At 37.7% G+C, this 144,179-nt stretch overlaps 3 protein-coding genes and 2 long non-coding RNA genes across 9 annotated transcripts; 1 reads left to right on the top strand and 4 right to left on the bottom strand.

Moving 5' to 3' along the window:
- Positions 1–13,363: 13,363 nt before the first annotated feature.
- LOC127938981 (uncharacterized) lies at positions 13,364–15,128 on the top strand. The gene is made up of 3 exons (XR_008148858.1): positions 13,364–13,496; positions 13,662–13,821; positions 14,488–15,128. It is a non-coding gene; the product is annotated as an uncharacterized LOC127938981 (long non-coding RNA).
- A 1,851-nt stretch (positions 15,129–16,979) lies between these two features.
- LOC127938915 (uncharacterized) lies at positions 16,980–20,511 on the bottom strand. The gene is made up of 6 exons (XR_008148841.1): positions 20,271–20,511; positions 19,460–19,559; positions 18,339–18,454; positions 18,111–18,195; positions 17,478–17,605; positions 16,980–17,357 (listed from the first exon to the last, which is right to left on the bottom strand). It is a non-coding gene; the product is annotated as an uncharacterized LOC127938915 (long non-coding RNA).
- A 3,325-nt stretch (positions 20,512–23,836) lies between these two features.
- On the bottom strand, positions 23,837–36,375 carry LOC127938936 (probable G-protein coupled receptor 63). Its single transcript, XM_052535860.1, has 2 exons — positions 35,424–36,375; positions 23,837–25,700 (listed from the first exon to the last, which is right to left on the bottom strand). Exon 2 carries the CDS (start codon positions 25,613–25,615, stop codon positions 24,380–24,382), a length of 1,236 nt encoding a protein of 411 aa, XP_052391820.1. The 5' UTR covers positions 25,616–25,700; positions 35,424–36,375; the 3' UTR covers positions 23,837–24,379.
- A 145-nt stretch (positions 36,376–36,520) lies between these two features.
- On the bottom strand, positions 36,521–44,197 carry LOC127938937 (NADH dehydrogenase [ubiquinone] 1 alpha subcomplex assembly factor 4-like). Its single transcript, XM_052535861.1, has 3 exons — positions 41,878–44,197; positions 40,274–40,368; positions 36,521–37,179 (listed from the first exon to the last, which is right to left on the bottom strand). Exons 1-3 carry the CDS (start codon positions 42,038–42,040, stop codon positions 36,856–36,858), a joined length of 582 nt encoding a protein of 193 aa, XP_052391821.1. The 5' UTR covers positions 42,041–44,197; the 3' UTR covers positions 36,521–36,855.
- A 5,647-nt stretch (positions 44,198–49,844) lies between these two features.
- Positions 49,845–124,279, bottom strand: LOC127938329 (tyrosine-protein kinase fynb). 5 transcript variants are annotated; one of them, XM_052534866.1, is made up of 14 exons: positions 124,094–124,278; positions 97,444–97,497; positions 75,101–75,406; positions 74,070–74,166; positions 66,271–66,369; positions 64,722–64,825; positions 64,289–64,438; positions 60,543–60,707; positions 59,899–60,054; positions 56,668–56,847; positions 56,119–56,195; positions 55,500–55,653; positions 53,457–53,588; positions 49,845–50,624 (listed from the first exon to the last, which is right to left on the bottom strand). In XM_052534866.1, the coding sequence occupies exons 3-14, from the start codon at positions 75,372–75,374 to the stop codon at positions 50,416–50,418; spliced, it is 1,797 nt and encodes a 598-aa protein (XP_052390826.1). In that variant the 5' UTR covers positions 75,375–75,406; positions 97,444–97,497; positions 124,094–124,278; the 3' UTR covers positions 49,845–50,415. The 5 variants fall into 5 exon arrangements, with proteins under 5 accessions (XP_052390826.1, XP_052390827.1, XP_052390828.1 ...); XM_052534867.1 differs by lacking the exon at positions 97,444–97,497 and having other exon boundaries at positions 124,094–124,279; XM_052534868.1 differs by lacking the exon at positions 59,899–60,054.
- Positions 124,280–144,179: the final 19,900 nt, after the last annotated feature.

The raw sequence follows: 144,179 nt of genomic DNA, 5'->3' as shown, positions 1-144,179 counted from the left end.
TGTATCACACGCTCAAATTTGTTGTCATTAAAATGTGATTGAAGTTGCAGTCAAAATCAGCAAATGTTAAAGTAGCAATGTAACGGAATTAGCATCTTTTATTGCATAAGTTTGTAACAGATTATCAAAAAATACATACAGTGTGGGTTCTACGCATTGACAAAGTGGAGCAAGATGACTGAAGAAGTCCTGCATTTTCACCAGAAAGTCCTGTAACCAAGGTCAAAACATTAAATAAAGAAAGAAACGTATGAATTGATTCACAGATGAATTGTTCACAATAAAACATATGACTTGCATTTAGAAAATAGATCAGGTGAATATTCATTGCATGGCGACATAATATAATGCATTTGATGATGATTGTGTTTATATAATTCATTTGGTTACTTTTTTTTGTGATAACTATAGCTATTTAGAAGCAAATGCAGTCATCGTCTAACAATGTGTACATTGTTTTGTGTGTGTGTGTGTGTGTGTGTGTGGGCAGGAGCTGTTGAGGGATACAAAACACCCTGCTCTTGTGCTTCATCTGACCAGCGTCTTGCTCTTCACACACTGCATGTTGCATTCACCTGGACACTGTGTGCCACATATCATCGGCTTCCTGCAAAGCAAGATTCCTAAGGTAAACGTGTGTCCCCTAAACCCACAGTAAAATACAGCTGTGCAAAAAAACACAAACCTTAAATAATACAGACAAGTATTAGACAGAGTCATTGTCCACGGTCCGTTAAATGGTAGTTCTCAACTGGCCTTTTTGTGATGGACAACAGGGTAAAACAATGCTAAATATACATACTAAGATGCAGTGAACCATATGCTTGTGCATAGTTAGTTAGCAGTCCTGTTTTCTTTTTCTTTTTTTTGAAAATGCTATTTCTAATTAAACAAAACCCTACAGTATACCACATCCTAACAGAATGAATCTACAGAGGCTTTATATTTGTCTGTGTGTGTTTTAGGAGCAGCACCAGCTGTTGTCTCAGTAGCAGAGTCTGGTGGTCAAGGAGCTAGTAGAACAGAGTCACGGCCAGGAGAAGAAGAGCAGTCTGGGGGAAGGAGCTGAAGACGGCCCTGTTGTTTCTGACGACATGGAAGACCTTCAGAAAGAGCTCCACAATCTCACCAGAGACATTAAAGACATCCTCCTTTTTCAGAGAAAAACATCTGTCGCTGAGTAACGCAAACAACCCCAGCTGTTAATGTATTTTATTACATTATGTATTAGAGCTCTAATTTTAAATGTGTGAACTGAATTCAACCCTGCATATTCCTGTTATGAGAAGCAGCGAAAGTGGAATTTTTGGATTGTTTTGACAATTACAGTGCTTTACTGACAGACGTGTTTTTCCCCCCAAAGCCCATCACCCCAGGATGAGAATGATAAACATTTTGGAAATATTTCTAAATTTTGCATACATTTGAATTGCAGCTTGTCTATGATCCATAAATAAAGTAAATTAACATCTGTTATCAATGTGCCTCTACAGCTCAGGTGGAGTTAGCAACACTTCTGATTGTAAGGATTTACAGGACAAAAAAAGATGACCAAAATAAATAAATGTACAACATTTAAACTATAATGTTTCAGTTCTTGTTTATGTGACATTCACAGGTAAGTTCTACATATCCAAACATACTTTTTTAGCAGCTAAATGTCAAAATTTGAGATCAGTAGCGCTATGAACAGTTACATAGGACACATTAAAGCTTAAAAATGGTACAATCATCTCCATATTGCTTACCATTGCTAATTATTTATTTGCTAAAAAAAAATTCTGTCAATACTAGCATGACTCTCATTGCCAATTCATAATCTAATACAATGTTTTGCAAAAAATTTTGATGGTAGTAAAATGAGAAGATCGTCGTCATTTTAGCCAGAGAACATTAAGCACCGCTGTCATTATTAATATTTCACTAGAGGTCCAATGACCAACCACAAGGGGAATCACAGTTACAGATTGTTTTTTAAGCAAATTTAACACCTTGGTAGAGGGAACAAATGGTGATCTATAACATCAAAAAAAGAAAGAAATATAAGTCTGTTTCAGTACACTAAGACAAAGACATTGCATCACGTTATTAAACTGTCATTGAGAATAAATGGGGGAAATTACGAATCAGAATTCAGCCCATAAATAAAATTAACAAAATGTGCTTTAAAAGCGCTTTAATCTATTACAAAGCAATGCATTTTGAACCAATTTTTTTTTTTTTTTTTTGCACATTGACTTAATGGGATGCCTAATATGCCTAAATAACTCTGTTAAACTTTCTCGTCTCTCACATTCAATTAGAATATGACTAATATTATATGACTTACACACTGAACAGGCACAACATTCAAAAAAACATCCTAGTATCATGTAGGTCCCCTCATGACGCCAAAACAGCTCTAATGTGTGAAGCATGTACTCCACAAGATCTCTGAACATGGTATCCGGCACCAGGGCATAAGCAGCAGATCCTATAGATCCTACAAAGTGTGAGGTTTGGCCTCCATAGATCAGATTTGTTGATCCAGCTCATCCCACAGATGCTCAGTTGGATTGAGATCTGGGGAATTTGGAGGCCAAAGCAACACCTTGAACTCTTTATTATGTTCTTCAAACAATTCCTTTGAACAATTTCTGCAGTGTGTCAAGGTGCCTACAGCTGAAAGAGGGCACTGCCATCAGAGGACCCCATTGCCATGAAGGGGTGTATGGGGTGTATGGGATACTTCTCAGCCTGTCTTCTTCTTGTGGTGCATCTTGCTGCCATCTCTTCCACAGGTAAATAGCACACTTGCACCCAGCCATCCACCTGATCTAAAAAAACAATTCATCAGAGCATGCAACCTTCTTCCATTGCTCCATGGTCCAGTTTTGACACTCAGATTAATGTTCAGCATTGTACTGTGATCAAGGGCACACTCATGGTCTAAGACCATGCAGCCACAAATGCAAACTGTGATGCATTCGGAAACCTTTCCTTCATGGCAACGATTAAGTTTTTCAGTAATTATAACAATGCTAGCACTAACAGGTAATTGGACTGCATAGACCAGACTTCACACCACACATGCATCAACCAGCTTTGGGTCACCAGTTGTCCTTCCTTGCACCCCTTTTTTTAGGTACCCTAGAAGGGTTCCTGTTTGGAAATGCTCTGACCCAGTCGTCTAACCTTTGGTCATAGTCACTCAGATCCTTTTTTTTTCTCGGTTCCATCACATGAAACTGACTGTTCACTTGCTGGTTAATATTATCCCACACCTTGACAAGTGCTACTGTAACTTTTATTAATAATAATAATAATAATAATAATAATAAAAAACAATACCACCAAACACTGAGAACATTGCCTCATTTTTCAGACCATCACACGCCTGGTTTTTGCATCACCTTACCATCACAGAGAGTTGGGCATTCTGTCTAACAAACATGCACCTGGTGGTGTTCAGCGATCCTGTGTAGAATGTGCTCATCTCAAAAGAGCCTTTTATCACTATGTCAAGTGAAAATCAGGTACAAACAAATTGGTCATTAAAAATGTAAGATTTAAAGCCACTTCTAGTTCTGCTTTATGTAAAATAATGAATGCTGGGACAGATTCCAGCACTCCCTGTGACAGAACAGTACAGAAAATGAACTGATAGATAGACAAATGAAATATCCACAGGAGGACTCATGAATTCAGAAAACAAACAAGAAGCCACATAATTATGGTTTCACACCCGCCCACATTCCTGCAACCTGATTAAAATGTGCTGTCGGCTAAATGGATATTTTCTCACAAAAGGAATTAACTCCACACATGTAATGGGCATAAATTATAAATATCCACTGATTATTCTAAAAGCATGTCAAGGAGGTTAAAATGAAATATATTTGACTAGGTTTTGAAATGTAATTGTTTACCCGATAAGTGTATTGTAATCCTGTAATTAATGTTGCTGCATGAATTATAGAGCAACCTCTGGATGGAATAAAAAAGTTATCCTGACCATATCCATTGTCATTAAGTAGTAGTCGGCTATGCTGTCCCCCCAACGAAAAGTTTAAAAAAATTCTTGAATCGTGAGTTGATTCTTTCAGATGCGCAATGATGTTTGAAAGCTCTAAAATTAGGTGTGCAGACACCCTGAACATTGATAGAACACCAGTTCTTATGGTTCCTGTACTCCTCAGCATCAGGAGTTGATGGACACTTGATGTGAACATGACGTCCATATATGATATTCATAGAATTGTATTTTATAGTTGGCTTGGCCAGCAGCATCAGGAAACTTTATATAAGGAGGGTTTAGTTCTCAAATGGCCCTGCAGATGTTGTGGACTATTCTACACTCATCGCTTCACTGGTACTACAAATCAGCAGTTTCACAATGAAAGATGCCAGATGACAACCCCCCAAAGTAAGCAGAACTTGGAGAGTACTGGGTAAAGGCCTTCCTCTCAGAGACCGACAGGAAAGAATATAGCTCAAGCTAAGATTTTATTGCCAATTCATTTTCTTTGTACATACAAAAGTGGTTTGAAAGGCTGCGTCATCAAAGTAATTTAAAGGATTACTCCTATCCACAAGTCCTCTGGCTGGCCTCTGTTTTGAATGTTTGTCTTCATTTAGATATTCCAAATAGTCCATGCTCCCTCACAAACACTAATTCAGTTTAGTCCTAGCTTTGTTTAATCCAGAACTAAATTTGTGATTATTTTAAGATATGTCTGTGCATGTGGCTTTGAGTTAAGACAGCTCAAGTGGGCAGTTTAGTTTGAGCCCTTTCTGTGATACCGGGCCATAAGATTTGAAATAATTCTGTAATATTTTGAAAAGCCTGTTTGAATATGTGATGAATCAAGGTCAATGTTTTGTATGAAGTGGTAGTTTCGGTTTTATTTAAAAAGCCATTGAAAGCCCATTTGAAAAGTCTGTGCAATAGGGAGCATGTCAGGATCTTGGCAAGGGAGGAACTCAGGTGCAGACAGGATTTACAACACAAACAGGTTTATTCACAAAAAGGGGAAAATAAAAACCCACGAGGGGGAAAACAAGGACTAGGGTAAACACTAAATGATTCTACAAAACACAATAAACAAGGTAAACAAAGACTGAACACTAACTACTAACAAACACTCACTGCAGGACAAAAGACTTCGAGGAGTTTCAAGGACAAGGTACAATCACGAATGATGAACACATATGAGGTACACAAATCACAAGTACAGGTACAATGAACCGACGCAAGACAGAGCACACTAGGAGATCTAAATAGGGGTACTAATCAAGACGCGACAGGTGTTACAGATAGGACGATCAAGACACGACTAGGTTAACAAGGGGGGCGGGGCAAGGGAACGAGACAACACAAGCACATGGCCCAAAGACAAGGCCATGCGCTTGTACACAAAACATGGGTCTGTCATGATCCTGCCTCAAGACTAGGAAAAATCAAGGACACGAGGGCAGAATCATGACAGAACCCCTCCCTTAAGGAGCGGCTTCCAGACGCTCCTTAAGGGAACATCAAACACGGGACACGACTGACATGACAGACTGGGACACAGACACAAACCAACAGGACATGACAAATAATAACAAAGGCAGACATGAATACACGACAGCAGGGTTGGGGTGACAAATCAAAAAAAACAAACAGGGAAGGGGAGGGGGCGGGACCACAAAGCTCATGGGGGACAGACCAGGGCGGGTGGGAGGGGTAGGAATCTTAGGAGGACAGGACAAAGGCTGACGACGGGGGGTACGGGCAGGTCTGGGTGGTGAGGGGTGGGGAGGGGTCTCGGGACAACTGACAGGGGACATGATAGGAGCAGACAAGGGACGTGGGGCAACACTTACGGGACGCGGGGAGATGACAGCTGGACACGGGGGGACAACATCTACTGGACACGGGACGACAACATCTACTGGACACGGGACATCTACGGGACACGGGGCAACATCTACTGGACACGGGGGGACAACAGGACACGGGACATCTACGGGAGACGGGGCCACATCAACAGGATACATGACTACATCAACAGGACACGGGGCAACACTCACGGGACACGGGGAGACGACATCTACGGGACACGGGGCCACATCAACAGGACACGGGGCCACATCAACAGGACACGGGGCCACATCAACAGGACACGGGGCCACATCAACAGGACACGGGGCCACATCAACAGGACACGGGGCCACATCAACAGGACACGGGGCCACATCAACAGGACACGGGGCCACATCAACAGGACACGGGGAGACAACGGCTGGACACTTAGGACTTCTGGGGACAGGGTCAGGGGACAAAACAGGACTGACGGGGACTTCTAGGATTTGGACAAGACGGGACAAATAATCAGAAAAGGCTTTAGCAGCCAGGACAATTGGCATCTCCTTACGAGATGAGACAGACTGTACAAGAGTCTTTGCTGCAGAGTCGGCCGCGGCACTCTCCTGCGCTCTCACGACTGCCGACTTGCATACTGCCCTCTTCTTTGCCGGCTCGGGCACGCCAGCGCTCACCGCTGCTGGCTCGGACACGCTCACCGCTGCTGGCTCGGGCACGCCAGCGCTCACCGCTGCTGGCACGGGCACGCCAGCTCTCACCGCTGCTGGCACGGGCACGCCAGCTCTCTCCGCTGCTGGCTCGGGCACGCTCACCGCTGCTGGGTCGGGCACGCCAGCGCTCTCCGCTGCTGGCACGGGAACGCCCACCGCTGCTGGCACGGGCACGCCAGCGCTCTCCGCTGCTGGCACGGGCACGCCAGCGCTCTCCGCTGCTGGCACGGGCACGCCAGCGCTCTCCGCTGCTGGCACGGGAGGAGACAGGGTCACAGGACCGGCAGGCCCCCTCTTCCTCCTCTTCCTCCTTGGGCGCGGTGCAGAGGCCACAGCTGGGTCAGAGGCGGGTTGGGGGAGTTTGGTCTCGGGCAGGGCAGTCTCGGACGCCGAAGACTCAGAAGTTGACTCCCATGAAAACCGTCTCCCTCGTTTCATGGGGAGACTGCTGGCTGAGGAGGGCACCTCAGGACTCTGGGAGGGGCTTGCCTGACCCCCCAGGGTTGCCACGGCCAGGACACGACCCTCCGGGATCGCCGGCAGCTGGGTAGGTGGGGACCTCTGGGGCTCCTCCTCTCGCCCGCTCGCTCCGGAACGACCTCCCCTGGTCCCCCGGAACACCACAAGGCGAGAGCCCTCAAAACAATCTCGCTGGCTGGCTGATGCCATCCAGCATTGCCTCCTGTCTGCTGAGTTCCTTGGTGGTCGGTTCATTCTGTCAGGATCTTGGCAAGGGAGGAACTCAGGTGCAGACAGGATTTACAACACAAACAGGTTTATTCACAAAAAGGGGAAAATAAAAACCCACGAGGGGGAAAACAAGGACTAGGGTAAACACTAAATGATTCTACAAAACACAATAAACAAGGTAAACAAAGACTGAACACTAACTACTAACAAACACTCACTGCAGGACAAAAGACTTCGAGGAGTTTCAAGGACAAGGTACAATCACGAATGATGAACACATATGAGGTACACAAATCACAAGTACAGGTACAATGAACCGACGCAAGACAGAGCACACTAGGAGATCTAAATAGGGGTACTAATCAAGACGCGACAGGTGTTACAGATAGGACGATCAAGACACGACTAGGTTAACAAGGGGGGCGGGGCAAGGGAACGAGACAACACAAGCACATGGCCCAAAGACAAGGCCATGCGCTTGTACACAAAACATGGGTCTGTCATGATCCTGCCTCAAGACTAGGAAAAATCAAGGACACGAGGGCAGAATCATGACAGAACCCCTCCCTTAAGGAGCGGCTTCCAGACGCTCCTTAAGGGAACATCAAACACGGGACACGACTGACATGACAGACTGGGACACAGACACAAACCAACAGGACATGACAAATAATAACAAAGGCAGACATGAATACACGACAGCAGGGTTGGGGTGACAAATCAAAAAAAACAAACAGGGAAGGGGAGGGGGCGGGACCACAAAGCTCATGGGGGACAGACCAGGGCGGGTGGGAGGGGTAGGAATCTTAGGAGGACAGGACAAAGGCTGACGACGGGGGGTACGGGCAGGTCTGGGTGGTGAGGGGTGGGGAGGGGTCTCGGGACAACTGACAGGGGACATGATAGGAGCAGACAAGGGACGTGGGGCAACACTTACGGGACGCGGGGAGATGACAGCTGGACACGGGGGGACAACATCTACTGGACACGGGACGACAACATCTACTGGACACGGGACATCTACGGGACACGGGGCAACATCTACTGGACACGGGGGGACAACAGGACACGGGACATCTACGGGAGACGGGGCCACATCAACAGGATACATGACTACATCAACAGGACACGGGGCAACACTCACGGGACACGGGGAGACGACATCTACGGGACACGGGGCCACATCAACAGGACACGGGGCCACATCAACAGGACACGGGGCCACATCAACAGGACACGGGGCCACATCAACAGGACACGGGGCCACATCAACAGGACACGGGGCCACATCAACAGGACACGGGGCCACATCAACAGGACACGGGGCCACATCAACAGGACACGGGGAGACAACGGCTGGACACTTAGGACTTCTGGGGACAGGGTCAGGGGACAAAACAGGACTGACGGGGACTTCTAGGATTTGGACAAGACGGGACAAATAATCAGAAAAGGCTTTAGCAGCCAGGACAATTGGCATCTCCTTACGAGATGAGACAGACTGTACAAGAGTCTTTGCTGCAGAGTCGGCCGCGGCACTCTCCTGCGCTCTCACGACTGCCGACTTGCATACTGCCCTCTTCTTTGCCGGCTCGGGCACGCCAGCGCTCACCGCTGCTGGCTCGGACACGCTCACCGCTGCTGGCTCGGGCACGCCAGCGCTCACCGCTGCTGGCACGGGCACGCCAGCTCTCACCGCTGCTGGCACGGGCACGCCAGCTCTCTCCGCTGCTGGCTCGGGCACGCTCACCGCTGCTGGGTCGGGCACGCCAGCGCTCTCCGCTGCTGGCACGGGAACGCCCACCGCTGCTGGCACGGGCACGCCAGCGCTCTCCGCTGCTGGCACGGGCACGCCAGCGCTCTCCGCTGCTGGCACGGGCACGCCAGCGCTCTCCGCTGCTGGCACGGGAGGAGACAGGGTCACAGGACCGGCAGGCCCCCTCTTCCTCCTCTTCCTCCTTGGGCGCGGTGCAGAGGCCACAGCTGGGTCAGAGGCGGGTTGGGGGAGTTTGGTCTCGGGCAGGGCAGTCTCGGACGCCGAAGACTCAGAAGTTGACTCCCATGAAAACCGTCTCCCTCGTTTCATGGGGAGACTGCTGGCTGAGGAGGGCACCTCAGGACTCTGGGAGGGGCTTGCCTGACCCCCCAGGGTTGCCACGGCCAGGACACGACCCTCCGGGATCGCCGGCAGCTGGGTAGGTGGGGACCTCTGGGGCTCCTCCTCTCGCCCGCTCGCTCCGGAACGACCTCCCCTGGTCCCCCGGAACACCACAAGGCGAGAGCCCTCAAAACAATCTCGCTGGCTGGCTGATGCCATCCAGCATTGCCTCCTGTCTGCTGAGTTCCTTGGTGGTCGGTTCATTCTGTCAGGATCTTGGCAAGGGAGGAACTCAGGTGCAGACAGGATTTACAACACAAACAGGTTTATTCACAAAAAGGGGAAAATAAAAACCCACGAGGGGGAAAACAAGGACTAGGGTAAACACTAAATGATTCTACAAAACACAATAAACAAGGTAAACAAAGACTGAACACTAACTACTAACAAACACTCACTGCAGGACAAAAGACTTCGAGGAGTTTCAAGGACAAGGTACAATCACGAATGATGAACACATATGAGGTACACAAATCACAAGTACAGGTACAATGAACCGACGCAAGACAGAGCACACTAGGAGATCTAAATAGGGGTACTAATCAAGACGCGACAGGTGTTACAGATAGGACGATCAAGACACGACTAGGTTAACAAGGGGGGCGGGGCAAGGGAACGAGACAACACAAGCACATGGCCCAAAGACAAGGCCATGCGCTTGTACACAAAACATGGGTCTGTCATGATCCTGCCTCAAGACTAGGAAAAATCAAGGACACGAGGGCAGAATCATGACAGAGCATTAGCACCTGTTTGAGGTTTGATAATTATAGATATGTGGAGAGGATTTTGTAAATGCCAAGTTAGCTCCAGGGTCTGAAAATGTATGCAGCACCTTTGTAGGTTGCAGGGTCTGTTTTACATGGTTGTAACAGATGCCTATTGTACAAGCACAAAATTGCTCTCCTTTATATTTTTCATTTTTTCTTGTGTTCAGGGACAGGTTTCATGACTTGGACACTTTTTCTTCTTGTTGCCATGGGAACAGCAGGGAGATGATGAGTAAATAATTTTTAGGTCAAACAACAAAAGTTGAGAGTGTGAAAACAGTAATATACCTCATAAGAAAAAATTTAAATTATCATCTCCCAATAAACATAAATAAGCTTCTACAAATGTAAGAAAACACTTTAAAGTCGTCAAGTCACCTTTATTTGTATAGCACTTTAAACAATACTGATTGTGTCAAAGCAGCTTTACAGTGTCAAACAGGAAAATAGTGCATCAAGAATGTAAGAAGACAATAAAAAAAAGAGTAATTTGTGAGCTAAAGTCAGATCATTGATGATTCAGTGATGTCCAGAGGTGGGACTTTCAAGTCTCAAGCAAATCTTCAAGGTTTGCTTTAGGTAGTCTCTTGACCGTTATACTAATTCAAAGGAATTTGATACAAAACAACTGCACAATTGTTTTCGCTACATTGCTACGCTACATTTCAATACATTGCTGAATCAAACCTCACAATAACAGATGATTTTATGCTTTTTTTATACTCATGATTACTGAAATTCAAAAATAATCTTTATCTTTGGTGTTTAACGGTGTCAAAAGCAGCAGACAGGTCCAGTAAGATGAGTACAGAGGATTTTGAAGCTGCTCTTGCTAGTCGCAGGGCTTCAGTAACCGAGAGCAGAGCAGTCTCAGCTGAGTGGCAACTTTTGAAGCCAGATTGGTTGCTGTCCAGGAGGTTGTTCTCTACAAGGAACATAGAAAGCTGGTTGAACACAGCTCGCTCAAGTGTCTTTGCAATTAATGGAAGAAGGGGTCTGTAATTTTTTAAAGAAGTGCTGGATTTTGCTGAACTGAAGGGTTGATTATGCAGAACTCAAATAAAACAACTTACAATTTTACTGTAATCACACCAGATCACAATTACTAGCTTATCGCATACAGACAGTTAATATATTCTGTCTGCTTTACAGCACCACATGCAATGCCACAGAAAAAGATCTAACACAACAGTCAAGGGTCAAAGAGCACAACTAAATCAAACTCTGATCTCCACGATGGTTGCATCATTTTAACCAATAAAACATCAATATCTGAGCCTCTGTAGTTCTTGAGTTAAATTATAGAAATGTGATGTATGTGTATGCCAGGTTAACCCTCTGGAGTCTAAGGGTATTTTGGGGGCCAGGAAAAGTTTTGTCATGCCCTGACACTTGTGCTTTTTTCAGTTTCTTATAAATATCTAAATGGGTAATCTCTAAAGTCTAATATCACTGTAATGAGCACAAACTGGGCTATAATAATATGTGAAATGCATGTATGTACATGATTGTATTTATTGAGAAAAAAAAAAAAGTTATGCGTGGTTAGTGAAGGTTAGTGAAAAACTAAAATAAATTAAATCACTTGAATAAGGCAAAAAACACATAAAGAACATTGGTTCCCGGGACTTTTGAGAACTGGAGCTTGTAGCCTAGAATTTGTCTTTCTAAATTATGTGAAAATCATCTTGTTTACTCACAGAAAACAATATATTAATTTACATTTTCTAAGACACTTTTTGTTGGTAAAAGTCATAAGCGAGTAGGCATCAACTATCATGAATATCATTGTGATTTACACCTGAGAAGACAAAGGGCCACATAATGAGCTGCATAATGAGCCTTTAAGTCAGCTGTGACACTGAGAGGGAGGTGTTACAAGAGAGAATGTGAGAACAAAATAAATGTATATAATTTTATGTTTGTAGTTTATTTAGAATATATTTAATTATCCCACAACATAATTTAATATCCACTTGATAATAAATTGATAAATTGAAAGAACAGCATTGTTTGTTACATTTGTTACAGTTACATTTATTTGTTACATTTATATTATTTACATCAAGTTTTTGAATGGTATAGTATTGTATATTGTTAATCGACTCCAGAGGGTTAAAGAGATGGGTTTAATCAAGATTTTAACTGACAAAGTGTGTTTGCCTTCTGAACAGTGTTAGGTTAGGTAGATTGTTCCAGAGTTTGGGCGCTAAATAATAAAAGGATCTGCCGCCTGTAGTTGATTTCAACCCATTCTCACTCCAAAGGCGTCAAAAATCGAAGCATGGTCAAGCGCCCCTAGCGTCACTTTTATGACGCCAAATGTGCCTCTCGGCGTCGAATATCGAAGCACTACGACCTTCATTGCTTTCAATGGGAAACTTTTGGCGTCAGAATTCGACACGAGGACATGAGATGTTTATCGCTATGAAATCACGTTCAAGAAGTCTCAGCACACATCGCGATACTTGCTATCAGTTCCACAGTTTGGGTGAGTAGTCGTAAATACGCTCTTTTAATGCCTTTTATAAAATGTATTCTGTCTTATTTATTAATCAAATTAGTGCCATATGTTTAATCGCTGTATTATATCGGTCATCCGCGGCTGTCTTTGAGTTTCATTGCGTTTAAATAAATGAACACAGCTGCTAATTAGTCTGATTAAACTCTATCTGTCACCTGACGTGCCATAGACCTTCGAACAGTTTTATATTATTATTAATTTCAGGATCAATGATGTAAGTTGTATTTGTAGTAAAATCATGGTAATCACGACACTTACAATAGTAATAAATGAAATGTGAAGTTAAAACACAGTAAACAGGACATTAGTAACTGTAACTGTAGTTTTACTATGGTATATTAATAATCAATACAACAATACAATAATCACCAAACCAGCTATGTTTGTATCACTGTAATGTTAGTGTTTTTATGTGCTTTTATATGACAGATATCACAGTAATCATATGTTCTGTAGCATGCTTTTAATACCTTTTAATGTAAATCCAAAAAAAAAAAAATAATAAAATTAAAAATAAATAATAAAACATGTATTTTTCCATTTTGCAGTTCATTCATATCAGTTTATATTTATATATATATATTTATATATATTTATTATATCTAAATATTTTGCTCACAGATCATTATTAACATTCTTTATATAATTCAATTTTATTTACTCTCCCCATTTTATTATTTTTATTTTTATTTTTAGCTGAAAAGACATAAAGGCAGTCAGCCCAGTGGTGTTTCTGGAGAGGGATTCCTTCAGAAATGGAGAAGACAGAAAGCTGCGGAGGCAGATATATGCAGCAGTATGTCTGTGATAGTTTGTCCCTTTTATCAAACATTCCCGCTGTTATAATTTGTACAGCATTTGTTGTTTCTTAAACTGTTGCACTGTCCAAATACCCACACTTGCCATCTTTGCACTTGACCACTTGATTACTTATTTGAAGTCTTTCCTGTATTTGGCCTAGTGTTCGAGTGAGCATGATAACCACAAGTGTGTGTCGAACTTTTCATGACCTGATGACTGTGTTTCCCAATCCTGATCCTGGAGAACCCCAGCACTGCACGGTTTTGGTGTCTCTCTTTCTGCCTTGGAGTCTTCACTGATGAGCTGATGAGTTGAATCAGGTGTGTTTGATCAGGGAGACATCTCAAATGTGCAGTGTTGGGCTTCTCCAAGACCAGGATTGGGAGCCACTGCCTTATGGGACACTTATGTGTTTACAGAGATTTTTAATAACTAATTATCAATATTTCACATACTGTACATTGGACAGCTTCCCATGACCTCTTGTGAGATCTCGGCAAAAAGTCTGACGATTTATTCCAAAACATGATGCATGATGGGATACACTAAGCTTTGTATAGTGCTCCGGAGCATTATTGGAGAGGTTTAGTGTGTGTTAAGGACGCTGTGCTTTGGCATTATTAAGACCGGGGACAGTCTCGTTCACACACTGTCACGTACACACACACTCAAGTGGCCAAGACTGCAAGTGTGGGTATCTGGACAGGGTCAAAGTCTTAAAAATGATCCCTAAACACATCACAGTCTTAATAATCCAGTTTAACACTTGTATGATATTGTACAAGCCCCAGGACGGTCTCATCTGACACTATCAAAAGAATTCATATGACTATAGCTTGCTATTAATTACTTGCTTTCAATAATGGATGCATTTAACATTTAATTATACAGCATCTTTACAGAGGCTGCTTTTATGGTCTAAACAAAACACAGTGTAATGTATAAGTTGAATGTAATTTAATATTTCCTTCCTTTCTGTCTTACAGGATTGTTTGAGGATAACGCTGTAGCTCCATCATGCACAAGGACTCACCTCGTTAACTCTTTATCCCCCGCACACACAGAAATGGTCCCTGGATCAGTGATTAGACTTTGCAGTGGTTTGATTTTTGCAGAAGATGTAACTTTATTTTAATTATAAGCTCATAATGAATACATTACAGAACCAGTGATGAAAACAATAGTTAAAAATAGCGCTCCATATTAAAAATATATTGCACACTTGACATGCATGTCTTCATGGTGTTTTTTTGTGAGTTTGAAACATTTACATTGTGTTGTATAACATTTTGGTCACAACACTTTTTCCAGTGTTCTCTGAAAGACATACTGTATTTACTGTTTTGTTTTTTAATAAAAGCATTTTCATTTGCATACTGAAAATAGTTAATGTTTACAACATAACTGCCTTTTTATTCTTTATGGTGGCAAAAACTTGGTGACAGAGGATGCAGTGTAGTAATTTGGGCATGTTGTCTTTAAATGAGTTTGACATATAAATAAATAATGGAAGATCCTTACAAAAATATGCATGTTTATTATGCTTTATGTATTTATTTGTTCATTCATTCATTCATTTATAATTTCAGTTTTTATTCCTAGAGTTCAAATGGTAGAGAATGGTAAATCACAGAAACACAAATGTGAACAATTTTAACTTTAAAACACAATGTAATATACAGTGTAAATTTTAGAAGCACGTCATTTGATTAGTAAATATATTTGTCTTTGGTCAAAAAAAAAAAATACAAATCTTAAAAATGTGTCTTATATTTATTATAGAGGAATCTGTCTGTTGGATACAACTGCGACTGCTGGGCATGTGCACATCAATATTGCCCAATGTTTGTCAAGCTGAACAACGGAGGAAGGTGAAGACGTTAATAAAACAGAATCTAATAAGTAGCAAGCTTAATCTATTGTTAACCGAATCTATCCCTTCAGCCAAAAAACGAAAGACGTCGGTCATACATGGATAAGGAAGTGTGACGCTGCTGCTCAGCTTTGATGTCATTGGCTATGAATTTTCAGGACAGTCTGTGGTTGGACTATCTTTTAACCCATATTAAACAGCGCATCATGTTAAAAAGTATGTTTTGCTGCTATCATCACATTAGTAATATATTAAGTCAACAATGAAGTGTTGCTATCTTGACAAAAATGACATCTTTAGCGAGATCCTAATCCTAACCCTAAGCATAACTTCAATGAACTACAAAAAACAGCCCCCTAGTGTTGCCTTTGCATAGATAGAACGACGGAGGCTTGTGGGTAATGTAGTTTAAAACTTTTTATTAACGAAACGAAATAAATTATTTATTTTAAGGAAAACTGGATATCTAAATATGTTTATTGTGCAAACCTCTATGATATATTTGAGAGGCAGGCTGAAATGTGGTATTTTACAGTGAGCAATATTTAAAATGCCTTTATGTCAGCTTTCCATTTATTTCTGAAAACTGAGCTCAACATTATTTTATCAGCATAGCATAAGTAATAATCCTGCCCATTTTCTCTTTGATATGTTAATTGGACTCTGATTTACAGCCATTTGAAATGTACAGTTTTGGGCTCTTCCGGGGGGTGCTACTGGGCCCCTGGGGGTAGAAGGGCAGTAAAACCTACATATATGTATTCTCCTCATCATGGACAACAAACTGAGCTGAGTCACATTTATATCTGACAGTTTTCACAGTCCTCTGTTTTCTAATTCTTACATCATTGCTATTATACCTTTTGACAGGACATTGTGAGGCCATCTGATGAAACATGGAAAAATTAGAAAGAAATGATTTGATAATGAAAATAATAGATTATTTATTTGATTTTTGAAGTATATGGCAAGAAATATAATGGATGAACCTGCAACAACTTGCCTTTATCTATTCCCCACCTGTAAAGCAGTAATCAAGGACAATGTATACACATTGTGATACTTCACTATTACACAAGGACAAATTCATGCAGTGCTAAGAATATTAATTTATATATATATATATATATATATATATATATATATATATATATATATATATATATAACTATTTAGCAAAAATCAGTGTAAAAATGTCCTCCTCACCCCCGTATCTTGCTCCTCAGGTGCTGGACATCAGTAATGTGCCTGCTCTTGGTTTTAATGCAGTACAAGATCCACGTTGATCATTCCCGCTACATTCTCAGTTATCCCTCAAGTGTTTGTAACAATAAAGCCCATGGCACCATTTTGTAATGCAGAATAGTTAATCTCGTAACTCCCTTTATTTCACTAAAAAATTTGCATATTTGTTACTAAAATATAAAAAAATTACTTTCTGGTGTACTGATGTCCCAGATGTTATTAATCCGATCAAAAATGTTCATGTCTTAAATAAAAAAATAATCCCAATAATTAATATGTTGTTTTTCCAAGTCTAAAATAAACACATATGAGCCTACCTAGTTAAATTATGTATTTACCAAGAATCTTCAGAACACAATATTCACCATTTTCATTTTATTGAAGCATAGACTATAAAGTTGATAAAGTAGCATCAAGACGAATACGATTCAATGAAAATAATTATCATCAAAAATACATTAACCTCATATATAAATCAGTTCACACAGATGAGTGATGAAATGTCCTTAAAAGTCACAGTCCCATCCAGTCAACTGTGATACAGATCATGTGATACATATAAGACATGAGATACTGTTCCAGAAAATAATGATTCCCATCATCACATCTAAACTGGTTTCATCTCCCCATCGTGTTCTTCTTCTCTCGTGTCTGGAAACAGTTTGTGGTTGATATCCAGCACTGATGTGGTGTAGCTTGTCCTCAGCCAGAGGATCTCTCAGTCCTAACATCCCAGACCTGGTCAAAGTGAAACAAGCAATCCAGATGAAGTTGTTTAATGGACAGAGAGCTCAGCTTATGTTCTGTGTGATTTTAGCAGTGTGAGCAACTATGACCCTTGTAGTACTGTACACTTACCATTCTTCAAGCTGTTTTGAGACCTTTTGAGAAGCTTTTTCTCTGAAGAGAATTTAGCACATCCTCTTCTTTCACTCCTTTCAAGAGCATCACTTGGTCAAAACCCCTCATTTGGCTGATGAGATCATCTGTACAAATTAAAATACTGCAATAAAAATTAAAGAATTAAGAAAAAGTTACAGAGGCAAAGGTCTTGCTCATGAGACTGCATTAGCATGTGTAGTTCTCAGAGACTCTAGAATTGATCTATTGTTGCAGTAAATGTGTTTTTTTCCTCTAGAATCTTTCTCCAAAGTTCCTGACTTCTCTCACAAATGTGTTTTAGTCTGTGCAGTGTAAGGCCTGGCTTCAAACCAATCCACTATCAATTCACAATTTATAAAATAACATTTAGAAAACAATGAAATAATGTACATTGGTGTTTATATCAACTAAACCAATTTCATGATACTTGTCTACTCTTAAAACAGGTGGTGTGTTTTTAAAAACATAATATTAAAAATGTCCAGTCACACTTTGCTAACATGCTGTAATTGTAATAGTAAAAAAAGAAATCAAGGCTGACATGACCAGTTCTTTGAGAGATCATTATAAAATGTTGTATAACACAGCATTGCTTCAACACACACATACCAGAGGACTTCTGTTTGTTTGAGCACAAGATGGCCATCTTCATTCCTCATCCTAAGCAAATCATTTCCTTGGTCTTCCTTCTCTTCTGTGAAACAAGATGATCTCTACTTACTCCTTGTGCAATTAACATTGCTCATTAAACATAATTAAGTTAATTTAAAGTAAGATTCAGACCAGAGCATTTGAGGAGTAAATGTTGATTAAAAAAAATATTCTAAACAAATGTACCTGGGAAGAGCTGATCATGGCAAGATTCGCTGAGACTCAGTAATAGCTCTTTTAGTTTTTAGGAAGGTTTGTGAGGGTTGGCTCTTGAGTGAGTTGTTGAGCTTGATATTTTAGACCTGAAAAAGAAGAACAGCATTAGGATTATCTGCAAAAAATCCTGTAAGACAGAAAGAAGGAAATATTATTAATTACGTGCAACTTGTACATTACACCTCTGTAAAGATGCTGTATAATTAAATGTTAAATGCATCCATTATTGAAAGCAAGTAATTAATAGCAAGCTATAGTCATATGAATTCTTTTGATAGTGTCAGATGAGACCGTCCTGGGGCTTGTACAATATCATACAAGTGTTAAACTGGATTATTAAGACTGTGATGTGTTTAGGGATCATTTTTAAGACTTTGACCCTGTCCAGATACCCACACTTGCAGTCTTGGCCACTTGAGTGTGTGTGTACGTGACAGTGTGTGAACGAGACTGTCCCCGGTCTTAATAATGCCAAAGCACAGCGTCCTTAACACACACTAAACCTCTCCAATAATGCTCCGGAGCGCTATACAAAGCTTAGTGTATCCCATCATGCATCATGTTTTGGAATAAATCGTCAGACTTTTTGCCGAGATCTCACAAGAGGTCATGGGAAGCTGTCCAATGTACAGTATGTGAAATATTGATAATTAGTTATTAAAAATCTCTGTAAACACATAAGTGTCCCATAAGGCAGTGGCTCCCAATCCTGGTCTTGGAGAAGCCCAACACTGCACATTTGAGATGTCTCCCTGATCAAACACACCTGATTCAACTCATCAGCTCATCAGTGAAGACTCCAAGGCAGAAAGAGAGACACCAAAACCGTGCAGTGCTGGGGTTCTCAAGGATCAGGATTGGGAAACACAGTCATCAGGTCATGAAAAGTTCGACACACACTTGTGGTTATCATGCTCACTCGAACACTAGGCCAAATACAGGAAAGACTTCAAATAAGTAATCAAGTGGTCAAGTGCAAAGATGGCAAGTGTGGGTATTTGGACAGTGCAACAGTTTAAGAAACAACAAATGCTGTACAAATTATAACAGCAGGAATGTTTGATAAAAGGGACAAACTATCACAGACTTACTGCTGCATATATCTGCCTCCGCAGCTTTCTGTCTTCTCCATTTCTGAAGGAATCCCTCTCCAGAAACACCACTGGGCTGACTGCCTTTATGTCTTTTCAGCTAAAAATAAAAATAAAAATAATAAAAAGGGGAGAGTAAATAAAATTGAATTATATACAGAATGTTAATAATGATCTGTGAGCAAAATATTTAGATATAATATATATATATATATGACTGATATGAAAGAACTGCAAGATGGAAAAATGCATGTTTTATTATTTATTTTTAATTTGATTTTTTTTTTTTTTTGGATTTACATTAAAAGGTATTAAAAGCATGCTACAGAACATATGATTACTGTGATATCTGTCATATAAAAGCACATAAAAACACTAACATTACAGTGATACAAACATAGCTGGTTTGGTGATTATTGTATTGTTGTATTGATTATTAATATACCATAGTAAAACTACAGTTACAGTTACTAATGTCCTGTTTACTGTGTTTTAACTTCACATTTCATTTATTACTATTGTAAGTGTCGTGATTACCATGATTTTACTACAAATACAACTTACATCATTAATCCTGAAATTAATAATAATATAAAACTGTTCGAAGGTCTATGGCACGTCAGGTGACAGATAGAGTTTAATCAGACTAATTAGCAGCTGTGTTCATTTATTTAAACGCAATGAAACTCAAAGACAGCCGCGGATGACCGATATAATACAGCGATTAAACATATGGCACTAATTTGATTAATAAATAAGACAGAATACATTTTATAAAAGGCATTAAAAGAGCGTATTTACGACTACTCACCCAAACTGTGGAACTGATAGCAAGTATCGCGATGTGTGCTGAATGAGACTTCTTGAACGTGATTTCATAGCGATAAACATCTCATGTCCTCGTGTCGAATTCTGACGCCAAAAGTTTCCCATTGAAAGCAATGAAGGTCGTAGTGCTTCGATATTCGACGCCGAGAGGCACATTTGGCGTCATAAAAGTGACGCTAGGGGCGCTTGACCATGCTTCGATTTTTGACGCCTTTGGAGTGAGAATGGGTTGTTGATTTTGATATTCTAGGTATTATCAAATGGCCAGTTTTGAGATTGCAGTGGATGTGAAGGACTATAATGTGATATGCGCTCGCTCAACTATTGAGGAGAAAAAACATTCAGGGCTTTATAAGCAAAATTTTTAAATGTATTAGTTGTTCAATAGGGAACCAGTGCAGAGTTGACATAATCTGGCTGTGCTTCCTGGTTCTATTAGGAACTCTAGCTGCTGCATTTTGGACTAGCTGGAGTTTGTTTATTAAGCGCACAGAGCGACCACCCAATAAAGGATAACAATAATCTAAACTTCAGGTCATAAACGCATGAGTGAATGTTTCTGCATTTGACATTGAGAGCATAGGTCGTAATTGAAATATATTCTTAAGATTGATTTTTTTATTTATTTATTTTTTATTTACAAATGCTAGAAACATTGTTTTCAAAAGAAAGATTGCTATCAAATAGTACACCAAAGTTCCTAACTGATGAAGAAGAATTAATAGAGCAGCCATCAATTGTTAGTCAGTGTTTTAGGGTATTACATGAAGAGGTTTTGGGGTCAATAATTATTAATAATTAATATATATATATATATTTTTTTTTAAGAATTCGGCAGTAGGAAATTACTAGCCATCCAGATTTTATATCAACTATGCATTCTGTTATTTTTGCAAATTTGTATGTTTCATTGGGCTGCGATGGAATACAGAGCTGAGTATCATCATAACACCATGTTTGTTGATATCTCCCCAAGGGTGACTTGTAAAGTGTGAAAAGCAATGGTCCTAGTAAAGGACTTGTGGTACTCCATACTGTACTTTTGATCGATAAATCTTGTCATTCATTCCTACAAAATGATGATGGTCAGATATGTAAGATTTGAACCATGAAAACGCAATTCCACTAATGCAAACATCATTTTGTAGTCTACTCAAAAGAATCTTGTGGTCAAAAGAATATGATACGGTCTAAATCCTGACGGGAAATCCTCACAGATACCATTTCTTTCTAAGAAGGAACATAGCTTAGAGGATACTGCCTTTTGTAGTATTTTTTTTACAGAAAAGGGAGATTTGAGATCAGTCTGTAATTAATCAATTATCTAGGATCACGTTGTGTTTGTTTATTATTATTATTATTATTATTATTTATGAAAGGCTTAATAACAGCTAATTTGTAGGTTTTGGGTACATATCCTCATGATATTGATTAAAGGGGGGGGGGGGGTGAAATGCTCGTTTTCACTCAATATCCTGTTAATCTTGAGTACCTATAGAGTAGTACTGCATCCTTCATAACTCCAAAAAGTCTTTAGTTTTATTATATTTATAAGAGAAAGATAGTCTGTACAGATTTTTCCCAGAAAAACACGTGTGGGTGGAGCTAAAGAATCACGAGCGCGAGTAGGCTTTTGTTGAGAGCATTTGGAAGCTGTGACACCGTGAGGACAAAACCAACAAAAACAAACCATGGCTAACAGTCAGATTCAGCGTATATTTATGATCCAGAATCAGATCCCGAGGCTGAAACTGAACGAGAGCAGCAGCAGCAACGACTCGCTCCGAGCGGGGCTCGAACCCGGGTCTCGGCATGGGAGGGGACGCACTAAGAAGGAGGCAGAGATATTTGAAGCAGTTTTACTCACCGCCTGTAGTTCCAACACACGATCGTGGCCCTTTTTCGTTGGGATTGCATCATCCTTAAGAAATAAACGATACGCAAATCCGTCGTCAAACTGTGCCTTGTTTGTAAAACAAGCATCTTCGAAATGCAAGGAACAAACACAAACACTTGCACAACTCTGTTGATGCTCTGTAAAAATAAACTCCATCCACTGGTCCGTTAATGCTGTTTTTTTTTTTTGGTAATCTGTGCAGGGTTGTCTTGCCCTGGCAACTAAAAATACACTTCTTTTGTGACATTTCGAGATGCTCTCGCTCTGATCAGTGAATCGCTCTGATCAGTGAAATGTCTGTGCTGCTCAGCCTCGCTATACGGGAGCGCGCGCTCTTCCGGCAGACGTGCCCTAGGACCCATATAAGGAAATTCCGCTCCATCTAACATCACACAGAGCCATACTCGAAAAAAAACTTTCTGAAACTTGTGACAAACCGGAAGGAGTATTTTTGGAACAGAAATACTCCTTCAAACGTACAACTTAATTTTTGAAACTTTGTCCATGTTTAGCATGGGAATCCAACTCTTTAACAGTGTAAAAAACTCAGTATGCATGAAATAGCATTTCACCCCCTTTAAGCTATTTGCACAAACAACAGGTGCATAGAATCTGATGAAGCATATTCATATTCATTCATTTTTAAAATGCATATAATTTTTAAGCTTGAATTACCCATGTACTCACACACAACTTTGTGCATTTAAACATTAAATAAAAACAACTCTCTCATTATAATTTTATTTTATGGAACATGTTGGTGGAGCATTTATATTCCAAGAACACTGTATTTTGGCTTAAACTCTTTAAAATGTTTAAAATCATGAAAACCCTAAAAACCTCTTTAAAAAGAAAACCTCATATCTGTTCATGACCATTTGGTTAAACCAAAAATAACCATTCTAGATTGGGTGCGATTTTAAACATCTAATTATTTTTAATGACATTACAAATTTACAAAAGCCATCTGAGAAAGCATGTTTTATGTCAATGCTATAGCGACATCTCCAAAAAACAAACACTCCCAGCAGAGAGTCTACCAAATCTGAATAATACAAGCTGGTTGCCAATACATACTGCTGCTAAGTAATAGAGTTCCACACTTTGGTTCTGATGAGCTTCTAAAGCCCACAGCATCCTCATTAGCAGTAACTGGAGAAATAATGAACCCCACAAGAGACACCGGAAAAGGAAAATTACCTTTCGGATTCAAAAAGCTTTAGGGTTTACCTCCAGCCTGGGCAGCCTCATGAACAAATCATCATCAAAATTAAGGTGGCACAATACAAAGGTTCAGACAGATCTTGAACACCTCACTGTGGCCTTGACTGATTTTCCAGGCTAAAATTTTATTCCGAAATGCTTGCGATTTGATAAAAATTAAAATATAAAAAAATTACAATAATAATTATATCCTTCAGCTAATTGGTTGGTCATTGTTACTTTCGTTTACTTTTAATGGAATGTCAGCAACAAGCAGTTGGTCAGTTGCTGTTCATATGGTATAACAACCTTGTACTCTACACAAATATTGACAGGTTTCCCCCACCTTTTGACCAGCTAACTTCTGATACATTAAACATTTAAAAAAAATTAAAAAATATTATTAATAATAATAAAATTTAGTATAAAACAGGAATTCCATGAATTGATTTGATCCATTTCCATGATTTTATTCAGTTCCAGGCATGGAGACCACAATTTTAAAATTCACATTAAAAATCAAGTATTTCCACAAAGTCAACTACTTATCAGTTTGGAACATGCTTATACCTGTTAAATGCCTTTCCCTTATTTCCACACAGAAATGAATTAAAACCAGAATAGCTGAACAATCAACAATAAAATTAAATAAAAAAATGTTGAAATGTGAAACAGTTCACAAAGCCAGGAAAAAAACAAACACAGCACACAAAATCATATTACATTCATGGCATAAAACAAAAGATTACACATTTTCACCAAATATAGCAGCACCTGACTGATATGTACTGAACAAACTATTATTAAGATCTAAAAAAAATTAAATAAAAAACATTGTGCAATTTAATGTACAGGCTCTGTAAACTCATCTGTTTCATCTTTTACAGCTAAAACATCCTGCCGTTTGAAGAAAGACCAAACACATCACAGCTTGATAAGATTGTTCCATAAGAAATACAAAGAAATACAAGAGGCTTCAGAAATGTCCTCCACTACACCACAGAGCGATGCTCCCCGCACACATAAACAGCACTGGGGCGGACACGTCTCTTAGTGTGGCCAGGCAGCTGCGGCAGGAACTTGAAGTACTTGGGCATCAGGTCAAGGCAGGCATCACGGAACTTCTTGATTCTCCAGTAATAGATGAGAGGATTCAGGGCTGATTTGAGGTAGCAGATCCACAGCAGCCACGTGCTGATCTCAAAAAAGTTCTGCCGGTAGTAGAATGCACGACTGAAGGTGGACAGAAGGCTGTAGGTGGCAAACGGAGCCCAGCATGTGGTGAAGACTGAGAACAGAATGAGGATCGTGGTGAAGGCACGTGTTTTGAAGCTCATGTCAATGTTCATCTGAAAGGGCCTCTGCAGACTCATCAGACCCAGCTTGCTGGCTTGGCTGAGGCACACCGAGTCGGGGTGGGAGTGGATGCGCAGCGCGTTGTGGCGGAGAGTACTCAAGATGCCCATGAAAGTGTAGAGCATCACTAGGAATGGTACAAAGAAGAACATTAGCATAATGAGCATCACGTAAGCATGATAACCACGCTCCACCGTGTAGCTGAAAACACACTGTGGTGCTCTGGGGGGAATGTACAGAGCAGGATGGCCAATGGAAAGTGGGAAAGAAAAGCAGAAAGATAGAGACCATGAAACCCCAATTAACACTTTGGCCCTGCGTGGACTAAGTTTGTCCTGCTTTTGCACAATGATTAGGAAGCGGTCCACACTGATGATCATCAAAATAGCCACTCCCTCCATCAGGAACATCCAGAAGAACATGGCCGACACGCGGCAAAACACCTCTCCGAAGATCCAGCGTGTGGTCAATATGGTGACTAGTGCAAAGGGCATGTTGAGGACTGCTAGCATCATATCAGCAAAGGCGAGACTGGCCAGCAAGATGTTAATAGCAGAACGCATAGCGGCTCTCTGGTAAACCATGAGGCAGACCACCATGTTTCCGAGGAAGGCGAGCAGCAGCACGCAGATGATGACCAAGCAAAAGAACACCTGGAGGGGCAGGTTCAGGCCCTGATCAGGGTCCTGCCATACAGCTGAAGGCGTTATGTATTCCGATAGAGTCCGGAACTCTAGCGAGCTGTTGACTTTAGCGGAGGAATTCTCCATGGCTCTTGTACCCGCTGGCTGGGTTAGCACCTTGGGCGTGGGGTGCAGGGTGGTGCTAGGTTCCCCTGAAGCCACAGGTGGACTAATGGAGGAATAAAGCATTTTTTTTTTGTGCAGTTACATGGTAAAGAGCAAGCTCAGCCTATGGGACAGGTCACTAGCACACATCTCAGCATGGAGGCAGACCCTGTGGAAAGCAGGAAAAAGGAATTAGGAAATCAGTCATATGAGAACTCACAATGTCAGCCAATCTAATAAGATTCAGAGTAATAGTAAAGAGATGCGTCAGCTGGCTGCAGATTTAAAAGCTTAAAGCGTAGAGACACATTTCAGAAAGCCATTCCCAGATAGCTTTAAAAACAGATTTGTTTTTGCTGGAAATTGCCAGCTTGTAAATGATGTCCAGCTTTGTTTCAGCGAATTGCTGGCAGTGTGAACCCCACTTGACAGTGAATATTGACAAAGTTGAATGAGACTGAGTTTCTTAGGGTTCTCTGGGCAACAGTCTTTTAGTCTGTACTTGGCTTTTAGCGTTTTTTTTTTTTTACACTTAACATTTTTTATAGGCAGGCAAGTTTGCATGTAATCATGACATTACTAAACAGAGTTGGCTGGTGTTGATGCTGATAAGCCCGCACTTTTAGCTATTTTTAGTAACTTTTATCAAGAGCTATAGCAGGCAAACGTGATGATTCATGAGTGACATATTTTAGAGCAAAAAGGGATCAGATTTTGCTCTAATTATGTTGCTTATTCTAATCACTTATGCTGGGAAAATCTCCATCACCACAAAGTTTATAAGTCAAAAGCTGTGTCCTGAATCACCCCTACACATTAATAATAGTGCAGTAATTGAAGGCAAAATGAGTGAACGCTTTTGCTAAATTAATGTAGGAATTAGAAAGTTAGGAATTGGGTACAGGGAACAGCCAAACATATAAGTATGAGCATAAGGAGTTACACATTGAAGCACTTGCATTGATTGGTTGACCAACTACGCTAAGGCTGTCTAAAGGAAATTCAGTTGTATAAGACAACAACCAAAGTCTCCTCACATCCTGAAAGCAATCATGAAGTTAAGTGGTTTACATGTATTTACATTAAAGTATACTTTGGTTTGTATCAGGAATACATACTGCGCACATGGTGTACATTTCATTTGTCTAACCACACATACTCTGTACGTTCAGTTTGCATATTTACCTAACATCTGTAGAAGATATAGGACCATAAAATGTTCCTCCAATCATATCCCTCAGTCCAAGGGCTATGACTGGCTGTCCTACCTGTCTGTCAACATGTGTACTTGCACACCTCCGAGCACCATTTCAGCTCATCTTTGTGTTTCATTACAATATTGCAGTCCGGGCGAGAATGGAAGGAGTTGTAATATTATGCACTTTTGTACTGCAATGTTTCCTCATTGGTGAATGAGACATAAGGTAACTTGACATCATGGCAATCAACTCTCCACCATCGCTGTCTCGGTGTAGCTTTGGAAAGTGTTTTGCAGGGAGGGTGGGATGTTTTATAGGCTAGCTTGCTTTTCCAAGGGTCTGACCTCTACCCTACCTTTAATTTTATAACTGAAGTGTACAGCAGTAAACATACCAGAATGTTTACAGCTTACCCACGAAAACAATTGTATAATTGAAATAATTGAAATTATTTAGGGCTGCAACTAACGATTATTTTGATAATCGATTAATCTGTCGATTATTTTTACGATTAATCGATTAATCGGTTTATGTACTTATATTTTAGTTTTTTCCATTTTTTCCCCAAGTAAATTATTAATAAAGGGTCTTTATCATTCAGCATAGATTTTTAAGAGATTTTAACCATTTTGCATTGTCATATCCTCATCAAAAATATACCTGGAGTTGTTTTATTATGTTAGTAATCCTTTGTCGAATTCTTCTGCAATCAAAACACTGACCCATACTCTAGCAAAATTCACAAGGAGATTTCAAATGTTGTTTTCACCATGGCAGTCCTTAGAGCTCCTAAAGTAGTTTAACATCCCAAACAAAGCTTAAGGAATCTTTGAGAACATATTTTCACGAAGTATAAGGATAAAACAGAATAAAATGGCAGTGCATTGTATTTTATTATTTACTGGGAAAAAGCTTTATAGCTTATGCTGTGAAATTGTAAACAATCCTTCGAAAAAAAGTGCCAATGGCATGAAACCTGAATGGAACTCACAATTTAAAGTAAAATCCATCAGAAGGTTGTCCAGAAAAAAAAAATTGGGACACACAAAAACCTGCTGTGTGAAAAAGAGCAGTGAATACTTAGAAAAGAAGTGCATTTTAAATATACTCAAACATTTACCTCTCTCATTCAGTCATAATTAGGCTGCAAGTCTGAATTATGAACTGGTAAACGACAAACTGAACACATAACATGTTTGTAAAGCTTTAAATGTTAACTGTTAAAAAGCAATGTTATCAGCTTTTACGACTAAACATTTGCAAACAACCTTGTACTGGAGAATCTGCACAAATAAAATTCTTAGGGGCCGTTCACATATCGCACCTAAAAACGCGTGGAAAACGCTAGTCGCGCCGCTTTCTCCTTCTTTCCAAAGCGCTCGGGCAGAAGCGCCCCTGAGGCGTCTGCCTTTGCTAAGTAACCATGACGTGCTCTCTCCATGACGTGCCCTCTCCATGAAGACCCGGAAATTTCAGCAAAGGATAAATGGATGCGGTGTGGACGCGCCTGGAAAAACGGGCGCATCGCACCGCGTGCGTGTCGCGACTGCGTCGCTTCCATTATGAGAGTGCATACTGCGCGCCTACATAGGAAATAACGAACTTGAGCACGCAAAAGACACGATATGTGAACGGCCCCTTAAACAGTTCAGTAGTGCAGAGTTTACAGGTTACTCTTCATTTTGAAGGCTCAAAGTAAAGTACTCCCACTTCCCGCTGAATGCTGCAGAGACGCTGTTCGGGAAGCACGTGACATAAAACGAGGCCAGCTATTGGCTATTCGCTACTTCACCTGCTGTACTGGCTGAGTAAAACCTCCGGTGGCTCATTACTGCCACACTTTGGTCACCGCAGAATTGAAATATGCACGAAATGAGCCGCTTATGGCAAATAAAATTTATTTAGCGATGAATCGATTACTAAATTAGTTGACAACTATTTTAATAATCGATTTTAATCGATTAAATCGATTCGTTGTTTCAGCTCTAAAATTATTCTTCCATTAATAATTATGAAATTGAGCTTTTAATCAAATTAGGAATGGGAGGGTAGAGGTCACAAAAGATCCGGCTGAGATTAATGCTACATTTGTATCATTTTATAAATCTCTATACCAAACTGAATTTCCTATAAGCACCTCCACTCAAAATAAATTTTTGGATGGGTTGGGTATTCCCTCTATATCTGAAGAGGACAAGCTTGAACTAGATAGGATGCTGGAGCTAGAAGAGTAAATTAAGTCAAGTAAATGAAAAAAATAAAATCAAGTAAATTAGATTAAAATGTCCATACCTTCACATAAAGTCTGCAAATAAGGTTCTTCACATTAGGTTATACTAGTCTCTTATAACAAAGAAAGAGAGTGAGTCTCTTAGTTACATTATTTGCTACTGTGGTGATTTACTCTCTGGTATTGAACTTCTTGATTATTCATGTAATATTTAGCTGTATACATGTTTCTCTCTTTTTTTCTTATGACAATTAGGAAAGATAGGACCCAGTTGTTGATTGAGATTAATAGGCCTGGATTAAAATGTACGTCTTCAACTACAGGACAAAGACATCATATTATCTTGCAACTAATAGTCGACTAAACAGCAGTTGACTAGAAGAGGCTTAGTCTGCTAAAATGTTTTTTTGTCAGTTAGTCATAGTCGCAACGGACAGATTGTTAACGGCTGCTTGCTCGCTCTAATGTTAACTTAGAAAAACTTGGGCTATCATGCACATATTCAAGTGCTTGTGTGGAGTGTGGAAGCTGTTAGCGCTCTACTGCATGACATTGAGGTGCCGGCACGATCACTGCAAGTTTTCCTAAATAACAGCGGAAACAAAATACAACATCGTTTGTGTCCCTGGGCCGCAAAACCAGTTTTATTTTTCGAAATAGAGATTCAAACATCATCTGAAATCTGAATAAATAAGTTTCCATTGATGTAAGGTTTGTTAGGATCGGACAATATTTGGCCGAGAGACAACTATTTGAAAATGTGAAATCTGAGGGTGCAAAAAAACCTTAATATCGAGAAGAGGGCCTTTAAAGTTGTCCAAGTGAAGTCTTTAGCAATGCATATTACAATTCAAAAATTTATTTGTGATATATTTACGGTAGGAAATTGACTAAATATCTTCATTGAATATGATCTTTACATAATATCCTAATGATTTTTTTGGCATAAAAGAAAAATCTATAATTTTGACCCTATTGCTACAAATATCCCCATACAACTTAAGACTAGTTTTGTGGTCCAGGGTCACATTTTTGCCCATTTAGATAAGAGTAATACATCATCTGAGCCTGTAAAGGGGTATACTTTTATGTGTATTACACTTGCAATCAATAATATTTTTGTAAAATAAAGAACAGGGCACACTTTCTGCCATCTCGGCCTCCGTGAACTGGAGCACGTCACAAAAATCAATTGTGGCAAAACTCATAGGCACTTGCCATTGCCTACGTACATGAGAAATATATGTACTGAAAGTTCAACTTGTCTACTTTGCAATGAACCGGTCTAAAACAAGATTACTCTGATTATGTAATCCGTGTTGCATTTCTCTCTGAAGGCACGTCACTGTACTGCAGAGATGGCGAGTCAAAATCCTTAACTTACCTTTGCAGCTGACACACTGACTGAGAAAACACTAGTTTATTAATAAATAATTAAAATATCTCCTTGCTATTCATCCCAAAACATAGTCATTACATTTGCCTGTGCTTTATAGCAAGCTTTATACATTGGCTATATGTTAAAGGATCATTATTGTTCAGCTCCCCACCCTCAAGTATATATTTAATTAATGAAATTAATATAAGTTACTTTACTAATCATATGTTTAGTCAACTACTTAGGGCTGTGCGATATAACGATCTATATCAGATGGACAAAAAAAAATGTCTGTTTAATATCACGCTCTTAATATCCGATCATTTATTTCGTGGTATTGTTTACAGTCGCGACAGAACCAGGTGGAGAATGGCCAGCCAGGACAAAACGAAGAGCTACATCTATAGCATTGACAGTGCTCAGTGGTTCATGTATGTTGTCTACAAACCGGAAGGTTGGTGGTTCGATCCCCGGCTCCACCTGACCAAGTGTCGAAGTGTCCTTGAGCAAGACACCTAACCCCAGCTGCTCCCCACGAGCTGGATGGCGCCTTGCATGGCAGACACCGCCGTCGGTGTGTGAATGTGTGAGTGAATGGGTGAATGTGAGGCAAATTGTAAAGCGCTTTGGATGGCCATGTGGTCTGTTGAAAGCGCTATATAAATGAAGTCCATTTACCATAGCATTGACAAGTTTATTTTTTCAGCACTGCAGTTTTAAAACACGATCTATTTTTTTTTTGCCACTTTATTGGCCTTGAACGATTACATAAAAGTACTTATACTGTATGCGTCAGAATCCCCGTCTTTGTAAGTAGTATCATCATAAACATAGTGATTAAGGTCTGAAGAGAAAGTAAACTGTAAAAAAAAAAAAAGAAACACATATGTAGTATATTGCATCGGGACTTTGGTCTTAAAGGGGAAGCTGCCTAAAGTTCATCCTGTCTCCCATTCATATTAATCAAATAACAGTGGGAGAAAATTTCTTACTGCTCTTGACTAAATAACTTTTGTAATTTTAATAAGAAAAAAAAAAGAAAATAATAATGATATATTTTTATATTTTATAATACACGTTAACAACAGTATATCTATCTTAGTGTGGTGGAGTGGGTCATAAGTGGTTATGAACGAATGAATGAAACACATTTGTCTCGGATCGCACTTGCGGAAAGCCCAAGTTTTTTTTGCTAGCTTCAGCCCGAAACAGTTTTGACATTGTGCACCATGTTGTTTAAATAGCAAATGCATCTGCCCCCATTTGAGCGCCCATGGGCCTGCTGCATTGCTGCCATGTTGCTATTTTGAGGCAACTGCAAAAGCTGCGCCATTGACCAACAAAAACCTGGTCTAAAGTCAATGAAGCAGTAGTTCTTTTGTTATTTAAAGAGCGCGTTAGTATAGGCAGGTCCACAGCACGCATACACAGTGCTTATGACACACACAGGGATGCACAGCAGCACACAAACATGCCAAATATTACAAATTAAAGGACTGCAATGTGAAAGATTATTATTGTGTAAGCTACAAAAATATAAAAATGTCTGCATATCATAATGGATAGTCATTGCATGAATCAGAATTAGGCTACCTATTTGTTTGTGCACGAGCAGCTCTGTTTAATCTCTGGAGACGCTTTCTGTCTTTGCACTTGCAAATTCCGTTGTGTAAAAAGTCTCAAAAGCACCACTGGCATATTACTGCTTCTTGTTAAGTTAGGTGCTCTAACCAAAGACATTGTTTAAACTGTTTTTGTGTTAATAATATTTAATGCTAAGCAGAAGTTGTTGAAAACATTAGAAAATAGTTACAAAAAGGCACATAGAGGGATAGCTAAAATTACAATTCTGCCATTTAGTCCTACTTAAATTCCCTATTTTCGTTTTCAAAACTTTTTTTGGTTGGTCCGATCGATTGTGCAATCGATTTTCGAACAAAAAGTGACAGCCTCTAGAAGATATTTCAGAGAAAGCTTGTTACCAGTCAAATCTTAGGTCCCATTCACTTCCATACTGTAGTAGTAAGATTAAGAAACAATGGAAGTAAATGGGATCTAAGAATCGTTTTTTAATATTAACATTAATCCAAATATCCTTCTTTGTTTTCAGTAGAACAAACAAATTTATACTGGTTTAGAAAACTTCGAGGTTAAGTGAATGATAAAAAATTTACTTTTTGGGTGAATAAAGACAATAAAAATAAAAATAACACTGTACTGCGACTGGAACACCATTGTGCCATGAACAAAATACTTTTGCTATGTTTTTGTAATACTTTTTGTAAATAGGGGGTGGACAATTGATCAGTTTCTTCTGATCGTCTGATTGACTTCAGTGTTGTATTTTGCAGATGATGATCAAGGTGAAAATGAGACCGCACAAACGGAGTCGTTACAGCTGTCCCTTCAGTACAGTGATGCCTGAAGTCCAGGCATTGACACACAACACTTATGCCTCAGGAGATAATATAATGTTAACAAAGGCAACACAGTTCCACAGAGAAGATACCATTCTCTGGGATGACACTAGCTCTTTATTGAACACTGACTTCACTCTTAGTGTTTTTAAAGAACATGTTAAATATCTCCAGCAATTGTACACTTCCAGTTTTAATATACACATAATGCATCAAATTCTGATGACCATGAAGCTGAAGTTGAATTTACTTCAAGCAGATATTGCTGAATGCTTTGTGTCACTGAGTGGATTGATACAGTGGAGAAGCGGATGATAGTCTACGTTCCATGGCATTTTATATGAAATATAGAATGGTTTAGTAACTAGATACATTGTGTAGTTGTTTGGAATTATTCAGTGTGACTATTAAATATACAGTTTTTACACAAACACACAATGAAAATGTTAAGGTGCAGTTAATTTAGACCCCCCCCCCCCCCCACTGAAAATGATACAGTTTAACAATGCAAGGTAAATAAATATCAATTTGTCACTTTTATCTAAACTAAGTCATAAGTTATGGTAGACCACATTGTTATACACTGCGGGGGTGATAAATATTTACCATCACGTGTTTAATATATTGTTCTGTGTGTGTTCTCACCACATCGCTCCTTACCTACCGAAAGCGAAACTGAAGTTTAACACATTATAAAGAAGTACATCAACTTATTTACTTCTGCGTTGAAAAATAAGGTGGATAGGGAAGATCGGCTCTGGATAGATAGATAGATATAACAAAGAGAAGACAAATTAATTTACAAAATATATGTATGTAGCGCTTCTTATTTTTTTTGTCCTATTGCTTGCAATTAGTTTCCTATCCTTATTTCATCACTGACTTTTTTTTATCTTCAGGTAGCTTGAGTTTTTTTTTTTTTTAGGGTTGTATTAGTTCGATATTGACATTGGTAATAAGGATTATGAAAAGTCTATGGTATCAAAGATTTTAATATCATTAACTTGATAAAAGAAAAAAATAACTATATTGTGATATATATTGTCATCGAGATATACAATTATTCATACCGTGATATAAGATTACTAGAAAAATCTTTAGTCGGACGCAGCCCTACTTTACCTGTCTAAAGGTTCCTCTACAAATGCGAGGCCTAAATGTTTTCCAAGGTGCCACTTAACCAAATGCGTCTAGGCAAAACAATGAGAGAATAAGGCAAATTTGTTTAGACAATTTCATGCTTTCAGAGATACTCACCCACACACATGCAAGCACTCATGCATACTCTCACACATAATTATCTTCACACACAAACACACACGTTGGCTTTTTATATTTTATGGCGCCTTTCCATAGGCAAAATTATTTTTATTTTGTACAAACGGTATATTCTATCCCATAACCCTGTCCTTACCCCTAAACTTAAAGCTCATAGAAAACATTTTTCTAACATTTAAAAAATAAATTATGATTTATACCCAGCTAGCACACGTACAGCTGCAAGATGTCCGTTAAAAATATTGCTTCATCTGGAAAGCATCTGCTGTGTACACAATACACATATCTGAGAGACATCTTTAAGATGTTAGTTTTACATATATTCTAAATCAGAAACATCTTAAAGATGTACGTCCTATAGACGTACTGCAGGGAGCAAACACTTAAAAAAATATGTCTTGGAGAGGTAAATGCAGACATTAAATTAATGTCTCTGTGATGTACGCGTGCTATCAAGGTAAGCCGTTTATTATTCTTTTTTTTTTTTTTTTATGGGGACCAAAAAATTTCTTCCCCAAAGTAAAGAAATAACTGAGAAAAAAAAAAAAAAACACGTTTTACCAAATGTCCCCACAACATTGGGTTTATCCAGACCACACATACAAAGTGAAATTGGATATTCACCACAAATTCTATATTAGGCTAATTCAAGGCTTTCCACATTGATCTACATTCTACATTCAAAAGTAACAAGAAAGAACATGTTTTCGTGAATAATACTAAAGAACCCAAGAAATAGAATATGAGATCACATGACTCAAGTGTGATAAAATTTTTGCACTGAAATCAAAAGGCTTGTGTAAAAGCACTAAGTCTAAGTCAAGAGGAAAGCACCTTACAGACTCAAGCAGAAACCACAATGACAGCAGAGATGTCCTCGTGAGTGAATGACAGTGATGTATAATGAATATTTGTGGATCCTAGCAACAGGAATAAAATGATTAAGTGTCTCTTCATGCTTGGAGAATGCATCCATTAATTCTTAACCACAATCACTTCAAGAGGCCTCAACATTAGTCCAATACGTTCTGATGCTTCAAACTAAAACATTCCTTCATTTCTATAAAAAGATCGAAAAGGACCAGAATAGAAGAAGATAACAAATGATAAAGTTCATTGAATCGCAGATACTTCTGGATCAAGACTGGATCAACTCAATTGACAATAGATCAGGGGGAATGATAAATTATTCTTGCAAGATCTTAGATTTGTTGCACTTATATTAGAATGAAAATCGGTCCTTGCAATTTCTTTAAATTTATGATTATCCCTTAAAACAGAACGAATCTAGAAGATTCACCAGCTGATTTAAAATGGATGAAAGAATAGTAAACATCACAATAATTATCTGCTTCCAATGCACAATCATTTGGATAAATTGATGTTTTACCTTGATTATCCTCTCCGGTTTATTTGAATAAAATGATGCGGCATCGGTCACATCATTATTCGCTCAGATTCAGACACTTCCTTCTCTCGCCAGATGTTGAAGCTCCGACAGTCCACATTTTCATCTCAATATGCGTCCATCCGCTAACGTTATACCTATTTTTTTCAAGTGAAGGAGTAAACCCAGACAAACACGTTTTCGCTTGAAAAACACACAAACAATATTTAAAAAACATCAGAGTCTGCCCGTTTTGGGGATGTAATTCAGTCTGAAAACTGGACTGTGGAGGTGTTCAATCTCATAATAATCGAGAAAGAAGAAAGAAAAAAAAACACTGAGAAAACGGACTTAACCGTCGCTGTGGAGCAAACGCTCATATTAAACGGAGAGGAACGCTTAATGCATTTAGTACCCGCTTCTCAATCTCTTTATGCATCGCGTCGCATTCACCGAGTACAGCGACACTGAAAAGATAACAACTACATCTCAGCGCCGGATTTGATTTACAAAGCGTTAACCAATGAAAATGCAGGAGTCGCCAGCTGACGTTTTCAGCGGCCAATCAGCGATGTCGGTGCAGCTGGGTTTGGTTGCGGGATTAGTCTAACCAGAGCCAGTCTATTAGACATCTGGGTCTAACCCAAATGATTCGTTCGAACGATGTACACTGAGGACATCTGCTGGTTCAAGCGTGTTGTAATATCAGACTACAATCACTGCTGTACAATATCGTTCACACGGGCTTGGTAACGTTACATTGAGACGCGTTAAGCTATCCGGAACAGAGCTGACGTTCAATAATAATAATTAATGAATTGGCCCATGTCTTCCCTATTAAACTATATCCATGATACATCTGCAAGTAGACATAATAATAAAAAGAGTTTTACGTAATGTTCATAATATAATACATAATAATAATAATAAATATAATACATAATAAACCGCAATTATTCAAATAAATCACAATTATTTATTAACATTAATGATAACAACTGTAATTGAAAAAAAAGTACTAATATAAAATACTCAAGTGTAAAATGTCACAGAGCAACTTAATTCAACTTGTAAAACAATGTCATATTCGGTACACTGGATCAAAATGCATGGGCAACTGATTTATTGTCAGTGAATACAGATGCATTGCCAGAAGCAGCAGTTCAAACAAATATAATGCAGCATTTCTGAGTCCTGAGAATTATAATATGTACTGATGTTTTACACTAGAAATGGATCTGATTTGACATAAGATTTCCTCTCTAGTCCATTAATGTTTATATTACCTTATCTTGGTTAACGTCTCAATAAAATAACAAATTAATAAATAAGTTATGACAGGCCCTTCAAAAACAAATAATACAAACACACTACAATCAACATGTCAAAACATTGCATTCCGATGCTGTGCGTGTTTCAGAGACGGCTCGGGTGTTCATATGTGCGAAGAATCCTGAATCTGCTTAGTCTTCTCTGTTTGGGGTGGAATGATTTTGACATCAAAAGGAAAAAAGAAATCGGTCAGCGCTTTGGCATCTTTTAGGTCCAAAGAGTACTCCTGTGCCAGCTTCTCTGGAGTCCATATTTTAGGCATGCGTTTGTGATTGTTCAGGGCAGTTAAAGCTTCCACAAGCGACAGTTTGCCTTTGGGAACATCAGTGACGTCGAGGAAACCATAGGAGTCTCCCGGCAGACTGTACTTTAGCTCCCTGCGTGGCATCTCCTGCTTGATCTTCTTAACCACCGGAACTGCTTCAGCCTGCAGCACACAGACACAGAGTCAGCAGAGGGCACAGCAAAACACCTTCTCTAAACTCTGCGGTTTAAAGATGTCAGCAAACCCAAACATGCAAAATGATTCATAGACAGTGTTGGGGAAAGTAATGCATTATGAGATTGCATTAATTGTCAAGTGTTATTTACTTTTTATGTAGTCTCAGTCTCAGACGTCATGCTGTTGGCTAAATGTCTGGTGCATATGGGGCACAAAAGTGGAAACACTTCAGGAGTGTCGAAGTCGTCATCGGATTGGTTGAATTCAACAAGATTTCGGTGAGATGTGTGTGTCGCGTTCTTTAAACGCCGGGACACAAAGATATCGTCGCGTTCAACCCCCTCACAAAAGTAGAAAGACATCAAATTTTGAATTATGACGACTGCTTATCAGGATCAACTAAATGCTGGATTTTTTTAAATATGTGAAATATGTAAAGTTTGCAGCATAGAATCTTTAAAATACGTCTGAAAGTTGTACACACTGGTCTGTTATTGTGGTGACATTTCCACACCTCGAAACATGACGATGAACAAAAAGAACTGTGATTGGTTGTTTGACATGTGGGTCAAGATTTCAAGAATCAGCTTAAAACCCATCTCTTCCATCTTTATTTGACACTCTAACTTAAACACTCACTATTCTAATTCTATTTTTTAAAAAATCTAACTACCTTTCTAATCTTTTTGTATTCTATTTTCTTTTCATTTATTATGCAATTGTATATGTATGTGTGTGTGTATGTGTAAAGACCTCTTACTAGCTTGCTCTATTCTTTTATTTTTTTATTCTATCGGTTTTCTTTTTATTTATTATATTAGTTAAAATCCCATGCTACGTGTACTGTGTTAACCTAACAGAGACTTGTTATAGCACTTATATATCATTGTTCTTTTTGTTGTTTTTGATTGCTTCCACTGTCTTCATCTGTAAGTCGCTTTGGATAAAAGCGTCTGCTAAATGAATTAATGTAAATGTAATGTAAATGTAAGAAGGCTACCATGAACTCCAGACTTTCAGTCTCAAGGTTTGGCTATGCAAGACTACTTTTTAATGGAAAGTAATGTGTTATATTACTTTTGCATAACTTTTTCTCATCTGGGCAAGGCTTTCTTGTTTGTTTTTAATATATAAAAAAAGTTATATTTCTGACAAATGTAAAACCCCTTTCACAAAGTGAAATGAATAAGTCTCAAGTAAACTTATGCGGGTATTCGGTAAAACGATATATTGCGGTAATTAATATGCACAATATTGTTATCGTGGGCACTTCTAAATACCGTGAATAAATATACATTACAAATTATTCAGAATTTGGAATGCATTTTAAGAATAGTATTCCCATCAGCTGCTTAAAATGCACAACATCACTGTGTGCTGCTTGAAAGAGCGCAGGCGCTCTGATGTAAACAAGCACACATGAGAAGCACATGGAGGAACACGTGAGATGCGCTGAATGAAAGCACATTCACTTTCTGACAGCAGATGGCGCTAATATGCAGCCCTTACCCTGTAAACACAGTAAATAAAGCAGCTGTTACTTACTTTCTGACTCCACATCACAGTGGAGTCAGCGGTCTTAACCGTCCCTGGCTTGTGTACTGCAAACACAAACTCATCACTGTGTCTGTTATGCGACTCTGTTCCTCTTTCAGGCTTGAACTGAAGGTAAAACTAAGGACATTGTTAACTGTCTTTACATTTATTTTGAAAGATAAAGCTCACGATTATGGAAAGGGGCGTTACATTTCCGACGAGTGCTTGCCCTGTTCAGCCAATCACAATGCCCTGGGTCATCTTGCCAATCAGAGCAGACTGTGCTTGTCAGAAGGAGAGACTTTGTAGAAAACGATGCGCTTGATAATAATAATAATAATAATAATAATTCTTTACATTTATATAGCGCTTTTCTAGACACTCAAAGCGCTTACATAGTCAAGGGGTATCTCCTCATCCACCACCAGTGTGCAGCATCCACCTGGATGATGCGACGGCAGCCATATTGCGCCAGAACGCTCACCACACACCAGCTTACTGGTGGAGAGGAGATGGACTGATGAAGCCAATCAGCAGATATGGGGATTGTTAGGAGGCCATGATGGTCAGAGGCCAATGGGCGAATTTAGCCAGGATGCCGAGGTCACACCTCTACTCTTTACGAAAGACATCCTGGGATTTTTAATGACCACAGAGAGTCAGAGAGAGCTTGAGAGAGGCGGGGCATAGAGGACCTACAATAATGTACATTATTTGAAAAATAATGTGTTTTTTGAACATTAAAGCATGTCAACATATTCTGTTACACCAAATAATGATATAATAAAAAAACATCATATGGCCCCTTTAAACATTGTGTTGTGACAATGCAGGTACTTTTTTTTTACTTGGCCAGTGAATTTCTCAGTACAAAGCATTTAAAAAATGGCCACAGAGGAAACTGAAGCGGGAAAAGTGCACAAAAGTTATCTGAAGCTTGAGAGCACTTTACATGAACCGCTTCAAAGAGGCTCATATGTTTGTGGGTGGTGGCTGCATCAGGTCCTGACTCAGTGCTTGTGTTGTTTAATGCACTTGAGATGTGTGTGTATAACATCAATTACTGTTGTCTATTCTTTGTTAATGTTATGAATTGAAAAGTGTACATTTGCATTTTGCAAAAACAAGTCGGTTGCTGTTACTTCTAAGATGAACTTCTAAGATGAACACCAGACAAAGCAGCAAAATAAATTGATAATATTTTCATTAAATATTTGTTGTTGGAAAATGTACGTAAACAAATATACAGCAGTTGTCCGCACTAGTGCCCCCCTTCGTAAGCATGAGCAATGAAGTTTATCTTTTTGATCTTTCATTCAAAATATTCACCAAAATCCTTTTCATTAAAGTAACTATAGCATAATCATTAAAGACACTATGCTGATAACCCAACTAAAGAAATACTGCTTTGCAATTGTTGGTAAAATATGACAATTTATTAAAAGGAAACTTAATATATCTGAATGAATGTGTCCTGTTGATATCACAGTAATAACTGCTTGCTTTAATTGTTCTGAAGATCAAAAGATCCTAAACTACAAACCTGAGAAACAGGATCTTTAGACTCCACATAAACGTCCTTGAGCATTGACAGCAGTGGATCATTCCTCTGGCGAATCTCTTCTGAAATGCTGGTGGCTGCCATAGAAATACATATGTCAGATCATGCAAAAAAAAAAAAAAGAATATAAATCATTGGCAAAAGTATGTGGACAGGCTGTTTTATCAGGTCTGGCCTTGACACAGCCAGACCTATGGACACTTCTGGATCTATAAGCAACAGATACTAAGCTAATGAATGCACTGAAATTGTAACTGGCCCTGGTAATAATGTGCACATTTCACTTGTCATAAACATTATACTTCTAAGACAATGGCACCGTAATAGAAATTTATATTTTTAGTTCAAACTCTGCAGAAGAGCCCAGAATATTAAGTTTTACGTTGAGCATTTACCTCCTAGTGTAAAAAATAAAATAAAAATTACAAGTTAACGTGCAATTAAAGTGCTATTATTACCCATTCTTACCCTCAAATTTAGTTCTGCTGGTGTAACCTAATATATAATATTTATATAATATATAAAAACTATATATATATATATATATATATATATATATATATATATATATATATATATATATATATATATATATATCTTTTTGTAAATTAAATTAATTAACTTAGATGTTACCACATGAAGAAAACTTTTAGAATAGCATTACACTTAATGCACATTAATGCATTAACATGTTAAGAGACCAAATTCTGTACAGTTACACCTAGATGATGCAAACTAGGTTTATATTTACTGTAAGACATGAATTTTGCTTCTAGAATTTATTTTCTACAATTAGCGAGGCTTATGTTAAACTGACGCGTGTGCTGTCCGTTAGCCTACATGTTAAATAAATGATGTAGGCGTATGTATAACAGATGTTTGTGTATTATTGGTGTTGAATGATCCTCCTGCTTTTGCTAAGATAATCAAATCGGAGCAGCGGCACTTTTGCCTCCACGTTCATATTCCCTTACAAAACATGGTTACTATGATATTTAAACCATGGTAACCGCAGATTAACCATGGTTTAACAATGTAGTAAAACTGTGGTTATACAAAAGGTAAATAATATGTCAAAAAGGAACATGGTTACTACACTTTTATACTGTAGTAAAACCAAGGTTTATTTTCGTAAAGGTTTATTTCTGCAGAGATTTCAGTCTGACTAAAAGGCGATATAGCCTATATAACTTCAATAATTACGTCAAATGCATCAATACAATGACAATTCACCATTAATTCAGTGATGTATTTGGGGAAGATGGACTGTAGTATGCTGCAGCAGGTGCACAACACATTTTCACAGATTACGTCACTGCTGGTGGGCGGAGCCCCACCGAAACGCGGTACGCCACTGGGCATAACAAACTGTCACTGGCACAACTTAACATAAAATGTTAAGTTACACAACAAAATATTTTTGACTCCCTTTTAGCGGTTATAATTTCCGTCAGCGTTGTGATAAATCACATTCACACAGGTTATATTCTAAAAGACATCGGGCATGCTCCTTCACCAATACAAACAGTTAACGTTATATGGAGTACAGTAACCCAGCAAGCTCTAAACCGCTTGACGTTACTCACCAGGAATGTCTTCTTGTGTAAAATTGCTCGATGACGGATGTCGTGGCGCAGCTTTAGGTTTTGCCTTGCTTATTTCCCGGAGAGCGCGATTTTCTACATTAAAGTTTCTGATCATGCGTGTAACTTTCGAGCCCATGTTTGAGATCTCCGCAGCAGAGGACATTCGTCTTCTTCTTTTAACTTTACTAAATGCATTGAGCGCTCATTACTGCCCCCGAGGGGCTGATTCTCCTCCCCTCAAGTTTTGTTTGTTTGTTTCGTTTCTTAAAGTATAATATTTTGTATCCCTATTTGATAAAACAACATAAGACACCGAATAAAAAATATCAGCAAAAAGAAGCAGGTTGATTAATTCTGAATGAACTAGAGCCCACATATCACTCTGGCCTTTATATGCAATTCTTTATATGCAAATTGCTTGATGAAAAATGTAGATGATTTTTTTTATAACCATTTTATATAACAGTTTTTATAACCATTTCTTACTATTTCAATGTTTATTAGCATGTGTGTTATTTTTAGGATTACTGATAAACTACTGTCGTTTAATTTGTATTATTTGTTTTGTTATTTATTTGAATTTTAGTTAAATTATGTCTGAATTTATTATGTCTGTATAGGTCTTTTATTATGTCTGTATAGAGGGACCAGGTTGTCTTTATTAAGTTTTATTTTATTAAGTTGTCTTTATTTAAGTTTTTGTTTTATTTCAATACTTTAACAAACTAAATGGAAATGCTAACTACAAAATGTATTTTAAAAGGGTAGGTAACAGTAACTGAATGAGATTCAAAGGAGCTGTTGATACCCAAAGATGGTAAAGGATTAAATTTCCAATCATTAGAGATGAGCAGACCAGTACCTCCACCTCTTCCAGTCAAACGGGGGGAGTGGGAAAATGAGAAATTATTGGACAGTGCTGCAGGTGTAGCAGTGTCCTCTGGTTTGATCCAGGTCTCTGTTAGGGCCATGAGATGAAGCTTTGAATGACTAATAATAGAAGTAATGAAATCGTCTTTGTTTACAGCAGACTGGCAATTCCAGAGACCAATAGAAAAAGAAAGTAGTGTATTAGCAGACATAGGCAAAGTGTGCAGGTTGGTAAGATTGCGCTGTCTACATTGAGTGATGCATGGTTTACGAGTGGTAATGATAGTAGGGATCTGGAAATACATAGTGAGAATTGGTTATAAACAAAAAACTGAAACAGAAATTAAACAAGAAGAAGGAAAAAGAGGTTAATCAAAACAATACTTATATCCCCTGTCGGTGTCCCTGCCCGGGGGAGTCGCATGGTAGAGTCGATCGTCTTTACACTCTTCGGTCTTCACACGAGGAGGGCTTAACTGGAGGGCTGCCGCGGTATAGATCTGCTTTTAACTACCGCTGATTTAACTGCTTCTTACAAAGGGTATTTCTTTACACTCTCTTGGCTGGCGCTTGAACGCACTTTACTGTTTTTCACAACAAAGGACTAAGCAAGTGCACAACACTGACAACGTATGCGATAGAGTACGAGACCAAACGCTTTTCCACTTAGTATTAAATGCTAAACGCTTGGACCACTGGGTAACTTTTTGGATGAATTAGATGTGTTGCTCTCAACCTTTTCTGAGGATAGTACTCCCCTAGTTATGCTTGGAGATTTCAACATCCATCTAGATAAACCTCTGTTTGCTGATTTCCACTCTCTGCTTGCCTCTTTTGATCTTAACCGAGTGTCAACTACTGCTACTCACAAATCAGGCAACCAACTGGACCTTTCTAGTCTTACTTGATCTTAGTGCTGCGTTCGACACCATAGACATACTCATAGATCGATTACAAAACTATACAGGTATTCAAGGGCAGGCTCTAAGATGGTTTAGATCCTACCTGTCCGATCGCTACCATTTTGTTTACTTAAATGGGGAGTCATCTCATTTATCATCAGTAAAATATGGAGTGCCACAAGGATCCGTCCTAGGTCCCCTTCTATTTTCAATATATATGTTGCCCCTTGGTAATATTATTAGAAAATACGGAATTAGCTTCCACTGTTATGCTGATGATACTCAGCTATATATCTCAATGAGACCAGATGAAACTTCCCAATTATCTAAGCTAACAGAGTGTGTTAAAAATGCAAAAGATTAGATGACACACAATTTTCTCCAATTAAATTCGGATAAGACAGAGATACTAATTATTGGACCAAAAAACACTACACAGAATCTTGTAGATTACAATCTGCAACTAGACGGATGTACTGTTACTTCCTCTACAGTCAGAAATCTGGGTGTTATATTAGACAGCAACTTGTCTTTTGAAAATCATATTTCCAGTGTTACAAAAACTGCATTCTTCCATCTTAGAAACATTGCCAAGCTACGAAACATGTTATCTGTTTCTGATGCAGAAAAGCTAGTTCATGCATTCATGACCTCTAGACTGGACTATTGTAATGTACTTCTAGGTGGTTGTCCTGCTTCTTCAATAAACAAGCTACAGGTAGTCCAAAATGCAGCAGCTAGAGTCCTTACCAGGTCAAGAAAATATGATCATATTACCCCAATTTTACAGTCTCTGCACTGGCTACCTATTAAGTTCCGTATCAGTTACAAATGATCATTACTTACCTATAAGGCCCTAAATGGTTTAGCTCCAGCGTACCTAACTAGCCTTCTACCACGTTACAACCCATCACGCACCCTAAGGTCACAAAACGCTGGACTTTTGGTCGTTCCTAGGATAGCAAAGTCCACTAAAGGAGGTAGAGCTTTCTCACATTTGGCTCCCAAACTCTGGAATAGCCTTCCTGATAATGTTCGGGTTCAGACACACTCTCTCTGTTTAAATCTAGATTAAAAACACATCTCTTTCGCCAAGCATTCGAATAATGTATCTTTTTAATTGTGAGTGTAGTTGCATCTGATCAAAGGTGCATTTTTATTCATTAGCTTGGGTTAAACTAATTTTACTTTGTTGGATCAGCAGCTATGCTAATGATATCTGTATTTTGTTTCTATATTTCGCCACGGGATTTACATCCCGTGGTAACTAGGATTTACACAAGCTCCAGTCTGGATCCAGAACACCTGAGAAGAGATGATGCTGACCCTCAGAGGACCTCAGATGATGCTAACCCTGAATCAACAAACAGAACTAACAATTATTGCTAAATGTGTGACTGAATCATATAATAACTTAATTAATAATATTGATTGTTCATCGTCTAGCTGACTACGTCTTTTATTATTATTATTTTTATTTTTTCTAAAATCCTGTCAAAGGTGCACAAACTACTAGCTACTACTAAATATTGTAGAAACATAATTTTCTGTAAAGTTGCTTTGTAACGATTTGTTTTGTAAAAAGCGCTATACAAATAAACTTGAATTGAATTGAATTGAACCTTATTTATACACGACACTGCTCTACTGATCATGTTCTGGTTACTCCACTGCACATGTCGGATCACTTCCTCCTCACTCTTAACCTCAACATGATCCCTGACACATCACTTACCCCTCCACATGTCATCTTTCGACGTAACCTATGCACACTTTCACCCTCCCGGCTATCTGCAATGGTTTCATCTTCACTTCCTTCCCCTAAACTGTTTGCATCTTTGGACGAGAACAGTGCTACTGATACTTTCTGCACCACTCTTACATCTTGTTTAGACACTGTTTGCCCCTTATCTTCCAGGCCAGCCCGTAACACCCCTTCTGCCCCTTGGTTATCTGATGTTCTACGCGAACACCGTTCTAAGCTTAGAGCTTCTGAAAGGGTGTGGCGCAAGTCCAAAAATACTACTCGCATGCTTTTTAAAACATTTTCCTCACTTCTTTGTCCTCCCCCTCCTGCATCATCTCTAATAGCTGATGACTTCGCAACGTTTTTCATTACTAAAATTAAACACATTAGTGCACAGTTTTCCTCACCACAATCATTCAAGCTCATAACACCAGCAAACGTACACTCATTTACATCCTTCTCTTCACTCTCTGAGGCAGAAGTCTCAAAACTCATCCTTTCTAATCACCCTACTACTTGCCCGCTTGATCCTATTCCATCTCATCTTCTTCAAGTAATTTCTCCTGCAGTTGTACCTGCACTCACTCACATCATCAACACTTCCCTCCACAGTGGTGTTTTTCCCTCATCATTTAGACAGGCACGTATAACTACTTAAGAAGCCCAACCTCAACCCATCTCTTTTAGAGAACTACAGACCAGTTTCTCTTCTTCCTTTCATTGCAAAAACACTTTAAAGAGTTGTGTTCAAACAAGTCTCTACATTTCTCACACACAACAATCTCCTTGACAGCAACCAATCTGGCTTCAGAAGTGGACATTCAACTGAGACGGCCTTGCTCTCAGTTGTTGAAGCTCTAAGACTGGCAAGAGCAGAATCCAAATCTTCAGTACTTGATCTGCTTGATCTGTCCACTGCTTTTGACACGGTTAATCACCAGATCCTCCTATCAACCCTACTGGCAAATGACATCTCAGGAACCACACTTCAATGGTTTGAGTCTTACCTATCAGATAGGTCCTTCAAAGTATCTTGGAGAGGTGAGGTGTCCAAGTCTCAACATCTAACTACTGGGGTGCTTCAGGGCTCAGTTCTTGGACCACTTCTCTTCTCTGTCAACATGGCATCATTAGGTTCTGTCATTCAGAAACATGGCTTTTCATACCACTGCTATGCTGATGAAACTCAACTCTACCTCTCATTCCATCCAGATGATCCGACGGTAGCTATTCGCATCTCAGGTTGTCTAACAGATGTTTCTTCCTGGAAAACTGACCATCACCTTCAACTCAACCTTGCCAAGAGAGAACTGCTTGTGATTCCAGCAAACCCATTGTTCCATCACAATTTCACCATCAAGTTAGGAACTTCAACCATAACTCCTTCAAAAACAGCTAGAAGCCTTGGAGTTATGATTGATGATCAGCTGACTTTCTCAGACCACATTGCTAAAACTGTCCGATCCTGCAGATTTGCTTTATTCAACATCAAAAAGATCAAGCTTTTCCTTTGGAACATGCTGCACAACTCCTTGTTCAAGCTCTTGTTCTGTGCAGGCTGGACTATTGCAATGCCCTCTTGGCAGGTCTTCCAGCCAATTCTATCAAACCTTTACAATTAATTCAGAACGCGGCAGCAAGATTAATTTTTAATGAGCCAAAAAAGAATACACGTCACACCTCTGTTTATCAATTTGCACTGGCTTCCAATAGCTGCTCGCATAAAATTCAAGGCATTGATGTTTGCCTACTTCAGACTTATGTGCCCTCTAGAAGCTTGCGTTCTGCAAGTGAACGTCGCTTGATTGTGCCATCCCAAAGAAGCACAAAGTCACTTTTACAGACTTTTAAATTAAATGTTCCTTCCTGGTGGAATGACCTCCCCAACTCAATCCGAACAGCTGAGTCCTTAGCCATCTTCAAGAATCGGCTTAAAACACATCTCTTCCATCTTTATTTGACCCCCTTTATCACTCAATATTCTAATTCTATTCTTAAAAAAAAATCTATCTACCTTTCTAATCTTTTTGTATTCTATTTTCATTTATTATGCAATTATATATATGTGTGTATGTGTAAAGACCTCTAACTAGCTTGCTCTATTCTTTTTTTTATTCCGTTTTCTTTTTATTTATTCTATTATTTAAAATCCCATGCTACGTGTACTGTGTTAACCTAACTGAGACTTGTTATAGCACTGTCTGCTAAATGAATAAATGTAAATGTATATATATTTACATTTAGCTGATGCTTTTATCCAAAGCGACTTACAATTGCTCTCTCTCTCTCTCTCTATATATATACACATGTCAGAGGTCACACGCCTCTGGAGCAACTAGGGGTTAAGTGTCTTGCTCAGGGACACATTGGTGTCTTACAGTGGATTCGAGACCGGGACTAACAATTATTTATTTATTTTTTGTGTGTGTTTGGCTTAGAATAACTATACATCATTATACTCTCATACCTTTTGTTTTTCTTATATTTTTAATTGTTTTTAGGTTTATTTTTGTTTTGATTTTAAATGTTAAGTTTTGAAATTTTGTTGTATGCATTTGTCATTTTTATCTAATTTCTTTATTTTGAAAATGTGTATAGGTAGTATTTATTTTTTGTTATTTTAATACTACAATTGATTGCTTCTATAGTCCTCATTTGTAAGTTACTTTGGATAAAGCATCTGATAAATGACTGAATAAAAAAGAATCAAGTTTTAATTAATGTAGAGGTCTCAGACTTCCAAATTAAAAGTTTCTCTGATTTCTTTTATATACGTTTTGTTCTCTCTTAAAACAGTTTAACATGGTTTTGTGCATTTGTGTCATCTATTCTATATCTATATCTATATCTATATCTATATATTTTTTTTTTGTATGGTTCTTTAAAGGTTCTTTACACACAGTAACAGATTCTTTTAGAACCTGAAGAACCCTTTGTACACAGTTTTGTGATCCTATTTCTCCAGATCTCAGGATTCATTTGGATGAATTTTAAAGGCCGTTTAATTGTGTCCATTTATAATTAGTGGTGAAGATTTGTTCAGTTCCATCATGGAGGACACACACAAATGAAGGTCTGTGGATGATGCAGTAAACATGGAACTGTATTATATCCTACAAAATCTAGACCGACCAGAGATATATGTGAGGATCCTGTTTGTGGAGGGATGTGTTCTCTCTCCACTGCTGTTTTCCCTCTACATCACTGTACAAGACTGTACCTCTAAAGAGGGATTTTTTTTTAAGAATAAGAAAAAGGAGTAAAGCTTGTAAAGAGTGTAATATATATATATTATTTTTTTTTCCAAATGGGAAATATTTAGTTCTGATGAACACTTTACAAACCAACAATGGAAAATGGTAAATGGACTGCATTTGTGCCCCCTTAGTGCCCTCCATGGAGAACAGAATAAACGGCACATGAAAACTGAGGTGTGTGAGGATAGAGACCAGTTGTCGTGGAGGGCAAATGGAACCTGATCGATTTAAATGAGGTTGTGTCTGAAACCAAAGACAGCCTTTTTGCTTACTCACCGCCCAGTCAGTCAATGACTCAACAAACAGCGTTTCTGTAGCATTTCTTCAGACTGGCTTCCAAGGCACCATAATGTCATGTGAAATTATCAAGAGCATATCCTCAGCGGGACAACTAAACAATTTACACCTAAACAGTTCATAGAGACAGCTTACAGTAAGTATACATATTACTACTTTAAGATACTAAAATGCATCTTTTAGAGGTAGACAAGGGTCTTTTGAGGGTACTGGCCCATTGACAAGCTGTTGTACCCCAAAATATAATTTAATTTAAATCTTTCGGACAATACATAACTTTAGCTAGATTTGCCGAAGACTTATTCAGCAAGATTCACTTTAAACTTTTTCTCTGCCATGACAGTAGTTGATCTATAAGAGAAAACTGATAGTTGAAGCAGAGTTACTGTGAGATGTTCTCTTGTGTCCACAGTACATCTGCATACACGCAAGTGTAACATATGAATCAACCCTTAATAGACAGGATGCTGGATTCAGACATGCCTTGGGATCTTCCTACCTCTAAATTCTGTATTAGACTGAAGCTTTTTCAAGCTTCAGAAACAGCCTACGTATGGGGTAACAATACCTTTTAAACAACCAATTTTCTTCCACCATGAAAAAGAAACATCCATACTCAAGAATACCCGCTAGTTGGAGAACTAAACACAATGCATTTTGTTTGTGAAGATATGCTGACATATGGCAGTTATTAACATTTGGCTAGAAATATAAAAATGTTTTGTCACATTAGGTTAACAACTAATAATTTGGAGAGGACACAGTTCTCAGAGATTAACTAAATATCAACTCAATTTAGTATCTTAAGCACTGTAAAATGAAAAATAAATCAAAGAAAACATGACAAATCAATTTCCCTTGAAGGTTGAGATATTTTAAGAACCACTAGAATAATAGACTCTGAATCTTTATTCCTCCATCTGGAACATGATCTCATCAGAAGAGGAGAGAATGAATAGACCACAAACATTCTCAAAACTCAAATATCACAAGCAGACAAGAGTTTTATGCACTGGCACACACCTAAACCCTTCATAGATGTCCGCTTTATCCTTCATGAAGAACGGGTTCAAAATGACCAAAATTGCTACTTTGCAAAGCGGCACAAAAAGATGAGCGGGGGTTTAACAAAACAATAAACATGAAGAGAAACAAAAAAAATCCATAAACAAGCATCTCATATTTACAGTGAATACAGGCATAATTTCTTATCATTATAATGATTATGGCCACAACCCTTGCCACGTCCCCTCCCTTCTCACAATTCTCCCTGTTTGCCTCCCCAGCTTGCTCGTGTGTACACCTCTCAAGCTGAAAGTCTGTGCAAACGGTTCAGTCTTCGGGTGAGCCGGAGTGGAGCTTAGGTGAACTTATGAAACTGTACATGCCTCCAGTCAGGAGGGAGTCGAGGGCACTTGGGATGGCCCAGGGAGGATAAGATCAGGGTGAGCCCAGGAAGCTGGGTTTAGAGGTTGTCTCCGGGCTGATATTGAGGTTCGGTTGCGGTGAAGTAATCCTCTAGGAAGGCCTGCAGGTACTCGAAAGTGGGCCGCTCTTCAGCATCCTTCTTCCAGCACTGAACCATCAGCTCGTGTAGAGAGATCGGGCAGTCCTGGGGAATCGGCATCCGGTAGCCACGTTCCACTTGTTCCAGTACCTCTCTGTTATTCATCCCTAGCCAAAATTACATGAGAGTTTTAGCATAACAATGCTGTCAGTATGTTTATCTTATTAGAGATTTTAGGAAGACAAAAGATATAAAGCAGTTTCTCAAACCAGGTTCTCAATTCTTGCACTCAAGGTTCACTGTCCAAACTCGATCAAACTCTCTTGCCTGCAACTTTGCAGTAATCCTGAAGACCCTGATTATCTTATTCTGGTGTGTTGGATTAGGGATAGAGCGAAACTATGAACATAAGTGGAGCTTAAGGGCCAGAGCTGAGAACCCTATAATTGCTAAACAATTAATTTTGGCTGAATAAATATCAAGAACAATGGACTTCAGTTATCTTTCTTCTCTTGGAAACCACAAGGTTTCTCACTCACAGTAAACAAAATGCTTAAGTGTGTAATTTCTGGAAAACAAGACAAAATTATTGGTAACACTATAGTTTAGGGAACTATTCTCACTATATAAAATGATAAATGCCATTTTTAAATGAGAACTGAACAGTGGTGGACAGTAAGTATCTATTCTTTAGTATTTAGTATTTTAGTGCTGTGTTCGACACCATGGATCATGAAATACTCATAGATTGATTACAAAACTATACAGGTGTTCAAGGGCAGGCTTTAAGATGGTTTAGATCCTACAAGTCCGATTGCTACCACTTTGTTAATTTAAACAGGGAGTCATCTCAATTATCACCATAAAGTATGGAGTGCCACAAGGATCTGTCCTAGGTCCTCTGCTATTTTCAATGTACATGTTGCACTTTGGTGATATTATTAGAAAATATGGGATTAGTTTCTACTGTTATGCTGATGATACTCAACTATATCTCAACGAGACCAGATAAACCTTTTAAATTACCTAAGCTCAGAGTGTATTAAAAATTAAAAAGATTGGATGACCAATCATTTTCTCTTGGATTACGATTTACAACTAGATGGATGCACTATTAATTCCCCTACAGTCAAAAATCTGGGTTTTATATTAGACAGCAACTTGTCTTTTGAAAATCATGTTTCCCATGTTACAAAAACAGCATTCTTCAATCTTAGAAACATTGCTAAACTAAGAAAAGTGTTTCCTATTTCTAATGCAGAAAAGCTAGTTCACGCATTCCTGACCTCTAGACTGGACTATTGTAATGCACTTCTAGGTGGTTGTCCTGCATCTTCAATAAACAAGCTACAGGTAGTCCAAAATGCAGCGGCTAGAGTCCTCACCAGGTCAAGAAAATATGATCATATTACCCCAATTTTACAGTCTCTGCACTGGCTACCCATTAAGTTCTGTATTAGTTACAAAATATTGTTACTTACCTACAATAAGCCCTTAATGGTTTAGCTCCTGCGTACCTAACTAGCCTTATACCATGCTACAATCCATCACACTCCATAAGGTCTCAAAACTCTGGACTTTTGGTAGTTCCTAGGATAGCAAAGTCCACTAAAGGAGGTAGAGCTTTTTTGCATTTGACTTCCAAACTCTGGAATTGCCTTCCTGATAACGTTCGGGGTTCAGACACACACTCTCTGTTTAAATCTAGATTAATCTCTGAATGAAGGATTCAATTGCAAAGTGGAATGATCCGACTGTAGCTCACTGATTCAATGATCCAGTCAGAGTGAGTCTTCATGTCTAACTAAAAATTAACTAGTAAACAGGACATATTTAGGACATGACTGTCAGTTATTTGTGACCTACATCTGTTTTAAAAGGGCAAGCTGTGTAAGACCAGTGTATGAAATGTCTACATTTGTGTGTCACCTTCTGTTCAGGGTAGGCTACTTTAGGTATAAAAACTGTAAATAAAGTTAAAAATAACAAATTTCCTTGCTGCCATAGCAGTTTCAAATGATATAAAAATAATATGTCTGTGTAGTGTTTAGTAAAATTTAAAAGAGTACTTTTATTTGAGTAATATTTTTGCCTTGCCTTGATATGTGTACTTCGTCCACCACTGAGACTGGACACATCTAAACCTTACTAGACCATTTAAAGCTGCATGTAATTTCCATGCCATTAGCTGCACCAAATAGAACTAATAACATTTTAAATGCAATAAATTAAACTCTTTTCTCAAACACTCCCTCATTAGTTAGTTCTGCCCAACCTTACACCATTGTTTTGCTGAATAGCCAGTGTTGCCATGGTGAACTAGTTGGGATGCTCAAATAAACAGAGTTTTATATGTATGTGCTGTTATCTGAATAGTTGTCTTCCAATTGACCTACATCATCTCTAATTTGCACAGCAAAAGATTTTCGTTACAAAGCTGTTTGTATCAAAGATGTATTTTCATAGATACAGTACATTGAAATGTAGCCACTTTTGAAATAAAGTACTAATAAAGAGATCCATTAACTAATGTTGCAAAGTACATTTTTCATCAATCTCTCAATCAAACCAGGAAATATCAGATCACCGTTTTCTAAGCTTTGGGCGGCAGGGTGATAAGACCTGCTTCTAAATATTAGAGATCTTGGGACAGAACTGCACTCATGAAGCTAGAAGATTAATCATCATCATGAGGGACATGACCACATATCAACAACACTAAGACAGAAACGCCTGCAAACATCTGTGGATGATGCAATACTGTGCTGACACAATGGCATTTCACACTCCCCTAAATTCCAGCCGTGATCAGTGGAACTAGTTTGTAGAATTGTGCAGATCTTTAGTTATTCACCATGTATTTGACTTCATTTTTACACGGATTTATACTGATGTTAATGAATACTTGCTTCGGTTACTTGATCTAATTAGCAACACACTGTATTTCCAAAATATTCCAACACAAGTTGATCACCCAAAGCAGGCGATTTAAGATTTACCTGGATATGGAACTCTGCCTTTAGTGACCAGCTCTGTAAGCAGGATTCCAAAAGACCAAACATCGGATTTAATGGTGAACTTCCCATATAGAGCTGCTTCAGGAGCCGTCCACTTAATAGGGAATTTTGCCCCTATGATACAGACATGGGAGAAAGAAAGAGATGTATTCAAAAAGAAATGCACTGAAATGTCTCACTGGAACAAAATCATGAAGTCAAAATATACTTTTTACACTTCTTTCACCTTTAATGGACAGGACAGTAGGATGAGAGACAGGAAATAATCAGAGACAAGACTAGAGCAGGACCGGGAAACAACCTTAAGACGCCTGAAGCACATCTGAGCTATATGTGAGAGCTCCCATAAGCCACTTCTCTGACTTTACATTTATTTTCTTAATACATATCTTACATTATTCTCAAACAATCTGTATACACAATCTTTCACCTAGATTTAGCAATTTGCTGCTTTTCTAAAATGACTTTACTTTTCTGCTGATGTAACCAGTGCGGTGTGTTGACCAATAATATCAAAGTTCACTTTTCACCATTCAATCAAATCTCAATCTGTAAAATCAAACAATCTGTAAGATGTAACTCCTTTGATGTATAAAATAAATTAACATGTAAATCAACTGGGAAATTATTTGCTTTCAGAAGTGAAGGTTTTTAGCACAAATTATACGGGCAGTTTGGAGGCTGAAATTCATATTCAAGACATTTTTATGGGATTGTGACAGGTCTTCCTTCCCCTTGCCTGTTTTACTTAAAATAAATTGTGACCTTTCATGTAACGTTTTCTGAGCAGCTCCCTCTACTCTGCTGCAACCTCTTTGGCTGCTACTGTATCTCTCTCTGCACCACAGATACAGGTTAAGCAGTCTGCCAATGAGAAAAGTCTCTTAATCTGCTAGAGACCAAACGTGGGAAGAAGGTTATTCAAATCACAAAATGAAATGTGGAGCATATATACCTGGACTAGAACACAACACTGTTTTCTTCTTAAATAAGAGTATGCTTTAGGATTTGCAACCTTTTTCAGTAATTAACATTCACACCAATGTACTACTGTGCAGACATCTAAGGGGCCGTTTACATGACAACATTTTCAGGCAAAAACAGGAAGCTTTTTATGCGCTTTGCCTGTTCAACAACATTTTTGGAACTGAAAACTGCATATTTGTTGAAAATGGTTTTCAAAGTGCAAGTATTTGAAAAAGGCACTGTTATCATTTCTGTGTAAACACCCAATACAGGAATCTTTGAAATGGTAAAGTCATGCATGTGCGTAGTATATGTTAGGTATGTAGACATTTTGACAAATTGTCAATTTTAAAGGCATGCGTGAACACACATACACAATTGCAAAGTATGTGGTACTGTTGTTGCTGCTCAAGAGTTTGCTAATGCTTCTTCAGCAAAGGGTGGATTTACTTCACCATTATTACAACCAACAGCAGAAATGCATTTAATCATCACTTCCTTACAGGTACTGTTTACCAACAAGATGACGGAGCCAACTACTGGCCTGGCATATGTAACACAGCGTTTGTGGCTGTTTTCGCAGATATTTGTAAACAAATCATTTTGAAAACGTCTTGTATACGTGAAACTTTTTAAAAACGCAAGGGAAAAACTTTTTCGTTTTTGACTACATGGTTGTGTAAACTTAGCCTAACACTAATCCTAATCTTTTCTTTTTAAATTTTGTATTTAAACATGTTGTCAATAGAACACAACCATATTTAGCAGAAGTAAAAAAAAGGGTTTGAGGTAAATAAAAACTTTGTGCATCACCATTTAGAATAATGTAAAATATTCAGCTAAATTAACATATTCAGATTAACATATTCAGATAAATTAACATATTCAGATAAATTCTACTTTTGTATTACACTGAAAAATGTTGAACGACATAACTAAAGAGTCAACTATTATTTTTTAGCATGCCATGCTGTGGGACCAGCATCCCAAACAATACATATGTTTGTGTCCAGACAGTGTGTGAAAGAAGAAATGTGCTTGGTGGCAAATGTTTCTTACCTTGTCGGGCAGTGTACTCGTTGTCTTCAATAAGTCTGGCCAGGCCAAAGTCAGCGATCTTACACACCAGGTTATCTCCCACCAGAATGTTAGCAGAGCGCAAATCTCTGTGAATGTAGTTCATCCGCTCGATGTAGGCCATGCCTGCAGCCACCTGCACACACAAATGCTTACACTGAAATGTGCTGAGCAAAGTCAAATCCGTAAGGAATAGTGCTGAGGTTACTTTAGGCCAAACAAAGAAATATTACCTTTTGGTTGTTATAGTGCTGATACAGCATGATACCGTAAAGTAATATAACTTCATGCACACAACACGGGCCTAAACGGATTATTTTTAGATGGAAGCAAACTAAAGCAGGGTTATTTTCATCCTGCTATATTTGTTACATCATTGATTTACAGAGGCCCCAAAAACTATATTAAGTAGTATACCTATTTTTGCATCATTTAAACACTGTGATGATGAGTAAGAACATGTCTCTTTCTGAATTAATTTATATCTTTCTTTGAAATAAATGGTGCTAATGCAATTTCAGACATGGATTGTTAAGTGTGGCTGTAATGTCTAAATATTTTCGGGAACACTGTAGAACAGGTTTAAGTGATGCTGCTCTACCTGGGCCGCCATGTCGACGAGGTTGGGCAGCTTGAGTGCACGTCCCTCCCCATCCTTCAGGAAATCTAGAAGGCTTCCTAAAACATACAACATACAGTACATGTTAGCTTCATCGATCCATATAATAAATGGGCTATTTTTCTTTTAAAATGTGGTTACTTCTAAGAGAGGGTGGATTATGATCATGACTAAATTATGTTTTGATGCTACATAACATGTGTAGAGTTCAGGCATTTTCTCCTCCAATTTCCATTAGTTTTTCTTGCAGTATTAGGTTAAATGTGTGCTTCCTCCATTACAGCTCTTCAAATTAAATTTAGCCCACTATAATTTCTTTATCTTTCTGTCCAATAAAGCAGAGTGTTTTGAGTCCCCAAGTGACAATTTCTAAGTTTAGAACATCAACCTTCAATCCTGATTTATCTTTAATTGGATTTTTTTTTCAGTCAGGCCTACAAATCCCATCAGTGTTGTTAAAATAGATACATTCTATGTCTGTCCTCTAGTTAACTCATTCTCTTTACTTTTACTATGAAAACGACTGCTGACCTTTCCCCATATACTCAGTGACGATGTAGATGGGCTCCTCAGAAACGACAGCATAGAGCTGCACTAGTTTATCATGGCGTAATTTCTTCATGATCTGCGCTTCCTCCAGGAAGGACTCTGGAGACATGGTTCCTGGCTTGAGGGTCTTCACAGCCACTTTAGTATTGCCATTCCATGTGCCTGACAGAAACCACACAGCAGAGAGTCAGAACAACAGCACAAAGCTCCTAGCTGAACAGCATGCCACAAAATGACTTTCATGCACTCCAAAAAAAGTTCATGCAAAATTAACATGCAATTAAAGCAGCCATTATCACACAAGTACACTCATGGGGAATTCACCATGAATTAATTGTACACATTTACAGAACTGTTTTTTTTGTTTGTTTGTTTGTTTTAGTACTCTTAAATTAAGAACTATGCGGATCAACACAAAGTTGTGCTGAATGCAATTTGTTGAACGTGTGCTTGACTCAGTGGCTTCTTATGCAATCTATAATATATTATTTTAAATATGTTTAGATATTTTTGTTTGCAACAATTTTTGCAATTTACAACAATTTTCAACCTACATTGTACTTGTGATTTGTAGCTGTTTTTCTTCAAGAGATTTCAATGGACAGAAAAAAACAACTTTGTTAAATACACAGCACTGGAATCTGCTTGCCTTTAATTGACACTGTGATGGTGGACATTCTGATCATTTTAAGTTTGTAATTTAGCCTGTACCACATTAACAGAGACAACTGGCTCAACCAATGAAATGAGTTTTGGACTGGACAACCTGACCAATGGCAGATGGAGAAGTACTTTACATATTGAATATTTTGTTTAAAACTGAAATACTTCTGATGTTACAAACATCATCTCATGTTTACTAACAGGCGATGTCAAGGTGGTACTCAAATGGTTACATCAGATGTGGTACCTGGTTTTTAAAATCTACACAGACACACACACACTGATCTGTGTGCCTTTGTTCATGATTACCAGCAGTGTCCTATAGGCAATAATTCTAAAAGGCAGATTCTACAGGGAAGCTCATCATGCTCATCTACAGGGAAGTATGGGGAAAAGTGAAAGATTAGCATAAAAGCACACTTATCTTGAATCAGATTGCTTGTGATAAATAGATGTGACACTCATGGCTCCACTTGATACTTACTGCTCATATTCTTACCTCCATTTACTGACATGATACAGACATGATGAAGAATCACTGAAGCTCTCACAATAATAATCAAAACAAATCAGAATGTGTAAAATGTGCATGCAAAAAATATCCCAAGTTTGTCCGTCAGGTAAAGTTTGTTTGTGAAAAATATTATAATTAATAATAATAATAATATCATTATTATTATTATTTAATCATACAATTATTTAAATTATTATTATTATTTTTCAGATATTCATCTAATCCTTGTTTGTGGTGTGGGTACAAATAAATGGTTTGTGATCCATAATGAAGGGGTAAGACTAAAAGACTTGCAAGATCCCTCTAGACTAATTAATTAATAAATGTTTCTTAATGTTTCCTAAATGTTCATTAAGAAATAGTTCACCTGCATTGTTTGCTCACCGTCCAAACCTGTATGAAATAAGAGGATTTTTGAAGAGATTTCAAACTGCTCTTTTACAGCAGTTCATAGTAACAATGACTGTCAAATTTCAGACAGGATTAAAATAAAAAAGTAAAAACACACACACACACACAAAAAAAGACCCGTAAAAGTAATCAAAATGACTTCAAGATTTCTTACTTTTAGTTGGTATGGACCAAGTCATTATTCAGTATAATAATTTAGGGGGGACTTACAACATTATCATGTTGCTTTTCAAGAGTATTGTGCAAGTGATTCAACAGTTTAAACTAGTATACACTACAACTAATATAAGTGAAAGGAAATACATAGTGCTTTAAATGCTTTAAAAGTCTATCTAACGTCTCAGTTATGTATGGTAACCCTCGCTCCCTGAAGGAGGGAATGGAGACATCGTGCCGGTGGCCAACAAATTGGAATATCACTTCGATAGACCAATCTACTTTGTGTGTAAACTATACGAGCCAATGCATATTGGCATGCAGTTATTTCATCCAGGTGCAGCTGATCACAGCGTGAGTATATGTGTTGGGATGGGACATGACGTCTCTGTTCCCTCCTTCAGGAAACGAGGGTCACTATATATAACCAACATGTTCCCTTTCAGTCAATCACTCTCAACGTCATGTCGGTGACCAACGAATTGGGATTCCCTACCAAAGCGCCATGTATGCTGCTCCATCCACTGCCCTGTGCGAGCCACCTGCACTCCTTTTTGGTGTAGGCAGTGCACGCAACAAGAAGTTCCACTCACCATTGTCGAAGCAATACCCACTCAGTGAGATTGGTTAACACTGGGAAAACATACCCGTTCCACTTGAAGGAGGCCTCAGGAGCAAATACACATTTGAACATTCGTTAGGTGCATATGGAAAATTGGAGGTGATTGAAACCCTCTTGGAAAATGGCAGGAGGCTCTGGGAATGCTATACCGTGGACTTTACATAAATAGATTCCACTTAAGTCTCTCATATGGAACCCAGCCTTCCACCAGTTCTCAAAGATTCAACATTTGAAGGCCTGGCACCAGTCGCTCCCCCACGTCTGGCTACCAAAGAGACGGAGGACCTCGACAGGCTCAATAGTACAGACAATCTGGAGTCGTTTTAGCAAGCCGACACTAACCGGGGCCTCTCAGTGCCACTACCCATTTGATGTGAGAACACAGGAGGATACCGGGTCTACACGAAGGCTATAGAACCTAGCGAAGCCCAGCCCACAGTTCTACAGAGATCTGTCAGCGAGGCACCATGAGCCAGCGCCCAGGAGGATGTAACACTTCTAGTTGAGTGAGCTTGCAACATGAATAGGCAGGGCGCACCCTGTGCCTGACAATTATAAAAAAATAAACAAATACATAAATAAAAATAAATCATTATTAAATAGATGTATGAATGAATAAATACATACATACAAATATCAAAAGCATTTTTTTGTTGAATTGCTTAAATAAAGGTGCAAATGAGATGGTTGAGGGATGTCAGAAGATTGTCATAGGAATGACGGGAGCAACCAATATTTTGTATCAAACAGGATTAGATGAAAATGTTTAATTAATAAAAAAATCTTAATTTAAAACCTAAGTTTGTGTGGAGGTCAGAGCATGTGGGAGAGGAGGCAACTGTCTTACCACACCAAACATCAGCAAAACACCCGGCCCCCAGCTTCCTGTCCAGCGTCAGAGACTCACGGCCGATTTCCCAGGAATCATGGCTAAGTCCCACCGTATCAGGGATGTAGACCATGCACACACCCGTTAATTGAAAGCACAAACCATCTGCACTCTCTATAAAGGGGGAAGAGTAGAGGGGTTAACTAGTAGGATGACAGGGGAACATGCAAAGAGAGACAAGGAGGGTGGTCCTGTTGTCCTGAGAGGGTCAGTCACTTCATGATGTCTGAATATTCCAGAAAAGGATGAACACATTGGCCCAGGTTACATCTACTGTAAGAGTGTGTTTTATAAAATTCGTCAGAGGGTCGACTTGGCATCCATAATGCTACAAATGCTTTTGTTACAGCTTAACATATTGAACCTGATATATTTGTTTAAAAAATAAGCTTAAATATCCAGACGTTTGTAGTAACTCCTCCTCTCACCTTGACCTTACTCCATCTCTCTCTCTGGGGTGCGCTTCCCAAAAGCAACGATGGTTGCAGGTTCCATCACTTCCATTGAACTGTATTAGTACTTGCAACCATAGTTGGCTAACGATGCTTTTGGGAAACGTACTCCTGGTTGGTTGTTGATAAGCACTGTGCGATGGGCCATACCCATCCAAACCTCCCCAAACTGGCCGTTGCCCAAGCGCTTTACGAGTTGGAGTGACTCCCGTGGAATCTCCCACACATCTTTGGTTTTGACAGACAGGTCAGTGAGCCTTGGCATCCCTTTGTGGCAAGGGACGACCAAACGACAGCAAAGCCCCGCTGCCCGCTCTGAGCGTGTGCACACAGACACATACAGATACACAAAGTCAGAGAGAGAGAGAAAAGACAAGCATCAGAAGCACTGAAAGAAGCAGTACAGCGTTTCAGCATGACACCTGCGAATGGTAATCCATGATGCAATTGTTTTTTTTTTTCAGTGGACTGCATTTGTTTGTGAAATACTGAATGTCAGTGCAAGGAATCTTTTATAACAACAATAACAACTATGACCTAATAACTGATTGAAAAACAGTGATGGTTACCAATCAAATCATTTTAATTTCTTGGAGATGTTTGCCCCTTACCGATTGGCCATAATGTAGGAGATGCCATGTTTTGACATTTAACAAAGGGTTAATGTGTGGCATTTTCCAACAACACTACAGCAATGTTCACTTCAGACTGTAAAGCTGAGATAACAAAAAACGTGGCACACACAGATGCATCATTTCAGGAATCAGTCATTGAGTGCCATCTACTCTGAGCTTGAGGAATCCAAGCATGAATCAGGCCTCATCAGCCATCAACATCATGAGTCCTCTCACACATGGGAATAAACGTTTGATAGTGATATCAAATTCATTGGCTCTCTAGATTGAGGTGTTTTCCCACTAGAGATTTTGGTACAGGCTCCAGTCAGGGTTGGGCCTGAACTCTGCAGGAAAGTAGATCTACAGGAAAAGGGGCACCCTTGCTTTAAATCAAAGTGCTTACCAAAAAAAAAAAAATTGACATCAGACTGGAGTTGAGCACAGGATAGAGCACCACTGATATAAAGTCAATTTTAAAATGATTTCTGGGATATGTCTCTTTTAGAATGCAGTACACACATCTTGAGCTTGTTTGCCATATTTGATGTGCTCCATGTATGTGTGATGATCAATGTTTATATGTGAATAATAGCCTAAATTAAATCTGTTCATCATATGCTGCATTTACATTACATAGTTCAAGTAATCCAATTCAGATTATTTTTCCCACGTGGGATAGATCGGATATAACCCACAAAGAACATGGGAAAAGCACATTGATTCCGATATTCTCAGATCAGTTTCAGGTCTCATTCATAAGTGGAAATAAATCTTATATGAATCAGATATGTGCATTTTTGTCTGCCATATAAGCAGACAGATTGGATATTCCCCTGTCAGTGCCTCAGAAAAAAAGTGACTCAGGTGGATGCTTTTCTGGGCAGTTTTGACAAGTATGAGGTTTTCCCACAGAATTTGGCAAATTTTGGACTGCTACCGCAAGCTGTTTTTTAGTCCATGGGTTAACGCAATCTCTTTCCTTGCTATTTCAACATAGGGGGCATGCACCAAAGGGGAAAACCTCATAAAAGTGCTATTGGCCTAGTTTTATTATTATTATTTTTTTTCCTTCTACATTTGGGCTCAGATTTTTTTTTTTTAAATAGCAGAAGACTTGGATTAAATTCATTCAATTGGATTATGGATTCCAATTTCTTCAGTTAATGTGTCAGTGAAAGAATCAGTGAAAAAGTGCCCCTATTATGCCACTTTTACAGTTCCTAATATTGTTTTGGGAGTCTCCTACGATAGGATTACATAAACGCAAGGTCAAAAACTGCTTTTTTTCCTCAAAATATGCATTTAATATCACCTCATTTTCCAGCGATTCTCAAACCATTAGTTCGAAGCAGTTCAAAGATTCAGTCTCTCTAAACCCCTCTTTTCTGTGTGCCTGCTCTGCTCTGATTGGTCAGGTGGTCTAGTCTGTTGTGATTGGTCTACTGCATACATCCTGTCTGAAACAATATGCCTATTTCTATAGTTCTGTATTTTGAATGCTTGATAGAAAATATAAACTCTTGTTAAACTCTACTTAAACATCTATTATTTATCACGCTTACAGGTTGTGATTCAGTGGAATAGCTGGTCAAAAAAACAGGATACTGATCCATCTTTTAACAGCAAGCATTTTGTGAATCCCGCTTTGAACTCCCCGAGATTAGAGAAGCAGTCGTCAGTAAAATGACGTGTTTGTAGGCGGGGGGAAAAGTTGTTTGTGGCCAGCCAACATAGAACATAGGCATGAATTATGCAAATGTGTTCCCTTGTGACATTTAGCCGTCACAGAAGTGGGATTCAAATGACTAATGACTCGTTTAGGCTGTAGAGAGTCGATTCTTTATTTTGGAAGACAATAACTTATCGTGCACGTTCAGCTTTACAACTTTGCAGATTGTTTACAATCACATAAAGTTACACAAAAGGCAATATTGGAAATGGCATAATAGGTGCACTTTAAGTAATTAATTCACTCCTGTTTGGTTTCATGTGATATTTTGGTGGTTCTCCTATGAAAAGTTGCACTACAATAGGATCATAATGAGTCCTATAATGATTTTAAGAGCACATAAATGGCAAAGCTATTTTAACTGCGTGCACCATGCATAATTAATGAGTTATGATGATGTATTATAATTACATCATAATGCAGAAAGTATTTAAATTAGCCCAACATGACCAACATGAAGATGTTGTCAAATCTTATGATTTTTCATTGATGTAAAATTTATTTTATTCTAACCTTATTTTAATCTAAAAATAATAAGTACTAAAATTATGTTAACTGTCAGAAATTATTTAGCTTAATATATGGGTGTAGAATGCATGATGGTCACAAGAGGGTGCACTTCAGAGAAAAAAAAAAAATCTTTTGTGCTGTGCCCAGACATTTTGCGCTCTAGGCAACTGCCTATGTCTCCTAAACCACGGGCTGGCCCTGATGGCACATATCTGTATGTGTGATATTTTGTCCTGCATATGACTTTTCAAAAATATTTTGTATATATAATTTCAGTAAATTCTGATCATGTATTTTTGTGGATCAAGTCAATACAGAATAATTTAAGAAAGAGTCCTGATGCATTTCTTGAATTGATTTTCACCCACCCCGAATTGTGACCTTACTACAGTTGTAAACATCTGATGCTATTTTTCACATTTATGATACAGATGCACCAAATAATACAATGTGAAAGGAGACCAGGGTCAGGGGTAGGCAGTGCAATTGCTTTAAGATTTGGACCACTGCCGTAACAGGGCGCATTACAAAGACATACACAAAGCTCTGCTGCTGGAAGTGAAGGCAGTCAACAATGAGAAAGTGTTAAGCTAAAGCAAACATGGCCACTTTAGAGTAGCATCAACACAGCAATTGAAGCTGATACACAGTTAAGTTCATCTGATGATGTATTATTATGAGTATCTGTGTGTATGGGAGGTAATGGAAGAAGCCACCTGCACACACTATCTAAAGTCTATATGACTCATAGATGCATTAACAGTCAATATGTTAACTGAAGCATAGACAAAGTACATCCTACTGAGAGAGACAGAGAGAGAGCGATTCAGATGAGGTTTTCTGACTGACTGGAGCAGTGCCGCCTCCTGTAGAGAGCTGCAAAAGCACTGTGAATGGCATTATAGGATACAACCATGGCTCTGTAACTCTAACAGACACGAAGTTAAAACTCTAATTACTTTGGATAATCTTGCATGTCAGATCTGCAGCTATGAGATATGAGAGTTCTGTGGAATGAGAAGCGTGTCTATGCGTGTTACCCGTGTAATGTTGGACCAGCTGTTGAAGGGTCTCAAACTGAACTCTAGTGGTGATGTAATATCCCCCACTGTCCAGTTTACGGATTTTATAATGTTTCACGTGGTCCCCCTTCACATCGTCCCAGTCACGGATAGACAAAGAGAAGGCACCTGCCACACAGAAACAAAACAGAAGGGCTGTTGTAGTGCACCAATACTCTGTAGTGTGATAAATAGTGCAGTTCAAGTACTTTAAACTGTTTATGTAAGGACAAAAAAATTAGGGTGGCTAAATTATGATTTTCATTTCTGTCTTTAGAATCATAACTGGAATCAGAATGATTAAACTCTCCATGAATCACATCCCTAAGCACAGTAGATGAACTTAGTAAACTTAGTAGTAAACTTTGTATAAACTGGTTAATGATGTAGCACCATAAGTGTAGTTTATTACCTTTAGTGGTTTCACTCTCACGGATCAGGTAGGTGCCACGCGGGTTCCCTGTGGAAAGAAGTTGCCTTTCTGCATCCTTACGGCCCAACTTTCCAAAATACCAGCTGAGAGACAGAGAAACGGGAAGAAGGTTTTTATCGAGTCTGCATTTTCTTGATACTGTTAATTAAGCCAGGCATGTTTGGATCAGTCTGTTTACATGACAGGTTAAATGCATTTCTGAACATGTACCACATCAATGCTAGACATAACATTACAAACATATCTAGAAACATATATAAACTTGATCACAAAGATGGGATGGCTGGGAAATGTTTTTACAGCTCTATATGTAAACATGTAAATATGCAATTTGAGGGGTCTTACAAATTACATCAGAAAACATCCGCAAACAAAATAATGATATCATTATATCAATGATATCATTTTTCATAGTGTAACTTAAGAAAATCACAGGAGAAACACCATAATTAAAAGTTTTGTTCGGAGCAGAAATGCTAATTTTAAATTTGTGTCTGAAATATTGAGATTTAACTAACTTGAAGCTGTGTGAGCATTTGTGTGTGTGTTAAAACATTTCCTGAAGAATAGTTTTCAGTCTGACATGTCAACATTTAGCCCAACCAATGGTGGTCTCTTCCATGGGGAGGGACTACATGTTTGTTAGGACAACAAAAGAGGGGGAGTGACAAAATACATAGGTTTCTATATGGGCATCTGAAGTACTGAATAAGGGCAAAAAGTTTCCAGTGCATATTTCACTTTTTTGATCAGTCATGTGAATTTGCCACACTGACCGAAAGCTGCTTGATTTGAAATTTATTGTTTGAGACTTCTGTGTAAAACATATCAAAACTACTGACAATAGACAATCATTTATTTTGTTGTTTTTTTTTTTTCATTACATTTTCCTGCAATTTCTCATTTTTGCACATTCAGTCTTCAGATATGGTTATGCTTTTTGGGAAATGCCTTTGTAATTTGTCCCAAACAACAACAAATGTTGCTTAGCAATGACATTCAAGAACCACCCTGAACTGTGACTGTATCTGGATTCAATTAAGAGTGAGCCAAAGTTTGTCATCAATCCTGCTGAGAGGTCGATGGTTTAAAGTAGGAATGATTACAATTACATCACTTTACCCCCACCCTTAAAACAGGCAGTTATTTCAGATTAACACACACAGACACACACACACACACACACACACACACACACACACAAACACACATGTCTGGTCAGCTATCCTTGTGGGGACTCTCCATAGGCGTAATGGTTTTTATACTGTACAGACCATATTTTCTATCGCCCTACACCAACCCTACCCCTAAACATAACCCTCACAGGAAACTTTCTGCATTTTTAGATTTTCAAGAAACTTCATTCTTTGTAATTTATTAGCTTGTTTACCCGTGGGGACCTCAATTTGGGTCCCCACCGTGACACGAGTCCCCATGAGTCTGTGTGTATTCAGGTTTAAGTCCCCACCAGAATAGAAAAACAAGTACACACATACACACACACACACACAAATCATACAATACTTACTCCTCAGCCTGGATTGAGTCCACGGGGGCGACATAATTGCTGGGAATGTAGCCGGTCCCTCCTGTAGTGAGAGATCGGGCGTCCCACCAATCACCCTCCCTGACACAAACAGACAAAAACACACGTTTTCTTCTTGTCATGGGAGAACTTGAGAATTTATTTTAGCAGACTTAGTAGATTGTCCAAGCATCTGTCCATCCATATGTTCATCCAATGCCTCACTTCATTCAACTTTCCGTTTATTCATCCATCCAGTAACCATTCATAAGTTTGTCCATCTGTCTTCAGTATATTCTCACCACAGTGTAAAACTCAACACACCCTATACACAGTTTTACCTCTTCACACACAAGTTATATAAATAAAAAAGGTATTGTGTGAAAGAGTGAAAGGTCAAAGGGAGGGGTATTCATTCCTTCATTTAGATGGACCAATAAACAGAAATACCACAAGAAAGAGAGAGAGAGAGAGAGAGAGAGAGAGAGAGAGAGAGAGAGAGAGAGAGAGAGAGATCACTGCCTATCAACTGGTCAGTACATCTGTGTATGTCTACTCTCTCTTGAACATGCCCTTCATGTAATACTCCTCTCTACTAATCAATCTCTTCCTCTCAAACACTTCACATGCAGTGTTGGGGAAAGTTACTTTTAAAAGTAATGCATTACAATATTGTTTTACTCCCTAAAAAAGTAACTAATTACATTATGGAAAGTAATGTGTTACGTTACTTTTGCATTACTTTTTAAATATGAGCAGGGCTTTTAATATAAGAAGTTATATTTATAGCAAATGCAAGCCCTTTCACACCAAAACGTTTAATAAATATAAACCTCAGGCAGAAGGAAAAGTAAATTCAGGTCTGTACAGCAGAACAAAGGAGAAGAAGGTTTGACACACTTTTAGCAATAAAAAAGACCAACAACAACAACTAAAAAACTAAACAATGAAGCTCAACTGTTAGTTTATCTAAAGTTAATGTTAAAAATTGTTTTGCTTATTATTATAGTTGAACTGGATCATCAAAGGTCAGCAGCAAAGACATTAGTTAATAAAATGGGATTAGATACATTTGTTTTAACATATTTAGTTATTGCAGGTTTGCTTCATATTCTGAGTTTGCATTTCACTGTTTTAAGTAATTTTGATGAATAATAAATCTGTGTTTTTTTTTTTTTATGTGAGTGGAATGAATATATGCACATTCACATTTAATCTAGAACTACATCATGTTCACACAGCGCACATGATGCCTCTGTACTTCAGATTTCTCCCAATATGGGGACAGGAGACTTGGCAGTCAATAAATGGGAAAACAAAGTAACTAGCGTTACTTTTTTGAGAAAAAGTAATCTCTCATCTCTCCCAATCATTGAGAAGACATGCTGTTGGGAGCAGATTAGGTTATATTAACACCAGCAGAGGGCGATCTATTGTTAAACACTCATACAAATCAAAACATACAAAATGGAATACTGGCTTTCTACCTTGCAGCACAACTCCAACTCCAACTTTATTTATGAAGCACCTAATAAAACAACTAAGTTGACCAAAGTGCTGTACGGTAAGTTCAATCAAAAGAATATAAAAGCAAATAATAAAATCATCAATACACAACATACAAGACAGACCAAAGTGTAACTAAACCAATAATACCTCGGCACTAATTCCTGATCAAAGGCTAATGAAAAAAAAAAAAAAAAGTTTTTAACTGCTTCTTAAATTCATTCTGAAATGATAATTGTCGCAAAGACACTGGCAAAATGTTCCAAAGCCTTCGGGCAGCTACAGAAAATGCTGGGTCACCTCTGAACTTGAGATTGTGTATATTAAATCATAATGATCTCTTTGACTCTTGAACATGAATAAGATCAGCAATGTATGGAGGGGACATATTCTGCAGGGATTTAAAAACAAAACTTAGAATTTTAAAATTAATTCTATAAGATACTGGTAACCAATGCAACAATCACAAAACAGGAGTAATGCGATCATACTTCTGTGTACCCGTCAGTAGACTTGTGGCTGAATTTTGAAAAATTTGTAATCTGTCCAAAAATTATGTTTGAGTACCGTAATAAAGTGAGTCACAATAATCTAATCGAGAAAAAAATTAAAACATGAATAAGCTTCTCTAAGTCTATACGTGCTAAGAAAGGCTTGATCTTACTAATCATTCTTAATTGGTAGAAGCTTACTTTGACAACTTTACTAATTTGAGAGTTAAATTTTAAAGCACCCAAGATCACACCCATGTTTTTTTTCCTAAAAGGGCTTAGTGTTCTCAAGTTAACTCCAGCTGTATTGCTCATTTCAGAGGGACCAAATAAAATGATGTCTGTTTTCGATTCATCAAAACTCAAAAAGTTAGCCGACATCCAAGACTTCACCTCACCTAAACAGACCAACAGACAACCCAAGGCACTGGAAGAATCTGGATTAAAAGACAAATATAACTGAGTGTCATCAGTGTAAAAATGAAATGACACACCATATTTATCCAAAATCAATCCTAATGGTAGCATATACAGAGGAAAGAAAAAAAGGTGTCTTGCGAGACACCACAACAAATGGGTGCCAATACAAATTCTCCCATATGGACCAAAAAACTCCTATTATGAAAATATGACTTTATCCATCTTAAGGCATTTCCACAGATACCCACAGATGTTTCAAGACGAGATATTAGTATTTGATGGTCAATCGTATCAAATGCTGCCATCAGACCTAAAAGTAAAAGTACAGTAAAATTTCAGAATCCAAGAAAAATATCTTAAAAACTCTCTGCAAAGCTGATTCAGTGCTGCAATGTTTTTTAAAACCTGATTGAAACACTTCACAAATCTCATTTGTATGAACAATTGACTGAAGTTGGGTGAGAACGCTCTTCTACATGATTTTAGCATAGAATGGAAGCTTTGACATTGGTCTAAAATTAGCTAACACACTGCACAGTCTGTTTAGAATTCAGAATTTGAAGTTAAGGAAGTAAGGATTAAAACACATTTATGAAACACATTTAACTGTTTTACATGTAGTTTTAATCAAATATGAATCAGTATGTATAACCTTTATACAAAAATGCAACCCTTGTGAAAAAGTGTGCTTAATTATAATAAATGTGGACTTCAAATCTTAAGTTTCTATTTAAATAAAATGCAGATAATATAATGAAACAAAAGACCATGTAAGTGTACTTAGTAATGATGTCACATTAAAAGTTTTACATTAGAGTACATTTTAAATTGTTGTTTCAATAATCATTTAACATGCTCTGAAGAAGTACACTTGTTTGATGTTTTGACATATTAAAGCACATGTAAAGGACCTACTTATAATTAGGGCTCAAGTCCAAAGGGGCCATGGCAACATGTCAAACTGGAATATTTTTTTTCGGTGATTTAGAGGCAGATAACATGCTTAGAATTTTATGAAACTCACAACACATATCAGAATTAATAATAGATAGACACTGGCAAAAGCTCATAAAAGGGCAGGGAGGAGGCACTCTATAGTGCAACCTATTGTCAAAAGTGGGCGGCTTAGTTTTAGCTACAGAAACCAAACTCGTTACATATATTGTACTTATTAATATGGACAACTTTCTAATTTACATTCATTAGCTACAACCAACAGGAAGTCGGCTATTTTGATTTGAATATGGATTTTGGGAAAAATATGTCTGTGAAATAATGCATTCTACTCTTTCAAAAATTATAAAATTCACACCAAACTTTGTTAACATGATGCCAAGATAATGAAGATGCTAAATTGTGAACAGATTATGGATAGCGTAAACGGTTTTGCCGTGGAAATTTATTGAAATAACAGCAAAAAAGGAACTCTTCACTCTGCCTCTCTGTGAGAGAGAGGGGAGTGGGGTGTGTGTTCGTGATGTGCGGGTCGGGGTTTCATGAAATTATTTGGCCCGCCCCGCAAATAAAGTAAAATTTCCTTAACTGCAGGTTATGAGGGGGCCTATTATGATTCAGCTATCAAACTGCCCAGTTATTTCACTTCAGCACCGCATTTCACACATACACACACGCGGAGTTAGGAGGATTAGCGCAAGTGGCCAGTGAAGTCTCTATCCACAAACAGACTACATCGTCTGCAAATACAAGGTATTTCATTGTACTTTTAACAAGTAATCAGAATTGCCTATATATGTGCAGTATTTTAAATGAGTCCTTACTAACTGAGTTTAATGCCACAGTTATGTTAGAATGCATCTCATTCTTTTTCTGTGGCAAATCATTAAAGGTTTTGGTAAAACATTAAAATAATGATTTGTAAACAATACTAAATGCATTGGTGACACTTTATAATAACTGCACTCTGTGAATTAGGGAAGCATTAAGAAATAGTCAGTTTAACAATATATATTTCTCTGTTCTGTATCCCTCTGTGTTGTATTTATCTTTTCTGTTTGGAAGATAACTAATCCTTTAAATCTCCTTTGTAAATGCTTTGGAAGGTATAAATAGTCCTCACTTTAGATGAGCTCCCAAAAAAAGATGTCTGGCAATTACTAAGTGTTTATAGCAACCTGACTTAATCGTGAATTACAGCTGGAATATGTATCAATAAACACTTATTAACAAACTGAGCAACTGTTATCACATCTCTTAATGATCTTATGAACCACTCACAACTCCTAAATAAATGAAACTTAATGAAACTTTAAACTTGATGGTTTGGATTAACCCTTTAATTACCAAATACGTTTGCACTGGGGGCTTGAGCCCGCAATCACTGCTTGGAACTATATTTTTAATTGTTATTAATGTGTTATTTTATGTTACATTTTAAAGTTAACATTTTCTAAATTGCAACTTAAACAACTATTTCTATACATAGGATACAAGTTTCAGTAGAAATGACACTGAATTTTAGTTTATCATAATGTTTGTCAGGACACTCAACAGTATACTTTAACCCTTTGAAGTCGGGTTAACGAATATATGCGTTTTGAGTCATTTTCTCCTGATAACCCCCAAAAATAACTTCAATTACACTCTCAGTTTTGATCGTACAGATAAGAGCAATACATCAATCAAATCTGTAAAGGGTCTACTTTTTTTGGATACAGACATAATAACAGAAAACCTTTGTGCACTTATAAAACAAACAAGGTGCGCTTTCTGCAGCCTTTGTCTGCGCTGATCTTCATTTACAAACACGTCATTAAAATGAACTGTAACTCCGTGAATACTCAACGAAGAGACATGAGAGAGATATCTATAGAAAGCTTGACATGTCTACTTTTAAACTAAATAAGTGCTGCCGAAAACAAATATTCTGAGATAAAGTAATCCATATGAAAACAATGTGATGTATGTTTTCATGTCTCCCTTCATTATATTTAATGTGTACACGCCTCCGCGCTGAACGCTCTATTCAGATTCAAACTGAAGCGCGGCTTGAATACGCCCACACAGAAGAAAAAGCAGCCAGACTGTTCTTCAAGTTTATATTTTATTTTACTGTTTGTTTCGCGACGAGAAGAATAAGACATAATTCACCCCGAAAAGATGTGATGTGGTTGAGGATTTGAGAAATGGATTTCCTCAGAAAAAAGAATGAAGCACTTTATTCAGCAGAGATCATAAACATGAGTAAGTCTCTTTTTATTTATTTGTACTAGTTTTCACATATTGTGTAAACATTTTACTAGTTAGACTTTTTCCAAACTATAATTCCTGACTAAATGTATAATCAAGTGAAACATTATGAAGTTTCAATAACAATATACAATACTATACCATTCAAAAGCTCGATGTAAATAATATAAATGTGACCAATAGAGACAACTCTAACAAATGTAAAAACAATGCAGTTCTTTCAATTTATTCCCCCTAAAAAACCTGAAAAATATTCTCAGCTCTTTTCAACATTAATAATAATAATAAAGATGATGATGGTAATAAATGGGGTTTTTTTTGGTAGAAAATAAGATTGTTAAAAGGATTTATGAAGGATTGTGTAACTGGAGTAAGGATGCCAAAAAATGTGTTTGAAAGTAAGCTTTGATTGTTCCTAATAAACTGTTTAACTGCTCCCCCAAGTGAATATTAAATTATGTTGTGGGATAATTAAATATATTCTTAATAAACTACAAACATAAAATTATATAGATTTATTTTATTCTCACATTCTTTCTTGTAAGTCCTCCCTCAGTGGCACAGCTGACTGAGAGGCTCATCATGCAGCTCATTATGCGGCCCTTTGTCTTCTCAGGTGTAAATCACAATGATATTCATGATAGTTGACGCCTACTCGCATATGACTTTTACCAACAAAAAGTGTCTTAGAAAATTTAAATCAATATATTGTTTTCTGTGAGTGAGTAAACAAGATGATTTTCACATAATTTAGAAAGCAAAATTCTAGGCTACAAGCTCCAGTTCTTAACAATCCCGGGAACCAATGTTATTTATGTGTTTTATGGCCTTATTCAAGTGATTTAACATTTTTAGTTTTTCACTAATCATGCATAAAACATTTTTTCTCAAAAATACAATCATGTACATGCATGCATTTCACATATTATTATAGCCCAGTTTGTGCTGATTACAGTGATATTAGACTTTACCCATTTAGATATTTATAAGAAACTGAAACAAATCACAAATATCAGGGCATGACAAAACTTCTCCAGGCCCCAAAAATACCTTTAGACTCCAGAGGGTTAACTATATTTAAAATAAACTAGGAAAAATTAAGAAATTACATATAAAGATGTACTTTAATCCTATTTAGGTGGGTCAAAAACACTCTTAAGTTCAACTATGTCTTTTAATTTAATCCAAGATATATTTCTGTGCAAGCTAAAAATACATAATATTTGTCCTATAACATGTCTTTCTTATCTAATTACTCACTACTTGATTGGACACAAATTAATCGAACAATATTTATTTCCAACATGATAACTGGACATTCGAGATGATCCACTCATATGTATTAATTGAATAAATTATAACACTCACTATACTGGCGTTAGTAATAAAATTCCCACCTTACAGTTAGTTTGTTTATTCCAGAAACTGTTGGATGGACCAGTCTAAAAATGTATTGTTATTAAAAAAAACACTCTTTAATGGCAATACATAACTATTTTAAGTTTTGGCAAATTGGTGTCTAATATATTAGAATTCACACAATTTCATTTATAAGTTATTGTATGATCTTCTCATGCTATTTATTCAAATAGTAATTTCACATGTTTCTGTTTTTCTCAATTAAAAAATAGAATTAGAAACTATAGAAACTGTTCTTGCATGGCTGAAAATAGCTATCTGGGATGTTAGATACATAGTTGTTGAGTGAACTGTCTTCCCTTAAAGGGTTAGTTCACCCAATAATCAAAATTATGTCAATAATAACTCACCCTCATGTTGTTCCAAACCCGTGAGACCTGCGTTTATCTTTCGGAACACAGTTTAGGATATTTTAGATTTAGTCCAAGAGTGCTTCAAAAAATTCAACTTGACCCTCTGATGTCACATGGACTACTTTGAAGATGTTTTTCTTACCTTTCTGGACAGGGACAGTATACCGTACACACAGTGTCAATGGAGGGACTGAGAGCTCTCGGACTAAATCTAAAATATCTTAAACCATGTTCCGAAGATAAACAGAGGTCTCTCGGGTTTGGAACGACATGAGGATGAGTTATTAATTACATAATTTTGATTATTGGGTGAACTAACTCTTTAAGGGGACATGATTCAGTTTAATTCAGTAGTGAGTTAGTATTCTATTTCCAACATAGCCTGTGTTTCAGGTCTTAGACTTACGTGCTGTTGATGATTTGAAACTTCTCTCCCTTCCTGAAACTGAGATCATCTTCTGAACGGGCCTCATAATCATAGAGAGCAACAAACAGAGTCACGCCTGAGAAAGAGAGAGAGAGACAGGGAGAGAGGGAGAGAGAGAGAGAGAGAGAGAGAGGGGTCAGCACCATGAAAATTAAGACTAAATTAAAGCATACTTTTATCCTGGAAAGTGACCAAAAACATTTTGGTATGCAGAGGCTTTCAGACAGATCAAATGACATTCAAAACCTGCAATTAGGGCCTGCAGGAGACATTTCAAGAGTCAAGACTGATTCAATTGATTCAAGATCATCAATCCACCACGGTACAGACACAAAAAGACCTACACAGCGTTAAATGATGTCTGAACTTTGGTCTAAAAGTATCTTAAACCAATGATCTAAAAGTGACACATTGGGATGTTATAAACAAAGCTTTGTGGGATCGGGATGGGGAATATTTGTCCATTCTGGTACTACAATGTCATCTTAACTATGCTGACTGATGCTTGTAAATGTGTGCCTCAAATGACTCCCATGAGACTTGAGAAATCTGGTCATGACATACTAGACTCAGAGTAATGGGACACAAGCAAACCAAACCCCTTCATTAGAAAGAACTCCAACCTAAAATCTCTCATTAAGCAGACATTAAGTAGGACAGGGATGTAAAACACTCAACCTCAATGGGCTCATATCCAACACTTAGCAGTCTGACGATTCAAGCCACAGATCAAAAGTGATAACCCATCTTTAAAAGGTCTTTATAAATCATGGTCAAACAAGAATTTAAAGGATAATCTGAAGGTTATTGGCAATTTGTATGCATGTATGTATTTTTAGAAGACACTTAAAAAATATCTAAAAAGTTCTTAAACACTGTTTTCTTTTTTTTTAAAAGAACATTTTGTATAATGGAAAGTAAAAGGTTCTTAATGGAACCATAGATGGCAAAAAACAAACCAACTAAATAAAAACAATAACTTTATTTTTAAGAGAAAGAAAGAACGTTACCTGTGCCTCCCCGTGTGCGAAGCGTTCCTTGTTGTGTTGATGTGTTGAGCCCTCCGAAGACTGTTACGCCCTGCGTGATCCCAGCACCAAGGAAGTTGTTGTAGTTTGGGATAGCGGCGACCCCAGTGACCCCAGTGACCCCACTGAAGCCAGGGTAATGCTGTGGTGTGGGCTCGACGCCATATTGATAACCTGCTCCGCTCTGAGACAAGCTGGTGTCCCGGTCCTCGGTTAACTTAGCAGCCTCTTTGTCCTTACATTGCACACAGCCCATCCTCTATGATCTGACAGAGGAATAAACCACCCCTGTGAAGACAAAGTATCCTTTAGCATAAGTGTGAACTGAATATAATGATTAAGAGTCTAAAAAGTGTCATCTTTAGATTTTACCTACAGTACCTCGATACAATTAAGTGCACTTTTTTCACAAAGGTAACAACAGCTAAAAACTGTCCAAAAATTTACAAAATGTATTTTTGTATTTAAAGAACTAACTTAACGCAAAAAAAAAAAAAAAAGTAATTAAGAAGGATAAACTAACTCCCTCTTTAGGCTCAGCAAGCTCCTCTTTTGGGAAATGCAGGAAATTCACTCACTAAAGCACTATAGACGCATGCAGAAAATGTGTGTGTGTGTGAATGTGTGTGAGTTCTTCCGTTCATCAGTAGAGTTTTAAAACTGTGCTCGGATGTTCTGCCCATGATCCATCAACTGCACAACAGCTGAACTGTCTAACAGACAATAAACTCCCATCAGGAAACATCTCTTATCCTCCCTCCAGAAGATCCTCACAGTGAACTACAGAGAACGAAGACATTTGTGAAATAGAAGTGTGCACTTGAATGTAGTGTGTGTGTATGCATGTATGTATATATATGTATGTATATATATATATATATATATATATATATATATATATATATATATATATATATATATATGTGTGTGTGTGTGTGTGTGTGTGTGTGTGTGTGTGTGTGTATGTACTGTATGTATATATATATATATATATATATATATATATATATATATATATATATATATATATATATATATATGTATATGTATGTATGTATGTATATATATATATATGTGTGTGTGTGTGTGTGTGTGTGTGTGTGTGTGTGTGTGTGTGTGTGTGTGTGTGTGTGTGTGTATGTATGTATGTATATATATATATATACATAAAGTACAGACCAAAAGTTTGGACACACATTCTCATTCAAAGTGTTTTCTGTATTTTCATGACTATGAAAATTGTAGATTCACACTGAAGGCATCAACACTATGAATTAACACATGTGGAATTATATATGGAATTATATACATAGCAAAAAAGTGTGAAACAACTGAAAATATGTCATATTCTAGGTTCTTCAAAGTAGCCACCTTTTGCTTTGATTACTGCTTTGCACACTCTTGGCATTCTCTTGATGAGCTTCAAGAGGTAGTCACCTGAAATGGTCTTCCAACAGTCTTGAAGGAGTTCCCCGAGAGACTGTTTATTTTTCATTTATTTGTTACATTTATATTCAACAGGGGAGCAAGTGAAAAAATAACAGAGTTGCAGGCAGAATATGCAATGTATTAAAAAAAAAAAAAAAAAAAAAAAAAACTGTGGAAAAAACTTGTTTGTTTGTGGTCAGGAGCGGGAGAAAATAACATATATATTATAATATTAAATACAAGAAAAAAAAGAAAAAAAACATTCAAACCAATTAAAGAGTAAATTTAACTGATTTTCAACAAATAAAAAACATATGTAATACGGATATACAAATGATAAAGCTTGGCTTATTGAATATCAGATCCCTTTCTACAAAAACACTTTTTGTAAATAATATGATCACTAATCATAATATAGATGTGCTCTGTTTGACAGAAGCCTGGCTAAAACCTTAGCCAGGTTAAAATAAAACCTTATTTTAAATGAGTCCACCTCCAAGATTACTGTTAGGTGGAGGTGTTGCTACAATTTATAACAATATTTTCAATATTAGTCAGAGGGCGGGCTTAAGGCATAACTCATTTGAAGTAATGGTGCTTTATATGATAGGTAAAAATTGATAGCCTGAATGCACTGCAAGTTGCTTTGGATAAAAATGTCTGCTAAATGCATAAATTTAATTTAATAAAAATTTTCATATAACATTATACAGCGAAACAAGTGTTCGAACCCACAACCCTAGGGTTAGAAGTCCAACTCTCTAACCACTAGGCCACAACTTTTAATTGTTGATGATTTTAATATTCATGTTGATAATGAAAATTATGTATTGGGATCAGCATTTATAGACATTCTGAACTCTATTGGGGTCTATTGTGTGTTCACAGTGTGTGTGTGTGTGTGTGTTCACTGCTCTGTGTGTGTGCACTTAGGATGGGTTAAATGCAGAGCACGAATTCTGAGTATGGGTCACCATACTTGGCTGAATGTCACCTCACTTTCACTTTCACTTAGATTTAATACTGTCACAGTAGTTTTGTGCAAACTTCATATAGCTAAAACTGTAAATTCTACTTCTTGTTACAAGTACGCTAGAACCATCACTTCTACCACAAAAGACTGCTTTGTAAGTAAACATCCTGATTTGTCTCAATTCCTCAGCATATCCAATAGCTCAGAACAACTTGATGATGTAACGGAAACTATGGACTCTCTCTTTTCTAGCATTTTTGATACGGTTGCTCCTTTATGCTTAAAAGAAGATTAAGGAAAACAGTCTGACACTGTGGTATAATGAGCACACTCGCACTAGGTGATGTTTTCACATTAAAATAGTACTTTTTCCTGTTAAATCAATAGAATGTATGGGAATTCTAGGAAATACAAATATGGTGGCGCAGCGGCTTCACTTTTATGACGTTATGAGTAATCCAGTGTAAGCCCACATCCTCTCATTTACAGTTCCAGAATGCCCATAAACAACACAACAACCGCTCACTGCAAACATGAACCCAAAGCTCTCCACAGGATTTACGAAATGGTACAGAATGTTTATCCCAGGAAATCAACCCAGACTCACTGGCAAAATGTTACACTGGCAACATTCTTGCAAAATGATATTACATTGCTTCTTTGACATTTTATGAACATTTTAAAGTGAAATGTCCAAAGAGTGGGGCTAAAAGCATTTTCAGTTTCATCCAAAACAAATGAAAGTGGCAGTTCAGAAATAACAAGTTTGGTTAGTAGAGCTAAAAGGCTTATGCTCTAACACATTTGAAAATAACATACAACGTATGCTAAACCCCACTCTAAACCTAACCAATATTGTTAACAAAAGTAATCATGAGACCAAAAATAAATTTACTGAAGCAACAATGCCATTTTACCTTGCTTTAACATTTCTCTGTGCTCTTTTATCGTGACTTCTAATGGTCATCAGGTGAGCTACTGAGAAAGTTTACTACATCCCAAAAATCCATCAATATAGAGTTGGTATGTGATGCAAACATCAGAATGATAGAAGTGTTTTGAGGTCATAAAAGTATAGTGCAAGGAACACAATCAATTTCATAATTTGTGTGAAAAGGAATACAATTATCTGGTGTTTTACTGTGAGTAGTGTTCATTTCATCTGGAAACTGTAGTGAATTGTACGTAGAGATTTGCTAAAATTTTGTTCCAGTGAGCCTATGTTGCAGGAAATGTATCTGTGAAAAACTTCATTGTTAAACAAAGGACACTGCATGTGTTAATCCAACTTTAAACTGCTTTTGCAATGCAAAACCTTACACTATGCTGACATAAATCAGAGTCCGAATCAGAATGCAGATTTCAGTGCAACTTGATTGAAATATTTGATTAAAGTCTCCCTCACTATATACCTACTGTATGGTGCTCTGAAACAGACGTACGAAGCATCATCACCACACATGATCGCTAGTTAAATTAGACTGTTAAGTTAGTGTCTATGTTGTTTGCACATTTTGATTTAAAAGCACAACTTGGGAGTAAAAGCATCTGAGGAGTGTGGGAATGCAGCAGTTGACATCTGATATGGCGTCTTATCACAAAATGACATTCATAGGCTTGTTTCTTTAACACTCGAAGGTGATTGGGCGCTCAGATTAATGCACCCAATAGCAATACGATTTGTGCTCTTGACAGACCTACTTTTAACATCTCAGCTTTCAAAATAAGTTTTATAGCGAAACAAATTGTGTCTTACAATAATTCCCTGATGGTAGCTGCCTCTTTCACCAGTATAATACACTCTGACACACTGAAAAAAAAAAAATACCCACAATTACTCTGGAGGTCTTGATGCCCCATTCCGATTTATTGGCTATATCCAACCATATCCATACTAGCTATATCGATTTTAAAAGTGGCCCACATCTGATATCCGCATATGATCTACAGATTTGGCTAAACATCCCACGGAAGCCATGCTTACCCAGAAACAGGGTTGCCAGATCTGCGAAACAAAACCATCCCCATTGCTGATCAAAACTAGCCGAATTGTCTTGTTTTTTGCTTTTATTTTGTTTTGTTTTAATTACTGTATAGCCTGACTGAATCATTTCCGTGAACAAAACACTGTGTTGCTTAGAGACACAGTGGTTCTGCTGTTGGTTCGGTTTTCTTTTTGATGGAGCAAAATGGAATTGTGTTTCTCAAAGTTTCATTTATAAGCATTTTAAATGAATCAGTTTATTTAAGTGTTCAGCTCACTCATTTAGACCGTTAATTGCTGCCACCTATTGGTGGTTGTAGTTTCATATTTAAAAAATGTAGCATAACATTTTAATGTAGAAATATTAAATTATTCCAAAAATGAAATGTTAAAACTTAACATATGCATTTGATTGTTAACACCCACCATGTCTTTTTATTCTGATTAAATGTTTGGATTAAATTCATGAATCTGACATAAGAGGACACATATAGGCTATGGCAATTTATTTTTATTTTTTTATAATACTAATACATCTGTCTTTTTTGGTCAGTGTAATATACGTGTTTTGATCTCTCGACAGAGAGCACATCCTGTTTATTGTATTATAATGAACTGTATTTTATGTTACTTTATAATGATGTTATAGTTAAGGGCATTTGTAGTGTACAGGTACAGGACCCAAACATAACCTCGAGCCCAGGGGCCTCCGGCCCCCTAAGTCCTGCCCTGATAACAGGACACCAGATAGAGCACAGCATAGTTTGAAATTGCACAAGAACATACACAGCCACAACATGAAAACCACCTGCCTAATGTCACGTAGGTCCCCTCATGAAAACAAGCTTTAATGCGTTGAAGCATGTACTCCACAAGACCTTAGAACATGGCTTCTGGCACCAATGCATTAGCAGCAGATCGTATAAGTCCTGCAGGGTATGAGGTTGGGCCTCCATGGATCAGAGTTGTTGATCCAGCTCATCCCACAGATGCTCAGTCAGATTGAGATCTGGGGAATTTAGAAGCCAAAGCAACACCCTGAATTCAAAGGCCTCAATTACACTACATGGTTCAAGTGAACAAATTCAGATTTTGAGAGACTGGAAATGATCCACAAATGTGTAAGCAGAAAAAAGCACATAGATGTCGATATTGTCAAATTGGTTTCAGGCTTCATTTATAAGAGGAAATATATCTGTATGAATCAGATACATGCATTTGCATCTCCCCTGTACGTGGACAGATTTGATTACTCTGTACATGTCGTATGTCACTGATAAAAAATGATTGTGGTGCTTCATGTCAACTCGGTTTTCCGAGCAGTGTTGCCAAGTCTGTGGTTTTCCTGTGGTACTGGACCACTTTTAAACTGTTGCTGCATGTTGTTTTTTAATCTCTGGGTTAAAACAATCTCCCAACTTCCCCTGGAACACAATTTAAATGAAGGCCACTGAAGTAAAAAAAAAAAAGTGAAAAAAAAAAAAAAACCAAACAAAAAAAAAACACAAGGGTTTTGAATAGTTTTGATCAGAATTGGAGATGGTTTTGTTTCGCTGATCTGGCAACCCTGTTTCTGGGTAAGTACATCTTCCATGGGATGTTTAGGCAAGTCTGTAGTTCATATGCAGACATCAGATGTGGACCACTTTTAAAATCGATATAGCTAGTATGGATATGGTTGGATATAGCCAATAAATCGAAATGGGGCATAAAGACCTCCACAGTAAATGCGGCCTTGGTCATCTTCCTAGAACCATTCCAAAACACTTTTTTTGCAGTGTGACAGAGTGTATTATGCTGGTGAAAGAGGCCGCTACCATCAAGGAACATCAGTGAATGGGTGTACATGGTCTGCAATAGTCTTTAGATGGTACATGTCAAAGTAGCATCCACATGAATGCCAGGAAACAAGGTTTTCCAGCAGAATATTGCCTAGAACAGGCCTTAACTCAGTCCTAGAGGGCTGGTGTCCAGAAGAGTTGTGCTCCAACTTGCCTCAACACACCTGCCTTTATGTTTCTAGTATGCCTAGTAAGAGCTTGCTTAGCTGGTTGAGGTGTGTTTAATTGGGGTTGGAGCTAAACTCTTCAGGACACTGGCCCTCCAGGACCAAGTTTGGACACCCCTGGCCTAGAACATAACATTTCCTCCACCCGCCTGCCTAATGTCATCAGAAATCATATAGTGTTGATGTTTATTGATATACCCAGCTCATAAATACACATTTAAAGTGCAGTGGTAATTCTGCTTGTAGCTGGATCATGGAATATGAGTTGGCACAATAGTAATGACCTTGTCCTACTTCTTGCAGTCATTGCTTGGGAAGCAAACCATCCATGTATAGCTTTCCAACACACACTCACATTTGAGCTCAGACTCTCACACTAATGGACATACCAAGGGAACATGCCCCTAACCCAGTGGAGATGAAGCTACTGTCCATTTTCTTCACCGCCTGTCAAATATGGCCAGCTTGGCAGCATTGTGTCAAACGAACTCAGTATCATAGAGAGGGAGATAACTGATGCTGAATGTAGCCATAGACTTTGTATAGACTAAAAATGTGAATCATATCACTAGTCATTTAATTGCTTCAGAAAAACAATATCCATTACTTACAATATCTAAGTTCGAACATTTACAAATATATTGATGGATTCTTGATGAATTCTGGTTTTCATGAGAAAAAATGTAATCTGTATTTGGTGTGAAAAAATTGAGTAGATGCGTGTTGGGCAGATAATTTTAGCAGACTGAACTTAAGCATATTTAGTGACATCAAATGTTGCTGACATCTAGGGCTAGCAGAAATCTTCCTTGACCGCAGCTGCCTTTTTTTAAGTCCAGCAGTGAAGGTCATCATGGATTCTTAAAATAAACCCCTCTAAGATTAAATGAGGAAATAAAGCAATGACCTTGTGTTTATAATGCAGCTGCATCCATGGTTTGACCCTCACCTCCAACCTCTGAAATGACTGTTTTTCTCTTAGCCAAAGTTAAAAGATAGAATCAAAAGGGGACTTTCTCTAACATACAAAGTATTATTTTCCATATGCACAGTAGCTCCTATATATAGATTAAGTTCTGCACAAACTCTATGGCTTTACTTTTAAAAAGAATCTTACATGTGTCATGCATATGGCCAGCATATGAGCAGTTCCATAACACAAAACCAATTAAACTCTGCACAAACAGTTCAATGAAAGCTCAATTTTTAGGCCTGAGATATGGATTAATGTTCACACATGTGGGGTTGCACATGTGGTAGTGATTATACATGTAGGTCACCACATGACCCTCAAACACCTGATGCCACCTCATCATCAATTCATGTGCAAATGTATTTTGTGCTTTTGTTGTGAGGAGAAAGAGGAAGTTCATCATTGTTCAGATAAACGCCTGGATTTCCACAGTTTCCTCAAGTTCTATTAAGCCTATAGACAAGGCCAAGGACTAGCGGTTACACAAACATCTTGGAGGTGAAGTGTTGTGTTTTCATGCTACAGTGCAACACTTTCTTCCATCTAATGTACTTTTTTAAATAAGTAACACCAGTAACGTTGTTTTCCAATTTATTGACTCTCCTGTCCCCATGAAGAGAAATCAGGGGCGTTGTGTTCACAGTGTAAACATGATGCTTACCGTAGTTCTAGACTAAATGTGTACATTTACTCATCTCACTTGCACAAAAACAGATTCAGTACTCCCCAAATTAATATAAACATTGAAATGCAAACTCAGAATATGATGCAATAATTAAATGTGTTAACACAAGTATGCTTTATGTATTTAATCCTATTTTATTAATAACCAATATTTTTGCTGCTGACCTTCGATGATCCATGTCAACCATACTAATAAGCAAAAATTACTTTAGATAAACAATGACATTTGCGTTAACACATTACTTTCCAAAAAAAGTAACCAAGTACTGTAACTCAGTTAGTTACTTTTTAGGGAGTAACACAATATTGTAATGCATTTCGATTTGAATGCAACTTTCCCCAACACTGGATTAGTAAACTGGCTTGAAGAGTGTAAATGGGTTGCCAGTTATGGTTTTTATCTGTATAATAATATAACAGATATACAACAGAAATGGTTAGTTCCAAGATCAATAAAGTGTCAGAAACTGAATGACCTGATGACATATGATGACCACCCACATTTACAAGTCAATGACATTGATTACATTTTCAGAAACTTGGCCCACCAGGAAGATGTAGGATAATGAACTAAAAGATGGTATTGTTACTCCTGCTGATTTAATATACAAAAGAATAAATAAAATGTGATCAATTTTACACAGAAAGAGGACTTCACTAAATCAAACTGAACAAACGACAATGCTAAAACGTAATGTGTATCAGTTCATTCAAGATCAGACTCGTGTGTGGGTACAGGTTTCAGATCATACAGACAGGCAAGTTTTGTGAGGATTTCCTTTTTGGCCTTTAATCTTTTGAAAACATTGCCACTAGCTGCAAAGCGACACTAGTCACATTTGAAGAAACCAGCAGTCACTAGTTGTGATGATCAGTGTATTGTGCTGCTGTAACACTCAACACCGTTGTGTGCAGAGCTGCTCTATTTGTGTGCACGTATGAAGTGTTTGTTCGAGAGGATGTGGTTAACCTGAGTATGACAATGACAAAGCAACACATGACCACACAAACTTTCCATGAGAGGTGTTTCTCCTAAGAGGGCTGCAGGAGCAGCCAAGAGATCTTTAAATCAAATATCAGCACATTAGTCTAAACTATTAATTAATTAGTCTGAAAGACTAATGAAAATTGTAGTAAATAACCAGCAGATAGCTGCTCTGTTTCAAAACCTAGTAAGTCTTCATAGGCCAGTGCACTCATGATATTAATGCTGGTCCAAACAGTATGATGCTTAATTATCACACCTTCTGGAGTTTTTTATTTATTTAAATATATATCTTTAGAATAATGAGTGAATAATGACGCACCATCTGTGAGCGCAGGAACACGCTGAAGCCACTACAGTGGATTCAATAATGTTCCTCCACAAACACATTTAGGCTTAGCCTAATCTCTGTGAGTAAAGGTTTCAAATGATAACTAAATTTTCATTGCGTCTTAATGTGGACAGAGTATATGCTAATATTAAATGTCAGCTGCTAGTGGCGAAGCAAATCTGGCGGAGCCTTTATCTTAATTTCGTTATTGCCAAATACCCATCTTAATTTAAAATTTATCTTAATTTAATTTGTTAAAAAAGACTTGTTTTTTATTGGTGCATTGGTCTATTTATAGGCTAATGAGCCTATGACTGTTTAGAGTGCTGAGATGTTACGATGTTACAGAGGACTTCTTTTATCTCTTTATTCCAACATCCAAGTGGTTAGTTATGAATAAATTATGTTAAAACATGTATAAATGACTCATTCTTGACAAAAGGCAAAAGAGCTGTGTGTGTCGCACATTTGAATAATGTCGGGCTGTAAACGGGTTCGGGCTTTTAAAAAGCTGTCAATCAAAATGTACTTGTCAGGCTCAGGCCGAAACCTGTCGGGCTCGGTTCCTGTCGGGCCTAACTTTTAAGGCCCGATTACACTCTACCCTGTTTCACACATACTCTGTCTGCAGTGCGTATGCAGTCAGTGTGCGTTACGTATGTGGTGCAGCATGGACTGTGCTTTCATACAGGACACGTTTGCAGTCCACTACTCGGTACGTAAACGATCGCTGCACTGCTGCAGACGCAATTGGAATCCGTTAACATGAGTGCATAAAAAAATATGCAATGCATATGCACTGCAGACGGAGTATGTGTGAAACAGGCGTAAAGTTTTTTGCACATTGTGCAATGTGGAATTAGTTTACAGCTTTTTCAAGCACTTAGTGATGCATTTTGGAAACAGGAGATGAGCCCCTTTTCTAATGCACCACCTGTCTTGATAAACCCCTTCTCAAAGACTTACTGTTTGTCAATTTTATTTGGGTAACACACATATTCTGAATACCTTCCGCAGAATTCAAATGAGCCATTTTAATCTAGATTAATCTAGATTAATTTCAAGACCACAGTGAGATTAATCTACATTAAAAAAAAATAATCTATGCCCACCACTAATAAATATATATATATATATATATATATATATATATATATATATTTTTTTTTTTTATATATATATATTTCAGTTTTTACTGTATTTTTGATTAAATACATACAGCCTTGAGCAATGTAGTGTTCATGTGACCCTTCACCACAAACACATCGGAAATCTGTTCAGTCACACCAGTCGAAGCAGAAATTCTCAGTAAACAAGACCCTTCGATAGGCATGTCTTTGCATAGTCAGTGCATCCAGTGGCTGCATGCTCACAAACCCTGTGGCTTCTGTTTAGATTCCTCCGCAATTGTGCTTGCATATCTATACAGTATTGTTCAAAATAATAGCAGTAAAATGTGACTAACCAGAATAATCAAGGTTTTTCGTATATTTTTTTATTGCTACGTGGCAAACAAGTTACCAGTAGGTTCAGTAGATTCTCAGAAAACAAATGAGACCCAGCATTCATGATATGCACGCTCTTAAGGCTGTGCAATTGGGCAATTAGTTGAATTAGTTGAAAGGGGTGTGTTCAAAAAAATAGCAGTGTGGCATTCAATCACTGAGGTCATCAATTTTGCGAAGAAACAGGTGTGAATCAGGTGGCCCCTATTTAAGGATGAAGCCAACACTTGTTGAACATGCATTTGAAAGCTGAGGAAAATGGGTCGTTCAAGACATTGTTCAGAAGAACAGCGTACTTTGATTAAAAAGTTGATTAGAGAGGGAAAACCTATAAAGAGGTGCAAAAAATGATAGGCTGTTCAGCTAAAATGATCTCCAATGCCTTAAAATGGAGAGCAAAACCAGAGAGACGTGGAAGAAAACGGAAGACAACCATCAAAATGGATAGAAGAATAACCAGAATGGCAAAGGCTTAGCCAATGATCACCTCCAGGATGATCAAAGACAGTCTGGAGTTACCTGTAAGTACTGTGACAGTTAGAAGACGTCTGTGTGAAGCTAATCTATTTTCAAGAATCCCCCGCAAAGTCCCTCTGTTAAAAAAAAGGCATGTGCAGAAGAGGTTACAATTTGCCAAAGAACACATCAACTGGCCTAAAGAGAAATGGAGGAACATTTTGTGGACTGATGAGAGTAAAATTGTTCTTTTTGGGTCCAAGGGCCACAGGCAGTTGAGACGACCCCCAAACTCTGAATTCAAGCCACAGTACACAGTGAAGACAGTGAAGCATGGAGGTGCAAGCATCATGATATGGGCATGTTTCTCCTACTATGGTGTTGGGCCTATTTATCGCATACCAGGGATCATGGATCAGTTTGCATATGTTAAAATACTTGAAGAGGTCATGTTGCCCTATGCTGAAGAGGACATGCCCTTGAAATGGTTGTTTCAACAAGAAAATGACCCAAAACACACTAGTAAACGGGCAAAGTCTTGGTTCCAAACCAACAAAATTAATGTTATGGAGCGGCCAGCCCAATCTCCAGACCTTAATCCAATTGAGAATTTGTGGGGTGATATCAAAAATGCTGTTTCTGAAGCAAAACCAAGAAATGTGAATGAATTGTGGAATGCTGTTAAAGAATCATGGAGTGGAATAACAGCTGAGAGGTGCCACAAGTTGGTTGACTCCATGCCACACAGATGTCAAGCAGTTTTAAAAAACTGTGGTCATACAACTAAATATTAGTTTAGTGATTCACAGGATTGCTAAATCCCAGAAAAAAAAAAATGTTTGTACAAAATAGTTTTGAGTTTGTACAGTCAAAGGTAGACACTGCTATTTTTTTGAACACACCCCTTTCAACTAATTGCCCAATTGCACAGCCTTAAGAGCGTGCATATCATGAATGCTGGGTCTTGTTTGTTTTCTGACAATCTACTGAACCTACTGGTAACTTGTTTGCCACGTAGCAATAAAAAATATACTAAAAACCTTGATTATTCTGGTTAGTCACATTGTACTGCTATTATTTTGAACAATACTGTATGTATGTAACAATGTAACACAATCAAAATAATCTCGTTGTCCGGACTGAATAATCAGAAAGCCTGAATAATATGTACTGAACAATGACTAACATTATAAAATAGAAGCACACACTAACGCAGCAAACACTTCGGCAGTGTGAAAGTATTTAGAACTATCAGAAAAAAAGATGCAGAAATCATTACAAGCATGAAGCACAGACAGCAAGACACTGTTTAGTAATATTGGTAAATAAACTTCAGAATGTTATATTTTCCAATGCATGCAGGAATTGCATGTATCCTGACAGTGCTGCACGAGCTCGCGGTGCCAGGTTTCAAAGTCCAACATGCAAAAAGTGTACTGAACTTGTTACTTGTCAGTTGCTCAGTACATTTTTGTGATTTTTTAAAGGCATGTGGCAATGTGATATGCGGTTTCTGCCAAAATAAAAGCAGAGAATAAGCAGCAACTCCATCTACAATCATAAATGATATAATTGTAATTTTAACGTTACGTTTATGTTTTAAGACAATAATAATGATGATAATAATAATTACCCAACAACAGCTCTATTAATACATTTATTATAACATTCACACATAGTGTTCAAATTGGGGTCTGGTATATACTAATGTTTTAAAAGAAGTCTCTTCTGCTCAGCAAGGCTGCCTTTATTTGTACAGTAAAAATACATACCTGATTCAAGTCTCAAAAGTAAAAAATGGCCAAAAAATGTTAGTTTACAAACTTATTAATTTTAAGTTGAATTGTTCTTTGTTGGTATAATGTCTACTAGAATGTAAAAAGTAAATATTTATATTAAATATTTTTAAACCGTTGTTTTGTAATGGATTTTTTATTTGAAAAGCAGGACAAAACTGTAAAAAAGCACATTTTGGCAAATTAAAGCAATTGTGATTGGCAAAATAAGCCTACATGGGGGAAAAATGTGAAAAACGATATTCAGTATTTCATTTTGTTCGGCTTCAGCCAAGAATTTTCATTTCGGTGCATCCCTAAACAAAACTAGAATCTTTCGCTTCACAAATTTGTGAGTGTTACTGTGTGAGATTTCATGTGATATTATGGTCCGAAACGCACAAACAAACAAATATTGCTCAATAAATGGTGTATTATGTATTGCTGCAGTTTATATTGAACCTTTTCATCCTCCAGTGTTAATTATTTTCAGAGAAGAAAAGTGAGTGCTGAAATCTCTGACTGCTCCACAACTAGCTTAATGGATCACTCGAAGCTTGTTCCTACCCACAATCCTTCATGTCTATCCACAGTCCTATGAACGAATGAAAGGAAACGTTACTACTGTGGAAATAATTACTACTGTGGATTATCACCACCCACACCTCTGGCCCTAATGTACACCACCAACCACTGATCTGACAAAAGAAGCCTGGAGGTCAACTGAAATTTAGCATGACTGGCACTGTGGTTAGACACAGTTTTTAATTATTATTTTATTTTATTTTATTTTTGACTTGTGGTCTCTTTAAAACATTTTGGGTAAAAGGATGCATTTAGGCCATGTCAAAATTATCGGCCTGGTCACATTTATTACCAAAATGTAAATAAATGTAAATAAATACATATTTTGCATAAAGGCAATTAAACTTATTTTAGCCATCTTTTGCACTGTGATTATTTGTAATATAATTAAGCATATTTGGCCTAAATCCTTCCAAACTTTCAGAAGCCAACTTTTATGTAAAGAAAATCCCATGTGTAATGCAATAAAAAGTGTCTCAAAGTCACTACTGTAACTATATTAGAGCGGCACAAAAATGATGCAAGTAAAGTCTTTACGAGTGAGTCATTCAGTCATTCAAGAGATTTGTTCAAAATGCAGATCCATTCAGTAGTGAAACAAGTAAAGTCGCGAGTGAGTCATTGAATCATTCATTCAAACCATTTTTTTTAAATAATTCTTTCAAATTAATTACATCTTTTCAAACAGACTGCAGCAATTAACATTTTGTCAGAATCTGTAAATTACATGTTATTTTGTTTAGCAGTCTCTTCAGAATCATGGAAAAATTGTGATTTAAAACAATAAAAATCATTACGCCAGTCTTCAGTGTCACATGATCCTTTAGAAAGCATACTAATAGGCTGATTTGCTGCTAAATAAACTATTTTATTAGTATCAATACAGAAAACAGCTGCACTGCTTACATTCTTTGCTAGTATACAAAAGGATTTAAAGTGAAAATTAAAACATTTATAATGCTTTAAAAGAATCTTATTTAAAAAAATGCTATTAAATACTTTTTATTCATCAAATAATCCTTAAAAATGCATCATATATTCCACAAAAAGAAGCAGCAAAAACTATTTATAACATTAATAATAATAATCAAGAACCAAATTGAGCATACTACAATCAAATAAATGACCTTGGTGAGACTTTTCAAAAACATAAAAAAAAATCTTAGTTTCCAAACTTTTATAATTTTTACATTTACAATGACATTTATAACATATTGTTTGTATTATTATTTTTTGATTCCCCTAAATTCTTCTTTCTCATAACGCTGACAAAAAATTACTTTTATTTATACATTTTTCATTCTTTCATCCTTTGTGCATAGGTGAAAATGGAAAGGCCTGTAAGAGTTTAAGTTTTGAAAATGTAAAAGATTTCAAACAACATATTTTTTTTTTTTTTGTTGAAGAGTAGAGCTTGTGCTTAGATTGTCAATAGCATGTCAAACACACACGTAAATATTTTATGATTGTTTGATTATGAAGGGTAGAAATGCTGACAATATAAACTGTAAATCACGTGCTGGCCCTCAAACTGATTTCTTTTCTTTTTTTCTTTTAATTCTCATATTTATTCTTATGAAAATGCAATAGCCAACACAACACTTGTTCACGTGAAGTAAAATTTTTGTAGCATGCAAGTTATGAGTAAAAATGTTCTCATAACATTAGCACAGTTACAGCTCGTGTAGCCTGTAGCCTAATCACAAAGTCTATACTTTAACAAAATGGTAACCTCAAAAATCATCAAACTCTTTTAAATGTCAAAAATAACTAAACAACAAACTTTAATATGTCTTTCCCTTTACCAAAAACACATTAAACAGCACTTAATTTCAACATTTATTCTCCTGGTCTATCCCTATGCAAAGATTACTGGGAACTAGAAATCCACTGCCAAGTTTCAGTCAATGCAACATAAATGATTCATGTAGGCCCAACTTAACTTCAATGGTTTAAGTTAACATTTTATAATTGTAATTTCATTTAATATAATAAAATTGATTGCAACTGACAACTCAATAAAAACATTAAAGGTTTATGTTACTGAGCAAACAACTAAAATAGTTTGAGTGATATCAAACCTGCCAGTGAAGCGATTTGTGTATGTGTGTGTGTTTGTGTGTTGATTTAAAAATGGAAGGATGCTCTGCTGTGTATTAAGGTGAACAAGTGTCAGCAACCTGATGAAAGATCTTTGTAAGGCTGCATTATCTGTCTGAGTGAACTCTGTGGTGTGTGAAGACAAAAGCCAAGAAAAGTGTCTCTGCCCAATGTGCGTCACAGCTCTGACTGGGAACAATAGAACAGGAACAGCTGGCCTACCCAATTCTCATCTGTGCACTAAAAGGTATTAATGCTGCCCCATAAAGCCTCTTTAGAGATGCCACTGTGCAGAATGTGACAGACTGCACTCGATTTAAAGGATCTGCTCTTAATTTATGCAAACACACTGTGAAACTGCAGCTCCACTGAGACTGTGTGGGTTAAAGGAACATCCTGTGATATTTTGAGGTGCTCAAGTAGGTTATGTAGGTGGGTGTGGTGGAAGGTACGAGTAAACAGGGTGAGTGTTTATTTGGGGTGTTGCATGCACACGTGCTGGTGTCAAACCCACGGCCAGCTGAAACGAAAGTAAATGTTAAACGCTCGCTTGACATTAACTGCCATGAAATACTTTAGTTAACACATAAACATAAATCATTTTTGGTTCGGTCTTAGAAATGTTATATTTTTCTAATTTGATAATTTTATTTTATTTATTTATTCATTATTATTTCTTTACTGAACTGAAATGTTCACTATTAAGTTTTGTTTTGTCATTTGCACAACATAGACATCACTCATCTTGCTGTTTCCTTTAAAACAAGGTTCATTCTAGCAGACAATGACAATATTTCAAACCCACCTATCATTAATAAATACAGTACAGACCAAAAGTTTGGACACACCTTCTCATTCAAAGAGTTTTCTTTATTTTCATGACTATGAACATTGTAGATTAACACTGAAGGCATCAAAACTATGAATTAACACATGTGGAATTATATTTGGAATTATATACATAGCAAAAAAGTGTGAAAAAAGTGTGGTAGATGCGAATTCGCCTAATTCGCGCATCTAGTTACAGGAGATTCTGAGTTATGAAAAGGACCATTGCAAGCTGACAGCGACCGGCTTTTGTGGTGGAAAATTGTCAGTAATACCCCCACCTTGCGCAGCTGTACCTGAGTTTCCCTGGGACATCGGTGCGGTCGGAGAACGTCTTCTCAACAGCTGGACATATAGTGAATAAAAAAACGCTCTGCTCTGGACTCTGAAAATGTTGATCGGCTTGTTTTCCTGTCCAATAAATTTGTAATGGCCCTAGCCTTTTTGCGCATTTCATTATGCCTGCCTAGTGCCGCCTAATCTAAGTGTCGGTTACGTTCAATAAAAAAAAAAAAAAAAAAAAAAAACACATATGGCCTGTTCTCAAGTCTCAAGTTTCATTTTTTGAACAGTTGTTTGAAATGGATTGAATCATGAATTGCCTAAATCATAAATGTAGCCGGGTTGAAGCCTGCAGTGATGTTTTTCTTTTGTTATGGCAGCCGTCCCCTCCATATATTTTTCCGAGAAGGTTGCACTCCTGTTGCTGTTTGTTATTCTGCACGAAACTTCATGCCAATAAATAAGAAATATTGCTGACTTGTGCATTTCCAGCGCTCTCTCTACGTTCGTCTGTTATTCGACGTTAAAAAAAGGAAACGGCTTTTTGTTTAGACATGGAAAAACGATTTTACAATCGATTCAATGAACACTTACGTCTTAAAAATCAAAATTATTTTTTCACAAAAGTGACAGCCCTATCTATATTATCCTTATTCATGAAGAGAATGAGAGTTTGAGTGACCAAAGACTCTTCAAAAGGATCACCGCTGAAGAATTGCAAAAAATAGTTGAGTCTTGGGCCAGAAAACTTAAAAAAAAAAAAAAAATTGTCAATTGTCACCACATGTTGTTTGGGAGGGTTTCAAGAAAAATTATCCTAGCTTATCCAAGAACAATCCCCAGCATATTTAGTTATCAGACATGACTGGAACTTCAAATGGGAATTGCTTATATGGACAGATAAAACAAAACAAAAAAAGCTTTTCAGCAGCAAACACTCAAGGTGGTGCTTGATAAAAAGTACCCCATGTGTACAATGAAATATACAGCTGTATTTTTGAAGTTGAGGGCCTATATTTCCACTTGAAGTCCTGGACATCTTGTTTAGACACATGGCATCTTTGGCGGGGTTTTTTTTAAGAGGTAAAATATAACTTAATTCACACCATATTTCTGTTATTATCGATCAATCTTATCAGATTAACTTTGATCGTTCACTTTTCCGTGAGTACAGTACACCTGCAAAGCATTAGCACTCGTTAGCTTGTCATTAGCGTTTTCTTTTCTCCTCTCTCTCGCTCCAGTTTTTCACAAGTTCATCAAACAACCGCAGTAAGAATATTTCATCAAGCACGGTGAGAAATGGCTTCTCCTGCTATTGTTATTTGCACCTCTTGCCACATGTACAGTTTATCTATCTCTGTCGCTGATGAGGGATTCACATGTGATTAATGCAGGGAAATAGTTAGGCTGACAGAGAAGATTTCTGAATTAGAGACACGCATCCAAACTTTAATTGAGGACAGTAAGAATGTTAGGGCTCTAGATACAGCTGTGGATGCGTCTAGCTCAGGGATTCCTGTACATTGTCCGGTTCCGGCTACAGAGCCCCTGCAGCAGGGCAACTGGGTGACGGTGAGGCAGCGTAGTCGTGGGTGAAAACACCGCTCTTCTGTTCCGATCAAAACATTAAACAGGTTCTCCCCACACACGGATGCACCCACTGAGAAACCTGATGAAAGTGCTCTAGTTATTGGTGATTCTATTGTACGGAACGTGAATATAGAGACACCAGCCACCATAGTCAAATGTTTAAATAAAACCGTGACATTAATTGTGGCCAGTGTCTATTAGAGAAAAACATTTATTTCATAATTATATTATTCCTCAGTTTTAAATTCTTATCCAATTAAAGGTTAGATTTTTGTGATTTTTTTTTTATTTTTATAAAAGATCAAAATGATTAACAATGCAGATACATTTTCACAGCCTTCTTTGATCATATTTACCAAGGGTGCCGATATTATTGGCCATTACTGTAGCACATAACGGTAGCGAAACGGTGACTCAAAAACCATGACACCAACCCGAACCATGTGTAACTTAAACCGTTAGCTAGTATTTTCCAATCCCACCCTACCCTCTACCCTCTCTCTGCATTGCTTCCATCATCTACTGTTGTCCACTCTATAATGACTATAAAAATAACTGATTCACTTGACTTGAAGGTGCCTTTTCATCTAAAATCAAACTGTAGCTCAAATGTTCCTGTTGGATGTTAGAACAGAATCTTTTGCAATGTGCATAATTTATGACGTATGTAAATTTACTCAATTTAAGACATTTATTAGATGTTTGTATAAAGATGATGATACTTAAAATAGAACTAACTTTGGTTCTTTGGCGTTTTTTTTTTAGACTTACAAATCAGTCAGGTACAAGCCAGCTCTTTCAAAAGCACTAACAGAATCATTAATATAACCTTAGTCAATAAATTTTTTTATTTAAATGTTTTCTTTTATCTTTGATGCAGAGCTCCATCTTCACTGACACATGTAGCACAGAAATGAAACTGAACCAGGAAAGAACCAGAAATATAGTTTCCATCCACACATGATACTGCCCTTCATCTTGCTCCAGTGTATAATGCTCATTCAGACTGTACAAAGCATCAAAGCAGAAAGTGCTTATTGGAGCCACAGAGGTCTGGTTTAATGCGAGGAGGCCCTGGCTTCTCTTTATTAGGGTTGTCAGGGCTGCTGAGATGCTCACTCCATACATCTTTGATGTGAAGTCACCCACTGACACTACCCGGCAGGCCCTGGACTTAAAATGCTGACCAGTGTGTTTCTCTTCTTGGACAAGAAAAAAAAAAAAAAAACCCAAGGAGAGAAAGAGAAAAACCTAAGGGGCATAGGACAGTAGCTCCAGTAAGCAGCTCCACCATTATACTGTATGGAACCCGTGACTCACTGAAACGTCAAACTCACACACACACACACACACACACACAGTCTACAGAGTCTAATCACTTCAGTATGCCTTCGCTAGCCCAAACTACCTCATGAAAACACACATAATCACTCTAGTTTTCAGCACAGCTCATATGACTTCATACACACATTTACGAGTTAAACACTCAGACTCATGAATATTATATGTTTTCTTTCCACAGAGAAGACACACCCTACTCTGAACTCTATCCAGCATAATATCTCACACGTGTTTACTTCGCTATCTAAATGAACACATAAAATAGACCTTTAGTGAAGTAAGTGAACTAAACATTTTGTTTTACATATTTTTTGCCTATTTTGTTCACAAACTTTTGGGGAAACACATGTTATTGGTAGCCATAGGTATAATCACATTAGCCAAAATGTTTAATAATATAGAAGCAAAGAGTAGGGGGTATAAAATAAAAATAAAATCTTGTATCTGATAATCATTGTGCAGGACTGAAACTTTAAAAAAATAATAAATAATTATTGGATTACAATAAAACCTAATATACTTCACAATTTTATACAACAACAACCACAATAAGTTATTCTTATAATATTAGATGTCAGATTTAATTGGTCACAAATTTCATATTTTATTTGGTCTCTGTCTTTTAAGGCAACACAATATCATGAGAAAATGTCATTTTTTTACGGGGTGGCAATTTTGCAAATTTGTACAACATGATTCATATGGAAACATAAAAAAAAAATGAAAGGGAAAAAAAGCATGAAAGTCCACCCTTACCTCGCCTATAAACATATGCAAATCTTATGAAAACATACAAATGAGATTGCACAAAATCATTCAAACTAGGGATGCACCGAAATGAAAATTCTTGGCCGAAAACGAAAACCGAAAAAGAGAAAAACAAGGCCGAAAACCGAAACCTAAACACCGAAAGAAATTATGCCAATTATTAGAACCATTGCATTTATTGCTATGACCGTGTACTAACTTTACTAAAATTAAGACATTGCAATTGCATAAATTAATATTAAAGTTTCAAAGATAATTACAATTACATAACTTATTTTAAAAAAAAAAACATAAAAATACATAATTACAAATGATGCAAATATTTATTAAGCACATTGCAACAATGCACAGTATAAAATAAAATTCAAACTAAAAATGTATCCCACTCATGTGTATAAATTTAATAATAATGTACCGGCCTACTGGCCTGCAGAAAGGTTTTAAAATGACAGTTCTCTCATAAAAACAAAGTGCATTTAGGTGAAGTGCATTTGAAATTGTTCTCTGTAGGACTAGAAAGAGCATTACTTCTCCAGTAGGCAAGACTGTTATCACTTCTGGGGATGGGGACTTCAGACAGTTAACCATCTAGCTTTTGAGCAGTTGAGCTTGTCATCTGCCTGACATTTGAGAAATATTTGAGAGAGTGTATTTAAATAGGGCCAGGGCATAAATAAACATTTTTTATCAAATTAAAGCAGAAATCTAGCATAAATATGGCTACAATCTGATATTATGTATGTATGTATGTTTGTGTGTGTGTGTGTGTGTGTGTGTGTGTGTATAGTAGCCTAAGAACAAAATAGCCAACGTATTATTATTATTTGAGGCACTTTGTTGCAGAATTCCACTGAACATATCAGACAACGATGGTGCATGGCACTCATCTGGTGCAGAGACCAGTCTTTTTTTCTGCGCTCTGATCTGTCTCCTGCGCTTGGCGCTTCTCCGTCTCCACGCGGGTTCTCCGCATCCAGCGCGGCCTGGATCATTTCTCGTGCGCGCTGTCTTATTTCCGCATCCAAGTAATGTTCTTTATAACGCGGATCAAGCACATTCGCGATGAAGTGCAGAGGATCCGAAAAGATCTCAGTGAGACGTGTGCTAACAGACTCAATAAGACTGTACTTTTCTTTGTTTTTACTTTGTGGTCCGTCTTAATCTCTTTGTTAGGAGACGCTTTAGTGCTGCGAATAAAGGAATACGAAGAGAGAGAATGTTCTCACTGGTGTTAAGTGAATGTCGCGTGGAGCTCGTGGTCTGCGCTATGCAGGTGCACGTGCAGGTAGCGGTTTCTGTTTGCGTCATCACAACATTTCGGCCGTGTTGTTTCGGTGATAAAAGTCTATCGGCCGAAAACCGAAAAGTCCATTTTCTGCCGAAAAATTTCGGTGGCCGAAATTTCGGTGCATCCCTAATTCAAACCGGCCACCGATTCACCAAAATATCCAAAAAACTTAGCAATTTAGACAAGCAGCACATTACATAAATTACTTTTTCTGATGAATACCTTTATTTCCTGTTGAATGCACACTGGTATGTTTTTGGAAACCCAAAAAAGCAGTGTGAATATATGGTCAACTGCCTTAGTGTTCTTTCTGTAATTATGAATTCTGCATAAATTTGCAGTGAGTTTGTGAGTGTAGACTTCATGTAAGCCTGCCTATAGGCAATCCTATCAAACCTTCCCGGACCACGCTACTGAAGCACAGTGTTTTACACTCACCTGCACAGCACAATCCTTATTTCCTACACATTGCTTTGTGTTCAAAAGAGAATCCTGAGAGAAACAGAAAGAGAAACACAGATTAACATTACAATGTGATAAACCGCTTTATAGTCTGGTGGTTAGAGAGTGGTTAGAGAGTTTGACTCCTAACCCTAGGGTTGTGGGTTCGAATCTCGGGCTGGCAATACCACTACTAAGGTGCCCTTGAGCAAGGTACCGAACCCCAACTGCTCCCAGGCCCTGCAGCATAAATGGCTGCCCACTGCTCCGGGTGTGTTTTCGGTGTGTGTGTTCACTGCTGTGTGTGTACACTTTGGATGGGTTAAATGCAGAGCATGAATTCTGAGTATGGGTCACCATAATTGGCTGTATGTCACGTTACTTAGTCTGCTCCGACTGGGATTATATTTTGTTCAGAACAACTGCCAATTCTCAATCACTCTGGGACAGTTTAATTAAAATCAACCCTTCTATAACCTCACACTCAGTAGTATTACCTGTTTTAGGTACAGATTACATAACACAGTGATGGTACTCACCCAGACAGTGTCTAGCCTCTCGCAAACAAAAGCTCAAGTCAACCTATCCAGACTTCTATCAGGACTGCATGATTTCCCACAATTTCTTTGCTTACTTTATGTTAAAAATTGCTATCACAGGAGTCATCCCCAGAAATAGCCATGCATACTGCATTTAAATCTACTTTAAATTACTTAAAAAACAAGTGTTATTTGAAAGATTATGAAAAGATTATCCCAAAAGTCTTTCACATGTTGCCTTCATATTTTCTGACATTTAGCTTTTTAATGTGATATTTTGGGGGAGGTTAGATTTGACATTAGACACTGATAGCTTCTCTTACACTCTAGATTTACTGATATCAATATTATTTGCCTGATAACATAGTGCTAACACCACCTGTGGAAAGCTTGTCATTTTGTTGAAAGAACAGTTTTCTAACATAACAGCAGTAAATTATCAAATGATGAACAAAAAGATCCTTCTTAAGAAAGATCTTCTTAAGAAAGAAGTAAAAAAAAAATCAGATAATAAAATGAAGATACATTCCACCAAATTCATATTTATAGACGGAAAAAAAAATTAGTTCCCTAAAAATAACACATTTTTTGTAGAGTTGCTTTGAATTTGAATTTCGAGTTGTGTTTAATCATGACCGATCATGGTTTACTTTCAGTCACTTCAGAAAAGTACCCATCCGAAGTGCACACACACAAAGCAGTGAACACACACACACACACACACACACACACACACACACACTGGGCAGCCATTTAGGGCCCGGGGAGCAGTTGGGGGTTTGGTGCCTTGAATCCAGCCCCAGGAGTTTATCCAGATTTATTACACAGCTCTGTGGAGTACTTGATTCTGATTGGTCTAGGTACAGTATGTCAGTAACAACCAGCAAAAACAAAAACAAAGGCTCGTCCAGGTAACTGAAGTCGGAGCTATACTTTTGCCAGGAAAATTTTTTTCTTGGTGGAAGCTTTGCATTTGTTTAGCTAATAAAATATTAAAACTTGATTCAAAATTGTGTAAAAAAAAATAATTAATTATGCATCCTGGTATTACTATTACTTGGTATTACTTTTATTGCTGTAACTATTTATGTGGTGAAATGTTTTGTAATAAGTGGTTTGACTGCACCACATAAATGTCTGTCTAGTTTGAATTTGCTGCTTGCTCGCAACTGCTATGTTCACACAAGCTTTATTTTGTTCAAATATTTCAACTCATATCACTTTTTTGTGTCTAATTATTTACTTGCGTAACAAGTAGCCAAGTAATAAGCGAGATACTGTACATAAAAGCTGGTTTTTAGCACTGAATAACCCCCTTCAGGGTGATACAAGACCTGATCACCCTGTCGCAGGTAATTCTGCAATAACAACTGGCAGGATTCACATTAGAGAGATTTAAGCATTTTACCATTATCGAGTATTGGTTTTGTAATATCAGATTCACCGGTAAATGCCGCCATCTTCTGGGTCTTTTGAGAAGTGTGCGCTGGATCGCCATTGCGACACATCTGAGAAAAGACGGAACAACAATGGCGTGCATGTACTTCATTTGCTGTAGTTAGTAAACTTTATCTAACATAACAGCCAGTTATGCACAAATTAGATGCATTCAGTGTTTGGAATAACGGCGTTTAAAAGAACAGCGTTAGGCAACTACGTTATTTTTTCAGTAACGGGGTAATCTAACTAATTACTTTTCCCGTGGTTACAACAGCGTAAACGTTACTGAACGTTAAATGCGGGGCATTACGATGCATTGATTTAATAAACTTTGCAATCCGAATGCACCCCTGGCTCACACAGCGAGAGAGTAGGTGGGTTAATAACGAGATAAGCAATTATGATTGGCTAAGGCACCTTGCCATTTTCAAGGTGGAGATATAAGCACTACTTCAAATTCATTGTGGTCAAAGGCAAGAACGTGCATGTAATGTGTACATGTAATGGGTGACACGCATCTACAAAGCTAGTGGCCAAAAACACTTTTCTTACAAAGATAATACTTGAAGTGCAGGATAAAACTCTTGCTGTCTGTTGACGTGCAATAAATATCGAAAGTTATGTATGAACACCTGTCTGTTCTACTCATTTCAACTGACTTGTGACTTGTGAAAACTGCAAAAAAAAATAAATAATAATAATAATAATAATTCTCTGACATAGCAACTTTTTTTTTTTTTTACAGTAACGCAAATAGTTATTCCCTGCTAACGAGTTTCTTTTATTATAGAGTAATTCAGTTACTAACTCAGTTACTTTTTGGAACAAGTAGTGAGTAACTATAACTAATTACTTTTTTAAAGTAACGTTCCCAACGGTGGATGCATTACATAAATACCTGATATGTAGTTTATGCAGCTTGACTCCGTGAGTTGGTCTCTATTTCTTAGAGCCATGTTAAATAACACATCAAGTCCTGTCCCAATAAAGACGCAACTTTGCCTGAATTGAATAATACAGCCACGAATGAGCGCATGCTGGAAATAAAAGCACTGAATTTTAATTCTCTCTCTGTTGTAAATTTGTTCATCATTAGTCTCATGAATCCACTTTCATATTGCTGTTCAATCAGGGGGTTGATGCTCAGGAAATGCTCCAGCAAGGCCACTGCATGTAACTTTGAACAAGATTCACTTGTTTAAAGCATTTCATAATCTAGATAGCAAAATTATTAATAATGTTTTTGTCTATAATATTCCAGTTGAGAAATGCAATAAAATACAATGTTTGTCCCGATACCATTTTTTCACTTCCGATACAGATACCGATGCCGCAGCTTTGGCTATTTGCCGATTCCGATATCAATCCGATATTTTTATTTTATTCTTGAACTAATACTACTAATAATAATAAAATAAATGGAAGCTCAATTAGTCACCTATAAACATCAATCTTTGTCATTAATTTATATTTGTCATTAAAAAAAATAGAGCAAAGATACACATTACAAATGCACATAATACACTTCTAAAAATAAACAGTGTTTTGCAGGTACATTAGTATTTAGCATGAGCATTTAAAAAATTGAATGAACAAGTAAAAATAAAACAATTATTATTTACAAATTACAATTGTACCTAGACAGTTGCCTATGGCTATGATTTTACTAATACAGTTGTCTGTTTTATTTTGTAGTTTAAAGTATTTAGAAATGACACACAAGAAAACTTTACTTCAAGAAAACCAAGGATTGGCTTTTGGAAGGGTGTGATATCCACATGTTTTTGTTGAAGAAATTATAGAGGCTAGCATTTGCATTGCAAAAAGGTGGCCAAAAATGAAAGATTAAGTGGATATTTTAATTGAATTAATTAAACAAAACATTGAAACTCTAAGAGGGTTTTAAAAGGCAGATTCGATATTAAAACATGTTATTAACTTAATGTTATCAAAATCCAAAAAAGATTAATAGGATTAAGTACCTAAAGGTGACGCACGGGCCTCATCTTGGACTATTTTCTTTTCCTTATCCCTACTGTTGTCTTTTCCCGGGCACAGTTGTGCATCAGTTCTGATCCTTTGCAGCCATCAGCTGACTTAGATATATGTGTCGTTCACATATCGCCCCTAAAAATGCATGGAAAATGCTATGCACGCCACGTTCTCCTTCTTTCCAAAGTGCTCAGAACGTTGCGCCCCTGAGGCGTCTGCCGTTGCAAAGCAACCATGACTTGCTCTCTCCATGAAGACGCGGAAATTTCAGCAAAGGATAAATGGGTTAGCTTTGCTACTAAATTTATTTCAAAATGGTAATCCATATACAGCTATGGTCAGCTGTCCCTTCATCTTGGCTGAGCTTTCAACGTTGTTACAGGAAAGGATGAAGCTAAAAAATTTACTCACTCTTTTACTCACTCATTCACTCTTTGACAGCAGACGGCGCTAAAATGCAGAAATGCAGCCGTTATCCTGAAAACCAATAAATAAAGCAGCTGCACTACTTTCTTAAATACATTTAAATAGACTTATATGATGTTCATCACAGCACCAAATACTTAAATCTTTAGACTTAGGGGCTTTCACATATCACGTCTTTTGCGCGCTCAAGTTCGTTATTTCCAGTGTAGGCGCGCTTATAATGGAAGCAACACGGTCGCGCCACGCTCGTTTTTTCCAGGCGCGTCCGCACCACACCGAGTTAAAAACATTACCGCAAGCGGTAATTTACATACACGTGAAATTCACGTCAAGTATGCGTTAATTACGTGTTAAAAATCAGTTTGAATGGGTCAATGTCATTGGCTGCTGAGGACTTGGGTCAAACCACTTCTGTGAGCTTAGGGGGGTGTACCATTCATAGACAGGCAACCACCATTTAACATGCTATAGATCAGCTTATTCAGCCTTATTATTAATTAGACAAAAAAAATGAAGCGACTAGCACCCATGAAAACATACTTTAAAATAAATCATGATCGTTTTCTAATTTACTTTTTAAAATTTGAAACATTGTTTATTTCGGCATTATATTATGCAGTATGCACAGAAATGATCAAAGACAAACATCATTGTCTGAAAACACTAAATGGCACAGAGAGAGAAACATCATGTGAAGTTATTTTGTTTTATATTATTAAATATAATTTTGTATTAAGTAATAATGAATCATTAGTGTATAATGATAGATATATTAGAGTAAGAGTAGAGTAAAGGAATTGGTGTTTTTTTTTTTTTTTAGTAACTGATTTATAGAAGTGGCAAATTGATAATTAATGTTGTCATTTATTTTTTTATTGTTGTCTGCCAATTTCCATGTACATTTCATAAGAAAAAGCAGTGGTATCGTCAAAGGATAAACATGAATGTCCTAATAATGAATCAGGAAGTCTTTATTGTAAAAAATCTACATTCCCAACTCAAAATCTTTTAGTGACTGGTCACATCTACATTTTTCAAGTGTTTTTTTTTTTTTTTTACAGTGTTGTATATTGCTCAGTCAGTACTCCTACTCCTATATATGAAATACAAGGAATACAATGGAATAGTGGATTGCAATAAAGGTTAGTAGTATACAACCCTACCCTAATAGTAAAAAAAAAAAAAAGATGACTGAAAAGAAGAAAAAACAAAGTGAAATAACTATTGTGTTCTTACTTCACGCAGTCATTTATTAACTTCATAACAGTAAATAAATATTGATTCCACATATCAGTTATCGGGCACATAAACATGCAAATAATTGGTATCGGTTATAAAAAAAAAAATAATAATAAAATAAAAAATCAGTATTGGTCGATCACTAGCACATTATCCCTTACATGTCATGTAGTAGAGCACACTTTGACACTTTATAGAGCTATTTCAGGTGCCGAGCTCCCTGTGGCAGAGTAATGTCGTACAGTCCTAAAGGTTCGTCAGATCAAGGTATTCTTAGTGAAATCCCTTTTTTGGATCTTTAGATTCCACAAATGTCTCTTGCCATTTTTTTGCAGTCTAGTTTGAGATGACATGGGATGATATACTTTACCCATGACTGAAGAGAAATATGACACTACAGACTATAAAATTAACCTCCAAGGAGAGCTTTATGTAGGTCAAATCCATTTTATTAATTGGGTGTAAACTATAGGCAAAAACCAACTTGGTATTAAACATGATGTAAGAAATTACAATTTAACCCTTGTGGGTTGTTCAAATTCACTACCCTTTCATGATGTTCGTGGATGAAAACATCCACTAAATTAAACGGGCGCTTTTTGCATAAATCTATTAATCAACCACAGTCCTGATCAAAACTACCAAAATGTAAAAAAAAAAAAAAAAAAAAGACTTTAACTCTTTAATTGCAAAGTTCGTAATTTGGCACTTTGGGGGGGTGACCTATTTTCAATATAAAAAGTAATTGTGGCTGGATTACAGTCTTGGGCATGTCAAAAATTTGTAACTACATTGGCTTTTATGAATTGTTAGTTTTTGTGCAGCATTAGATTTTACAAAGCACAAGCCACAGTTAAGAAGATAATGATCACATATCACATTCAAAAAAATGTTGGAGCACTGCCTTAACATCCTTTTATTATGCACAAAAAAAGATACCAAAACAACTTAAAGATACAGAGATCTTCAGCCAGACATTGTATGTGTGGAGCAGGCAGAGGGAAATCTTTAATTGAGGGTTCAGTTGTATTTTTAGAACAGACTGGACGTAATGTAGAATAAGCACACACACTGTACAGCTCACAGAAGAGAGAACCTTTCATTTTCTGTTACAGGAGGTTTGTGATCTTGTGTGTTGAATTGTTTAGAGCATCTTGTGTCCTTTAGCATGTATCGAATATTCTGAACTGAATTCTGTAGTCATTTTTAATTCCTTTTTTTCCCCCTCCAGTCTTTGAACTATGACAGTGCCCATGTTTTGTCTGTACCAGCTTAGGGAGGAAAATGCTACTGAACTAATAAGAAAACTACACTCAATGTAAATAAAAACAAGTTGTTCTTGGGAAAACTAAACTAATACATGACTACAAACCGGTTTATAATAAAAAAGGAAAACATTTTTATATTTTAATTCCACAAAGAAATGTTTCTAATAAAATTACACTGTTGTCTTCTATCTCATTTTGAAAAAAAAAAAAAAAAAAAAAAAGAACTGTGAGAAAACTGATTCGTGAAATCGTGAATCAAATCGTGAGTTGAGTGAATCGTTACATTCCTAAAATACAATGAATGTCAAATAAATTTAACAGTGTGAAACATATAATTGATGTTAACAACTCAACTTTGAGTTGTATATTCGAGCCCTAGAAATCTATCTAAATGAAAGAGCACTTACTAAATACATACAAATAATTTAAATAAAAAAAATAAAATAAAATGAAAGTAAATCACACTGGTATCTGGTGTCTGCATGTTTAGTCTCCCTCACTCTAGGTCTAGTGAACTCCCGGCGTGCAGCACTACTTTCTTTTGCTATTCTCGATTTGTCCATCTCTCCCCACCTCTATCATCATGTGGGATTCTCGTGAAGATTCAGTCCTGAGGGTAATGTGCATTCAGCTGGGTGCAAGCATTCACTCACACACACATACACACAGATGCTTTATATGCTCAGACCATAGGCAACAGGAGAAAAAAAAAAGCAGCTCACATTTAAGTGAATGTTATTTACTGACTGATAGAGGCACTGTGGGATATTCACTGCTGAAGACACAAAGCTGCACTGTTGCCTACAAACAACACATACGCACACACATATGAATGATCGAAAACTCAGCAGGACAATTCACAACATGAATTATGCACAAAGAACCTTCACAGAGCAGAGGCAAACAGATGTCTTTTGTTTGGGTCTGTACAATATAAACATTTGACGTAGATGAGCTTAACAGGAATAGAGCATTTCATTAATTCCAGTTGCTTGGTCACAATGAAAATTCTCAATTCAAATTAGCCTTTCTTTGAAATAATCTATTATATTAGTTAGTGTAGTTAACTTATGCTTAATTGTGCAGCGTTGATCAGTGTAATACTGACTTACAACTTAGACCTGCTATTTCAAAGAGACGTCTTGCTTATTTGACACAAACTATTATGATAAACAGAACTTCAAGGATCTATCAAGCTGATTTTTTTTTTATGCAAAACGTATGTGATGTTGTGTTAGCCACGCTCTATAATGCATACAAGTGTGTGTGTAATCTGAGAAAGGAAATGTGGGCACAGACACTGCTAGATACACAAGCTCAATTTGATGCATTGTTATATTCTGAAATGTGTAAATACATCTCATAATGCAACATAAATATGCATTAAATTAAGTTGTATTGTACTGTATAGTTGTTAAGTCCTTTTTTAAAAACTAAACCCTTCAAAAACAAAGTAGAGCATCCAGACCTGTGGAAAAAACATTAGAAAGACCAGTTGAAAACCTTGGACTAGTTCGGCATGTATTTCTTTGTGAGCTCTGTGAAGTATAGAAGCTTGAATAAAAATAAAAGTAATTTTGACTTTTCATCTCACGCTTCTGACTTTTTTCTTCAGAATTGCGTGAAATAAACTCTCAACTGTGAGTTCTGACTTTGTAACTCACAGTTGAGAGTTTTGACCATTTTTGACGAGTTAAATTTTAATTAAATTTGCAGTTGTAAAAAATAGTCATACTTTTCTTCCCCTCAGAATTGGACTTCATAAAATGCAATTAAAAAATACATTACGGAGCAAAGAGGAAACTGACAACACACCAACAGACAAGACAGAGCAGGTTACTTATTGTATGAAACAAAGTCTCAGCTTTCAAATTTTGTCATTTCAAAGTTCAAACAATAAATATTGTTTCGTGGCTCTTTAATGTGACATGACAGATCATTATAATGCCTCAGTTCAAGTGGTATGTAAACCGATCATCTTTTCATATTTACTAATTAAAGCACAAAATAAACATGAATGGCATTAGAAGGTATATTATTTTAACCGCGGAAAGATGTCAATACACAACACTGAAGTTAAAATACTCTACTGTCTGGTTTGTTTGTCTGAAAAAAATGATGGAATCGGCATTATGATTGGTCAGATTGTCTGTCAAGCAAGCGAAAAAAAAAGTCAAAATTGAAATATATAAACATTAGGGGTGTAACGATACGCGTATTCGTATTGAACCGTTCGGTACGACGCTTTCGGTTCGGTACGCGGTACGCATTATGTATACCGAACGGTTCGTTGGAGTATTTAATTATATTTGAAAAAAAAAAAAAAAAAAGAGAGAGAGAAATATAATGATATGCGTTCAACAAGGTAGCCCAATAACCCAAACAACGTAACAGGCAACGCCCCTGACACTCCCGAAGAAGAAAAAAACACCATCTTATATGTTTATGTTAGGCTACTCAGCAGGCGCTCGCTCACTCAGTACGCGCTGAAGGCTCGTTGCAAAATAGCCAATGCGTTTAACAGACTAGAAATGAGAAGATCCTCCAATAACCAACAGGTCTGGTGTTTGGGTGCACTTTGGATTCCCTTTAAGCTATAATGGTGATGGCAAGAGAGTGGTGGATAAAAAAACAACGGTATGTCGCATCTGCAACATGACAGGGTACACCAGCGGGAATACAAAAAAAAAAAAAAAAAAAATGCCTAAAAACGCATGGAAAACGCTAAGCGCGTCTTTCTCCTCCTTTCAAAAGCGCTCGGGCAGAAGCGCTCATGAGGCGTCTGTCTTTGCTAAGCAACAATGACGTGCTCTCTCCATGAGACGCGGAAATTTCAGCGAAGGATAAATGGATTTGCAGCTCTAAAAATCGCTTGCAGTAGCTCTGCTACTAAATTTATTTCAAAATTGCAATCCATATACAACTATGATCAGCTGATCCTTCATCTTGGCTGAGCTCTCAACGTTGTTACGGGAAAGGATGAAGCTGATTGGTTGGTTCTTGTCACATGACCCGCGGTGCGCTTGCGGCATTCTGAAAAGTTGAGATGTTTTTACATTTTGCTGTATCTAAAACGTATCGAACCGAACCGAACCGAACCGTGACATCAGTGTATCGTATCGAACCGAACCGTGAATTTTGTGAACCGTTACACCCCTAATAAACATGTCTGTTAGTCACATTAAAGGGGGGGTGAAATGCTCGTTTTCACTCAATCTCCTGTTAATCTTGAGTACCTATAGAGTAGTACAGGATCCTTCATAACTCCAAAAAGTCTTTAGTTTTATTATATTCATAAGAGAAAGATAGTCTGTACCGATATTTTCCGTAAAAACACGACCGGCTGGAGGCGTGACATGTGGGCGGAGCTAAAGAATCACGAGCGCCAGTAGGCTTTTGCGTTGAGAGCGTTTGGAAGTTGTGACAGTACCGTGAGGAAAAAAACAACCAAAACAAACCATGGCTAACAGTCAGATTCAGCGTATATTTATGATCCAGAATCAGATCCAGAGGCTGAAATTTAACAAGAGCAGCATCAGCAACGATGTCTCTATGTGGTATGTACTGAAACTGTATATATTTGCTTAGCGGTTTTTGAAAATGACTAAGTTACACTTTATGTCGTCTTTTTTTATTTTTATTTTTTTTTATTTATTTTTTTTAAGCTGTACATGTGGAAAGTGCAGTTTGATGACAACATCGCATGTTGTTTACTTGATGTGCTTACGCGCCGATAGCTAAGTTAACAACACAGAGATATTTGAAGCAGTTTTGCTCACCGCCTGTGGTTCCAACACACGATCGTGACCCTTTTTCGTTGGGACTGCATTATCCTTAAGAAATAAACGATGTGCAAATCCGGCGTCAAACTGGGCCTTGTTTGTAAAACAAGCATCTTCGAAATGCAGGGAACAAACAAAAACACTTGCACAACTCCGTTGATGCTCTGTAAAAAATAAACTTCATCAACTGGTCCCTTAATGCCGTTTTTTTTTTTTTTTTGGTAATCTGTGCAGGGTTGTCTTGCCCTGGCAACCAAAAACATAGTTATTTTGTGACATTTCGCAACGCTCTGGCTCTGATCAGTGAATGTCTGTGCTCTAAGTGCTCTGCTATACGGGAGCGCGCGCTCTTCCGGCAGAAGTGCCCTTAAGACCCATATAAGGAAATTCCGCTCCATCTAACGTCACACATAGCAATACTCGAAAAAAAACTTTCCGAAACTTGTGACAAACCGGAAGGAGTATTTTTGGAACAAAAATACTCTTTCAAACGTACAACTTAATTTTTGAAACTGTGTCCATGTTTAGCATGGGAATCCAACTCTTTAACAGGTGTAAAAAACTCAGTATGCATGAAATAGCATTTCACCCCCCCTTTAACATAATGGTCAATCAGAGGTGATTCAGCGTAAACACATCAAGTTCTGCACTTTCATACATTCATAATAATTAGGGGTGCTCCGATCACGATCGGCCGATTGTTAATGCGCATCTCGTCAGTAAAGCCGGTTCTCTAATCAGCGGTTAATTCCATCAGGTGTGTGATTTCACATAGAGCAGCTGTTACTACACAGAGCCGTTGTTAATAGAGAAGATGTGCAAATCCACTTCATTTTCAGCGTTTTTTGGCGCATCTTCTCAGTTAACAACGACTCTGTGTAGTAACAGCTGCTCTATGTGAAATCACGCACCTGATGGAATTAACCGCTGATTAAAGAACCGGCTTTACTGACGAGATGCGCATTAACGATCGGCCGATCGTGATCGGAGCACCCCTAATAATAATGGACATTGTGTAAATAAAAGATTACATGTGCAGTGTAGTCAGTCAGCTTCATGGATTGTATTTGGGAGAGCCAAACTTAGTCAGTGAGCTCGCAATGAACTTTCATGCAGTTCAATACACAACCATATATAAATGTAGGATTGAATCCAAAACTGCAATAACTGACACTGATATTCATACCAATTGAAAGAATAACAAACTTGTGACTATCACCTTTAACTATAGCAACAGTGACTAAAGTAAATATCAAAGATGACAAAGTCTTACCACATGTAACATGAAAAAAGTTCAATTGAGGTGTAATTTCATCCGTCAAATCTTAATTTACATGATGACAGCTTTTATACCTCAGTAGAATGGAGCATTTGAACAAAACTGACTTAAGTAGCTCCAGTGGTGGAAAGTGACCAGATCTAAACCTTTAGTTAATACTAGGGATGCAACAATACCATTTTTTCAGAACCAATCCGATCCTGAAAATTCTGAGCATCTGCAAATATTGATCCAATCCGATACCAGCATCGTTTTTTTTTTTTTTTAATCAATGTAGAATTTCTATACTTTGTGTTGACCTGATCATCACTCTTTTGTGTATTAAACACAATCTACTACATATAGACAACTTCATTTGAATGAAAAATAACAAATGAAAAACTATATAATCATTATCTATGACAAAAATACTATTATAAACTAGGTTAGTGGATAATTCAGCAGCAAAAGATACTCTAGATTCTAGGAAAATCATGGGTGCACAATTTTAGAAAATCTAGTGAAATATTGTATTTACAAATAAATGTGAATATGTCTAAATTCTGGTAAAATGTTACACATTGCTCTTTGTATTGTTGTAAAATACATTAATGAAAAACAAGTATATCAATTATACAGAAATCTAAAAGATGTTTCTTTTAAATGTATTAAGTGTGCAGCTGCGCAGCCCTCCGAGTCCACATAGAACAGTTAGTACAACCCAAAAGCTACTCTGCTCAAGTTTATCTTCAGTTCTCTCTTCACAGCAGTTCAGTCAGTGTACTGTTTGAGTAAATGAATTTCTCCGGGATATTGGTTTATTTCTACTCGGAGGGAGTGTTAGCCATGTTAAAAAAAGTAATTTGTGGATTAATGCTTACTGGAGACACGGAAAGTTTCAAACGATTCAGTCTGATTTGGTGAACTGGTTCACTAAGAAGAACCGGTTAAATTGAACCAGTCCTCAGGCAAGAAATATTAATACGTAGTGTATTAAATTTGTGCATTAGTTTATTAAGCCTTTACTTTGAACAGTTTCAAACCTCAGTTACTGTGCGTTCTTGAAGAGTTTCATCGTTTTGACTGTAACCGAACACAACATGCAGTTTGACTGTTGAATGGAGGATAACAGATTGCCGCAGCGGAAAGAAGAGTTTAGGCGAACTTGAATTGAATGACTTAAATAATAATCTGTACCTCACATTGAACTACAGAACAGCTTCAGGACACTTGAAATATAGTGCACAAAAACATTGTGGTGCTTTATAATGTTTTTGTGCCTTTCGTGGGGCTCAACAATAACACAAAATATCGGATTTGGATCGGTCTCGTCTGAATGATACCTGATCCACAGAAAAGAGCCGGTATCAGAGCCGATCCCGATCCTGAGTATTGGATCGATGCATCCCTAATTTAGCAAATGTTTTGTATCCAAACACAAACATGCAGTGGTTTAGATCAAGAACGTGTTTGATCAGAGAAAGAATGTGGCTGTTTGTGTGATTCAGCTTTTGCCCTAGGGACCGTGATATTTTGAATTTAGGAGTCTAAGCTTCCCACCAAGATATGTGGTATATATTTCACCCCCAGACCAACTAATTTGATCCAGACACTAGGAACACCCTAAAGTGCAATCACATTTGGCCATCAATTGTGAGGATGTGTGTAACTAAACCATGCAGTACAGTAAGACTTAGTTGTGTTTTTCGAATTTTAAACTCGGTAGGTGTTGCAGTGCATCAGTCTAAAATAAGTGAAATAAAAAGCACCCATCCTAAATAAAAAGTGTCTCACACAGCTCTGGGGGGTAAACAAAGTCCTCCTGTAGTGAATCGATTCATTTTTTAAGAAAAATTATATTTAAAATGTAATAATCAATTTAAAGTAGCTTGTGCTCACTGTTGTACATGGAAGCAGTTCTGGGCGGATGACGTATGAGGTCAGAAGTGATACCAAATGAGGATTTGTAAAGAACAATGTCTGAGGATTTCAATAGAAGCCAAGAGTAGACTTTGGTTTCCTTTGCTCCTGTTAACAAACATTGGTTTTCCCAAGACTCACAGGAGGATGTGCAACGCTGACATCATATGTCATCCTCCCGGAAACTGCTTCCATATGCAACTGTTGACGCAAGCTACATTAAAGTGATTATTACGTTTTGAATATGGATATTTTTCTTACCAAAATTCATCTATCTACAGCAGTGATTCCCAATCGTGGTACTGGAGAAACCCCCAACACTGCACGTTTTGGTGTCTCTCATATCTGACACACACATTTGATGTCTTGGAGTCTTCACTAATGAACTGAGGAGTTGAATCAGGTGTGTGAATAGGGAGACGTCTAAGGCCCCGTCCACACAGAAATGCGTTTCTGTGAATACGCACAAATTTTTTATCGGATAGGCGTTTCGTCCACAAGGATCCGGCGTTTTCATAAGGTGAAACCGCTATTTTTTGAAACCGGGTCCCAGAGTGGATAAATTTGAAACGCCGTCTTTGCGTTTTCGTCTGGACGGCTAATCCGTATATTTTCTGAAACGATGACGTCATCAGCCCACGTCTCCCCCCTAGTCAGACACCTCTACGTCACGTAACAGCAACAAAAACATGAACAAACACTGAACGATTGTCTTTTTATTAAGTAACATTAACACTGATTAATAAATGTATTGTTCCATGTTCGTTTGTGTACCACGCGCAAGGTTTATGAGCATAGTCCAAGTCTTCTTCTCTGCTTTTAGTGTATCTCTGTAGTCTGGTCTGGCATGTATACTACATCATTATGCGGTTTCGTGTGGACGCGGATATTTCTTGAGACGAGGAAAAAAAAAGATTGGATTGGGGTAAGCTCCGTCTCCGTGTGGACGGGGCCTAAAATGTGCAGTGTTGGGGGTTCTCCAGGACCAAGATTGGGAACCAGTGCGCAACGAGAGGAATTTGTTCACACAGCGGAGCTTTTTATATGGACGGGCGCCATTTATTTAACTTCTTTTGGACTAATGCACTGCAAGACATGCTGAGTGCCATTAAACAGCTTGAAAGATCAGATACAATTTTTAAAACGACTCTGACTGGATTAATCTGAAAGAAGAAAGTCATTTACAGGATGACATGAGGGTGAGTATGCATGGGCTTATTTTCATTTTCAGGTGAACTAACCCCTTAAAAGGTAACAGTTTCGGTTGGCATTAAAATGTTATCACGTAACCATGAACAAATTAAATTAAATTATGGGGGACCAATTCTTACCATGTTGCCTATTAGCACAAATATTTCTAGCTTATTGTTTGTTTATTAGTACTTATAAAGCACATTTTAATGCCTTAATCTGCATGCCCATATTTTAGATACCTTAATCCAACCCTATACCTAAACTTAACAACTACCTTGCTAACTAAAATGAATAAAAAACAACAACAACTAAGCAGCAAATTAGGAGTTCACTGAAGTAAAAGTCATAGTTAATAGTTAGCTTATAATGATAATTTTTAAGTTTGGCCTACATTTTTATTAAAGAATGGCATGCAAGTTGCATATTTTTCTTAAAGTATTGTTTCCTTTTTTTTCTTCTTGTTTGATTAATTCTAACAACACAATAGACAGAAGAAGGTCTGTTTGGTTGCATGTATACTGCAAGGCAGATTAAATGTAACACTTTTTTTCCCCAATTTGTTTACTTGGAGGACAAACTGACTACTGTATGTTTACATAAAATGCACCCTGACTAAGAAATTCATTTAATTTGAGTTGACACACTACGCTACTGCAAATAAAACAATTGTAGTGCCAATACCTGTGACAACCCTAGTAATAACTTTTACATTTACACTTTACATTTATTCATTTAAGTGACACTTTTATCCAAAGCAACTTACAATTGCTATATATGTCAGAGGTCGCACGCCTCTGGAGCAACTAGGGGTTAAGTGTCTTGCTCATGTACACATTGGTGTCTCACAGTGGATTCAAACCCAGGTCTCTCACACCAAAGGCATGTGTCTTATCCACTGCACCAACACCACCCACTTTTATTAATTAAGTTTAAAGTTTAGCATAAATACAGATTTATGGTTATGGTGTTAACCTTAATATGTACATTCTGTACATTGAACGTGCAATACTGAGGTACACAATTTCTAAGGACAGAAACATACATATTTACCCGAATAGTATTTTTACAGTATTTTTTGAACTTCTGGACATATTCTGAAAATGATGTTATTGCATGGACATTATGGACATTAAGGCATTAAGTCATGGACATTAAAGCTGCAGTAGGAAACTTTTGACGCTCTAGCGGTTAATAAACAGAACTGCTTGCGTCTTGTGGTAGAACATCGTAGCCAGAACTACTTCTCTCCGTTTATGTCTATGAAGAATCACAAAGGTACTGGGTTACTCCGCCGCGGTAACCCCGAAGCAATCTAAAATAGTCCGATTATAAACACTTATTATAGGTGCACCCTAGTGATTCAGGACAAGCTAAAAACACGGTTTGGAAAATGGATTCATGGTGTACTCGCTTATTATATAAATTTTTCTACATTTTGAACACAAACTAAGTTACGGACCGCAGCTCTGATTGGTTGATTTCTTACTGGGAGCGGTCAGTAATTGCAAATGACAATAGGACCACTGGGAGGAGCCAGATGAGCTTGATTTTTTCACAGATTATCTGTCTCATATTCTACTGTCAGGACATAATGACAGGTTTAACAAATATGTAAAAAATATATATTTACAAAAGTTACCTACTGCAGCTTTAAGGCTCAAAATACAGAAAAAAAAGTGAATCAAACTGTCATGTTTATTGCAAACTGCCTGAAAAAACAACACCTGACAGTGCAAAAACATGTTTATCTTGGTCAGTGGGACAGCACGCTTCTCTTCTGGCTAAGCATACTTGTGTAAAGTATGTTTCTGGCCTGTGGCCCATTGTTGAGTCTCTCTATGTATTGGCTGATGTTCTCTCTCAAAGAACAGGCATAGGCTGCCTACACAAGGGCAGAAGAGTGCACCGTGGGCTGTGGTGATATGTGATGACCTCAGCAAAGGCTAGCTGTGACGAAAAAGAGTGTGACCCACTTCAGACTTTCCATTGGTCAACCACACACACAGAAAGAACAGCTGGATCAGAAGATGGATACCTAAAAGATCCACTTCCACATCCTAAAACAAAAAGTACCAACATTGTATTTACCCGTCTTTGCTTTTTATACTCTCTGAAGGGTTTGCAAGAAAATTAATCCAATCAAATCCTGGTGGATAAAGTCAAATCTGGCACTATTTGGATGAATGAAATTTAAATGCATTGAGAGTAGCATCTGAGATTTTAGAACTTCTGAACCTATTGACTAACAACCAAAATTGCAGTCTGTTCCTTACAAACACACGATCAATAATTAAACTGTTACTATAATGTCAGTGGCTCAGATGTCGGGAGTAAATGATGACTGCTATGTTTATTATTATACCAACAACAAAACATCTCAATAGCTTATGCCTGTTTCACACATACTCTATCTGCAGTACGTATGCATTGCATATTTTTTTACGCACCCGACCCATGTTAACGGATTCCAGCGTTAACACTGCATGTGGTTGCAGTCCGTATGTGCGTTACAGGAGCGGTGCGTCTACAGCAGTGCAGCGAACATTTATATACCGAGTCTATTTTTGCTGAGCTGCATGTGCTGAATTAAAGTGACAGCGCATTGTTTGCGGTAAAAATTAACATGGATTGACATGGAAATGCAGTCATTTCACAATAAATGTATACTAATTAAAGCGTACTGTGTTTCACACGCAACACATGGGTTTTGGCTAGATTTAAAACAAGAAAAAGAGCAACTTTAGAGAAACAAGGCAATATTATATATGCACTTTTATAGAGGCAGAAAAACAAAAATAATTTAAGACCCGTTGGATTGCGTGTAATAAAGATTTAAATGCAACAGGCACGAGACTCGACGGTTTCTGTCAGTAGGGAGTTTTAACTTTAAATGTTTGTGATATCCTAACAAGAAAAGGATGCTAATGTTGTGTTTAAATGTGTTGCAGCTTGTTCCAGCAACTTATTATAAAAACCTAGCAGTCAAATGCATGAGTAATACGTTGTTTATATTTGAATTTAAATAGGTCTATGAAAGATTGTTACTGTACTAAATAAATACATTTATGCATTTAGCAGACGCTTTTATCCAAAGTAGGGATGTCAAATTTCGATTATTTCCATGATCGATCGTCGTTTAAATTAACGATCAATTAATCGATTAATCGTTAACCATAATACTGCAAAATGCGTCTATTGCAGGCACGCAGTCAGCGGTATGACAGGATGTGCAAAAGCCACATACACACACAAAACGCTTTCTCACTTGAATTAAAGAGGTTTTAGTCTGAATAAAATGCTAGTAGCAGGATTATAAAATAAATAGATGCGATTATGATCATTTGATAAAATGAAGAGAGCGCGCCATACTTTTGAGGTCATTTTACTTTGTTGACAGTTTCCAATCCCGCACGAAGAACGCTGAACGCGCATCTTTAAATGGTTTTGTGGTGCTCGTTGTTGTATTTTAAAGCACAATTGCAATGTTTTCAACTGACATTATTGTATAAAATTATCCGAAATGTGGAGCGCGTGTGACTGCGCTGCACATTAAGTGAACTACATCGGCGCTGCTGCACCAAAACACAGTTGCTCACATTAATTTGATCCTGCTGGATTCTGTCCTAGAAAATGTCAGATTTTTAAAAATCCGGCATACAGCGCATTAGATCGTGACAGTGCATGCGTGCAGACGAGGATGAGCGAGCGCGGCTTTGGCTAGATTTATTTGGAGGTTATTGCTCATGTCTCATTCGGCACAAATCGAAATGTTTCCATATTCGCAATGTATTTGAATGTTAAACTATTGTTTATAATGTAAACTAGGCTTGTAGTTAACACGCATTCGCATATAGACGGAAAAGATGATCCTCTTCATATGAGCAAAAACGTCTTTGGCATAACAGCAGAGTGGACCGGTATACTACGGTCTATTTAAACTGAATGCTCCAGGAATGTGTCGGTCACAGCGCCTATTAATCGCTGTTTTGAATCCAGCAATTATTTATTTAGAAATGATAAGATCTGATTATGACAAGTGTGGTATAAAAGCTTTGTTTATTAGACGAATAATAGGTTAACTGGAAAATGTTAGATCGCGACCATGCTTTTGGAACCCATAGTCTTCATTTACGCGGCTTTGTTCTGGTTTGCCGGTTGATCACGAATTTCCACAAATTCAGTATATTTAGGCATTGTTTCTTTTCCTAAATCTTCATAGTCTAACCCTCTAATTTCCCAGGTTTATTTTATTATCTTTCGCTTTTAATAACTGTTTTCGCATCTCTTACTGTGGTAAACATGGGAAGGGAAATTAAAGATTTCATGAATTAAGAATTCGTTCGATTTATTAATTTGTTCCCTTATTTCACTTAAATCATGGGTTATTTAGGGAACAAAATTAATGAAACATGGACAATTGCCACATTAATAATTCGTAGGAATGAATTAACAAGTTGTAGGAATGAATAGACTACCTGTCCTGTCACTGTGTCCCGCAGCCCTGCAAAGCGCACGATATAAAACAGTTATCTGATGAAATGATTAGTAACTACATTTCTATTGCATTTAATGTTGAAGAACTTTTATGTTGTTTCTATTTTAATGTACTTTAAAGTTTAAATCACATTAAAAGCTTAATTTGTACATTGTGAATGAATGATGATGCTTTTATATATCATCACCGTCACTCACAGCCGCTCGCACGTGTTGAGTGCGCATGAGCCGCACGCAGCCCAACATTGAATCGGTTAACCGACCATCGATAGCTTTAATCGATTGCATCTCTTATCGACAATTAATCGATCATCGATTAATCGTTGACATCCCTAATCCAAAGTGACTTTACAGTGCATTCAGGCTATCAATTTTTACCTATCATGGGTTTCCTGGAAATCGAACCCCCAAACTTTGTTTTGTTTTTAAATGATTTGATATCAAAATAATGGACAAATGTTGTGTTTTGTGGCTTAAACAGCCACAGATCAGTAGCGGACTGCAAACGTGTCCTGTGTGAAAGCACAATGAGTCCTTGCTGCTTCAGCACCACATACGTAACGCACACGGACTGCATACGCACTGCAGATGGATTACGTGTGAAACAGGCGTTAGGCGACAACCCCACACCGGAGTTGACACAATGGCGGACAGCTCACTCAGGCAGGTGTAAGGAATGACAGCCAGTGAATCAACTATCGTGGGAGGGGCCTGTGCAAAACTACGTCATTCTGACAGGAATTTCAGATAAGCCTGATTTCAGAAGGGATTTTAAAATAGTGATAAAAAAACACAAAAAAAAAAAAAAACTGGTTGGATTTTTATCCTTATAGGGTGGATGTGTACACACACTTCCAACACACATTTATGTTCAAACAACAACAAAAGTGAATTTTGCATCTGATGACCCCTTAAAATATATATATAGATTGTTTCTCTTGGTTCATTTCTCTTGGTTCATGTCAAATTAATTTTGATAAATAAGTCGCAGCACCAGCCAAACTATGAAAATACGGTATTATGCATTACTCCCAACACTTCTTGAGCACTATGAAAGATATTACTTTAACCACTGGTGAACAGGTTTGCAGGTCTGTTTAGAATTGGTAGACTCTCCTTATTGCAGGTAAAGTGTACAATCTTTTGATGTTAAAATACCTTCTATCACAGCTTAATATGCAAGTACAGCTAAAACAAGCAATTCACAGGATGATTCTCCTAAAATGTGTTAACTGCAACACTGGCCCAACAAATAGCATGAATTAGGGATGAATTTGTTTGTCTGCCTAATGAAGTCATTATTTAGCTATTCAGGGGTGTGTGTTCCCCAAAATATTCATTAGCCAGCTATAGTTGCAAGTTCCATCGTTACCAACATAGTTTAACAATCCCTTGTTTCCTGAAATCATAGTTCTAAGGAACTTACACACACAAAACCGCAAAGTTGTGTGGTTGGAACTTCAGCTCTCCAACTGTGGTTAGAAGCAATTTCAGTTTCTTTTTAGTATCATATGTGGACTTAAATAGATTGTGCTCTTAAGCAAAATAAGTGAGCTAAACTTCAATATGTATACATATTTCATCCTATATATTTTACTTTAAGAGAATTAAATTATCGTTTTTGAGTTTGCATCTGTGAATAGTGGTCTAGTAACTTGGAAAATAAAAGAGGGATCCCTCAATTTAATTAAACATGTAAAAGCTAAACAAAAGAACAAAAATGCTGATGTAGTTTTGAGGTCTTGTTCATTTTTGACAGCAATAATCTGAATTTTGAACCTATTAATTAGAAGAATTAGTTTTAGGTTTATATGCCAACACAGCAAAAACACAAAATGTTGCCATTTTTTCTGCTCTGTTCCTCAACATGTGAGATTTTACCTGCAGTATTAAGGCAAAGTATCTGACAATTACCTTACATAGTGTAAGTTACATATTCTAGAACACATCTGAAATGCAGGTAGGGCAGTTAAGGCGACGTCTGATGGCATAAGCACGTCTCTATAAGATGAGCCCCATATGTTTGCTCTCAGAACAAATCTGAACAAAACAGGAAGACATGATACTATCTAAAAATAAACAAGATATTTTCACCTCTACAAACCCTCCAGCTTAAAAGGTGCATCCCAGTCAGAACAGCAATATTCCAAACGTTCGTCTGTGTTTTCACGGTTACCTTTCCAGGGTTCAGCAGGTTGAGTCAAGAAGCATTGGGTTAAGTGATTAATACCAGAAAATAAAAGTCAAATATTTAAACAAAATGGAACATGTGAGAAGCAAATGGCTTTTGTGGTTATGGAGAATGTGACTGAATTTCCTGGAAGTGGTTTTGCATGCAAAGCAAAGACTGTGGCAATCTTAACATTTGAAAGGATACTATGGCAAAATGATTACTTTCTTTATTGAAACTGATTTTTTTTCCACACGAATATATGGTTGACCTGAAGAATGAAAGCTCATACACTTGAAAAAATGATGAGCTAAATCACCACTTATCGACACTAGGGTTATGACAATATACTTTGCTCACGAGATGAGTCAAAATACAGATACTTGGTTCTAAGGCTGCACAATGAATCAAATTTCTAATCACAACTACAATTATGGAAGCCACTTTGAATGATTATGTAATTGTGGCATTTACGTAATCGTTCAAAGCGGCAATTAATCATTCAAAGTCCTACTTATGTTATTCTGCACGCATGAGATGCGTTCCTTCTGCATGTTATCTTAAGAGTTTTCCCCATATATTTTATTATTTTATATATATAATTTAAAGAAGCAACAAATCCGATGTAGAGTTGACATTTGAGGCTTAATACTATAGAAAAGCACCAAAAGTTGTTCAGTTAGTGTTTTCAGTTTGTTTAGTTGCATCAAACAATAGTATAAACGTCATTCAATGTAAATTGTGATAACCGTAATCAACAAGTAAGAAATTTTCACTGACAATATACTTTTTATTTACAAATAGTAAAACAATGCAGTTGTATTTAGAAATATTTTAATTAATCTAGGACTGTAACTAATTAATATTTTGGTAATCAAGTAATCTTCTAATTATTTTGACAACTGAATCATTTTGAATTATTGAATTATTATTTAATTGAATTATTTTGAGTAATCTGATATTTTTAGTAACAAACAGACCCAAGTGGAAAAACCAGGCTTTAGTATGACTATTAAGATATAAACTAACAATGAGGCAATAATAACTGGCTCAATAAAATATTAAAACCAATAAATAACAACACTGTTAAAATACTATGTGAACATAACCAACTTAAGTATATTATGTATTATAACAAATACCGGTAAAGGGCGCCAACGGCTTGGTGACGTTTCACTTTACAGCATGATTAAACAATGTTTACATCCATTAAATTTTGATATTTGGCCACATGCAGAAACTTTTATTTTGAAATCGTGATGTACAATACATGGCATAGTGTATTCTCCTGTGTTGGCAAAGGTTTATAAATTATTTACGTTACAAATCTAGTGCGATAATGCACACTGTTTTTTGAGGAACATTAAGCCATTCAAATTCACAGCATATACAGAGGAAGAGTTTAGCCCCTTTCACACATACAGTCTTCACTGGTAAATTACCATTAAGAGATCATATGTGAACAGGACCTTTTCAAAAATCCTGGTAAATTTGTTCTGGCAAACATAATGTTTTATGGAGATGACATGATTACTCTGAGTGGTTTACAAAGTTCCACTGCTTTTTAATTAGCTTTTCTATGCAAATATGCACTAGATGGACATCTTTGACCATTGCGCCTCACAGCTTTTATCGCGCTTTTCCATTGACCAGGGCTTCCTACACAATTGGATACTATATGCACGTCTCGGGTTTATAAGAGCAAATCATACAGATTGGCTAGTAACTTGGCTAGTTAGTTTGGTTTGGTTAAGAGTAAAAGCTGTGCTCCTCTCCTACCATTGTAGGTGAGCTCATTGACTCGATAGTGATATTAAATCAACAAGATTTTTTTTTTTTTTTTTCAGAAGAACTATTTTTTTCCTGCAGCCAAATGCCACACGCCAGATATCTGGCACAGTACCGGAGAACTTTAAGCCCTGAAATCATGATGGCATCAACAAAATGGTGCATGAGATTACCAATAAAATGACATGAACTTATGGAGAGCAAAGAGCTGGGAGTTGAAATACATTTTTTAAATCAACATAACTGAAGTGACAAATGATTAGTCATGAATGAATGTCCTTTATTTAGTTATTACAGATAACTCCAGAAACATGATTTTGTTAAATCCAGACATGCTGTGACTGAATCACTGAGAAAGGAGTTGAACTCAAGAAACAGATAAATCAGACACATGGTTCACGTATTTTGTGAGCAAATTCCTTCCAATTATCTAACTAAAAAGAATGTTTTGTTCACACACTCTAATTTTCTCATGATTGTCTCGGATAAGAAAATAAAATGCAGTGGATATAAATTTTTTCAATGAATATTTTTTTTTTTGTTGTTGTTGTTGTTTGTTCTTCTCAAACAAACCATATGCACGGAATATAGTGCATGGGTAATTTGGTCTATTTTTATGGTGTTATTAAGGAGTTTCGATCCCAAATAATTGTATTTGCGTTTAGAACTTAATGGAACACACTGGCCATCCGTCCAGGGATTTGTTTCCCTGCTTAACGCCTGTGAGAGTGGGATAGGATCCAGCATCCCAGCTACCCTACATAGGGCAAGCAGTTTCGAAAATGACTGTAAGGATGTTGATGGAAACGATCTCTTTTCTATTTGCAGATCATATTTACAGCCTGTGGGGGCAAGGTGAATGGCAGAGAAATGAGTGTACAATTTTTATGAGTAAACTATTTTTTTTTTTTTTTACATACTACCTTCTTTTAAAGTGAAGAGAAAAAGTCAGAGAAAGACAGTATGTTTGTGATTTCCACCAACCCCGAAAGAGATGCCACACATCCCACAAAGTCTACTTGATTTTTCCAGATGGAACAGTTAGTGTGTATGACATGTACTGTAGGAGGATTATTGTGTGTTGCTGTGTGAAGGTTCATGAGTGCATCCGATAATAATGAAATAATGAATAAAACAAAGAAAGAATCAAGACTACACACTGCCTGGCAGACACACAGATGGGCTGCTTACCTAGACAGTAGGGCTGCACGATAAATCGCATGCGATATTTAATGCGCATCTTGTCAGTAAAGCCGATTCTGTATTCAGCTGTAAATCTCCATCACCTGCACTTTTTCACATGGAGCAGCTTTTACTACACAGGACCGTTGTTCACTGACAAGCTGCGCAAAACATGCACAACATATGATTGTTGTTTTGCACAGCTTGTCAGTGAACAATGGCTCTGGGATCATGCACCAAAAAATGCTGTCTAGGTAGGCTATTTATGTTTTGTGAAAGAGCTATAGAACATTCAAAGAGATCTGAATCAATGTTGCATTATAATAAAGAAATTAACACCCATTTTAGATTTGAATGTGTGCACAACTAATGAATGCTTTGACTTGAAGTAAAGTGCACAAATAGCAGTAAATAAATCAGTACATGTTAACAAATTGAAAATGTTAGAAAGTTCTTACTAAGTTTACTCCGATAGCTATTTCTCTCCAAAGGCTAAATTAAAAATTGAAAGCAATGCTTCTGTACATCAGTTGTAGAACCATTAAAGGCAAGTATGTCACAGATCAAAGAAAAAGACTTCTAAAACTGGGTCAGTGCATTTAATAAACATGAACCAGGACATGTTATTGATCCCTAATCCGTTTATTTGTATATCTAGATTTTGGGCACTGAATACATTCTGAGTCAGATGAGCACATGATGCTCAAAACTGCTGTCTAGATAGGCTCACTTTTAAGACACAGCCACAGTCTTGAGCCTCAGTATCACAGTTGAACCATCTGCTTTCAGCACCCAATGAAATAGTTATGACATATTCGCTTTTGAAACTGGGAAGGATTATATGGTGCCAGAGTGTTTAGTCAAATGTCATAAGAAGCTCAGTTGATTAGTTAAAAAAATCTCTATCCAAAGTGCCCGTTGAAACTGCATACTGTATTTTCAGAGGATCATGCACCAAATAAACAACTGCCATAAAGATTAATTAGAATTCAAGCAGGGACAATTTACAGATAATTTAACTGGACAAAATGTACTACACCAATGCATACAAAATTATTTGTTTGTGGTGTTCCAGACAGGCTGACCAATAGATGAGAATTGTTCAGCGAGCCTTTTTAAAAATTGGGCCAGTAGGTGGTTGACAAGCGTATTTTATACTCTTTTGATGTATAAGTTCAAGAACCGTTTAATGAAGTTTAATTAGTTCGCAATTAAACACGTATTCACTCAGGAGAGAAAGTACACCAAGACCACTGCTTGAAAACATGCAGCATCTGATCCTTTTCTGCCTTTTGTTTGGAACTATTTTTGTTGGAGTTGTGATAATAGACAAAGTAACTGTGTCTAAAAGTTAGTCAAGTTACATCTTATTTATCAGCTGTTTAAAATCAGTATCACATTGTACTATTGTACTGTGCTCCTAATATTCACACTACTGTCATGCTAATATTCAGTACAAGCGACTGTTACTGATATGATATTGCTTGCACACATACACACACACACAGAGAGAGAGAGAGAGAGAGAGAGAGAGAGAGATTTAATTTTTAAAAACATAACTCGTAAATATGACCCAGTTGACGCAGTTTAAGCAGTATCCGTTAATAAAGAAATGTTGGGCTGCAGGATATGGTTTGAGCTGAAGTGAAGGATGCGGACTTCAGGTTTATGCCGACACAGCAGCATACCTGAGGTCAGGAGCGTAATTAAATACCGACTGCATCTACAAATATCAGTAACAGTAAAGACAACATTGTTTCTGCAGTGTTACAATCACTGCATGTAACAAAAATCACAACTGCAGAATCCCAGTTTTGCGCAAATCCCATCACACAGACTAGTTATTACTATATGTTTATATGTAAAGAATGAGGGCGTGTATTGCAATGCAATGGATTTTAAGCACGCTTCCATTTCTTTTAAACTACAATAATCAACACAAATAATGCACTTACCCAGATAACAGCCTATAGGCCTGCCTTTATGTTTTCCATGGTACACAAACCAATCACAAAGATATCCGTGATGGTGCAAAGAATTACCGGCGATCAGGGAACGGCTAGTAAATAGCGTTTTCAGCAGGATATTATTCACTGCTCCGAGCGGCTGGCTGATGATGGCGCAGCGGCAGCATAATGAAATTCAATGGCGCTGCGTTTTAACTGACAGCTCCTTTAACCAATAGAATGGTCTGGATCGCGAGCTTAGGCATTTCATTGGCTGAGACGCTTGTCAATCAGCCCCCATCCCGGGGCTTTGTAAACGGTAGGCGAAGGACTGAACACGGGGGGCGACTGTATGTGTTGGTTTAATGACTCCTCACTTAAGAGTTTCATGGCAGTCGGAGAGCGTTCAAAAAGTTACAGTGAATGGCGGTTCGAAACCGCTCCATCCACGAAGAAGTTCCATCAAACGAGTTCAGCTCTTTGCCACAAAATCCTAGTATATCTGTGTTTATGCATTGATGACTAAACTTCCATCAAGTTAAAACTGGAGTCACTCTCTCCTCTCTCTCTCTTCCTTTGCACGCCCATAGAGGCCACTTTTACTTTACACGTCCGGGGCTTCTAGAACAGCGCAGTTTCCTTAGTAAAGTAACTTTTTAATGGAACATGCATGCTGAATATTTGTATTATGTTGTAAGTTTTATATATTAAAAAAAAGTAAAGCGGCGAGGCTGTGCTATTAGTTTATCACTCCACTATTTCTAATTCTCTTTAGTCTATATTCACAATTCACCGTAAAGCATGCTTCTTTTAAAATATATTAATTATACTTATTCGGGAAAACAGCTGTGTGCTTTAAGTTAAAGTAATAGACAGATTAAGATGTGTCTATGTTAACAATAATGCTTGGCTCAATGCTTCCATCTGTCGACCAGTCATCATATTGTACTCACAATGAATAATAGGTTTTCCTAAAAGGTGATCTTGTGGTCACACTGTTCAGGTGAACCATCGCAGTCAATTAACAGGTTCAAGTTCAAACTTGATGGATTATGTGCAATGTTCATAAATATAATAATGTGATCGTTACAGAAATGATAGAAACAGAAATGCTATAAGGTTAGGGTTTAAGTTAGAAGTATTTCATCATTATAGGCAATCAGCACTATAATTGACAGGAGTAATGTTTACCAATGACCAGTTGTAAATCTTCATCTCCTATGAGATGGGATACTGGTGGATACCAAAGCAATGATTGTTGTGGAATATAGTGATTTTGGACAAACAAAAGCTATTAAATGTCACTAGATAAGGGGAACATTATCAGTAAATATAATATAAACCTGACAGATGTAGTCACTATGACCTCTCATTGTATTGAGTCTATTCCTGTTTTGTCTTTTTCTTTCTTTCTTTCTTTCTTTCTTTCTTTCTTTCTTTCTTTCTTTTTTGTAAAACTCTCAAATAAATTACATTAAACATTTATGTTATTTAGTTAACTGTTAAAAGCTCATAGGTTTCGTTCACTCCATTTGCTAAATCGAGCGCACAATTTACTATTTTGTTCTCTCGATTTATACATTTGTGTGCACGATATAGCAAATTGAGGGAAAGAATTAGCCAGCTGTGTGCACAATTTATAAATCGAGGGAACGAAATAGTAAATCGTGCACACAATTTAGCCTGCTACTTTTTCCATGTGTGGGGCTACATATTAAATAGTTAATTAATTAAATAAGTAATTGCCTCATTATCTCACAATACAGACTTTTGTTCTTGCAATTCTAGATTTATACATCACAGTTCGGACTTTGTTTCTGGCATTTTTTAAATAAACAGAACTACAAGATATTAACATAGAATTCTGACTTATTCTTAGTTCACATCTTACAATTTTTTTATTGTTGTTGTTTGATTTTTGCTTTGTTTTGTTTACCATAGATTTTTTTATTCTGTGGTGAAAATTGAGTATAGAGTATACAGTCTCTGCATAAAGTAACGTTTCTGTAATTGGCACTACATATGCCAAAATGAGGAAGAAAAAAAAAAAACTATTACTCTTATTTCTTAATGTACAGTATGAGGAAGTGTGACCTTGGAGAACTTTAACCAGATCTAGGCTTAACAGTTCTTGGCTACGCACCTGGTGCCTCTCACATCAAGATATACTTTGTTTATTAACTGCTGAATACCTAATTTAAGGAAAGCAGGTTCATAGAAATACACCAAAAGATGAACTAAACAGAGACGTGCTTTCAGTAAAAAAATTAAATAAGACACTTTATTAGTAAATGGTACAATTAAAAGAGCCACACGGTCATAGTAGAGGTACAATAGTTGCAACCAAAAGAATAGACAGAATCTTAAGACTATGTATGGAACAGCCACTACCACAATGGTCCGACAGGAGCACTAGACAATAGCCACAACAAAACTAAAAAAGAAAGAAAAGAAAATATAAAAGGTACAGCTATCAATACACTTAATTTAGGCAAGGCAAAGCAGCAGGATCAATCTGCCTCCATGTAACATACGAGATGGCCAGTGGAAAAGGAGCCCTTGTGCCAATCTTCACAATCCTACATAAGTTACACACAACAGATTTAATACATTTCTATCAAGGGTTAACAATTAACACAGCCATGCATTGTCAGGACAACACAAACTCATTTTGCATGTTTTCAAAGCTAGTATACTGGCTAACACACTGGTTCTACCCATAACAAACGTTTACCTTTTAGATGCAGGTGCCTTGCCCAAGACCTGTGTGCAAATATGCTTAAACTACAAAGCATGTCCAAGAATGACACCCATGTAATAATGCAGTAAAATGAAATACCTTCAGTAGTACACCGAACGACTACCCAGAAGTGTCTGGCAATCGGTCCAACACCTATTTTCCAATGACCCAGTGTTAAAAGAACAATACTAAATGCTTAGCCTGCTACATCGTATAGATATCTACAAATACCTTGATTACATGAAGGAGCCACACATCCAAACCGCAACAAAACTGTAGACCAGGGAATCTCTCTTATGCAAACAGTGAAGACTGTTATATAGCATCCAGCCTGGCTGCTAATTAATTTTTAATCTTTTTCTAGAAAATGTTTTATGCTTTATTAATTCAATGCCGCAAGAACATGAGATATTACAAATTCACATAATCAAATTACCATTAGCTGCCATAGAAAAAAGAGCGAGAGAGAAAGAGAGGAAAAAAGTTACATACATTTTAATGATTTCAGAGCATTACATGTTTTCAGTGCTTTTTTGTTTTCTGTTTGTTCCAAGAGATTTATATATAATTTGAAGTCATTTATAAAATGTACACAATTTGTTTTACATTGAGCCCACTTTTTCTTATTTTCAAAAAAAAAAAAAAAAAAATACAATTGTAAGATATATTGTTCTTTACTATTCAAATTTTTCTGTCTAAAAAATGACATCAAATATACAAATTTCTATCATACCTTCAATTTTTCTGTTAATATAATTCCCAATCTTTCCAAACTAATCTTAAGTAAATACAATGAAAAAAAGGTGTAAGATAGTTTATTTTTCTTGACCACAAAATTCACAAGTATGTGAAATATTAAGCTTAAATATTTCCAAAACATGTTTAGCAGGATACATTCTATGGAGTATTTTATAAGACACTTCATTTATTTTGTTATTGATACAAAACTTATTTGGCAGTTTCCACGCTTTAACCCACAAGATATTACCAAATAAAGATTACCAAGAAAATCTTGCTGCAGGTAAGGACACAGAACAAAGAGCATTTCTTATTGCTACACTGTTGTTTTAAAACATCAGTATTTTCAATGAAAATGTTACCAAAACGATTAACCAAACTGATTTCTTCTAAGTTACAGGTTTTTAAAAGTAAAATCACACTCTTTGGAATTGCATCAAAAACAATCCCAAATTCTCTTGGTTTAACTGGTAATTGGAATTTCTGAAGAAATTCAGTATACGATAACATGTATCCATGGGAATTAACTAACTTTCCTACTAAAAGAATACCTTCCTTCAACCAAGTATGATAGAATAAAGATTTGTTTTTAAATAATATGCCCTTGTTGTTGCATATGAAATAGCTGTGGGGTGAAAAATTGTGCTCGTAGACCAATTTCCATGGTAACGGCTTGTCTGTGAAAACCGACCAATTTAACAGGAATTTTGTCAACAGAAAAATTACATTTCAACAAAAAGTCTATGCCTCCAAGAGTATTAAATATATAATTGTGGAATGCATTCCAAGGACTTTCTCTATTCTTCATAAACTCTATCAACCATTTAATTTTAAAAGTGTCATTGAGAGTATTATAATCTAAGTCCCCCTTGCTCTTCAGGATTACAAATTACCTTTTTTAAATAATGTTTTTTTTTTCCTCCAAATAAAATTATAAAGAATCTGATCTAGATCTTTAATAATCTTGGGAGGCACATCTAATGATAATGACGTATAAACAGATCTAGATATACCTTCCGCCTTTGACAATAAAACCCTCCTAAATATTGAGATGTCCCTCAATAACCACAAATTAAATTTCTTTTTTAGTTTTTTCAATAATTGGTTCAAAGTTTAACTGACTCCTTTGTTTTTCATTTTTACAAATTATTACACCTAAATATGTTAATTTATGTTTAACTGGAATATTTTCTATTTCTGAAGAGGAGAATCTTTAAGGGGAAATAATACAGAAATATCTAAATTCATTTTAAGACCTGACACACAAGTGAATTCCTCAATGTATCTTATTATTTTTGGTACTTCAAATTTGTTTTTCAAAAACACTGCAGTGTTTTTGTGACGATCGTGTATAGGAAACACAAGGAGAGGGTAGATCCAATTGCAAGTATGATTTTAATAACAAAAAGGGTAATACAAAATAAACAGTCCAGGGAGACAAACAAAACAAAAGAGGAAACGGAATGGGAAACTCGGAGGAACGAGAAGGCAGGGGTAAGTCTCGGGAGACGAGAACATATCACACAAGGGTAAGGACTCCATACAAACAACAGAGAAGGACAGCTATTTATAAGGAGGCCAACGACAAAAAAGGATTGGCTGCACCTGTGCGATTAATTGGAGTGCAATTACTGTGAAGACAGGACCAGACTAGAGGAATTAAAGTGCCTATGGTGAAGTGCCTAAGGAGAAGTGAGCTCACTAGGGAACACCCAGGAAAACAGAGACTGACAGCGTGACATTACGCCATCCCCTACGGAGCAGCTGCCAGATGCTCCACCTGAAACCCAGGAAAAACCCAACAGATAAAGTTTGGCGGCGGACTAGGGGGAGGGACGGAGGGTCAGAAAACATAGTATACAAAGACAGGAGAACCAGATAGAATGGGACAACATAGACAAGAGAACCAAGTAGAATGGGGAAACAGAGACAAACAACCAGGTGGAATGGGAAGACAAAGACAGGACAACCAGGTAAAATGGAAGGACAGAGACAGGAGAACCAGGTACAATGGAAAGACAGAGACAAGAGAAGTGTAACACAAAACAAGGAGTCCAGGAGGGTGGTGGACCGGCGGAGGATCAGGGGGAGGGACGGAGGGCCAGGTCCAAAGAAGGAAACAGACAGAGAAAAAAACCAAAAGAAAACAAAAAACACAAAAACATGGGTCCATGAAGGACATCACGTGATGCCCACCCGGGCGGAGCAGTGGACCATCACCACCATGTGGTCACGGCAGAAGCCCCCCCAGGGCGGAGCGGAAGACCACCACGTCCTCGTGGTCGAGGCCGGAGTCCCCCAGGGCGGAGCGGAAGACCACCACGTCCTTGTGGTCAGCCCAACCGGAGGACGAAGATCACCGGTGACTTGACTCAGTCCTCGAAGATCACCGGTGACTAGCCTTGTCTCTGGAAAGTCCATGGTACCTATTCCTGACTCTGGAAGGTCATCAGTGACTAGCCCTGACTCTGGAAAGTTCGCTGGAACCTGACTCGCCTAAGAAAGCCACGTTTCTAGCATTTGTAAAAACTGCATTTTTCCATCTCAGAAATATATCTAAATTACGGCCTATGCTCTCAATGTCAAATGCAGAAATGTTAATCCATGCATTTATGACTTCAAGGTTAGATTATTGTAATGCTTTATTGGGTGGTTGCTCTGCACGCTTAGTAAACAAACTACAGCTAGTCCAAAATGCAGCAGCAAAAGTTCTTACTAGAACCAGGAAGTATGACCACATTAGCCCGGTCCTGTCATCGCTGCACTGGCTCCCTATCAAACATCGTATAGATTTTAAAATATTGCTTATTACTTATAAAGCCCTGCATGGTTTAGCACCTCAGTATTTGAATGAGCTCCCTTTTACATTATACTCCTCTACGTCCGCTACGTTCTCAAAACTCAGGCAATTTGATAATACCTAGAATATCAAAATCAACTGCGGGCGGCAGGTTCTTTTCCTATTTGGTGCCTAAACTCTGAAATAACCTACCTAACATTGTTCGGGAGGCAGACACACTCTTGCAGTTTAAATCTAGATTAAAGACCCATCTCTTTAACCTGGCATACACATAACATACTAATATGCTTTTAACATCCAAATCTGTTAAAGGATTTTTAGGCTGCATTAATAAGTTAAACCAGAACCGGAAACACTTCATATAACATGTACCTTCTACATCATTAGAAGAATGGCATCTACGCTAATATTTTTCTGTTTCTCTCTTGTTCCGAGGTCACCGTGGCCACCAGATCCAGTCTGTATCCAGACCAGAGGGTCACTGCAGTCATCCGGATCCAGTACATACTGTATCCAGACATGATGGTGGATCAGCACCTAGAAAGGACCTCTACTGCCCTGAAAGACAGCGGAGACCAGGACAACTAGAGCCCCAGATACAGATCTCCTGTAAATACCTTGTCTCAGAGGACCACCAGGACAAGACCACAGGAAACAGCTGATTCTTCTGCACAATCTGACTTTGCTGCAGCCTGGAATTGAACTACTGGTTTCGTCTGGTCAGAGGAGAACTGGCCCCCCAACTGAGCCTGGTTTCTCCCAAGGTTTTTTTCTCCATTCTGTCACTGATGGAGTTTCGGTTCCTTGCCGCTGTTGCCTCTGGCTTGCTTAGTTGGGGTCACTTCATCTACAGCGATATCATTGACTTGATTGCAAATAAATGCACAGACACTATTTAAACTGAACAGAGATGACATAACTGAATTCAATACAGCTGATTCTTCTGCACAATCTGACTTTGCTGCAGCCTGGAATTGAACTACTGGGTTCGTCTGGTCAGAGGAGAACTGGCCCCCCAACTGAGCCTGGTTTCTCCCAAGGCTTTTTTCTCCATTCTGTCACCGATGGAGTTTCGGTTCCTTGCCGCTGTCACCTCTGGCTTGCTTAGTTGGGGTCACTTCATCTACAGCGATATCATTGTCTTGATTGCAAATAAATGCAAAGACACTATTTAAACTGAACAGAGATGACATAACTGAATTCCATGATGAACTGCCTTTAACTATCATTTTGCATTATTGACACACTGTTTTCCAAATGAATGTTGTTCAGTGCTTTGATGCAATGTATTTTATTTAAAGCCCTAAATAAATAAAGGTGATTGATTGATTGAGAGTTCACTTGACCTCAAGTCAACTAACTCAACTCTGGAAAGTCAATGGGCACCTGACTTGACTTGGGAAGGTCAACAGGAATCTGACCTGACTCTGGACTGCCTGTGGAGACGTGAGGCGCCTCGGCTTCGGGCATCGCCTCTGGAACGGCCTCGGGCACCGCCTCAGTCACCGCATCGGGAACGGCCTCGGGCACCGCCTCGGCCTCCGGAACAGCATCGGGCACCGCTTCGGGAATGCCCTCGGGCACCGCCTCTGCCTCCGGAACAGCAACGTACACTGCCTTGGCATCGGGCACCACCTCGGCCTCCGGAACAGCATCGGGCACCGGCTCGGCCTCTGGAACAGCATCGGGCACGGCCTCGAATTCCGGAACAGCAACGGACACTGCCTCGGCATCGGGCACCACCTCAGCCTCCGGAACAGCATTGGGCACCTCCTCGGGAACGGCCTCGGGCACCGCCTCGGCCTCCGGAACAGCATCGGGCACCGCCTCGGTATCGGGCACCACCTCGGCCACCGGAACAGCATCGGGCACTGCCTCGGCCTCCGGAACAGCATCGTGAGCGGCATCGGGCTGTACAAATCACTGTACAAATATGTTTGTTTTTTGTTTTTTCAGATCATAAATTACCTTCTCATGTGGTTTTCAGACTGCAGGCACTAAAGGCTTTTAGTCTGAGAGCACACTGTTTTAGTGTCACACAGATGGGACGGCTGCAGCTGCTGTCACACACTCATTGAAATGCCAGCTGTAGTCTTGAGTCCTTGGATAGTGTTTTATGATATGTATGCACGTTTGCTTGCAAATGGCAGCTAATTACAAAACAATCTATGGCTCCTGGACACAGTACCTTGATTCCAAGACTGCTACAATTTATTTTAACAATTTCCACAAAACCTCATATATAGGTTAGCCAGCTACTTTACCTTGGTGACTTGTAAATCAGCAAAATTTTTACCAATATTTGACAAAAATCTAAGTCTTTAAAAGATTTAAAAATATAATAATAATAATAATAATAATAATAATAATAATAATACATTTTTATAGATTTTAAAGATTTAACATTTTAAACCGAGAAAGACTGTCTTTAAGGCTGACATAGTATTTATAGCCATATAAACTGGCTCTGTTGAGGTTGGTGTTCACGCAGAGTCTCCAAACAACCATTCCTGATGAAAAATCATTTTCATGTAATTTCCAAATTTTCTTTTTTCCAGGAAAGTGCGCTCTTAGAAGAATATAAAAAAAGTTATAAAGCTAAAATAAGTTGATCTCCTGGGTTTACATGTGATGTCCAGCGTTGCATTTCCATTACGAACAACACATTTGGCACCAAATTTCTCTTCTTTGAATTGAAATTGTAAATAATTGTTCCAGTGGTGTTAATGTTGAAAGCTGTTGTGTGAACAAGTTGGTTGGTCATCTTGCTTGGTTCCTGTGGCACTAGAACTGATTCATTACTTCCTGAGGAATTCGGCTCTCGTGTTTCAAACATCGCTTTGATAGACTCTTTAATTTGTCTGGTTCGACTCATTTCTGTTACATATATCCCCCTTTCGATCGGCGAGGTGTTTAGGTGAAGACATCGTCGATCGCTGGAGAAACAAAGGCAGAAGAAGCAGACAAACACAGCAAACAGCAAGACAACACCTCCATGACAGTTACTGTACTGGTGCAGGCATCAGGTTATTTAGGTACACGTGGTTAAGTTCAATTAGTCAATGTAGTTTAGCACACTGAGGATAGTTTAGATCGTCTTGGAAATTGTTTTTATTTTGATTCATCAATCAAATTTGTGGTTAACTTTGTTTGGTTCTTCTAGGTTGTCTTACTTTACACGTTTACCATTAGTTTTCTAGTAATTTCATTTTCAATTCAATGAATTGACCTATCATGAATGGAGCTCTCTAGCTTCCATACAGTTTAGAGTGGCTGGCGGATATTAGGTGTTGCGAGTCAATCCTAACATCAGACCTTCGACCCTCGCAGGGTGTTTAGGCGTTTCACCTACTCAGGAAAGAGGGGAAGGAGAAGGATAGGTAAAAGAAGAACAAAACAAAACAAGGTTGCTGTGGGTTTTCCTAGCATGGGTTACAACTACTATTGAGCTAGGATGTCAGGTGCAGCTAGTGTGTCATGAACCTTAACTTAGTGTCAGGTGTTCTACCTATTGTGAGGATGGCTGCACGTTTCTTCATGGTGGGTATGTGCAACTTTGTTACACTAAAAGTTGGATATTCTACCCATGTTCTTGTGCATACTCAGCACTGTGTTTGAGTGTTTGCTGAGGTGGGTTTTGTTGTCGCTTACCCACACGAGTTGCTCTTGGATGAGTCAGGTGATTACCTTTGGATATCTGGTTAGGTTTCCAGATGTTCTTATCCTTTTGGTTTCTTGAGAAGTGTGGCTGGTCCCATGGATTTATCCAGCAATTGGGCTGAAAGCGGTCGTGGATATGGGCGTCACGTTCTCTGTGCTCTTGATGGAAGACTCTGGTGTTGTGATGCCACTGGGTGTCGTCCAGTGCAAGGCTTGAGTCTTTGTTGACAGAGTTCAAGAGTGTGGATGTTTTGTTACCTTTCTTTGAGGCCAACTTCTGTTTGTTATAGGCCTTCTGTGTAAGGTCACGCAACTGTTGGATGGTCATGGAGTTCGGATAGGCCATGACACCTAGATGGTGACTGACTCCAGGGTGCAGATTCTTTAGGAAGAGGGTTTTGAAGTTCACATCCTCTTCAAGGTCAGGTTGGTTGTGTGCACCAAACTAGGCTTGACGGAGTCGGTTGTAGTAAGCTTGTGGAGTCTCTAGACGACCTTGTTTGGTTTCCAAGGCAGTTAACAGTCCATGTTCAGACTCTGGGTCTGTAAACTCTTTAATCAGGACCTCATGAATTCGCTGGTAGTTTGACTTGGTTTGACTGGGCTGCCGATCTAGGAAGTTTCATACCTCGGGACAGGACGTGGCTCTAAGGAGGTATAACCAGTCTCTGTCAGTCACATGAGGTCTCACTTCCAGGTGAAATTCGATATCTCGCAGGTAAGCTTGGATGTCGGGGCTTTCTGTGGAGTCTGGGTTGAACCTGCTGATGTTTACAGACAGCTTGTTGAGGTCTTTGATGGTCATCCTGTGTGCAGCTCCAAGGTCTTGGACGGGAGGTTTTCTTTCGCTGGCAGGAAAGGGTTGTGTGGCGAAGGCAGGTGAGGTTTTGGGTTGTGGCCCTTTGCTCCTTTCGTCATATGCCAATTCTTGGACGTGGGACTCTGCTCTGCTCAGCAGTGATGAGGCTAAGAGAGGTTTCTCTTTCCTTGGCTCTTGTTTGTGCTTGTAAGAATTTTGGAGTTCTTTTCTGACCATGTAGAGCTCATCGTTGGTATCGTCTAATTGTTGGGTCAGATTGTCCGTTTCAGTTCTGTACCTTTCAAGGTGGTCTTTCAAAGCACTGATTTCAGAATTCTTGTTTCTGATGTCTATCTTGGCTTTCTCTAGTAGCTGTTCGGCATACTGGAGTCTGTTTACCAGGTCTTTCTGAGCAGCCGTTGCATGTTGCTGGTCAAGCTGAGCTACTGCCAGGGCTGCTTGGAGCTTCATAACTTGTTCCGTTGTTTCCTGCTCCCTCTCGCTGGGTGCTTTGAGTTGATCTTGAACTTTCACTTCCAGCTTGTCTATGCGATGTTGAGCATGTGTCAGCTCCTCTTGAAGGTGGGTGATGTGCTTGTCGCTCAGTTTCAGCTGGGTTGTGAAGGCATAGCTTAGTGAGCTTGTGATCTTGACTAGCTCCTCGTGGTTGTTGTTCTGGCTTGAATCTTGTGTCAGTAATCTTCTCAGGATTAGGATTATTATTAAAAATAATAAGAGTTCAAATGTCTTTGGAGTGAGGCTGTCTGTCATGCCTCTCAGCCAAGTGTTCACATCTTCCCCATGGGAAATGGGGTCTGCAGTCTGCGGCATGTTGGCACGCTGGGGAGAAGAGAGACTGACACAGATCTGTATGGAGTAAAAGCCTATGTGTGGTGGGACAACTAAGTGTTGTATCAGTGATTGTGAACCACTAGTGAAATGTGGTGATGACTGTGTTGATATCAGGGGGTCTAAGTAGATTAGAGATGCGAAGACTTTGTCACTCTAATGAGGAAGAGGAAAAAAGAGAAAGAGGTGAAAAACAAAATTCAATGACAAAAATGAAGCAAAAATGTTTTTCAAATTAGGAAAATTATTTTTTTCCAATTAAATGTTATCAAAAAGGGTAAACTATATTATTATATTTCTTGTTTTGGACAAAAGAATACAATAATAATTCTGATATCTCTTTGCTTAGTCTGACAGGATTGACACCATACACCTTACAGTTGGACCGCTCACCAGGGAGGCTGCGAAGGCGACAGTTTTTCAACACGTATCTCTATTAAATTGATCTCAACGTTGGATGAGATGCTAAAACTTGGATTGCGTTTCCAAATGTAGGGAGGTTAGGAAGAACAAAGGAGAGGATGATTACAATCAAAATTCATAAGGATGATTCGTCGTCTTTGGTACGATTGTGTATTTAATTCACTTAGAATTGATTGATGGTTCTTACATGTCCTACAAATGTAAAAAGAGAAGAGGAAAGTAAAGGAGGGAGAGGACGGAGATGGTAAGTCTCTGTAGCGGTTATCTCAACTACAAGGAGAGCGTTGTGTTAGTTGCGGCACAACTAATCAAACAAAATAAACTTTAAGTGAAAGAGAGTTGTCTTTCTAATTTATTTGAACTCGAGGGATAACAATATCCTTTTAGGGCTCAGGTGTGTCGTTCCCAGGCTAGGATACACAAAGTAAAGAAATGGTAAGAAAAAGTAAAATAAATAAAAAATAATAATAAATGGGCAAAATATGCAAAAATGAAATTAGAGGAAATCAATAAGTAAAGCAATAGTGGTTAAGTGTATAACCAAAACCGGAAGAGGGGTAAAACGCATTCAAATAAGTAAAGGTCTGAATAGCATATATTCATGTGGGTAATAAATAAATTAGGAAGAATTAAGGAAGAATAAGTTTACTTAAAATTCCAAAGTTCAAGGCTTATTCATTCCTAAAATAATTATAATAATAATAAATTCAAAATAAATTTTATGTTTCAATTAAATTTCAATTTGTCACAATTAATAATTGTGAGTTAGTATTTCCCTTTCTAGTAAAATGAAAATAAGTGGTTTAGTGAGAAAAGAGAGCAATAAAAGAGAAAGAGACTTACAAGTGTTAGTTAAGATGTTTAAAATGGTTAAATCACCTCAGCGTCGTCCAAACACACATTATTCTACCACTGGATGGTAATGCTAACGGCTAACCTTTGAGGCTAGTGTCTTTAGTATAGACTTCAATGTAAATGCAATGGTTTCGTTTGCTTAGCAACCCCGTGGAGTTTGTTTACACTATTGACACAGTTCAGAGTTGCTCCGGAAGTATGTTAAGGCTTCCGGGTCACGGGCGTCACTATGGCAACCAAAACACACTCGTAGTGTGTAACGTAGTGAATTAACGTTAGCACATGAATCGTTGCATTGTTGCAAATACAGTTAAGCGTGTTACATGAAATGTCGGTTAATTTCAACACTGTACAAATAACAACACCGCCTTCAGTTGGTTTTGCGATGTGGCACTTAACTCTAAACTCTAAGTAATTTCAACTATGTGTTAAGGGATCTAATAAGTAAATACACAAAAACTTGGAAAAAAACATCTAAGAAACTTTCTCTTCCATGGTTTAATAGTGACATCCTTCAGATTATTAAAAGGCGAGATATTGCTCTTAAAAAGTCTTTAATAACAAAAATTAATACTGACCACCTTATTTATACGGGATTGAGGAACAAGGTAGTATCAGAGTTGCGAAAAGCCAAGACTAATTATTTCTCTAAACTAATCGAAGAAGCCAGTGGAAATAAATTGTGGCAACACATAAATAGACTAACCAGTCCAAGTAGACAAAAACACTTAAAAATAAATGGTCTTAAAGTTTGTCATGACTTGATTCATAGTAATGAGGCTATTGCAAATGTTTTTAATACTTTTTTTATTGATTAGTAAATTTATCAATACAAACAAAAATGTTCCCAGAGAGCTGGAAAACAGCAATAATTACACCGATCTATAAATCGGGTGAAAAGGATATAGCAAGCAATTATAGGCCTATTGCTATCCTTCCTGTAGTATCAAAAGTTCTGGAAAAGATTGTTGCCAAGCAATTAGTAGAACATTTAGAGTCCAACCAGCTGCTTTATCCACTGCAGTTTGGATTTAGAGACAAACATTCCACCGAAACCGCAAACTTTTATTTACTGGACAAAATTAAGGAATCACTGGATGAAGGAAATGTTGTCGGGGCAGTGTTCTTGGACCTAAAAAAGGCCTTTGACACTGTTAATCACAATATTTTATTAAAAAAATTAAATCATTTTAAAATGTCCTCTGAATCTTTGCAGTGGTTTAGATCTTATTTGGGCGGAAGACAGCAATGTGTTAGGGTTAATGGAGTGAAGTCATCTCTGCAAGCCAACAACATGGGAGTACCGCAAGGGTCCGTACTTGCCCCATTGCTGTTAACAATGTACATAAATGACCTACCAAAATGCTGTCCGGGCATAAACTGTCAGATGTATGCGGATGACACTGTGGTCCATGTTTCCGCTAAAACATCCAGTCTGGCAGGTGAACACCTGACAAAAGCATTAGATAATATCTCTAAATGGCTCGAGTTATCCCATTTATCTCTTAATGTTAAGAAAACAGTCTCCATGTGTTTCTCCATACGAAATAGGCCTATAAGCGATATATTTGAGGTTCAGATAAAAAATGAAGTAATACAAGTAGTAAAGGAAGTCAAGTACCTTGGGATTATTTTGGATAAAAATTTAAAATTTGACAATCATATTAAGTACATCTGCAAAAAGGTCAAACCTAATATAAACTATTTTCGCTTTATAAGGAGGTATTTGTCTCGTCAAACTGCAAAACTATACATGCACGCAATGATATTCTCACATCTATCATACTGCGTTACATCATGGGCACAAGCATCCCCATCCAAACTAAAATCTATTTTCTCAATTTACAAACAGACAATAAAAATTATGGACAGGAAACCTATGAGATGGCATCATTGTGATGTCTTAAGAAAGCATCAGCTTTTAAGCTTTGACAGTTTTATTGATTTTAATTATATTAAATTGGTTTATAAATGCTTAAATAATCATGTTTCACCACTGTTTTCTAAATTAGTCTGTAGGCGTCAAAGCTCTCACAGGGCGAGCACACGAGCCGCTGTCAAAGGCGACTGCCTAGTCCCAAAGTGCAAGACCTCTTTTGGTCAGTCTGCTTTCTCTGTAATGGGGCCAAAACTCTGGAATGCTTTACCCACCAATTTAAAACTAGAGAATGATGGCAATGCTTTTAACAGAGGTCTGAAACAATGGCTAAAAACTAAATAACAGTGCTCGCATGTATAACCTACAACTAAGATACTCTCTGATTCTCATGCTTTGCTGTATTTAGATTTTTTATTTTTATTTTTTATTTATTTATTTTTGGTATTGTTGTTATTACTCTGTTATTAGTCTTGTTATTGTATTTTCTTCCTAAAAGCCTCTCATGGAGAGGTGTTGAAAATTAGCATTCATGCTATAACACTAAAACCAATGCATATGGTTCGTCCAATGTAATTGTATGTCCATGTCAAATAAAGATATAAATAAATAACTGCCATGAAATTATAGTATCTTACTCATATGCAATAAATTGTTCTTTCCCTACATCTCTTTACCTCTGTCTTTATCCTCTTCTCTTCTTTTTGGCACTGTATCTATCCCAGACTATGCTCATTTATAATGTGTCATGTCAATTCGGCCTTCCGTCACAATCAGGAAACTTTCACCGTGTCTAGAACTGGCGCGAGCTGCCAGGCCCGTTTCTACGAGCTGTGTGTTAACAAAAGCAGTGCTGTCTATGTTGCATGCTAGAAGAATGTTGTAATTTTTTTTTTTTAAACCAGATGTGAATTTTAGTGTTATAAGAGGAATATATCGAAATTACATCAGAGTTTTATTTTGTTATATTATGTTGAATGACTTTTAATGCCGAGAGGTCAGAGGAAAAAAAGGAGCATGATGTCATCAGCGTACGGAGGAGAAGAGCGAACGTGAACTGTTGATTGTGTGTATACAGAGAAGTTCTCGCATGTAAATACTAACTCCAACTTTGAACCAGGAAGAATAAAGTTGTCAAAAAGAAAAAAAAGAAGACAAAGTTTTGTCTGTCCAGGAGTGCAACATAAACTTGGTGTTCCCGCCCAGTTTGGAGTTTGATAGCGAGGAGGCAGGACGACATGTCGGTTACGGGCTGTGACGCAGTGAGAGCTGGCGGCTAGCGAGGAAGACCGAATACTGCAGTGCTACACACAAGTTGTGAAGGTAAAACCTTTCAATCATGTCTACAACACCGCAGATGTCATCTGAGTGGGAAAATGTCGTGGCGGAGATCGAAGAAAAGTTGTTAACACTGTCAGCATCGGAGTTGAATGATATATGCGCAGCACTGAGCTTAACTGTGGATATGAGTGAAAGAGACCTACCACGTAAGCTGAGGAGGCGTATTCTTCAGTATGTAGAAGGAGAAGAGGTAACATCACGAGAGGATGAAGGCTTGTCTGTGTTACTGCAACTAAATGATAAAATTGATGAACTAAAAGAGAAAAATGATGATGGTGAAGCACCGTTTCAAAAGATGGGACAACATTGCCACATTGTGGACGATGTCGGAATAACATCCAGTCACTTAGATGAACAAAGAGAGAATGTTTCTGCTGCAAATGCAATTGAAGCCGCATCTTTTGCGAATCAGAGTGTAGCCTGTGTTCATCCACTGTACAGAAGAGATCTTAAAATAATAGGACAAATTGGGGAACCAAATCAGAAGGATAAATTGGCGTACACTAGTTTGGAAAGACAAATTCAGAGGGCGTTAAAAAAAGGATATGATGAAGGAGAAGTAGTTGAGGCTGTTATTCAAGCCATAGCTCCAGGAACAAAACTGAAAAGTTACCTTGAAAGCAGGGTTGATTTAATATTACAAGGTCTCAGACAGATACTACGGACTCATTACATTGAGAAGGATGCTACGGAGTTGTACCGCTCCCTCACACGTGCGGTTCAAGAGCCAAAGGAAACACCCATACAGTTTGTGGTGCGAGCTATGGACTTGAGACAACAAATTGTCCTTGCTTTCAGAATTAGAGACACGCATCCAAACTTTAATTGAGGACAGTAAGAATGTTAGGGCTCTAGATACGGCTTTGGATGCGTCTAGCTCAGGGATTCCTGTACATTGTCCGGTTCCAGCAGAGCCCCTGCAGCAGGGCAACTGGGTGACGGTGAGGCAGCGTAGTCGTGGGTCAAAACACCGCTCTTCTGTTCCGATCAAAACATTAAACAGGTTCTCCCCACTCAGTGATGCACCCACTGAGAAACCTGATGAAAGTGCTCTAGTTATTGGCGATTCTATTGTACGGAACGTGAATATAGAGACACCAGCCACCATAGTCAAATGTTTACCGGGAGCCAGAGCGCCTGACATCTTGGCAAATTTAAAAGTGCTGGCTAATGCTAAACGTAAATACAGTAAGATTGTTATTCATGCCGGCGCTAATGATGTTCGACTTCGCCAGTCGGAGATCACTAAAAATAACTTTAAAGAGGTGTGTGAACTTGCAAGCACGATGTCAGACACTGTAATATGCTCTGGTCCCCTCCCTGCTTACCGTGGTGACGAGATGCATAGCAGATTGTCATCACTCAATGGCTGGATGTCTAAGTGGTGCCCACAGAATAACATAGGTTATATAGACAATTGGACGAGCTTTTGGGGCAGACCTGACCTGTTTAAAAGAGATGGTCTTCATCCCTCCTGGGGTGGCGCCACTCTCCTGTCTAGAAATATGGCAAATAGTCTTAGTGTTTATACCTGACTAACTGGGGCCCAGGTCAGGATGCAGACAGACTGGCTAAACCGACCGTCTGCTAGCTGCCTCCCGTCACAGAGGTCAGTTAATTCTCAGCACATAGAGACTCTTTCACCTAGATATCACACTATAGAGACTGTGTCTGTTCCACGAACTAGAAAATACAAAAAACGTCCAAACCAAGTTAAGGTTAACAATTTAATTGAGGTTCAACAAATAAAAAACAAATGCAATATGGATAAACAAATGATAAAGATTGGCTTATTGAATATCAGATCCATTTCTACGAAAACACTTTTTGTAAATAATATGATAACTGATCATAATATAGATGTGCTCTGCTTGACAGAAACCTGGCTAAAACCTGATGATTACATTATTTTAAATGAGTCCACCCCCCAAGATTATTGTTATAAACACGAGCCGCGTCTAAAAGGCAAAGGGGGAGGAGTTGCTTCAATTTATAACAACGTTTTCAGGATTTCTCAGAGGGCAGGCTTCAAGTATAACTCGTTTGAAGTAATGGTGCTTCATATAACATTATCCAGAGAAACCAATGTTAATGATAAATCCCCTGTTATGTTTGTACTGGCTACTGTATACAGGCCACCAGGGCACCATACAGACTTTATTAAAGAGTTTGGTGATTTTACTTCCGAGTTAGTTCTGGCTGCAGATAAAGTCTTAATAGTTGGTGATTTTAATATCCATGTCGATAATGAAAAAGATGCATTGGGATCAGCATTTATAGACATTCTGAACTCTATTGGTGTTAGACAACACGTTTCAGGACCTACTCATTGTCGAAATCATACTCTAGATTTAATACTGTCACATGGAATTGATGTTGATAGTGTTGAAATTATTCAGCCAAGTGATGATATCTCAGATCATTATTTAGTTCTGTGTAAACTTCATATAGCCAAAATTGTAAATTCTACTTCTTGTTACAAGTATCGAAGAACCATCACTTCTACCACAAAAGACTGCTTTTTAAGTTATCTTCCTGATGTATCCGAATTCCTTAGCATATCCAAAACCTCAGAACAACTTGATGATGTAACAGAAACTATGGACTCTCTCTTTTCTAGCACTTTAAATACAGTTGCTCCTTTACGCTTAAGGAAGGTTAAGGAAAACAGTTTGACACCATGGTATAATGAGCATACTCGCACCCTAAAGAGAGCAGCCCGAAAAATGGAGCGCAGCTGGAGGAAAACAAAACTAGAGGTATTTCGTATTGCTTGGCGGGAAAGTAGCATATCCTATAGAAAAGCATTAAAAACTGCTAGATCTGATTACTTTTCTTCTCTTTTAGAAGAAAACAAACATAACCCCAGGTATTTATTCAATACAGTGGCTAAATTAACGAAAAATAAAGCCTCAACAAGTGTTGACATTTCCCAACACCACAGCAGTAATGACTTTATGAACTACTTTACTTCTAAAATCGATACTATTAGAGATAAAATTGCAACCATTCAGCGGTCAGCTACAGTTTCGCATCAGACAGTGCACTATAGACCCCCTGAGGAACAGTTCCACTCATTCTCTACTATAGGAGAGGAAGAATTGTATAAACTTGTTAAATCATCTAAACTTACAACATGTATGTTAGACCCTATACCATCTAAGCTCTTAAAAGAGGTGCTTCCAGAAGTCATAGGTCCTCTTCTGACTATTATTAATTCCTCATTGTCATTAGGATATGTCCCCAAAACCTTCAAACTGGCTGTTATTAAGCCTCTCATAAAAAAGCCACAACTTGACCCCAGAGAACTAGTTAATTATAGACCAATCTCGAATCTCCCTTTTCTGTCCAAGATACTAGAAAAGGTGGTATCCTCACAATTATATTCCTTCTTAGAGAAAAATGGTATATGTGAGGATTTCCAGTCAGGATTTAGACCGTATCATAGTACTGAAACTGCTCTCCTTAGAGTTACAAATGATCTGCTCTTATCATCTGATCGTGGTTGTATCTCTCTATTAGTTTTATTGGATCTTAGTGCTGCGTTTGACACAATTGACCACAACATTCTTTTGCATAGACTTGAACACTTTGTTGGCATCAGTGGAAGTGCATTAGCATGGTTTAAATCGTACTTATATGGCCGCCATCAGTTCGTAGCAGTGAATGAAGATGTATCATATCGATCACAAGTGCAGTATGGAGTACCTCAAGGCTCAGTTCTAGGGCCGCTACTCTTCACACTTTATATGTTACCCTTGGGAGATATCATCAGGAAACATGGTGTTAGCTTTCACTGTTATGCTGATGATACGCAGCTCTATATTTCCTCGCAGTCCGGTGAAACACACCAATTTGAAAAACTAATGGAATGCATAGTCGATATAAAAAATTGGATGACGAGTAATTTCTTACTGCTAAATTCAGAAAAAACAGAGGTGTTAATCATAGGGCCTAAAAACTCTACTTGTAATAACCTAGAACACTGTCTAAGACTTGATGGTTGCTCTGTCA

This window comes from Carassius gibelio, chromosome A20, assembly GCF_023724105.1.
Source record: "Carassius gibelio isolate Cgi1373 ecotype wild population from Czech Republic chromosome A20, carGib1.2-hapl.c, whole genome shotgun sequence".
Lineage (NCBI taxonomy): Eukaryota > Metazoa > Chordata > Actinopteri > Cypriniformes > Cyprinidae > Carassius > Carassius gibelio.
This window is presented reverse-complemented; position numbering and strand designations above follow the sequence as displayed.

Bases quoted from the DNA above. Each gene is read 5' to 3' on its own strand.
- LOC127938936 (XM_052535860.1), bottom strand. From the start codon at position 25,615: ATGCTTTATTCCTCCATTAGTCCACCTGTGGCTTCAGGGGAACCTAGC.
- LOC127938937 (XM_052535861.1), bottom strand. From the start codon at position 42,040: ATGTCCTCTGCTGCGGAGATCTCAAACATGGGCTCGAAAGTTACACGC. The intron at 40,369-41,877 runs GTGAGTAACGTC...TTTCTATGGCAG, and splicing joins TACACAAGAAGACATTCCTG to CCACCAGCATTTCAGAAGAG. The intron at 37,180-40,273 runs GTTTGTAGTTTA...TGTGTGCTGCAG, and splicing joins CTAAAGATCCTGTTTCTCAG to GCTGAAGCAGTTCCGGTGGT.
- LOC127938329 (XM_052534867.1), bottom strand. From the start codon at position 75,374: ATGGGCTGTGTGCAATGTAAGGACAAAGAGGCTGCTAAGTTAACCGAG. The intron at 64,439-64,721 runs GTAATAAACTAC...TCTGTGTGGCAG, and splicing joins TGAGAGTGAAACCACTAAAG to GTGCCTTCTCTTTGTCTATC. The intron at 60,708-64,288 runs GTAACACGCATA...GCACACGCTCAG, and splicing joins GCTGGTCCAACATTACACGG to AGCGGGCAGCGGGGCTTTGC.